This window comes from Desmodus rotundus, chromosome 12 (genome assembly GCF_022682495.2).
Source record: "Desmodus rotundus isolate HL8 chromosome 12, HLdesRot8A.1, whole genome shotgun sequence".
Taxonomy (NCBI): Eukaryota; Metazoa; Chordata; class Mammalia; order Chiroptera; family Phyllostomidae; genus Desmodus; species Desmodus rotundus.
Genome location: NC_071398.1, coordinates 72,429,587 through 72,552,587, shown reverse-complemented (window position 1 = coordinate 72,552,587; position 123,001 = coordinate 72,429,587). Strand labels below are relative to the sequence as shown.

The 123,001-nt window shown below is 52.1% G+C and overlaps 3 protein-coding genes and 1 long non-coding RNA gene across 8 annotated transcripts; 2 read left to right on the top strand and 2 right to left on the bottom strand.

Annotated features, from left to right (window-relative positions):
- Positions 1–17,191: 17,191 nt before the first annotated feature.
- Positions 17,192–44,956, top strand: MFSD4A (major facilitator superfamily domain containing 4A). 4 transcript variants are annotated; one of them, XM_024575120.4, is made up of 10 exons: positions 17,192–17,502; positions 27,451–27,649; positions 28,305–28,550; positions 32,057–32,225; positions 32,642–32,757; positions 33,815–33,988; positions 37,460–37,607; positions 39,894–39,964; positions 41,166–41,286; positions 42,622–44,956. In XM_024575120.4, exons 1-10 carry the CDS (start codon positions 17,273–17,275, stop codon positions 42,675–42,677), a joined length of 1,530 nt encoding a protein of 509 aa, XP_024430888.1. In that variant the 5' UTR covers positions 17,192–17,272; the 3' UTR covers positions 42,678–44,956. The 4 variants fall into 4 exon arrangements, with proteins under 4 accessions (XP_024430888.1, XP_024430896.1, XP_024430879.2 ...); XM_024575128.4 differs by lacking the exon at positions 42,622–44,956 and adding an exon at positions 42,136–42,332; XM_024575111.4 differs by lacking the exon at positions 42,622–44,956 and adding an exon at positions 42,129–42,332.
- A 2,980-nt stretch (positions 44,957–47,936) lies between these two features.
- On the bottom strand, positions 47,937–66,375 carry ELK4 (ETS transcription factor ELK4). The gene is made up of 5 exons (XM_053914853.1): positions 66,029–66,375; positions 60,269–60,484; positions 57,901–58,767; positions 57,027–57,143; positions 47,937–55,629 (listed from the first exon to the last, which is right to left on the bottom strand). Exons 2-5 carry the CDS (start codon positions 60,473–60,475, stop codon positions 55,531–55,533), a joined length of 1,290 nt encoding a protein of 429 aa, XP_053770828.1. The 5' UTR covers positions 60,476–60,484; positions 66,029–66,375; the 3' UTR covers positions 47,937–55,530.
- On the top strand, positions 66,370–74,928 carry LOC112318090 (uncharacterized). The gene is made up of 3 exons (XR_002976176.3): positions 66,370–66,645; positions 69,929–70,077; positions 70,285–74,928. It is a non-coding gene; the product is annotated as an uncharacterized lncRNA (long non-coding RNA).
- An 8,049-nt stretch (positions 74,929–82,977) lies between these two features.
- SLC45A3 (solute carrier family 45 member 3) lies at positions 82,978–103,168 on the bottom strand. Of its 2 annotated transcripts, XM_045182606.3 has the most exons (7): positions 103,059–103,168; positions 102,593–102,741; positions 101,917–102,020; positions 88,924–89,314; positions 87,311–88,114; positions 86,769–87,034; positions 82,978–84,741 (listed from the first exon to the last, which is right to left on the bottom strand). In XM_045182606.3, exons 4-7 carry the CDS (start codon positions 89,093–89,095, stop codon positions 84,304–84,306), a joined length of 1,680 nt encoding a protein of 559 aa, XP_045038541.2. In that variant the 5' UTR covers positions 89,096–89,314; positions 101,917–102,020; positions 102,593–102,741; positions 103,059–103,168; the 3' UTR covers positions 82,978–84,303. The 2 variants fall into 2 exon arrangements, with proteins under 2 accessions (XP_045038541.2, XP_053771070.1); XM_053915095.1 differs by lacking the exons at positions 101,917–102,020; positions 102,593–102,741; positions 103,059–103,168 and adding an exon at positions 94,360–94,531.
- Positions 103,169–123,001: the final 19,833 nt, after the last annotated feature.

Below are 123,001 nucleotides of genomic sequence, written 5' to 3'. Positions count from 1 at the left end.
TTGCCCAAATAGACACAACCTAAGTAAAAAGTCTGAGTTCTAGGTAAGACCTCTGATATTCCCCAACCCAGCCCTACGCCCAAGCCTGACAAGCTAGAGACTCGCACAGTCTGTGGCCCACACTCAAGCTTCGCATCATCTGTCAGGTCTCCTTCCTGGTCCGGGCTGTGAGCTGCCTGGGCGGGAGAGTGCCGTGGTCTGAGTGTGAGCTCCCTCGGGTGGGCCCCCCATCTCCCAGTTCCTTTGTTAGTAATGACACCAGTTGGTGACCCAGTGATTCCTTTATAAATGTTGAGGCCCTTTCAGGCACAGTAGCCCATTTTGTTCTGAAAACATCCTGTGAGGCTGACCGGGTTGGTACAAATACACAATTCATGGATATGGGGACTGAGGCCCTAGGAGACCGAACACCTTTGCACAGGGCCAGTGAAGTGACCAAGCCAGGCGTCCCACCAGATCCGCCTGCTCGCCTGGCCGCGCTCAGAGCTGCTTTGTTTGCCAGCTCAGAGTTTAATTCGTTCCAGTGTCAGGGCTGTTGAGCAGTGGTCCTGGGCCGGCAGCCGAGCCAGAATAAGCAGATCTGACTTCTAATCTGACTCACCCAGCTGGTTCACTTGTAGCCAAGCTGGGGAAATTTGGTCACGTTCCCACTTCTCCCCTTCCCCTCATCCACAGCTGCTCTCCACGCCATCTCCAGCTCTGGGAGCCTCAGGGTGGGGGCCGGGTGGGGTCCCAGGAGGATGTGAGCCCATGGGTGGGTGGGATGTTTTTCCTACTCAGCATTGTTCTGCCCTTCCCATTGTGTGGGCTGAGAGCAGGACGTCACCAAGTCGCCTGGCAGGCTTTCAGCAGAGCTGGGGAACATTTCCGGAGGGAACTGACCTGTTATGAATGGCTGAAGCTTTTCCAAAGCTGTGGCATTCCCCTGGATCAGCCAGACTGGGGGAGCCAAGGAAAGGAAGGACTCGGAGACTGCCCACTTCTGGCAGCAGCTACAAGGCTAAGGGTCCCAGGGACCTTGGCAGACCTGTGGCTTGCCAAGAGTCCTTTCGCTTCGGCATGAGGGGTTTGGGAAGGCAGAGGGGAGGGTAAATGGGGCGTGGGAGTGGGAAAGGGCTGGTGGATGAAGGGCTTGGCTAGCAGGCATTGAGCCAAAATTGGTATTTTGTTTACAACCCCTGACCCCGGCTTGAAATGGCGTGCACCTAAGGATGGGAAAGGACCTCGTTATCTTTGAAAAGCTTCATGGAGCTCTCCCCAGAGGAAATGCAAGGTCAGAATTGTTTTACAGCAGCTCAGTGTTTGCCGCGGGGTGAATAATGCTCCATGTTCTCAACTCACAACTCTTCCTTCCCTGGGAAGGCATTTCTTCATGCACCCTCTTGACCGCTAGCTGGGCGTGCCTCCAGAGCGGTTCCTAGGTGCCGCATGCATCAGTTTTCTCCTGGTTTCGTTTAATCCCCACAGCAAGACCAACAGGCAGGTATGGTCTCCGTTTCTTACAGATGAGGACGCTGGGTCTTCAGACCATACAACTAATTCTGTGGCAGATCTGGGATTTGAACCCGGGTCTGTGACACTCCAAAGTCCATGCTGTGCAGCAGGATTCCTCAGACGTTCACGTGCATCAGAATAGGTTGGGATGCTGGCTGAGAATGCAGACCTCTGGGCCCTGTCCCCTCTCCCCCATTTTAGTTCAGTAAATCAGGGTGGGGACAAATAACAGGTGACTCTGAAGCAGCGGGCCACGGTTGAGGAACACAGCCTTGGGGGCCAGCTCTGTTCTATGATTTAAGCCCAAAGAGCAGCATCCAGGTCTGAAAACACAGGGTGAGCCCCAGGCCCCTACCAAGACCTCAAGAGGCGGCCCTGTCCCCTCACTCATCCCTCGGAATGGATGAGTGAATGGAACCCAGGAGAAGCAGCCTGGAACCTCTGAAGGCAAAGAACCAGTCCACAGCCTGGAAAAGTCTCCCATTGTTCTCTTAACATTTTTAACCCACAAGAGGGGAACCTGAGCAAACAAATTGGGGATAACGGGGCCCTCATTCACCCCACAGGTGTTTACGGGCCCCCGCCATGGGAAGGGGCTTGGGAGACACCTCCGAGACCCGGAGGCTCTGAGTAGAGCAGGCTTCTCAGAGCTGGGTGCGTCAGGAACCTCTTGCTGCGGAATCACTTGGGGTTTGCAAAGAAGGCAGAGTCCTGGGCCCCACCTCCACGGCCAGAAACTGCGGGAATCTGCATTAAATGCACTCACCAGGCAATTCTGAGGCAAGTGAAGGTTTTCGATCCTGGAAGAAAAGGAACTCCGGAGGCCCAAGCACCGGAGCTGCGGTGTTGGCAGGAGCATCGGGGTGCAGCTGTGGATCAGTGGGAGGTGTGCCCCCCTTGGTGTGCGGGATTCTGGGTTTAAAGCCTTGCTTGGCCACTCTGTGGTCCTGGGCACACGACCACCTCCCTGAGCTCAATTCCTCACGGGCCCAGAGGGGATAATCCGATCCACATCACCTCCTGGCTGGGAAGACTCAGTGAGCGCGGCAGGCGCCGCACAGCCAGCACCAGGTGTGTGGTGAGCGGAGCTTATTCAGTGTCTTGAAGAGCCAACAGAGAGCTCCCAGCAACCCCCAGCGGGCGCTGACCCACGTTGCTGTGCTGGGGAGCCAAAAGCTCGTTGGGCGCAGGGGTCAGAACTCAGACTCAGGACTCTGGACTAGATGGAGTGGCCTGGGACCCCCTCTGAGGGCCAGGGGTCAGGCTGAGGACTGAGGGTCAGGTCTGGAGGGCTGCTTCCACCCCTTTACTCCCATGTCCATCCACAGCCAAGGCCCCCGGCTTCACTCCAGAAGGCCACACCAAAAGCAGGGCTCTGCTGGGTCAGCTCTGGGGCCCTCCCCCAACCTCCCCTCGCTGTTTCTCATCCTCTCCTCTGGAGCCGCCTCGGCTGAGCTGCCCCTTTACTTAGGTTGTGTCTATTTTCCTCCCTCCGCCCTGGGATGGCCCCGAGGACCTGTCTCCTTCCTTGACCCTTGTGCCCTCTTTAGAGGCTCCTTTCCCCCTCCACACCTTAAGAAGCCCACAGGCACCGTAAGGCCAACCGACAACTCACTCATGGTGATAAACCAACTTACACCCAGTAGGTGGACTGGGCGTGGGGGGCCCTCCCCAGGAACGTGTGCCCTTCACAGTGAGACGCCAGAAAGAGGTGCAGTGGGACCGGGAGGGGGCCTCTCCCCTGGCAGTATAGCCTGAAGGTTAAGAGCACAGGCTTCGGAGCCAGAAGGTTCAAGTCTTGGCTAGGCCGTTCACTGGGTGAGCGATATTGGGCCATCTCTGTCACCCCTCTGTGCCTCCGTTTCCTGATGTGTAAAACACAGATGTAATGAACACGCCCACTTCCTTAACACGGGGAAAGCACTCGGAAATGCCTGGCACATATTAGACACTCAGTAAATGTTAGCCATATTGCTTACTGATGCAAGGACTTTGAACATGGGGAGATTTTTTATAGTCTGACTTCATAGGTCTCCTGTGTGTGCCCAGGGCCCTGGGCCTACCACATCCAAGGTCAGCTCTGGCTGCCCCACCTTGGATGTGATGCTGTGAATGGAGCTGTGTCCCAGTTCCCGGGCGAGGATTTATTCTCTTGGTAAACCTCCTTGAGAATAAGGACAAGGGTGAGAGCCTCAGAGGCCGGGTTAGGGGACAGCACAAGTATCTCCTAAGCCAGGACCTAGGTGGACGTGGAAAGAATGTGGCATCTTCTCTGCTCTGCCACTTCTTTTAAGTGCCGCTTCCACATGAACTGGGGCAGCTTGTGAACCACTGGGTCGCTGCATGCTGAGAAACTGGGAAGAGTGGGATTCTCTGATAGCTCTGCTCTTCTGCAGGAATCTGAGAGAAGGTGAGGCACAGACTCGAACCCTCCAGGGAAGGGAGACGGATGGTGGAGTCTGCTTTAGTCACTCCTCCTGTCCCGTCTCCTCCCCTCCCAGCTAACTGCCCTCTGGATAGGGCCAGGCAGGAAGACTGGAAGACTCCTGAGGTGGGGGACTCGGGGGGGGGGGTGTGGAAGTCTCTGGGGCAAATGTCACCTCATCTCCCAGCCCCACTTGCTCCAACCAAACTGAAGAAATAACCTCCTCTCCCTCCCTGCTCCCTCGGACTGACCAGGCATCCTGAGAGAGCCCTTTCTTCTCAGGCTGGACCACTGGGGCTGGTCCAGGACCATTACTGGTTTGGAAGGCGCAGTGCTCTGCAGAATGCCGCTAGGTAGAGGGCCTTGCCAGGAGGGGCACAGGACTGCAGCCAGGTCAGGCGGAGCACAGAGGTCACACCCCAGAAACTCACACCAGCAGAAAGGGGACACCCAAGTGAAGTGAGGACTACGGCCAGCAGTAACTGTCAGCACCTCCAAGTCGCAGAGGCAGGAGGAAGCAGCCAGAGGACCGGGTACCCGCGCATCCCAGGATTCACCTTGAGTCAGGGCTGGGCTACACCTGGAAACTCAGTGATTCATTCATAAGACAAGGGCCACACACATGAGGACTCCAGTCCAGGGGAGAAAGTCATTACCTGGGCACAAAGGGGGGAGCCACTGATTCTATCTGGGAGGGGACATTTGAGATGGGCAGGGCAGGCCAGGTCCCATTTCTGCCGGCCAGGGGAGAACAGCCAAGAGGCCTTGTTCAGGAGTCACAAATCCTCCTGTGGGGGGCAGCAGGGATGATAGAAGAGGAGGGAAGTGCAGATAGAGGCCTCGCATCAAAGGGACTGGGCCGTATCCCATGGACAGAGGGAGGAGGCAGCAGACAGGACTCTCTCCTGATTACTAGAAGCCCTATATCCCTATCATAAGAAATTGGGGGAGAAACAGAAAAGGGATAAAAAAACCCTCAAAATCACTCATATGCCAACTACCCAGAAATGACCACGGTGAACATTTTGCTGTTTTCCTTTCAGATCCTTTTTGATAAAGAGACCTTTACAAAGAGTGCATATGACAAATACAGTAAGTAATGGACAGGCATATTAATATAGCAAACTCATCCTTCATGTTTAAGGGTTCGGTTATATTAGAACTTTCCATGCATTCAGAGAATATGTAGATTAACATACTGTGCAAGCTATTTTACAGGGATGGGCAGAAATAGGCTCACAGTTGTAAGTATGTCAAACAGAGTTTACTCGTGTGTTGTTTGTTCATTACGATATTATTTATTTGTATTACAACTGTAAGCCTCCTTTGGCCTGCCCCTGTATAATAACTTAGCATAATATGGGTGCTTTTAAAAAAAAAAACTAAATTGAGATGATACCAAGGGAGAGTTTTACATTTTATTTATTTATGTGTCTTAAATAGACAATCCATTCGTGTGCTCCATAATTCAAAAGGCACGAGAGTGTACAGAGTGAAAATATCTCCCACCGTCTAGTTCCCTCCTTGGACTCCATGAATATCGCTGTGACCTTCTGGGAGTTTCACGTACAGACAAGAAGATAAACGCATTATTTTCTCCCCCTTTACTCAAATGCTACACAAGCGTTAGCCACTCATTCTACATCCTTCAGTTTTTACCTAATATATCTTACACACTATTTCCTATCAATATATGGTTTTCTCGTTTTTATGGCTACATAATATTTCATTATAGGGATGTATTGTGACTTATTCAGCAAGTCTCTTCTAACAGTTGGGGTGTTTACATGTGTTGCTTTGTTAAAAGCGCTGGAATCAATGACTTTGTACATGTCATTCTGCACAAGTTCAACTCTGTCTGCAGGGTAACTTCCTGGAACTGCCATTGCAGGTCAAAGGGCAGATGCAACTATAGTTTGATGGACATTGCCAAACAGCCCTCTGTAGAGGTGATACTAATTGGATTTTTTTAAAGATTTTATTTATTTATTCTTAGGGAGAGGTGAACGGAGGGAGAAAGAGAGGGAGAGAAACATCGATCGGCTGCCTCTCACACGCACCCCAAATGGGAACGTGGCCCGCAATCCAAGCACAGGCCCTGATCGGGAATCAAACCAGCAACCTTTTGCTTTGCAGGACAATGCCCAACCCAACTGAGCCGCACTGGTCAGGGCAATACTAATTGCTTTAAACTGTTAATTGCTTTTAACATAAATGAGGCTCAAATTCAGGTCTGAACTTAGAGTGTAAGGAGACTGGATTAGAGGTGGGCAGGCAGGGAGTGAGGAGGCCGCTGCAAGCGTACAGAAGAAACCGCTGGGAATCAAACGCTGGGTCGGAACCACGGCACAGGCAGTGCATGGGGCTGCAGCCATAAATTCAGGAAAGTGCTGGACTTAGAATTCACAGGACAGAGACACCAATGGGCATCTGGATGGGACAGGCCCAAGGTCTCCAACAGGGAAACTGGGTGGACGAGGAAGCTGTGTCTTAAGTGGAGAGATGGGTGAAGCAAAAAACAGCCGGAGAGGAAAGAGTTCCCTGGATTTCAGGGGCTTCCACTCCCCAACCTGTAGGGACTTATTATAAGGCTGAAACTCTTAATTAGGTTTATCCCCCTACATCAAGGAGAATGACCTTCATTCTGAAAAAAGTAAGAGTCACATGAAGAGGAAATTGAGGATTTCTTTTGAAAGATGAGACTATTGGCCACATGTGTTTGCTATTTCTCCGTCTGTGATCCCACTAAGATGATCGTTCAGCAATAAAGAAAAGTACATTTGCCTAAGGATGAGGGGAACAGGAGGGAGGCCGCAACAGAGAACCATTTTCAGCCAGCATATGGGAGCTGGGGACCAGAGAAGAGGGTGGTTGCTGCTGAAGGAGGTGGGCCATAGACCTGCGACATCAGTGAAAGGTGTTAGAAGGTAAGAGAATCGGAGAACAGTTCCAATACATGGGCAGCAGTATGTCTAGGGTGGGGGTGGGGGAAATACAAAGAAAATGGACGGGAAGACATTCTCAAATGAAGTAACAAAATAATTTTCCAAAGCTAAATGGCAGAATTTTCAAGTGAAAAAGGAACACCAAGAATCCAACACCAGGAATGAATAGAAGCACCACCATGGTGAAACTCCAGAATAGCAATGATAAAGACAAGACCCCGAAAATATCCTCAGAGGGAGGAAATGTTTACCTCTAAACATATAACAATCACAGGGTCTGGGGAAGGGCGGCAGGTGTCATGTCTGGCAGCGAAGGTGGCAAGGAGGCATCCCTGAAGCAGTCCAAGAAGCGGGCCAAGGAGATGGATGAGATAAGGCATGCAAGCAGAGGAAACTGGAAGGCCAGGCAAGGGGCCCTCTGGTCACAGGTGGAATTAAGAACCTGGCAAAAAGTCAGCTGTCACATGTGCCCAGGGCAATGGCAACCCTTAGTTCCATCCCTGTTTGAACATCCGGGGTCCTGTTGTAACATCTTGTGTCATCTGTAGCTGCAAAGCAATGTCGGCTTGCAGCCCGTTGTACATTCAAGAACAAACAATTGTAAATCACCATCACCATCATAGTCATCGTCAGGCAGTGGCTCGTCTCTTTAGTTCTGCTCACTCGGCATTTCAACCTTCGCTCTGAGGTGAGAGTAAACCAAGCCGGAATCCTGTTCAAGTGTGTTCTTCAGTTTGTTTCATCCTGAACTCTGTCCCTCCTGCAGTTAAACGAACTCATTGGAAAAAATAAAACAATGCATCAATCAATAAATAATCAGACTGGCCTTGGGATTCTCACAATGCCTTCAACATGTTGTGAAAAAGAGCAATTTTCAACCAAGGAGTCTATACGCATCCGAATTACTATTCAAGTATGAGGACAGAGCTATGACGCTTCCTGAAAGGAGGGACCCAGAAAATCTGCATGACGCACACTCCTTCTTAAGAAATTACTTGACCATGTGATCAGCAAAATAATAATGTAAACAAGAAAAAGACAGGGAGGGAGGAGAAAACACTACCCTATAGTGGGCCCAGCCCAGGGCAGCAGCGAAAGGAAGAAATTCTAGGCTGATGACATGGTAGGAAAGCAACATCCAAATGAAAGCCCGAGGGAGAACGCTCTGTGTGAGAGGTCCCTGGGGAAACCGAGGGGCCTCGTAGGCAGAGTACCCAATATGCTGAAAACGCACTTGGGGGAGTGGTCACTGCAAGTAAGGAGAAGAGAAAGAAGGAGCAGACGAAGAATGCACTTTGAGACTCTATAAAAACTAAAACAGATAAAAGAAGGAAATGCCATCAGACGTTGCTGGCTCTGCCATAAACAGTGTTTACCCTGTCACAGATGTAAACATTGTTGACCGGATTTAAACTTTTAGAAGCAACCCACAGGTAAAACACAGGAGACTTAACTCGGTTAGCAAATGAGAATGTAAATACTATTGACACTGAGCATTTAAAGTAGGTGTTCAGGAGGCGGAAATTGGGGAGCAGTGGCGACATCCTTACCCTTCAAAACAATGAGTCGAACTGTGCAGTCAGTAGCTGGTGGGATGAGGAATAAAGACACACATATGTCAGTTAAAGCATATTAGCGGACATATGTCAGTTATATGCTTTATAAAGCATATAAAGAACTGAGGCAGGCCAGTTCACTAGAGGCGCTTCTCTTCTATTTGGCTTCATTTTTCACCCTGTGCATAAGTTACTTGTGTGTAAAAATCTAAGTGTGTCACCCGATAGAGAAGAAGGGAGATGGTGAGAGCTTGTATGACAGCGGGTGAGTTCTGGGGGTCAGATTCAGATGAATAAGACACCAGAGTCCTGAACTACCTGCAGGCAGGACTGAAAACAACCCGGACAAACGATGAGGACACCGGAGAAGAAAAAACATTCTGATTTTCACAGGGACAGAAGGAATTTTTGGAAACTCTACACCAAGAGCTCAATATAGAATCCTGGCAAAATTCTAGCGCAGATTATTAAACAGATGGCTTGGGAGTGCTTTGTGATTTATTTATATATTTATACTTGCCTCCTTTCAAAAAGAAGGATTTGCAGTGGCTTACAGAAATACATGCAATACATTAAGATTTTTTAAAAATTTAATGAGAAAAGATTATCAGAAAGTGAAATAGGGTTCCCACATGACCCAGCAAATCCGCCCTTCAGGTACAACACGCAAGAGAACTGAGACGTGTTCCCACAGACGCTCGCACAGGATGATGGTTCCTAGTGGCATTACTCATGACAGCCAAAAACTGGAGACCCGGAAGTCCGCTGCCAGGTGAACGGATAAACCAAAGGTGGTTCATCGGTACAATGGAATGCTATTCAGCCACAAAAAGGAAGTACAGATACATGCTACAACATGAATGAACCTTGAAAACATTATGCTAAGTGAATGAACCCAGACACAAAAGGCCACTTACTATATAATCCAATTTATATGGAAAGCCCAGAACAGGCACCCCGACGGACTCAGGGAGCAGACCACTGGTGCCGAAGGCTGGAGGGAGGCGGGAATGACAGTGGCTGTTAATAGGTATAGAGTTTCCTCTTGGCGGGATGAACGTGTTCTGGAGTCAGGCAGTTGATGATGATCACACCTTGTGACTACTAAAAACCACTGAATCATACCCTTTAAAGGAGTGAATTTTGGCCCAGGTGGTGTAGCTCAGTGGATTGAGCCCGGGCCTGCAAACCAAAGGGTCACCTGTTCAATTCCCAACCAGGGCACATGCCTGGGTTTCGGGCTGGGTCCCCGCTGGGGCGCACAGGAGGCAACCACACATTGATGTTTCTCTCCTTCCCTTTCTCCCTCCCTTCCCCTCTCTCTAAAAGTAAATAATAAAATTATTTAAAAATAAAAATAAATAAGAGTGAATTTTATAGTACATAAATTATGTCTCAATTAAAAAGCATTATCAAGAAAAAAAAAAACAAGGAAAGGAGGGTGAGAAGAAAAGGACAGAAAATGAAGGGGAATCAAGTCAGCACACAACGCGAATACCATGAATTTCTATGTAGGCCCTAAAGGTGGGCCGCGACTGTAGCTGTGAGCTTTCCAGCAGCTACCATGAGCTTGGAAAACAGTGTTGTTACCTGATTCCCAGAGTCCTTAAGAAAAACACAAAAACTGGTTCCTCAGGAGGCTCACAGCTTTTCCTGATGCTGATGCCCAATGGAAATCTCTCCTGTATGTCCTCTTGAAGGGGTCCCAGTGGCCACGACATCCCCACGGTAACTCCAGTAACTTACCCTAGGGGCACACAAGCTAGACATAAAGCCCATAATTCCATAAAGGCGTGTCAATGGCGGGCCTAAGCACCGCAGGCTGCATGAATGAGGCTCTCAGCGGCAGTGGTTTCCAAACTTGGCTGCACAGAGAGGGCCTCTGGGGAGCTTTTGCAAAATACCCAGGCAGGACTCCATCAGCCAGACCATCTGACTTTTCTGAACTCAGAGATGATTCTAACATATCGCCAAGTCTGAGAACCACTGATTAAATAGATAAATTATACATTCTTCATGAAATCCTCTATGAATATTATTTCTTGCCTCAGAAGTTTTCATTAGTTCAAGCTTATAGTAATTAAGCATACATTGGGTAGCTAATATTTTCTGGATGCCTGCTAGGTGCTAGGCAGGGGCTGCGCCATGCCCCTGGGATATAAGGATTAACGTGGGACCCAATCTCCATCCTCAACGAGCTGACTGTTGATCTGTGTTGCAGACACCCCGACCGGTGGCCACTAGAAGGGCAAGTAATGAGGAGATGGAGGGAACACAAGGCAGGCATCTGGTGCAGCCCTGGGCGGGCGGGGAGCTTCCAGCAGAATGACTAGCTCATCTGAGCCTTGAAGGGCCAGGGAACAGAAGGTAGAGCATGGTGCGCTGTGTTCAATATTTTTCTCAATGGTTTGAATGACTATTAGTAACCACCCATCATAAATGCAAGGTGCCATCTTTACTCCGGAACAGCCGGAAGAATAGCCTTTCTGCTGCATGGCTGAACTGGGACCCCCAAGAGGGCAGGGATGAGAAGGGTGAACCAAAATCAAATGAGACTCAGGAGCAGGGGAGGGCAACTAAGATGATTCCCTCATGAGCTGTGAGGGAAGGATCAGGCTTTGGAGTCAGGAGACCTAGGCTCAAAATTCAGCTTCAGTACTTACTAGCTGCGTGACTTTGGGCAAGTTACTCGGCCCTCCTGAGCCTCAGGTCCCTTGTCCATTAAATGGAGCTAACGGTGCTTATCTCAGAGGATCATCTCGAAGATTAAAGATAATGTAGGTGCAGACAACAAGAAGGTACTCACAATAAATGGAACCAGAATATATCAAGAACTCCTAAATAAAATTTAAAAAGAGAGACAAACCAATTTTAAAAGTATGTAGAAGACCTGAAGGGATTTCACAGAAGAGGATATGCAAGTGGCCAATAAGCATATGACAAGATACTGAACAGCTACTTGTTATAAGGAAAATGCAAATTAAAACCACTGAGATACTAGTGTACGGCAATAGTGATTAAAATTAACACGACTGGCAATGCCAACTATTGACAAGGAGGCGGAGCAACTGGAACGCTAGTAGGAGTGTACGGTGGTACAGTCACTTCGGATAACTATTTGGAAGCATCTACTAAAGCTAAACCGATCTTATGACCCAACAATTTCACTTCTGGGAGTGTACTCAGTAGAGTGAGAATGACAAGTCCACCAAATGACAAGTAGATGAATGCTGTTCACAGCAGCTTTACTTTAAGAGCTCCAAACCAGAAACAGCCTGAATGTTCATCAGCAGTAGGTGGGGTAAATAAATTGTGAATTGTGGTGCATGCATGCTGTGGAATACTATACAGCAAAGAAAAATAACAAGCTATTGCTCTCATAGACGTAATATTGAGAAAGCACACTACTGTGTTCGGAGTGGGTGCTGGTGATTTCTATCCCGATCTGGATGCATACACATGTAAAAATTCAACTTGTTCACTTAAGACTTGTGCTTTCATATATGTAAGTTCGACCTCAATAAAAAGTGAACAAAATGTTATTGTATGTCACGTGCTTGACTCAGAGTGGGCACTCAGTAAATAGCTGTTAATGCTTCTAGAAAGGAGGAGGTGGCAAAGCCATTGCGCTGTGTGATGCCCAGACTGCTGGGGAGCCCTGGTGTAGTGCGAGGAGCCCCCTTCTAAAGAGGCTCACTGACAGAGCACGCCACCATGGTGACTTCAGGAGGGCAAAGGGTCTGGAACACACGTAAACGCGGAATGGCTGAAAGAAGTGGGGAGGCCGCTGGTGGGAGCAACAAAATTTAGGAAGAATAAGAAGAACATCTTCAGATAATCAATGGCTGGCTTTCTGTAGAATGGGAGCCAGACGTTTTCCCTGGCGGCTCTAGAGCAGTGATTCTCAATCTATAGCTGCACCTGGGGCCGCTGGAAGGTCTATTAACACAGGTTACTGAGCCGCTCCCCCAGCATTCCCGATTCAGTAGGTCTGGGGCAGCACCGAGAGTCTGCATTTCTAACAAGTCCCCAGGACACGCTGATGCTGCTGGTCTAGGACTACACTTCGCTAGCCAATGTTCTAGTGTACAAACGCAGAAAAGCAGTTTGTGTTGTTGTGAAGGAGGAGGAGAATTATTTATTGAGAACCTGGTGTATCAGCCCCTGCGTTACACTCTGTCCACATTTTCTCAATTATTCTCCCCATTCTGGAGAGGAGGAAGAGCCTCAGTTGTTCAGGGGTCTCACAAACCCCTCCGACTCCGAGCCTGGGCATGCTGAAGGTGAGAGCCTACCTGCAGGGCTGCTGTCAACAGAATTCTGTTTCCGAGCGGGAGACTGTGCCAGACCATTTCAGAGAGTCCTCCAACTCTCAAGTTAGACTAGCTTCAACCAGCTCTTTGAAGCACTAACACATACTCAGTACCAACTCAATGCCAGGTATGATGCAACATTGCCTCCAGGATGTGTGTGGCCACCGGTCTAACTCCAAAGATGCCTCTGTGCCGGCTCACTTACGCCTGTCCCTCTTATCTTCTCTGGCACCTTCGATGACCACTCCTTCCCCCACCCAGGCAGGCTGAAAACTTGATTCATCCGGATATTTAGAAAGGAGGCACTTTGTGTACACACCCACCTGTGCTGTTTGCGCTCACGTGGGGGAGGGTAGCTGTTTCATCCGGGTGCAGTCCTTGGCACCAGGCTGTCTGCCACCTGCCCCCAGCCAACCCCAGACAGAACATGCTAGCCCACTCTCCACGCCCTGGCCAGTAAGGCGCTGAGGTGGGGACTGAGAAGACAAAGTCCAGAGGTAGGGGCGGGCGGCCTCATGCCGCAGAATGGCCCCGGGGAACTGCAGAATGTGCTTAATGACCTTGAACTGGAGACTTCACTCTGCTGCTCCCACGTGGCCTCCCGAGAGTCTGGCATGCAGAGCCCAGAGAGCCCTGGGGACTGAGGGCAGGCCATGGTCACGCAGAGGATCCCACCAAGCATGAAGCCAGGCCCAAGTTCCAGTGACAACCCTCCAGGCCACGATAATCAGACCATTTCTCTTTGTACAGCCTTTTTTACACTTAAGGTTTTCAGTTCTAATAGAAACAGTGAGAAAAGTAAAATGTGCAGGAAGGGTTTATGTACTGAAGAATCTGGAGAGCTGCAATGCATGTAGAAAGACGTAGTGAGGGTACCTAGTGCTCACTCCACTCTGTGTAATATCACCACGTTTGCTTTCTCCTTGAGTATTTCTAGGGTGTAGATCACCTGACAACGGCCCAAGAAGTGTCATTGATCTATTGCTTACCAACTTCTAGGTGTGAGTGGGAGTCAGTGTAGTGCAAACACCTCTCCCCAAGGAATCGCCCCCTGTGCCCAATGGAGAGCAAACCCCACGGTCCTGACCTTGAAGAGTGGCAGTACACAGATCGCCAGCGATGCTTTAGGTTGGCAGCCCCAAGGAGGGACCTAGGAAGGTCAAAGAAAGCTTCCCAGAGGAGGTGACCTTTAAGGCGAAGGAACAGATTTCAGTTGGCAAGAGTTGAGAACCCGTGACTCCCACAGCTCCTGGCTGCCAGTCTATTGAGTCTCCCCATATTTGGGGGTCTCGGGCTGCTCTCTAGAGCTTGAGGGACAGGGATCATTCCCTTCCAAGTTACAAGGAGGGGAATCAGAGTGTGGCTGAGGGACCATCCAAGGTTTTGTCGTTCAAATTTGATAATGACCCAAGGGTGCCCAGTTAGGGCTGGAGATCGGACTGCAAAACACAAAGGGAACACAGGACAGCCTTTGCCCTTGGGGAACTTGCCATCATTGGCAGATAAGACATGTAAAAAAATAATAATTGTAAAGGTACTGTGCGAATTGTTTCCCCAGCTACTTATCTAGGACATTCTGTAAGGCACCTGAGCAGGGGCAGGGGAGAGTTAGAAATACAGGTAAATAGAGCCCCAACCTGTAGAACTCACAGTTTCACTGGCTGCAGGGGAGGCAGGGTGGCAGGAAGAGGCAGCTAACAGTCCGCAGAATACTGGGTGGGGCAAAAGTAGGTTTACAGTTGCGAGTCCATGAAACACAGTGTTTATGCTTGTATTATTATTTATTAACTATTGTATTATTTTCCATACAAACAACTGTGAACCTACTTTTGCCCACCCCGTACAATAGCTGACACTCCAAGACAGTAGGGGGCAAGGAATAAACCTGGGGCTTGCTGGCATTTGGGGTTTGGAGAGAATCTTTCTGGGAAAGGTTCCTGGAGGAGGTGGACAATGTGGTGAAGCCAGAAAATAGCGACATTGGGAAAGAGAAGGAAAGAGAATAGGCAAAACCTTTTCACAGACTGATCCTTCCAGACCCAGTTCGGTAATCACCTCTTCCAGGAAGCCTTCCCAGGCAAAATGAGATTGTTCTTCTCCAGGGCTCTCAAAGCACGCCTGGTATAGAATGTATCTCACTGTGCCCTGACCCGTGTGGCTCAGTTGGTTGGGTTATCATCCTGCAAAACGAAAGGTCGCTGGTTTGATTCCCGATCAGGGCAAATGCTTGAGTTGCGGGCCATGTCCCCAGTCGGGGTGCATGTGGGAGGTAACTGACAGGTGTTTTGCTCCCTCCCTTCCCCTCTCTAAAAATAAATAAATAATATCTTTAAAAAAAAAGAACGTATCTCGTTGCTATACTTGTTTCCTTACGTCTTGGGTCAACTCAAGGGCCCCATACAAAAGAAAAAAAGAAAAGAAGGAAGGCCTTTGACTGTAGTGGGGTTGGGGATCACATTCACTATGGTCTTTTTTTACTATTACTTTGAAATACAACTCACACATAGTAAAAGGCACAAATCACAAACATACAGCCCATGAACACTGAAATACGTTTACACATGTGGAGCCACCACCCAGATCATGTTATAGGACGCTCCTAGCACCCCGGACACTGCAGACTGCTCGCTGTAACGGCCACTGCCACCGTGGCTGGAGGACCCAAGGCTGGTGTAGCTGGGGAGCAGCATCTAAGGAAAGGATTTCAGGTGTTTGGGCTGGAGAAGCCAAGTACTGGGGCAAGGTCATTATTTGTGAGAAGGACTAACTGTGCAAGAGCAATTAGACTTGTCCTGTGGTGGCAGTGGGTGGCCACAGGGAGGGGCATTTTAGTAAAGCATGAAACCTGTCCTATCACCAGAGCTGACTCACGTTGGAAGCAGACCCCCAGGAAAAGACAAGTAAGATTCCCGTTAATAAAAGGCATCAGTTAGGAATAGGACTGACACGCATTTCTCAGTAATGATGGTGTGGGGGCCGGGATTCAGTTGGAGAAGGCTCCTTCCAATTCTGAGCATCTATGATCCTGGAATTTGGTGGCAGGGGCACAGAGGACTCACTCAAACACTTTTGGTTATGAATTGTTCGTTTTTCCAGAGGAAAAATTTTTAATCACAAGTGCTGTGCAGGCCCACGACTACCACCGCTGAATAAGTAATTGTCATCACCTACAAACCAGCTAGGCCAGAGAGACCTTGGGGTTCCCTCCCCCATGCTCACAGTCCAGGGGGAGGGAGCAGATGCTGGGGTGGCGGTGCAAGATGGGATCATCATCTCCAAGACAAGTTGGTTGTCCCTATCTCGTACCAAGCTGTCACGGGGGCGCCCACCCATCTCCTCTGTCTTTTCAGGCCTGGCCCCTCTGGGGGGAGGGGACAAATGGGCACGAATAATGTCTCTCACCCCACTACCAGAACACCAGGGCAGTGGTGACACTGTAGGGCCTTACTACTGCTCTGCCTCCTGGGAACAATGCAGGACCATTGTCCTGGCTCAAGAGCAGGACCACACAAGGACGCCAGCCCCGTGACCACCTGGGGCGAGGGACAGCCTGTATCAGCTGCAGGCTACTTCAAGGACTCCCAGCCTGGAAGCCAACATCCTCCCACTCCACCTCCTTCCGGCTTTTTCCAGCAAAATAGCAATTTTCCACAGATCTCTTTTCTGTCCTAGAGGGTTATTTCCAAATTTCTACTGGGATTCCCTCAGGTCACCACTCTCTCCTTTCTGTCCCGCTCCGCTCCCCTAAAACAGAAGGAAAGAGACCCAGTTTGGACCAAGCACCCTTCCTCCTTCCAGCACCTGTCCAAGGTGCAGATGAGATACAGCAGGTGAAAACGGGCTCCAGGCCCTTTCGCAGAGCTAGGTGAAGATGGATAGTTTCTGGGGTCTTCTGTCTAAAGGGCAATAAACCTTTTGAGGTTCTAATGAAACCATGGATACCCTCCCAATAAAAAATATATGTAGGAAATTTCGCCTTCAATTCTGGGGAAAGATTGGGGGGGGTGGCTCTCAGACCCTGGAAGTCCGTTTGTGAGAGGCCTCCTCTACCGCCAAAGTCCAGGCCAGACTTGGAGCTCTCCCGAGCCCAGGCGAAGCGCTGGAAGACCTAGCTCTCCAGCCTCTCTGCACACACAGGACCGCTGGCGCTCTTGGTGTGCCCGGCTCTAAAATGGGCACTCGGGCCCCTCCGCCCCTGGGAGGCTGCGTAAGGACGCTGGTGGGCCGGGGAGTTGGGTGGGAGGAGGGTGGGGGTGGAGAGCAGCTCCAAGTTGGTCTCCCGGCGCGGGCGGAGGGAGAGCTGGTGCGTTCGGGAGGGAGCTAGCGGCACGCGCCAGGACTCTCGGCCCACCGGCCGCAGACCCACCCCCACCTCCCGGAGCCCGGGGCGGGGCTCCCTGCCGGGCGGCCCCTCCCGGCCCCGCCCCTCCCCCCTCCGCCGCCGGCCTCCCCCGCCCGGCTGGCCCTCGGCAGGCGGGCGGTACTCGGGCACCGCACGCTCTCGGCCAGCAGCCGCCAGTCCGTCCGCCAGCCGGAGCCATGGGCTGCGACGGTCGCTTGTCCGCGCTGCTCCGCCGCAACCTGCAGCCCACGCTTACCTACTGGAGCGTCTTCTTGAGCTTCGGCCTGTGCATCGCCTTCCTGGGGCCCACTCTGCTGGACCTGCGCTGCCAGACGCACAGCTCGCTGTCCCAGATCTCCTGGGTCTTCTTCTCGCAGCAGCTCTGCCTCCTGCTGGGAAGCATCATCGGGGGCGTCTTCAAGCGGACGTGAGTACCCGGCCTTCGTCGCGCGGACCCTTCCCTTCCGCTGCCCTCTTCACTATCCCCGCGGTGCTGGGCTGCGACCACCCCTCCCCACTCTGCCAACTGTGCCCCCGTTGCCAAAAGGCTGCCTCTGTCCCCCACCCCAGCTCTCCGTGCAAAACTCTCCCCCGGGACCGAAGGTGATCTCTGGATTTTTTATTGGCCTTCACTCACCCCTGTGAGGGGGTAAACCCAGCGCTCACCCTGCTTCCCCCACCCCCACTCCATGGGAGATGGGCGATGCAGTTTGCAAAGGTGGGAGCGTCCCCCTCCTGTACAGCGGGTCTGACGTTTGTCCTTAGCCCCTACTGCCGGGCGGGTGGAATTGGAAGTGAGGTGGAAGGAGAATGGGAGTGTCACCTCAGGAGCCCTGTGAGGTGCCAAAGGGCTGAGGCTTGACAGAGTGCCCTGGGTCAGGCTCCACTCACACCAGCAGTGCCAGATCAGCAGACACAGGCTGCCCCTTTCCCCAGGTGGCCACAGACTGGTGGGTCCTGTGTGGTCCTGTTCCTGAGGGGCTGGGGTTCCTGCCCTGGACCCTGGAGGCAGAGCCCTTTTGCCTGTGAGACACATAGGATCTCCCCACTGGGGCCTTGTAGGGAAGGTCCAGGGTGTCTTATAGCTTGGTAAGGTGACCCTCTCTCCCTGTGCCAGGGTCCCCCCCACTCCCTCACCCCGTTACTCCTCCCTGGCCTCTGCCCAGGGTCGGTGTCTGGAGTGCCTGGCATGGCCCCCAGAGACTCCTTTTAGGATTTCATTGCAGAGCCTCCTTCTCCCGCTCAAATTGGACAGGGCCGCCTTCAAGGAGCCCTTTGGAAAGGTGGCAGGATCACTAGCTTAGTGCAGCTGGGAAAACAACCCAAAACAGAAGATAGATGACTTGCAAGCCAGAAGCTGCTGGGAGATTTTCCTAGTCCCAGGCCTGGGCTGCATGGTTTCCTGGATTGCTTGGGCTCAAGTAGGCAGACGGCCTGGGAATAAAACCACAGCTGGGCTATCTCCGAGAAACCTCTGGAGGGCTGGCCTGGGCCCAGGGCAACCCCCTTCGGCTCACTCCTAGAGGCGTCCATGAGAGTGAGTTTTCCTGTCCACCTCACTCCACGGCTGATGCCAGAGGGGCACAGGTGTCATACGACGGATGGGCCCCACGTTAAGCCACCAAATGATAAAACTCCCTCATTGTCAATTGTGGAGTGATTATCCCCACTACCAAGTCCTCTTGTAAACCAAAAACATCTCCTCGTAAGAAGCACCTCTCCTTTCCTAATGTTACTGTGGGTCTGTACGGGACTGGATGTCCGCCAGGTTCAGAAAGTCTTAAAAACCCAGGATCCATTCGGATTCGACCTAGAGGTGCATTTTTTAAATTTATTTTCTCAATTACATTTGACATACAGTATTATATTAGTTTGAGGTGTACAACACAGCAATTAGGCATTTATACACCTTGCAAAATGATCACCCTTATATGTCCGGTACCCATATGGCACCATACACAGTTATCGCCATATTCTTGACTATTTTCTCTATTCTGTATTTTATATCCTGTGGCTATTTTTGTAACTGTCAGTTTAGACTTTTTAAAATCTTTATTTATGGATTTTAGAGGGGGAGAGAGAGGAAGGAAGAAAGAGAAAGAGAGAGAAACATCGATCGTTGCTCCACTTATGTGTGCGTTCCTTGGTTGACTCTTGTGTGTGCCCCGACCAGACACTGAACCCACAGCCTTGCGGGCAGAATGATGCTCCAACCAACTGAGCTGCCTGCCCAGGGCTCACTTACCTTTTTCACCCACCTTCCCCAGCCTCCTTCCCCTCGGGCATCAGTCAGTTTGTTCCCTGTACCTGTGAATTTACTTCTGTTTTGTTTGTTTGGTTTTTAGATTCCATAGATAAGTGAAGTCACGTGGTATCTATCTTTCTGTGTCTGACTTATTTCACTTTGCCTCATAGCCTCTAGGTCCATGGTCCTTCAGGCATTTTCATCCTTTTTTATAGCTGAGTAATACTCCATCGTATGTATGTGCCATTTTTATCCATTCGTCAATTGGTGGGCACTGGGGCTACTTCTATACCTTGTCTGTTAGACCCTGCTGCAGTCAACGTGGGGGTGTGTGAAGCTCCAAATTAGTGCTTCAGGTTTCTTCGGATAAATACCTGGGAGTGGAATGGCTGGGTCATAGGGTAGTTCTATTTTTAATTTGGTGAGGAACTTCCACATTGTTTTCCAGGGTGGCTGCCCCAGTCTGCGTTCGCACCAACAGAGCCTCGGGGTTCCCTTTTCTCCTCATCCTCTCCCACACTTGTTGCTTGTTGATTTATTGATAATAGCCATTCTGACAGGTGTGAGGGGATCTGCCTAGAGGTTTAATTAGAAATCAATCAATGGATTTCTCTGTTTTCATTCTTGTGTTTTAAGGGTTTTGATTTATAAAAGCCCCCTCGCCTGGAACTTTTTAGGAACATGTGTAGTGCGGAGCACAAGAAGGGGACTGAGTGTAACCCTAGATGGCAGGTCGCTGTGCCCGGCCTTGGGAAAAAGGCAGAGATGCACATCCAGCTGGACCATCTCCCCTTCCTTTGCTTTGAGCCTCCCTCTAGGTTCCTTACTCAACAGGGGGCTCTGGACAGGCAGCGGAAAGGGTCTCACAGCAGGAAGGCTACTCACAGAAAGGAAAATGGTAGTGGTGACAGTAGTGACTAACATTAGTGAGCACTTCGCCAGTTCCAGGCACTATTCTTAGTACCTCACTTGTATGAGCCCATTTCATCCTCACAACAACCCTGAAGAGTAATACTATTTCCAGGAAGCTGAGGCACAGAGAGGTTAAGAGGCTTTCCTTGGATCCCACAGCTATTCAGAGGCCTAGTCGGGATTTGAACCCAGGCGTTGGTCTCTAGAACCAGAACTCTGCAGGGTATGAGTTATACCCTACACTCCTGGGCACGGGCATGGGCTGACTCTCAGCCAACACACCTGGAAAGGAAGCTGTGGGCCTTTGGGGCTTCCTGCTGGGATCGGAGGGTGGGGGTAGGGCAGGGTGGGGACAGTAGGTCCTGTCAGTGTTTCAGGTTTAAATTCTGAACCTCAGTCCTTCCATCCCAAAGACAAAATGTCGCAAAGAACCCTTTCCTCTGGTTAAGAGCAAAGCAGACTCCAGTGGAAATGGGATATCACAGGGCTGACCTGTGGGTAAATGGGAGACACCACCTAGCTAGGCCTGGATATGATTCCCCATCCCCCACCTCACCCCAATAAACCGACCTCCACTGGCCCTGAAACCAGCCTCTAAAGCTTGATTCCTTGGGGCCTCCCCACATCTCAGTTAAAATGCTAATACCCCTGCAAGTGCTTTTCAGCTTAAGTGATTACTGGCTTGTGCACCTGGCTAGTGCTTGTCAGTGGGGGATTGGCTGAACATCAGAGAGAGCCAGCTGCTGGGCTTTGGGGGGGGGGGGGCAGAGCCCAGGAGAGAGGGAATCCCGAAGGTAGCTCTTCTTTCTCCAGGATTCCGTCTCAGTTCTGCCTGCTGCTTGCCCCAGACCGACAGCCCGGTCTGGATAGTTCCTGGATGCCTCCACAGGGACATGCACTGAAGGGACTGGGTGTGGAAAGCCTTGGATGTCAGAGTGGGTGCAGGGGAGACAGGAGCACTGTGCTCGGGGCGGGGCCAGCGTGCACACACGTTCTCTCCTTTCCTCCCTTCCACCCCTCGAGGCCTCCCTACCCCTCCCTCACTCTCTTCCTTTCTAGCGTGGAGAGATGTTGAAGGAGGCCACCACGTGCAGGCCAAGAGGGAGAAGGGTGCAACTGGGGTCAGAAAAATCAGGAGTAGACCTTCTTTAGGAGAGCAGAAAATAGTTCAAATAAAACATAAAGCCACCTGGCTGGCAGGGTGTATAGGTATGTGCTTTGTCAGAACGAGGAGGGAGGGTGTATTTAGACAAAAGTTTAGAGTTTCTTTCCTGGTTTCTTGAGGACCTGTCTAACCACCTTGGGCAGTTTGGGAGACCCCTTTATCTCAAAGTCATCAGGGTGGAAAAGCGGCTTTCAGGGCTTTCCCAGTCTTCTCCCAGCCCCGCCTTGGCCTCTCCCCTGAATATACCCTGCTAACTGAAGCCTCTTTAAGTTCTTCTCTTTGCCCTAGTCCCTATCTCCTTCTCTACCTTCCTTTTTTCTCACATTCCTGCGAATCCTGCCCTGCCTCAGACCCAGCTCCAACTCCCTCCTGCCCCAGGCACGAAAGCCAGTGTTCTGTGCAAGGCTCCCCAGGCCCCTCTCAGACCTGCTTCCCCAAGATGCTGGCCCCGTGGGAACACAATACAAAAGCCAGTTGCTTCCTCTGACCTGGGCCCTTGGTTGGTCCTCCATCTAGAAGCCTCGCCTCTTTCACCAGCTGCTTGTCCACCTGGCAGCTTGTCCACCTGGCAGCTTGTCCACCTTGCCGCATGCAACAAACCTGGGCCAAAAGCCACCAGGCATGCTTCTTGCTTTAAAAATCCATCTCAACGTGGCATTACCATGTGACGCAGCAAGTCCACTGCCAGGTATATGCCTCAAATGACAACACATGCCCGACAAAACTTGTGCGTGCATATTCGTAGCCGTGTTATTCATAATGGCCAAGAAGTAGAAACAAACCAAATGTCCATCAACAAAATGTGGTACATCTATACAGTGGGCTGTTAGTCAGCTGTAAACAGGAAGGAAGTGCCCCCATATACTACAATGTGGAGGAACCTTGAAACACTATGTTGACTGAAAGAAGCAGACACAAAATATGCTGTGTGGTTTCATTTATCTGAGAGTCTGCAATCGGAAAAGCTGTAGGTATAGAAAGTAGATTAGTCTTGCCTGGGGCTGGAGGTGGGGCATGGAGAGGAATGGGGAGTGACCGCAGACAGGTATGGGTTTCCTTTGGGGTGATGGGGATGCTCTAAATTTAGATTGTGGTCATGGGTTTATAAGTCTGAGTATACTAAAACCATTGTACTGCACACTTTGAATAGATGAATGTCGTGGTATGTAAATTATATATCAATTCTTTTATTAAAAAATATCACAAAACTCATCCCAACTCCCCCTTAGTTCTCTCACTCAGCAAACTTCCCTTAAGCCAGACCCTGTTTGGGGGTGAGCACGGCAGACAGGCCCCGCTGTGTTGGAGCTCACCTTCTGGAGGGCCGTTTCAGTGAAATGAGGGGAATAAAGCTGGGTGAGGAGGCAGAGCAGTGGAACTGGCAGAGGGTAATTGAGGTGGTCAGGGAAGGCCTCTCTGAGGAGGTGACATTTGAGCTCACACTTCAATGGCAGGAGAGAGCCATGCACGCAGAGAACTAGGGGAGAGGCGTTATAGGCCGACAGAATGCAAGTCCAGACAACCTGTAAGGAACTCTCCCTGGGAGCCCGGCACCCACTGGGCCAGGGCCCGCCCTCAGGCACCTGGCACAGCCCGGACCTGAGTCCGCAGGCAGTCGTGCCATAGGATGGGATCTGCCCAAGGCAGGCTGGGCTGTTCCAGCCTCTGGGGACCCCCAGCTGTAACACGGAGGCCTGAACAAGCTGGGGTGTCAGTGCTGGGGTGACCCAGCTAGAGGGGGCTGCTTCTGCCCTGGCCCCTTCCTCAGTCTAAGACGCCCTTCACTATTGCCCTGGCTTCAACTGTAGTCCCCTGCCTGCCCTGGCTCCAGGAGGGAGCCCTGTCTCTGGTTTCTAGTCCTCTTGCGGGGCTGCCTGCCCCCGTGCGGAGGGGAGGTGTGCAGATGCCTCTGACGCGTCCTCCATTCTGTGCTCTGCCCTCTCCCCTAGGCTTTCCAGGCCAGAGGTCATCCAGGGGAAACAGGGGGATCCCCTGCATCAAAAAATGTGAGCAGAATGTCAGTGCCCCTCCTGGGGTCACTCTGTCTTTGGTGACAAGGGTCTGGGCTTCAGCAGTAAGTTTCCACGCCCCTGGCACCCGGGTGGAAGGCAGGACAGGCAGCTGTCGCCTTACTACTATAACCCTTCCCGTATTTTCAAGCCAAGCAGCCCCTTGTCTTCTGGGCCAGAGAAGTTGCCCACAAGCAAAGCCAGGTCAAGGTGATCATGTGTGTCCTCTGGGTAAGACAGAGCACCTGGCTGACAAGGTCAGCATTGTGCTCAAGGCCACACAGCAAACTGGTGGGGCTGGCACCTCCAGCAGAGCCACCACCAGGCAGGGGAAGGACCTGGCTCCCTGCCCCCCTCCCTGTTGGCACCTTCCGTGTGGAGTGGGCAATGAGTGTCTGGGACATTTCTCAGGCTTCCTAAGGAAGGGTTCCCTGGACGGTTGGGGCTGTTCCTGGGAGAGGGGCTCTTTCTATAACTGACCTGAATTAACCTCTGAACCTAGGACCAGGGGAGGGCAGATCAATGATACTACACTGGCTTTTGCCTGGATTGGGAGTCAAGAAACTGGATCCCGGCTCAGCATTACTTTGCTCTCCTTCCCTGTCTGGGCCCGGTTCCTGATCTGTAACATGAGGGGTAGGACTCTTCCGTCATGTTGTCACTCTAGCTGTTCCTGGACCAGCCTCTGAAGTCACCCTGGAGGGAGCTGCAGCAGGAACAGTGGCAGAGCTTCAGGGGAGAGTCCCAGAGCTGGCACCAGCCCCTGCACCCCTTGTATATGGCCTGCTTCTCTGGGCCTGGCCACGCTGTCTCAGGGAGCCAGCAGGGAGGGGTGAGCATCGGGGTGGGGGACTGCAGATGGCAGGGAAGATCCCAGTGAGTGAGAAAGGAGGACAGTCTGGAACATCACACCGACCCTGCACAGCAGCTTCACGAGGCGGAGCCCACTAGCCCCATCTTACAGTGGAAGAAACTGAGGCTGAGAGGGCCACCCGCTGGGAGGTGGCAGAGGGGCCAGACCAGTCTTCTAATTACAGATCCCCCGCATCTAATTACAGATCCCCCACATCTGCGCTGCCAGAGCTGTTTTGATGTTATTATTTCAAAATTATCAATTATCGACTTTCCTAGAAGGGGCCATTGACCAAACCATTAAGTGGCCAAGCCAATTAGTATATTTCAGTCCCGCTCTAGGATGTGAGACTTCTCTTTTCTCGGCAACAATGTACCGTTCTAAAGAAACTTGTTCAGGCTGATTTCTGGAATGCCCAGGAGGAGCCCTGCTGAAGCAACCGGGAGGGCGGGCAGCCCAGATCCAAACACGGTTTCCCGAGGTGTGGCGTCCCCATTGGCTGGGAACAGGTCTCCATCCCCTAGTACCAACTGGGCCCTCCTTGGCCTTCCTGGTGGGTGGTAGGCTCACACCACTGCCCAGGGGGTGGCACGTCTCCCCAGCCTCTCCCTCCTGCCTGTCCCTGGGCTTTGGAACAAGAAAGCCCCCTGTGGGCATCAAGTGTCCTTCTCAAGAGTGACAAGCTGAGAAGGCACAGATAGGAGAGAGGAGAGGCCAGGACAGGGCAACCGACTGGGCTCAGCCTTTCTCCAACCCGGCCCCTTTCCTGAGCCTCCTGCTGCTCCACTCAGCACCTTCCTGGCACCTCTCGGTCTCTTGTGTCTCTGTCGCCCCCGTACAATCCCACATCAGCCCCCTAACAGTCTCCCGTCCCTTTCCCCAGGCCATCCTGTGTGCAGTGACAAGACACGCCTTCCTCAAGCACTGGCACCCTTTCAGTAGCAACATCCAGCCCCTTCCCAGGGCCAAGCACAGTGCCAGGCCTGGGGCCCCACAATGAACGGGCTGCAGCAGATGCCTCGGGAGGCCTGCGATGAAGCCAGCAGTTATAATAAATACAAAGCATCTGGAGATCCCATAAACACCAGCAGAGGAACCACTGGGGGCCCATGTTCTAGAGACTGTAGCTATTCGCCACTGCTTCCTGAGACAAGGCTCTGCACAGCCCAGCCTCGTGCTCCCTGCTGGCCGCCCCCCACCCCCGCCCGGCAGCCTGGCTGGGACCGGGACCGGCACCAGCCTTCTCACACAGCCCACACACGACCCCGTGGAAGAACAGCATGGCGTGAAGACCCAGGTTTAAGTCCAGGCTCTGTCAGCCACTTCCTTGGCCTTTCTCAGCCTCAGTTTACTTGTGGGTCAGAAATCGCAAACTCTCCCTCAGCGTTCTCACGTGCACAGGTGTCTTGGCCGCTGAAAACGGATGTTAGTGATGCCCTGTAAACTAGCTTCTTTTCCCTGCACCGCCCCACGGCTCTGTCCCCCCTTCTGTTCCCTCAGGTCTTCGCTGAGGGACTGATTCCTGGTCCCTTTGCTCAGGTGTTTCAGGCCAGTGTGGTAATGTGTTCCTTTTCCACGAGTGTTTGTACTCAGAGCATCTGTGCTTTACCACAAAGCATGGAAAATGTCACCCCCTGTGTACTGGGTCAAAGCAGGGGACATTCGAGAGGGAGAGAGGAGACCCTCTTGGTATCCCTGAAGTCGGACCACGCAGGAGGCTCCTAGTCTACCTGTGTGGGGAGAGGAAGGGGAAAGAGAGTGCTGTTACGCAAGGGCCGCCGTTGTTAGCACCTGCAGAGGTGCGGGCATTGCCTCTGTGTTGGCACCATGGGGGGGTGTGCAGCATGGCTGCCAGGCTGCAGGAAGCAGAAGCTCGGTGAGGGTGAGCAGCCCAGGCCGTCAGTGCTGGGCCACACGCAGGGCTGCGGGTGGGGCGGTGAGGGCTGGCCTCCCCACATCGTGGCCTCCCTGCTGTCCCTAGGGTGGAGTGGGCGGCAGGGGTCGTGCTCGGTGATCTCTCCACCAGGTCAGCTGGAAACAAGAATATAACCAGCTGTCACTGTCAGCATAGCCCCTGGTTAAGGGGTTAATCAAAGGCGGGAAGATGAGAAGCTGGAGCCGAGGCTCAGCGGCGAGAACCTCCCGGAAAGACAGCTTGCCAGGGTTTGGGGGGCATTTCTCTTTTCTCCAGGGTGTTGGAGGTGCAGACACGTCTTCTTGCCACACGCCCCACCCCCCTCCAGGTCCAGCAGCCGCAGAGGCTGACTGGGGCTCCCCAACTTTTCTTAATTTTGGAAAGCTTCTGCACAACTTCCTCCTGCCAGAACCTTCTTGCTGCCCAGTCTCCCCTCCGCATTAGCCTTTCAGACTGGTCCGAGAAAATGCAAGCCTTCGTTCCTTTCTCTGAGAGTGTTTGTTGGGCAGAGTGTACCCACCAAAAAGACCTTCACGCAGCCTTCGATGCTCCTTTCATTCATTCACACATCCATTCATCCCTCATGGAAAACGGCCGGCAGCCTGCCTGTGGTGGGCTCCGGGGGTGGGGGGGCGGGGGGGGGGGCGTACTGCCCAGTGGGGATGGCCGCGGAGCCTCCCATCCAGACTCTTGCCAGGCACAGGGCCCATCACCTCTGCCCATACAGGGGTCACCAAGTTCCTCCAGCACCTTGCCGTGGGCTGGGGTTCAGGCAGCTCAGGCCTGCGGCCCGCGAGGGGCCTGGCTGTCCTCGATTCCTGCGTGGACAGCGCACACTGCAGCCCAGCTCAGGGATTCGGGGTTCCGGGTCCATCTCCCACTGCGCCTCCAGTTTCATGCAAGTGGCACAGTTCCTTTGAAATATTTGAAGCAGATTCCCCTCTAATCATTGATAGGAAAACAATATAAAATTGCTTATAAGTAAACTAATAGCAGCTACACTTTGTTAGGGCCCCTTGTGTCCCCGTCACATGCTCTCTGGAGTCCTCTCCACCAGCCCGTGGGGAGACTGTTCTCTGAGACTGAGGCGCATTAAACATCTCGCCTGCAACCCATAGCCAATAAGAGATAGGGCTTCTTCCTCAGCTTCCTTCCCCTGCCACCAGAGGGTGGGGGATGGTCCCCCAGGGCCACCCAGCACATGGAGGACAAGGAGGGCTCTGCGTTTGCAGGGCTCTGCGCCCCCTCCACTGACCTGAGCCCTCTGTGACCACAGCCTGGCCCAGTCCCTGTGGGCTCTCTTCACCTCTTCTCTGACCATCTCCCTGGTGTTCGCCGTCATCCCCTTCTGCCACGATGTGAAGGTACTGGCCACCGTCATGGCGCTGGCGGGCCTGGCCATGGGCTGCATCGACACCGTGGCCAACATGCAGCTGGTGAGGATCTACCAGAAGGACTCGGCCATATTCCTCCAGGTGAGCCCGCGGTGGCCCTGGGGCAGGGCGGTGGGGGGCCCTGCCTGCCTGTCCATCTCGCCTGGCCCCCTCTCCCCTGACCCCCTCTCCCGTAGACCTCAGTGACTTCTTCCCTAGGCCAGGGTGGTGAAGCACAAAGAGCACCAGGATCTGAGTTCAGTGCGACCAGCTAGGCTGGTATCTCTGCACTTGGTAATGACCCTTGCCTGTGGGGGGGTCACAAGAAGCCAAGTGCTAACCAGAAAGCTTTTTGTCAACTGGGAAGTGGCATGACAGGAGGGCTTGCTGTTTTCCTCTGGTCTCCTTCCCTCTCTGTGTATTTCTTCCTCCCTCCTTGTCCTCCCCCTTACCCAGGACTCTGGTCCACCCCTTCCCTGTATTAAGCCCCCTTCCCTTTGATGGATGCTAACATAGGAACAACCTCCCACAGCGGGGTGAAGATCTGGGAAAGGAAGGAGAGTAAGAGAGGGGATTGGTCCTTGTCAGCAAGTCATCCCAGGCCATGCAGGTGGCTGAGGAGCATGTCCCTCTCCTCTCCTGCCTCCCACTCCCTTGTTCCCCTTGGGCTTGGCAGGGGCTCCCCAGATGGGACACAAGGTGGGGGTGGATATGAAGCTGGCACCATTACCCCCTCCCTCCTCTCCTCCCTCCCCAGGTTCTTCATTTTTTTGTGGGTTTTGGGGCTCTGCTAAGCCCCCTTATCGCCGACCCCTTCCTTTCGGATGATGACTGCTTGCCTGCCAATGGCACCGCCAACGACACTTCTGGCAGTCACCTCTTCCATGCCTCCAGGGTCCTGGGCCACCGGCCTTGGAAGAACGGGACTCTCCCGGGGCTGTCCCCGCCAGACCGAGCAGAAACCCGCGTGTCCTACGCCTTCTGGATCATGGCCCTGATCAACGTGAGTACCACTGGGGCCCAGCTGGGCGGGGACAAGTAGACAGTCACACGGACCAGTCCATTCCTGCTCCACGTGAAGATTCTTCTGTGTCTAAGACGTGGGCTGGGGCCGAGTGTGCCCTCCAGGAGACAGGAGGATGGCAGAGCTGGCCCCGCGGGATTTATCTGAACGCAAAGATGGCTGCAAGGGTCCCCTCTGAGGTCCTTCAGCTGTGACCTCCTGTGCTTGCAGTTCTCACGGGAGAGAAAGCAGTGAACAGGTTTAGCACAATGAAGTCAGGGCCACCTTTCAAGTCGTCTGAGGCTCTGTGGGAAACCCAGCCTTTTCCTCCGAGGTCAGATGAAGCTGACCCTGGGCCAGAACACTGCAGGATGGGACAGGCTCTTCTCCAAGGTCCTCACGGCTGGTGGGATTCGCCTGTGCCCTGCTGTGAGGACGGCTCCTGTGAGACAGGGCCACCTCCCGGGGGACCCCCCCCCCCCCCCCGCCAAGGCTGCCTCAGAGGGAGCACAGCTGAGACACCACTGACTCACTGTGACTGAGTCAGACACCGAGGCCCCTTGGAACCCCCAGCTCCATCCTCCCAGTCAGCTCTGACGCTGCTTTCTGGCAGGAAACCTCCTCTGGTGCTCTGTAGCCCCAGGCAGGCTCTCCCGTGTGAGCCTAGGGGTGAGCCTAGGGGTGAGCCTGGGGTGAGCGACTCCCCCACCCCAACACCTGCCCCAGCTTGGGAAGGACTGCCAGAAACACCAGGAGCAGTCCTGGCCTCCTGACTTAGGCCCAGCATGGGCTGGGGGTGGGATGGTTTCAGGTGGCCACTGACCTGCTGGCTAGGGAGGGAGTCGCTGTGGGCTCATCACTCTGACTTAGAACTTCTGCACTAGGCAGACCTGTCAGCCCTCCAGAGGAAGGCCACTGGGTGCAGGCAAGACAGCAGCTCCCAGCTTCTGCTGGGCTCAGAGTGATGCTGTGCAGGTTGAGACCTCGCTGCCCCACAGAGCAGCAGGGTGTCACACCACCTCTGGCGCAAAGCCCTGATAGCGCCTGGCATGGGGCTGGGCCAGGCTGGAGCCCGACTCCAGCACAACCTCCCGCCCGCTGCCCTGAAGTTGCTGCCCATTTCCCCTTCTTCTCCTCTGTGACCCTCCGTTCCTCCAGCACAGTCTTCCCCGGGGGCTCAGAAATGCCCCCTCTCCCTCTGCTCCTTTCCTTTTCTGCCCGGCCTGTCATTGTTTGGGCACAATGTGGCTTCGGGCCTGTGCTCTCCAAGGGGGACCTGCGGAGGGAAGGAGACTGTCGGTACAAAGTCGAGGCTGGGACTGTGGGACTGGAAGCTGGCAGGTCCAGCGTAAGCCCGAGGTCTGTTTCTCTTGCTGCACGAGGTGCAGACTGGAGGCACTTTGTTTGATGCGGGATTTCCATACTTTTCCCATCGGTTTGTGTCGGAGATAAACAGTCACTACAGCAAAGTGAGGCCATGCAAGCACGTGGGCATGTGTGCACAAACACACACTCATGTGCACGCACAGGCACAGCCCACCTGGCACTGTCTGACTCTGAGGTGGAGCCTGCCTTCTCGGGACGGCCACCTGTGCAGACGGAGTGCGCTCCTGCGGCAGAGCCGGGTGTGAAGTCCTTCCCTCCGCCCACCTCCCTGAAAGCCCCGCCTGGGTGGCCTGGCCCCTTTACAGCTGTTTCCCCTTGGCCTTCACTCAGGCATTCTGCCACCACGGGCCTCTGTGTGTGGGTTTCCTGCTTCCCCCAGCAGACTGGAGGGAGAGCTTCATCTCCTCCTTCAGACCTGGCACTCCTGAGGGCCAGAACTGTCTCCTTCCACTCAGGCCCAAATTGTGGCTCTAGCTCTGCAGGCAGAGTCCGACTTTGCCTTGGTTTCGAGTGCAGAGGGAGGCTCCCGAGGTGCCCAGAGGGAGGTGTCAGCGCAAGGCTGGTGTTCAGGTGACTTGGAAAATGCTCAGGAGCCAGCCTGGCACTGGGCTAGAGAAGGCTCCCTCAAAACAGCCCCAGGCAGACTTCCACCTCTATCCTCCTTCAGCCCAGAGCAGCCCAAGGGCCTCTGGGAAACTTCCACAGACCACGGGCTTCCTCTCTTCCCTAAGCAGGAAGAACTGCATGGAGCCGCAGCAGCAAGGCAGAGAGGCTAGACTGGATGAGGGTGTCCTGGCAGTGAGCATGGTTAGACAGAGGCAGGGCACCCGAGGGAGGTGGCAGAGGCTTCTGCAGCCAACCTCAGAAGCAGGGGACGTTTCTCATCACTCTGGGGCCGCGATTTCCAACCGGTGCGACACAAAAAATTTTAAACATGCAGCACCTGACTGTTTACTCAGGGGCACTGATCCCTTTTCCGGTAGATTTTCAAATTAAAAATATGACATCAGCCCTGACCAGTATGGCTCAATTGGTTGGGTGTCAACCGACGAAGCGAAAGGTCGCTGGCTCGATCCCCGGTCAGGGCACACGCCTGGGGCTGCAGTCTCAGTCCCTGGTGGGGCACATTCGAGAGGCACCTGGTCAGTGTTTCTCTCCTTTTCTCCCTCCCCACCTCCCTCCCTCCCTCCCTTCCCCTCTCTCTAAAAATAAATAAATAAAACCCTCTAAATTACACCTATTTTTTTGTCAGATCAGCAAACAACATAACTTTTTCTGGTGTGCTACAGAATTTTATGTGTGCCGTAAGATGAAAAAGGTTAAAGATCGCTGCCCCAGAACGCTGGGGAGTTCGTAAAACCGAAGTGGCTGTGATGTAAAAAATAGCAGTGAACTTAATATTGATTTGGGCTTGTGTGTGTGTGTTGCTTGTCGCGCGCATTTTTTTTTTTTTAAACAAAAGGAGTCCACACCTCTGTTTTCCCATTTAGATGCCCAGCCCCAAGCCTGAGGACAGCCTCAACCCTCCTGGGGTACACCATCGCCCAGACGGCCCCTGGGGTGGAGATGGCACTGGACAGGCTCAGGATGCCCCGGTGACAGTCCTGCTCTGCCCCAAGCCAGCTGCGTCACCAGCACTGATGCTCGCTGGGCCTGTAGCTGACCGCTCAGGTCTCTCCCAGTTTAACAGGTTCTGACTAAGTGGTAACTCTGAGCCTCGCTTGCCCCATCTGGAAAATGGAGATGATAATTCCCCCAACAGGCTTGTAGAACTGTGAGGAACGAAAGCAAAGCTTCTTTGGAAACAAGTTTGTCTCTGGCACCTTTCCTGTGCCCGCAGAGGCCCGGTGTGAGTCTAAGCTTTGCATGTGACAAGTACCTGACTCTCCAGGAAACAGATGTCATTACGGTTGGGCAGCAATTCCACCAAGCCTGCCCTGGGTCAAGGCCGCAGTAGCTGGGGACACCTCTTAGGTGGGCACCCTTGGAAAAGAGCTGTTTCCTCCCAGGACCGTGCAGACGTGTGCCCCACGACCGTGGGGGCATATGCAGTGGGCCAGGCATGGGAAGGGGGGAGCCTGCTGGGAACAGGGCTCTCCTGACCCTCTGCCCACCCCCAGCTCCCGGTGCCCATGGCTGTGCTGTATCTGCTGTCCAAAGAGCGGCTGCTGACCTGCTGCCCTCAGAGGAGGCCGCTGCTCCTGTCTGCAGATGAGCTCGCCCTGGAGACACAGCCTCCTGAGAAGGAAGATGCTTCCTCGCTGCCCCCAAAGATTCAGTCACACCCAGGTGGGGGCCCTAATGAACTTTCATACTCACAGCCCCACGCTATGGTAACCCCTCCCCAGGGGGTGACAGGGGATCACAGGCGGTAATAGTTGGACAATAACCTTGGCGCCAGTGGTCTCGTGAGGCAGGAGATGGAGCAGCCTGGCCGAGGGAATGAGGAAGGCAGGCTTGTGCTCTAACCCCCATTCTGCCTACCCCTGCTTGTGTGGTCTTGGGCAAGTTACTTGACCTCTCTGAGCCTTGCGCCCACCAGGGCTGTGAGATGGACAGGGGCTGTCCCTAACAGACGGTTGGCTGAAGCTAGAGAAGGTAGGAGGCACTAAGTGGTCCTCCTTTCTCCCGGCGGCTTCCCTGGGGCAAGCAGAGGCTGGGGAACAGCAGCTAAGACTCACCCGGGGCTTCTGTGTCTCACCCAGCACACGAGGACCTGTTCAGCTGCTGCCAGACGAGAAACTTAAAAGGAGCCCCTTGTTCCTTCTTCGCCATCCACATCACAGCAGCCCTGGTCCTGTTCATGACAGATGGGATCACGGTGAGCCTGCCCTCAGGGTGCACCTTCTTGGGGGACCCTCCACCCCAAGACTCAAATCTGGGGATGGCAAGAGAAAGAGAGGAACATCAATGTTTCCTAGAGACCTCCCCTATAGTTCAGTTGATCCCCAAATTAAACAAAATAAAAGTCCTGGGGGAGACTGTTTCCAGAATCATTCACAGACCCTTAGTACTATGGTCTTCTGTCTCAGCCAATTGTTTACATTTTCCTTAACTCTGTGGATAGGGGCCTAGAGGCTTGTTACCGAGTGCAGGCTACCCATACTTTTTTAAAGGGTCAGAGCCCCGTTCTGCCACGTAGAGGTCATGCCAAATGAACTCCAGGACACTGCCTCCTGGAACATTCCACACCTGGGCTTCTCACGCCATGCGGTAAACACAAGCTACAGGCCCAGCTATTTGGTCCGCTAGTGACCTCTGTCACACTATTTAATGCCTTTGCCCAGAAATCTCTAAGGATTCGATCAGAACAGCTTTGATGACTGACTCACTGATGGCCCTGTGAGGGGCCCTCGGAAGAGAAGGCCCGCCCAGCCGGTGACTTGGCGCAGGTGCTCGTGGTAGTACTGGTCGACTTCCAGCGCCCAGCGTGACCTTGGGCAAGTCACTGCTCTCTGCCCTCTCAGCTGTAAAATGAGATGCTTGCACACGCCTTTTTTTTTTTTTTCTGCAGCAAAACAAACTTTCTTCAACAAAAAACTTTCTGTGGAATCCTGATAAATAAGACAATTAGTGGAGCCCTGCTCTGGTGAAGGGGCTGCAGAGCTTTTGTGCCCAGGCCCCTCGGGCTCCCTGTGGGGAGAGGCCCCCCTGGAACCCAGAGGCCTCTGCAGGGGCAGTCCGGGATCTGTCGCCCTCAGGCCCTGTTCTCAGCTCCGGCCTATGCGTGCTGTGTGACCTTGGCCCCAAGCCCCCCTTTGATGAACCCCCAGGAGCAGGAGCGGGCCTCCCCACACCTGCCCAGCCAGGGCCCCCTTCCCCGGGATTGTGGACTAGCTGTGCTGCGGGTGTGCTCAGCAGGCCCTGTCTCTCCACAGGGGATGTATTCCACCTTTGTGTACAGCTATGCCGTGGAGAAGCCACTGTCTGTCAGACACAAGGTGGCCGGTTACCTCCCCAGCCTCTTCTGGGGCTTCATCACCCTGGGTCACCTTGTCTCCATTCCCATCTCCTCCAGGGTGAAGCCAGCCACCATGGTTTGCGTCAACGTGGTAAGTGGCCTCCTGTCGCTTCTTGGAGATGTGGAGAACCGTTTCCTCCTAGCCCTACCACTGCACCCAGACTTGTGCCCAGGATGGAGCTCTGCCACCAGGGTGGGACTGTAGGAGCAGAGGGATGGGAGGGATGCTGGTGAAGAAGGGATGCTATGGTTTTGGAGGATTCCCTTCCCCTCTCTGGGCCCCTGACTTTGCACTCATAAACGGAAGGGGCTGTGGGTGGTGACTCCCACTGTGTGGGGCACAGACCCTGCTGGCAACCTGGTAAGAATACAAGGGAAGCAGGACTGGGTCCTCCAGTGTCACCTCAGTACCCATCTGGTCAGGGCCTTGTGGCCGGTGGAAGCCTGGGAGCCCCTGGCCTTCAGCATCACCCTCTCTGGGCCAAAGCCTGGGGATTTGCATTTTGAAACTCTTCCAGGTAATTCTCAAGCAGCTGGACGGGCACGTGGGCCGCCTTCAAGGACCTGGCCTGCCCAGGACGCAGGAGGTCTGGGTCTGCGTGATGGGTCTTAACTCCACCCTGCTCTGTGTCTCTGTCACCATCTGTGACAAAGGGGTCCAGATGCACAGATTCCTGAAAGGTCGTCCAGCCCAATCACCTAGATAGCATCCCTTTATAGAGGGGAGGTACACAGTCTATTTAAACACCTCCAGGGACTGGGAACTCACTACCTTGCCAGGTAGCCCAATCGATTGCAGAAAGTCCTTCCTTGGGTTGAGTTTCTAGCAGATAGGGGGTCGAGAAGTAATGTTGGGGCTACCCAGACCAAAGATGATGAGCCTCAAGAAAGACTTTCGGATTTGTGCTTGTACTGGTTTATGACCTTCAAGAAAGGAATTTGCGTTCAAGGTAGATGGGAGGTTGGGTGGGCAGAAGCCAGACCCAAGAGGCCGAGAGGGAGAGGGAGGTGGGAAGCGGAGGCGTGAGTATTGCAAACATTCTGAGCTGAAGGCCGTTCGGCTCGGCAGGAGTCAGCATGGCGTGAGTCTGTTCACAGGCGAGGAGGTGGGGGGGCGCCTGTGAAGGTGCCATTGTGGGGAACTGAGCGAAGAGGGCCCTGGGGTAGGGACGAGGGGGTGCAGAGCAGTGGGGAAGGAAGTAGGAAGTTCAGGGAGGGGGGAGCCCCTGTTCCGAGGAGCTGGGGTGACGTGACTCCGGGAGGGAGAAGGAGAGAACAGTGAGGGTACAGGCAGTGCTGGTGGTCAGCCTCTGTAGGATGTGAGGCCAGGTGCCTAGAAAGAGGAGAGTAAGCGGGACTCTGGGTTTGCGAGAAGGAAGAAAGCCTGAAGCATCCTAGGCACCAACAATAAAACCTCACCTGGAGTGAAGGTTTCAAATAGGCAAATCAAATTCTGGGGCCCAACCGAGACTTCCTGAGTCTAAGAGGCCAGTCCTGTGGGGGAGACGGGGAGACACCACCACTACGGTCCAGGCCTGAGAGGTGGTGGGGACGAGGGCGGGCAGGACGGACTTGAAGAGGTACACAGGTCCTGGCCGTCTTCGGAGGTACCGTTGGTGAGAATGTAGGTGAGGAAAGGAGGGCTCAAGGACCACCTCAGATACGAGGGTTGAGCCCGGGGGGTGGGGATGCTGTCAACTGATGTGACGACAAAGAGTGGATGTGTGGGAGGAAAGGCAAGGTTCCATTCAGGCCACGTTGCTAGCCATCCAGTGACTTGGCAAAGGGACAGTTTTACATGCAAGTTTGGAGTTCTGGACATAGGTCACGGCTGGAGGGATAGATTCAGGAGTCCAGGCATAGGGGTACGTGAAACTGTGGAGCTGAACCGATGGGAAACGTAGACAAAGAAGCAACACAACAGCCCTGGTGGTGTGGCTCAGTTGGCTGGAGCACCGAAAGGTCGCTGGTTTGATTCCCAGTCAGGGCACCCGCCTGGGTTGCGGGCACGCAAGAGGCAACCACACATTGATGTCTCTCTCCCTCTTTCTCCCTCCCTTCCCCTCTCTCTAATAATAAATAAATAAAAATCTTTGTTTTTTAAATTGAGCTGAGAAGGAAGAAAGAGCAGATGGATCTGTGGGACCAATTTCTATGCCAAAGAAATTCTATTACGAACCATAGATAGGCCGTTGCCTTTATGTTTTTGCAGAATGAAGGGAGTCTTTCACCTTGTGGAGGGGATGTGTTTCCTTCCGCCATTCCTGCTGGCGAATCCTTCCCTCCCTGGGCAGCAAGTCTCTCCCAGCCAGGACTCTGAGCTCCCACCAGGGGTCTGGCGTCTCAGAGGGGCCGCTGAAGGACAGAGGGACAGCGGCTCACAGCGGCTGCAGTCCTGGCTTTGTTTCTCCAATGGGAGCAAACCCCGAAGGCACTGCCGGGGGAGGGACAGGCCTTTCCCTCCTCACCCTCATTGGCGGGGCCCCCTGGGCCGGTTAGCTGCGGCTTCTCCCATGCCTTCTAGCCCTCTAGATCCTATTTTTTCATACTCCCCCAGGAGAGCTGTACCTCAACACTGGGTTTTTGTAGGTCCCCCTGCGGCATTAAGAAAAGCTCACACATGCATGCTAGAACTGACATTTGTGCGAAGCCTCACGCGGGAGCCCTTCATTGCTGCTGTGCCCCGCTACGCTTCTGTGTGGCTTTTGCAGCACAAAATGTCAGGAGAGGAAGCTGGGAGTCCGAGCGGTCGGCTCCTCCAAGGCCCCAGAACTGGTGGCACCTGCACCTGGGTCTTCTGCCTCCAAACCCGTGCTGCCTGGGTTTCTTCCCAGACACATTTTGCATAGAAATCAGTCAATATTGACATACATACACTTTCAGAGAATTTTTTAGAGTCATTTTACCAAAAATATTCCTATGTGACAGAAACCCTGACTGAGCTAGAAAGCCTTCTGACCCCCTGGCCCACCGCAGGGGTCTCCAGCCACTGTGGAATCTGAGCTGAATCTGGGGGAAGCCACGCTGGCCTGCCACAGCCACTGGCCCTCTCTGGGAGCTCTGTCCGGATTCCTAGATGCTGGGGACCCTGCAGCCACGCCCCCCCCGCCCCCCACCTCTCCTGCTACCCCAGGCTTCCCCTCCCCCAAGCTCACTGCTTGTGAGGAAGGAGAAGCTGCTCCTGTTCACGGAAGGGGGAGGACTCCTGCCTACAAGGTGGGGAGCTAGTGACTTGGGCGGAGTTTCCCATGCTCGCCCTCAGATAAGGCCTTGGGGACCACCAGTGCTCCCTCGCCAAGCGCTTCTGAAGCCTGTGCGGTAGGCCCTTTGCTGGAGATGGCTGGCTGGGCTCACCGCCTCCCTCTGGTCCCTGTGTTCAGGGCTTGGTTGGCAGACACCAGACTAGGCAGGTGCAGTCCCCACATGTTCCACAGGGTGGCACACTGGTCACAGCGCAGTTCCTAAGGCCTAACAACGCTGGAAAGACTCCTCCAGGCTTTTCCTTTCTCAGGGACGCCCGACTTTTCCCAATTTCCAATCACCTCCATCACTGCCTTGACAGGTCGGCGTGGTGATGACGTACCTGGTGCTTCTTGTTTTCTCCTACAATGTCATCTTCCTGTTCGTGGGGACGGCCAGTCTGGGGCTGTTCCTTAGTAGCACTTTCCCCAGCATGCTAGCCTACACGGAGGACATCCTGCAGTACAGAGGTGAGTGTGCAGGGGTGGGCGGGTGCCCCTGGCTGGTGCCACGCCCCCTGACCTCCGCCCTTCCGTGCTGCTGCAGCGGGGAGATCACTGCCCTGCCTCCTCACAGAAACCGTGCTCCCCTGACTGGTGGGAACAGGTCCGTAAATGGGGTTCTAATCCATGTGGCCCCCCGTCAACATCATACCTGTATATGTGATCTCAGGCCACAGAGAAGCAGTTAGCCTCCCTCTTCCATTTTCTTTCTTCCCCGTAGTCCCATCTACTGGTCCACGGCTGGCATTTTGTGTGACATGCATGGGAATTTCAAGTTGCAGCGTAGCCCGGGGGAGGCTACAGCCCAGGAAAGGGCCTTTGTATGATACCTTCACAGTGACAGGGCCTCCCAGCTTGGCTGTTCTGTGGCTGTTGTTTGAACCGTAGAGGGTTAGCTCGAGGCCGCCACAGCTGATGAGGGGCTGTGACACAGCTTCTTGGTGTCGGAAACCTCTGGTTCTCGTTCTGTAGCCTCCCAAGTGCATACAGCACACGTCTTTTGTAAAACGAGTTAATTAAAAATATTCCTGCTTTGAACAGTTAACATTACCCTTAGAAGTAACTAGAAATGTCCCAGAGTGCTGGACAGCCGGCATTGAGGAGGCGTGCTTTCTTTGGAGGAGGGGGAACCGGTGCAGGGGGGGCAGGGGCGGCGGCGGCCGGGGCGGTTGGACCTGCATCTACCTCGGTTCTCCACAGCAGCGAGACAGGAGACCTGGGGCCCTGAACTGGGGCCCATCTGCCAAATGGGGATGCAAATACTTACCTTTGAGGATTGTTTTGCGCATTAGAGAAATCGTAAAGCATTGACTCTATTCCCCGGGACAGCCTCAGTGCTGGCGGAGTACCTGATGCGCGGAAGGTGCTGGCAGGTTTTTGAGTGAATGAGTGAAACAGACAGTGGGTACAACTGGAATTCAGACCAGGGAGGGACCAATGTTAAATCCTGAGGTAGCTTCATGGAAGAGATGGGACATGAGCTGGTCCAAAATTTGGAAAGGCGGGAGAAAGGAAAGGCGGGAGAAAGGAAAGGCATTCAGGGAAGGGTGGGGTGGGGGCAGGGGACAGTGGCCAGTGTGGGAGCAAAGGAACAGAGACAGGTAATAACATAAATGAGAGACTAAAAGAGGAACTCGAAGCCCAGAATAAAAACGCTCAGTGTCTACCATACATTGGCCACTGTGCTGGTAATAAGCAGTGAAATATGTCACAGAACTAAAATTCAAGGCACTGTCCTCTCTCAAGGACCTAAAGCCTGCACAGACAGTGGGGGGGGCGGGGGTGAGCATAGGGTGAGGGGGCTGAGGGAGCGCGGGGAGCAGCTAACCCAGGTTCAGGGATGGGGCGAGGGGAGAGGACTACAGAAAGAAATCTCAGCTAGGACTGAAAGCCGAGCAGGAGCTCGCGGGACGACGGGGAGGAGCAGCATGTGTCTGGACCTGGCGGTGGGCGTGCGCCCGTGCAGGTGGGAAACTGAAGCTTCCTCCTGGCTGGAGGGCAGCCTGGGAGCAGGTGGTGGGAGAGATGAGTCTGTGCTCTCAGCAGGGACAGATTAGAAAGCGTCCTGGAGACCACGTTAAGGCACCTGGACTTTGTCCTGAAGGCAGCGTTGAAGGGTGTGGGCCGAGAACTGGACTGGTTTCGAGGGTTTGCTGTGTGTTGGGACTTTGCCGAGCACTTCCACGCACTGCACCAGAGTGAGCCGCACGGCAGCCCTGCGCAAGCTGCGCTGCGATGCCCACTTCACAGAAGGAAACCAAGGCCTAGAGAAGGGAGAGGACTTGCCCGAGGTCGCACAGCTAGCCGGTGGCACAGCTGGGCCCTGGCAGTCTGCGCCATGTTACCAGGTGGATGAGGGGCGCGGCTGGCCAGGGTGGTGCCAGGACACCGAGGACACCGTTCTGACCAGTGGAGGGCTGGCCTGCAGAGATCAGGAGATCTTTCTGGAAAAGTTGGTGGTGGCCACATTGGGAAAGGCCCTGAATGCCAGGCTAAACAGCTTGAAATTCACTGGGAAGACAATTGTGAGTGATTGAAGGTCTCAGAACAAGGAAGGGACATAATGACAGGGGGACCTACGCATTCCCAAGCAAAGATGAGAGCTGAAGATTGAGAAGTCTTAGGAATCCCAAGGAGTCCTCTTAGGCAGCCATGCTACTGTCCAGAGACTTCCCAGAAATAACCTGCGTTACGCCAGCTGACTTCTGTCTCCTGACTTGTTCTTACTAAACCAAATCCTTCTTCTCTGCGTAGGCTGTGCGACCACAGTGCTGGTGACAGGGGCGGGAATTGGAGAGATGGTCCTCCAGACGCTGGTTGGTTGGGTATGTGGGAAACTCTGGGGGGAGGGAGAGCATTTGGGGAGCACCCCTCCAAGCAGGTGGGAAGGTGCGGCCAGCGCCTTCTGAACCCAAGCGAGCACGGCCTAGTCTGTGTTACCTGTTTCCGCTTCTGAGCCAGCCCTGAAAGCTGAGCCTCCAAACAGGGGGCCCGGAGCTGGGGAGGGTTGTGGCAGTCCAAAGCAAACACAAGTCATGTCTGGGAGCGGGGCCAGGGGGGCCCCGTGGGAATGTTGTTTAGCTCCCGGGCCTGGGATGGGATCGAGCTGCAGAGTCCTTTGTCCATCCCTTCCCAGCCTGCCACTCCCTCAGCCCACCTCCCGTAGCCTTGGCTGGGCCACCCTGCAAAGGGCACAGCTTCACTGCCCAGCTCCTGCCCTGATCCCGGGCTGACTCCCTGTGCTTGTTACACACCCACAGTTCGTGTGTTCACCAGGAAAAAAATAAGTCTACTTTCTACTGAAGACTATAATGTAGACATTGGCGTTCCCCTTTTTACAGAGGACACTGAAACTCCGATAAATTAGGCAGTTTGCCCTCAGCCATCACACTTCTAACAACTGTCAGGGATGACATCCAAACCCAGCTCTTTCAGACTCCCAAATCCCCCTCCTCACTGTTCTCCTCTCCACCGCTTCTGCCCCGCTGGGTGGGGAGAGCTACGTCTCATGGTGCCCCCTGCCTGGAAGCATCATGAGGGCCGGGCTGGGCTTCAGTGTGATCTCGTGGAGGGAACGGAGGGAGCTGGTGCTCACTGCTGAAGTTGGTGACTGGTCCATGGGATTCCATATGCTACTTTGGCATATATTTAAAATTCTCCATAATAAAAGGATATATATAGAATCTCCCCTGCAAAATTCTGGTCAGGCCTTGTGGATAGAGAAGCACCTAGTATGACTGGAGTTTGAAGGAAGATGAGATTTTTCAGAAGGTTCCAGACACAGAGCTGAAAGGGACTGCAGGGCTCACCGGGTCTCACCCTCGCCGTAGAACGGGGTTTCTGTCCCTCCAGAAACGTGACCTTGAAACAAGGCCAAGGTGTCCCTGCCACCCGTGGCTCTATCTATTGGTGTGGCAGTGCTCAACTTGACTAGAAAAGCTGCCAAGGGCCCGAGAAGGCCGCTTCCTCCAGTACATCTTCGTGGGCGGCTCTGACGGCCTGTGTGTCTGTTTTCCCCTTTGGCAGATATTCCAGGCTCAGGGCAGCTACAGTTTCCTGGTCTGTGGCGTGATCTTTGGTTGCCTGGCTTTTACCTTCTACATCTTGCTCCTGTTTTTCCACAGGATGCACCCTGGACTCTCATCAGGTAAGGAAAGAATCTGTTTCTATACAAGAGGAGGAAAACAGAGCGGGGGGGTGGGGGGGGGAACCTGTGGGAGATACTGTGGACCTTAGCACCCCAGCACTGCTGTTCTGTTTCAAGTAAAATGCAAGGAAATGTTTATTTTTCTACAGCTTCCGTTCCCCTCTTCCTGCTCTGCCATGCAATTGTCTGGGCCGTGCTCTTAGGGCAGCAGCGGCTGGGGCAGGCTGACTCACGGTTTCTCTGTGAGGAGAGGGGCAAGGATATGAACTTGGCTTCCTGCACCCCACCGGGCCGCAGGACCACGGGCCAAGGCTCTTTCCAGCCTGCGCCAGGCACTGAAAGGCAGAGCCTGCCTCCTTGGCTGGAACTCACTCAGCCCAGCAGCCCAATTGGCTATATCTTTGCAGTTTAGGATTTTGACTCTAGTTCACACCTTTTTTTTCAAAAAAGCAGTCCCTCGGGCCAAGTAGCAAAGAAAAGCACTTTCAAGGCAGAGACAGCACCTCAGAACAGTCTCACTCCTGGCGACCCCAGGCAGGGGCGGTCCCAAGGCTGTTTGCAGGACCCTGGTCCCCCGCTGCCTTTCTGCCCAGAGCTCTCAAAGTTCCCGCAACTGTTTCAGTGGGGAAGGCAGCCAGTTCGTAAGAGGAGGTGCCCAGGCAGAGCCCTGGTCGCCGCCCCACCCCCCCCACCCCCCCCACCCCCAGAAAGCAAAGACTGAAGGAACAGGCAGCCAGAGGCCTCTCTCAGCAGGTGACACATGCACCCTTTAAACAGTCAGTTTAAAAGCCCTGAGAACAACGAGGGCTCCCCAGTCAGCTCTAACTAGTCTTGCTTCTGAGGTGGCAGGTGCCAGTTGCCATCTATCCCCGCACTCAGAGCAGCGCCTTCATTGAGGCCACACATTCAAGAAGTATTGGCTGCGCCCTGCCTGGTGTGGCTCAGTGGGCTGGGGGCGTGCGAGAAGCAACCGAACAAGGTTTCTCTCCCTCCCTTCTCCCCGCCTTCCCCCCTTCCTAAAAATAAATAAAATCTTTTAAAAAGTAGTACTGAATATTTGCTACATGTCAACTAACACTTAATAAATTCCCCAATTAAGGAAGACAGAAAGAAATACAGATTCCCCGAGCCCGAGACACTAGTCTCCACAAACTGCCCCACCAACAGTTGGCCGGAACTCGTAGGTCGGACTTTTCACTCGGCTCCCCCAGGAGCCCTCAAACAGCAGAGAAGCAGAAGGCCTGGGTAAGCTCTCAGAATGAGCGATGGCTGCAGCGTCATCAGAGCCGCCGAAATGTGCTACCCGGTTGGTTGCTTTGTCTGTTTCTGTTACAGTCCTTACCCAGGACAAACCACTCGGGGTGGAAAGCTCGGAGTGCTACCAGAGGTAAAAGTGGGTGAAGGAGGCAGGCGAAGACATGCGGCCCCTCGAGCACCAGCAGAGACCAAAGCGTGGAAGGACGCTGGGGCGGCAGTGGAGCAAGCTCCGACGCCTTGGTTCGGACTTCTCCATTGAATACTTGCACAGAAGAAATTAAACCTCGTTCTGGTCCCTGGGTCCCTGGGCAAATCATTAGAGGTTCACCTGGCTACTCAAGTTCCTTTCCTCTTCCCTGGTTCTGACTTTTGCTCAGAGCGGTCTGCCTGGGAAGGAGGCAGTCATCCGCTTCACTCCGCTGGCTGCCTCCGGGATGGACCGCACTCTGGGTCTGAGGGTCACTCTTAGTGGAATTTGAAAATACGGGTTGAAATTATAAAGCTCGGTGATCATTGCTGTATGTAGATGCATTTTAAGTTAATCCAAGCAAACCCATGGCATGCTCGCAGGGTTTCTGCGCTTTTTATTTATTCCTAGTCCAAAGCCCCTCAAATTCCTGCTGCTGACATCAGTAGTTTGCCCACCATCTAAAACAGCAAAAGGAGAAGTCGAATCTTGCGATCTTTGGGACACTAATTCAGGGATATGCTGGGCTAGCTCCTAGCAGCTTATAAAAGCTGGTTGTTAAAATGTCTTTTTAAGAGCTGTTTGTTAAATACAGCCATTATTAAAAATTAAATTATAGAAACAAAATACATGAAAAACAAAGGTAATAGCTACTGCAAATTCATCACTTCCTAATCTTTCTATGCCTGTGTTCTTGACGCGATTTATGACCATTGTACTCGTGTGGCGGAAACACCATGCAAAGGAGCGCTGCTGGACTTCTCTTCCAGGCTCCCCTTTCAGTGACAAGGTGTTGGTGCCTTGAGATCAGCCATGGCGGGAGTAGTTACACCACAGCAATTGGCAAAAGCTGCAAATCGTGGCTAGTCTCGCCTGGAGAGCCAAGTGTTAAACATTTGCCAGCACGCCCCTGCTAATAATCAGTGCTAATTGGTCCAGAAGTTGCCTGGGAGACTGAGATGGATGTTCTGTTTTCCTTTACTGCCATTGACTAGCTTACAGAAGGTGTAGAAACAGCACTAAGGATTTCTCAAAATTATCTAATTTAAACTTTACATCTTCTACAGAGGAAAACAACTCTTCACAGGCATACCTCAGGGATACTGCAGGTTCAGTTCCAGACCATCACAGCACAGCGAGTATCGCAGTAAAATGAGTTGTAATCTTTTTGCTGGTGGAGGCTCTTGCTTTCAATTTGTAAAACAACGCCACATCTGTGAAACGCAATGAAGCGAGTCACAATGAAACGAGGGATGCCTGTGTACCACCATCAACTTCTTTAACAAAAACAGGATTTCGGAACAATTCAAGCTGTGTAGTGTACGGAAAGCAATGCCTGCCTGTCGAGCAAATCCGGTAGTAACGCAAAGGTGGCAACCTCAGCGACTTGGAAGGGGACAGAAGTTGTGTTAAGTTGTGAAGCCGCTGTTACAGGGATTGTGTACTAGTTCACCTGCCCTTGTGTACACACAAAGGTACACGTATAAAAACAAGTGGATCACGACTCTCAGTAACCTGTCCGAGCACTGTGGTTTTCATGCCCGACATTAGAAGTTTATCCTGGAACTGTGGGCACCGTCCTGTAAGCCAGCTCCGTCTGCCAGCGGCATGGTGCGGTGGTAAGAGGCCCGCTGTCCAGAGACCTGGTTCAAGCACTGGTCTCAGCGTCTGTCTCTGTGGCAGAGAGATCGCTGAGGCTCTTCCAGCTTTGCTTATTTTAAAAATCTGTAAAGTGACATTTCTAAAAGAATCTTACCCTACCTCAAAGGAATTCTGAAAGAATTAAGTGAATTTGTATAAATCAATTATTATATGCCTGACATAGAAATTGCTTCATAAATGTTGGCAATTTTTATTTTTAAAACCTATAAGCAGCTTAGACATTGTTCCTATGTTTGTTACATATTTATGGTAAGTCAAACAGATCCCAATTCTTTTGAAAGCTGGTGGCCCAGGGCTCTAACTGTGCCGGTACACACGGAGAGGTATTAGACGCCCGCCGGACTCAAACGCGCAGCCCGACTGTACTGAGTGGCTGACCTGGGCAAAGAGGAAACAGGAGGATTTTTCTCATGGGTTTTCAAGAAAATATCCCTTTTATACAGATCTAGAAAGAAGAATCAATGGCTATATCTAAGGTGATCAGTATTAATTTGTGAATATAGAAAATAACACTGAAACAAATTTAAGACTGCCTTTTCTAAAATAAAATGAGCTTTCAACGGAGTAAGTGTGTTATCTGTTATCAAGGACAATCCATCCTTAATGGCATAAGCCCAGAAACAAATGACCAAATGTTCCCTGCAGACAGGTCTCTCATACTGTCGGTTCTCACGGTTGATATTTTAGAAGAAACCAAACTGTCACGTAAGGAACTGAGAACCACCACCCCCTCTTACGTATCATCAGAATTGGGAAAGGTAGGCAGGTTTTCACGCCACACTGCAAACACAATCACAGAGCAAGCAGGCCTTTCTTCTCATCTTGTTAAGAGTTCTGACGTTCCAGAGTGCCGTGTGGTTGCCCTCTTTCCAGACTCCCCTCTGCTACTTAGGTGTGGGATCCAACCCATCAGTATATCAGACATCCTAAAGGAAGGCACGGTGACACAGACATTTGAGAGAATTCATTCATTCACTTAAAACGATGTATTGCGTACCTGCTACCCTGGAGGCACTCACCTACATGGGGAGAGCAGAAAATGCCGTGGGAGTCCCTGCCTCACAGAGATTGCACTGCAGGTGAAGACAGAGAGACAGCAGAGAGACAGCATGCCCCAGGATGAGGGATGATTCAGTGCCATAACAATAAAGCAGGGAAGGGAGGTGGAAGAGGGAATGTCATTTGTGCAGAAACCTGAGTGATATGCAGGAGTGAGCCACCCAAGTACCCAGGAAAGATAGCATCCCGCAGGCCACCCCAAGTTCAAGGGCCTTAGACTCAGTATGCTAGCCCTTGAGGACCACCCAGCGAGCAGGCCAGTGTGCGGCAGTGCAGTGGGGGAGGGGAAGAATGGCAGGCAATAGGTTGGAGGGGAAGCTAGGGGCCAGATCACATCAGCCACATTAGGAATATGGACTTTTTCCTTTTAGTTACGTGAGATTATTAGGGGAGTTGTGAGCAGGCGAGGGGCAGGGATGAAATAGTGGGCACAGGCCACGTTACAATGGCAATAAACTACGCAGGAGACGGTGGCTTGGACAGTGTGGGTTACAGCTCGATTTTGAAAGTCAAACGTCGATCTGCTGCGTTGGGGGTGTGGGGGTGTGAGAAAAAGATGGGAATCGAAGCCGACCCTAAGGCACTGGGCTCCAGTGAGTAACCCCTTACGTGAGGAAGCCATTCAACACTGGAAGACAATGGGCCACAGAGTTCTGGTTCGAAAGTGTCAAAGGCTGGGAGGTAAAGTCTAGAGTTTAAAAGAAACTCAAGCCTGGAGATGTAAATTTCATAGTCACAGACAGTGTTCAGGGCGTGGGGCTGAGTCAGACCACCTAGGGAGTGAATGTAGAGACTGGAAGATTGAGCCCTGAGGTTCTTCAACACCTAGAGGTTTGAAACCAGAAGAGAATCCAGCAGAGAAAATGAGAGAAGCCAGAGAAGTACGAGAAGTTCAGGGGAGAATGTGGTTTCCTGAGGGCACGGGAAGAGCTGCTCGGGAGAAAGTAGTCAGTGCTGCCACCAGGTCCATTGAGGACCCAATATCCCCACTGGTGGTGGCAACGTGTAAGGGGACCTTGACTGGGGAGGGGGTTCTGTCAGCAACCATGTGTTCGCAACACGTGGGAACCGTGAAATCAACCCTGAGGTTCCAGCAACCTCCTGACACCGGTGCTTCCCGCCTATTAGAAACTCTCTTTGCTGTTTTACTTTTCATTATACGCTGTCCTCTTATTTGAAGGTTATTTCAAATGAAGTCGCCTTTAGGGACTACCTTCCATTAAAGGGCATGTTCCAGTAAGTGCAGTGCTTTGCAGTGAGAATCCACGTGAAATCTTGTAACTGTTAATGATTGTCTCCTACCTGATTATGCCAACCCTGGAAAACTACCCAATAAAACACAAAAAGTGATTGCAAAACAGGTATTTCGCCTCTCAGAAGGGGATGTGTCAACAGTCAGAAAGCTTAGAAAATGCTGCATAAATAGGGCTTTTTTGACTGAAGGATTTCTTCAAGCTTTTAATATCCTAACATGCCTTTTGGATCTTGAAGAGGTGACCCCCCACTTCCCAAACGTATTCGACCTCGTGCAAGCACCAACTCGGGCCGTGCATTTTGAGAACAGCTGTTCAGGAGAATCCAGCAGCCCCGTAGGCTACCGCCCAGCTGTGCGGAACACCGCTCAGCACCCTCCATCCGCAGTGGTGTGTCCCCAGGGCCGGTCGGCTGCTGGCCCCGTTCACTCACGTGCTACTCCATCCGGCTCTTTTTGCCTGCAGATAGGAAACAGACCTCTCCGATGTGATTTTGCCACCTATTCACCCTACTTCCGCCCCTGAACCCAGTTCTGAAAAAGCCTAATTTCATTTGCTAAATGAACTAAAATCTCCAGTGTTTTTTTTTTTTTCTCTTTCTTTGTGTGGTGTTTTGTTTTGTTTTAAAGAGAGAGGGGATGGGAGGGAGAGAAATGTTGATGGGTTCTCTCTCCTACGCACCCTGACCAGGGAACTGACCAAGAAACCCAGGCATGTACCCAAACCAGGAACTGAACAAGCAACCTCTCGCTCGGCAGGACAATGCCCAACCAACTGGGCCACGCTGGCCAGGGGCTCAAGACTCCAGTTTTTAATCTCAAAAACTACATGAAGAAACAGGGCCTAGAGCAGAAATAAGCAAAAGTTGCTTCTTACAACAGTTAGAATAAAAGCAACTAATTAAAATTTTTTTTAACTTTTTAAAAATTTAAATTGTATTTAAAATTTAAAAGTAAAATAGAGACATCACATGGTGAATAATTTTTCTAGCCTGTCAATTCTCTTTTAATCCCTTTTTCTATCAATAATCATTTTAGAGTCTCCCCTTTTCACCACCTATCCCAACTCGGGTTTTAAATATTTTAACAGATCACATAGTTAAAGGCCAGGTTTTATCGATAACCATTGGGAATCTGAACTCTTTCCTTACCCGCATTCCTGTGGATGGTAACACACACAGGGACCACCCCAACAGGTGTGAGAGGAGGAAAATGAATAATCCATTCAGAAAGTCATTTTGTTAAAAATATTTATTTAAAAAAATACAATTGTCCGTATCTAGTTGCACATATATCTATTAACATATCTATATAATTTTGGACTTTAATAAATTTTCTACAATGCTTTCTTAAAGCTAGCTAGCCATTATACAAAGCAAATTCCTGTCAGTTCTTACATAAAATATTTTTTCATGTATCATCTTTCTAATAAGATGCATATCACCATTTCAGAATTTTTAAAAAAATTGTTGCATAAAATTCGAAGCAATAGAAGAAAACACATCACCTGATTAGTTATTCAGAGCAACCGTTACCGTGTCAGAAGGAACACTTTTTGTCTTTGAAAAGCAGCGCATTGCAGAGCCCTCAAGGTGCCGGCGCACCCACACCTTCACCCGCCTAAACCTGGTGTGAAGTTTCTTGTCGAAAATGAACAGAGCTCAGGACCCTAGCCACAGTCATCCTCGTCGACTCTAAACCGACATCCCTTTGTGTCCCAGCAGGCTAGTTAGGTCAGAATGCCTGGCGGGAAGAGAGGGCAGTCTCTCAGTTACAACAAAATTAATGCGATTTTAATACATGTTAGCAGTTACCATCTTTGTAACTGCTTTTTTGGAAAAAAAAGAAGTGATTTTAAACCTTTGAAAGTGTCCCTAATGTAAATTACAATGAAATTAGGACAAGCTACTTTAACAGTAACTTTAACAGTTGCCCTTTCCTTTGGGTAGGTAGGCACTTGCATTTTACATACAAGCATTCCATTTCCACAAAAGTGGATACTAGGTTTTATGAGACAGATTTCAATGAAACAAGTAAGAGGGGAAGTCACAAATGAAGTAACTGTATTCTCAGCAGAGCCGATCTAGGTTTGAGGAAAGCGCCCTGGTGAGTTCCTGTCACACTCGTCCCAACACCGAGACATCAACCTAAAACCGTGTCCCCTCTGTGTCGGCACCGCAGCAGACTTTCCTTCTGAATTACAGCTTGCGTGGATAAAAGAACAAGTCTAGTATTTAAAAACAGCTTTTAATTTTCAAGTAATGTCCACACTTGAAGGTCCAGTAGGACTCATAATAAAATTGTTTGTTATACACTTTTTTATCTTTAGCCAACTTGTTGACTTGGTGAATACAAGGCATAATTTGAAAAAATTAATTTTAGTCAAAAATTGTATTGCCTCAAACCAAAGCTAACCAGTAGCAAAATGACTGGGCTGAGTTTCACATATAACCTTCCCCACCCACAAAGACAAATTAAACTGCTAGAAGGCAAAAGTGAAGAAACAGATAGGACGATACTTAGAGAAGGCTGAATGGCTAAACGGAATAAACAGGCCTTAAGTAATCAAAAATTAACTGTATTGATTTCTATCTTTACTTATATGCATCTTAATTTCACTGACGCTGAGCAGGGAAGTTTATCAAACATGCTACTTTGTCACATAAGCAATGACTGTTATGTACATACAAAGGCCATTGGTACTACTGCCCCCAAAACAAAAAATATGAAATGTCTTAAAAGGAACTGTGTCCCCTACATGACAGACATAAACAACAAGGATTAAACAGGAAAGAAACTTGAAATGGGATAGTTTACAAAGTTGGGTACATCAATTGTAGATCATTAAAAGTCATACATTTCTGCCAAGTGGAATATTAAAGCTTGTTAATTATTCTAAAACATCCCAGCCCAAACGGCATACCTTACAGAGCCGGAGGAAAGGCTCATCGGGCGATCAGTCCACTTACCCCTTCTTCAAACAGTCTTAAGTTCCAGGAAACGTAAGTGAGAAATGAACCTTACTTCCCTGGCCCTCAATATCCATAAGCAGAAAGTAAACTAACAAACTAATCATTAAGTGCTTCCAGTTATTAAAAATAAAACAGTGCTAATAATGGTGCCCCCCAAAGTGCCAAGTGATTTAATATGGATAGATGGCATTCCCACCCCTGAACTCTAGGCATACGTGAGTGTTTCCACGGCTGGAACTGGCCCGGCCACGGGCACCGCCACCCCCACCCACGTCCAGAAGCCCCCAGGCCTGCCCTAGTGTGGCTCAGAATCCTTGGAAGGGGCAAGGCCCGGAATGGGCCCTAGTGAGAGGGAAAGCGAGGCAGAGGGGAGAGCATTCTGCCCAGACGCTGCTCCCTAATACGCGAACTGAAGAGCTGAAGATGCCGTTGTTAGCATATGCCACACAGCGCCGAGTTCTAAAACGCTGGCAATGTAACTGGTCTCTAAGGCCTAGGATTTTATGCATTTTAAAAAAACTGAAATGTGCAAGGCATTAATTTTTAAAAAGTGGCAATTGCAAAGTGCGCCAAATTTTTAAGATTTAGTATAAAATAGCTAGGAGCCATCCTAGAGGATGAATAATATGTTCCCTCTGAAAAACAGATTCATTTTATACACACACACACACACACACTCAGCCAATACATCAGTGTACATATAAACACACACACATACTCAGCCAATAAATCAAAGTACTTGGAAAGAAATGCTCTAGTCTCCTAAGTAGGTATTTAACAATAAAATTTTAAACCTCACAAAACTTCCTGATGTATATTATACTCAACAGACTAGAGAGTTCAAGAGATTTACTATCCCTCATGAATGTTCTTCTGGTTCAAGGTTTTGTTTTCAAGGATGCGAACGACAGCCTGAATTTCCTGGTTCCTGTGGAAAGTTAAAGCCGACCTTTCCCTGACTTGAATCACTCCGGATTCCCATCCCCCACAGTGGCCCGGTGTGAATGACGGCCCCCTAGAAACTGCTGTTTTCTGGCAGGCTGTCAATCTACGGCTTTTTTTTCCTCTTCAGAAAAGCAGCTTGAAGAAACTGGCAGCTTCAAATGGAACGTTTATACTACATCAACCACTCACCCTTCAGGTCTGCTCTGTTCACAGGTCAAAACATGACTCTTACACTAACAGGTTCCATCAAGTGTGAGAAATGAAATCAAACCGCCTTCTCTTCTTGCTTAATGCACTACCACCCACAAGATTTCTAGATGCGAAGATTAAAACACTGACTTCGGTAAGCAGAATTCTGATGACCTAAGAGGAATAACAGAGCACCTGGTTTCAGGCTAGGCCAGCAGCAGGAAAGGCAGTAAGAAAACATTTACTTGCCGACCCAAAACCAAGATATAATTAACCAGACACTTTCCCCGGAACCCACTCCCTGGTCAGAGTACCTGCTGAAGAAATACGGCTGTGGTTTACCTCCACCTCACTACTGCGGATTAAACAATTAACTTCTCAGTCCCTTTTCCGAAATAATCTGTTCTGTCACGCCTCAGATAACAGACGGGAACATCAGGAGTCTTTTTCACTGTCCCGTTGGGCTGGTGACTCTTCAGCGCTCCAGGGTCTGCACAGAGATCTGCGTTTGTCCCCTACTTGTTCACACACCTAAGAAGGGCACGTCAGCACAGTTCCAGAGTTCTGGCACAGATAAACACACACACACACATACACGGTCAATGAGGGGATGCATGGAGCAGACCTAGCAAGGAAAGCATTTCATCTTCAGATGCTGAAATGTTACCAAAAAAACCCTTACTAATGCAGCAATACAGTGGAGGTTATTATGTATTTCGACATAAAGCAATTTGAAATAATTCTGAATTTATTGGTAAAATGCAACACCAGTAAGACCCAAAGAAGTGTGTAAGCAGACCAGTAAAAGGAAAGTGCATCACAGAGTCACACCTAACACGAAGAGGAAGGAACAGCAGGCTGCCCAAAACAGTCCGCGGGAAGCTCCGCAAAGCCCCCGCTAACGGGTTACTTGGTGACTTCAGAAAAAGAATTAACATGAAATCTCTCCTGAAAAACCCCAAATCTCTACTAGAGATTTTACGTGACAATCAGATCGAACACGGAAAGCATTTCTCCACACCTCACAACGGAAGCATCCGCGCCTTTTCTCGCAGGTCAGGCTGAGAAGCAACCTTCTGAGTCGGTGTCTTTACGGAGCGCCTGGCGCCAGCCGATCTGCTGGGTGCGGGAGGAATATCAGAACTTCCACTGGAGACTGACTTTCCAAGCCATCCTATCTCTGCTTTTGTGTATGCCCTACAATGTACATACTACTTGAGAAGAGCAGTATACAACTCAACATAGATACATGGGAATGTGCAACAGGGAATCTGTTCAAAAGCTCTAACTGATCAAGGTGTGTGTGCAAAAAGGGTGGGGACAGCTTCTCTGAAGTGCCAGCGAGGGTCTCTGATGTGCTTAAGTTCACCGGAGATGCAAAACTGCCTTTAGAACTAGAACCACAACACAAACTCCCAGAGCGGGTGAAACAATGCCATCGGACTGGACATCGTGCAGGGCCAGGGGTGGGCGGTGCTGCCAAGAGCCTGCGGGCACAGCTCCAGAACCCAGCCTCTGACTTACTCTCCCTTCTTGATCTCAGTGACGCGCAGCATGGGGAAAACGAGAGATGCAACAACAGTCGGCCCTGCCTTTTTGATCTTTAAAACAGTATGTAAATCTTCAAAGAATTCTTTCAGTTAAAACAAAAAATCCAGTACCCTTTCATTATTTAGGCTCACGGGCGATCAAAACTTGACAAAAAAGTCACACCTATTTTTTAACCATAAAATGTAGAAAAATTAAGCCCATATTTTAACTCTAAGAAGTGCAAGGTTGACCTTTTGAGGGCTTCTGGATTCTTCCATTATATGTAAATTTTTAAAAATCAGTGGCAGTCTCCATCTTTGCTTGAACACAGAAAATACGCCACGAGGAGCCTGACATCACAAAAGCACTGTGACAAACCACAGAAAAAAGATAGGTGATTTTAGTTCTGTATTTTTAAAAGTCAGCATATGAACAAAAAATGCTTTAGAAATTATGTGGAAATCCACCCAGGGTGGAATAAACGCAGTGGGCTGCTGGCTGAGGGTGCGGCTGTACTCATCCCTTCCCCAGGCCAAGGTGGCAGCTTCCGCCACATGGGGCGCAATTCGAACCTTGGAAATCAGCAAATGCTACAATGTAAGCGCTCTCTTTCCCTCTGAGGGCCTGGCAGTCAAACATTTCCCTGTGCACAACCGAGTAGATCTGGACCAGAGCAGCTCCGGACCAAAGCAGACAGAAAGCTCAGATCATCACAGCAGAGTCTTGAAAACTCACCCCGCCTCCCTACATTACCACAGGCTACTTTTTCCCCCAGCATTCACCCCGGCAAGGTGACTCGCGATGGCCGCCAGCTCCAGCTACCAAGTATGTCTCTCCAGTGAACACCGATGTTAAGTGGTATGTCACCTCTGGGTTCTAAGAACCCTGTGGCTGTTCAAAATATATAAAGCTGATACTGTTCCAGGAAGGAGGTAGCTTATGAATAGAACGGCCTGCCTCATACACTTGAGCTAAGGCGTAAACTTCCATTTAACAAAGACACATACGTGCGTACAGACACACAAACGCTCCCCAGATTAACTGATTTCAAAGAGGACGCAGGTCATCGCCAGCCTCCTGCGGCCCACGCCGCTCAGAGGCTTCCCGGACAGACTTACAGACAGAGGAGTCACTGAAACTTGTTCCTGGGAAGCTGCCCTGACTCGGTGTCAACGGCGTCCTCACTTCCCAGGCATCCCTGGGCTGAGCAGTTAGTTATTAAAGACAGCATCTGGGAAAACGGACGAATGGCTTTTCTCCTTTAATCCCCGAAGATAAAAATATTTTTTGTGCTTTCAAAATGTTAAATATCTAGTTAAGTCCATCCATCAATACTTACTTATTTAATGTACAAAATGTTAATCAGCCTAATATTGATAAAAACTATTCCAAAGTGCTGCCGAGAGGTCTAATTTCAAACAGGCATGCAAGCTGAACGACCCAACACGGGGAGAAGTCCAGTACGTCTGTTCCGCATCACCACTGAACACGACTGCCTTTCAGCACGACTACTGCACGTCTCGGGAACAGACCTCTCAGCTGAGAACCCCGGACGGAGCAGTAACAGGTCTCCCACACCACAGAGTCGAAGGCAGCTCCCCGAACACTGTCCCGCCGCTGTGGCTGAACCAGCAGGGGAGTCGTACGCTACAGCGTCTCCACCCTGCACAGAAACTCATTACAGTATCACCCACCTGGGAGATGCTGGTGCGCACCTGAGCCCTCGTCATCACCCCTCATGCATTTAGTTCATGAGGCTGAATTACAGGAACTACCTCCAGGGGTGTAAGACCAGTTTAACGGACAGGGGCGCTGGGGGTAGGGGCCGTGTACAATATCTAATCCTGGACTTCGAAGTCAGGACCTTCCAAAGACCCCACTGAGGTGCTGGCATCAATTCAGTTTGGTGGGATCGACAAAGCCGTCTGCCCCTGGCACTGGTTATCATAAGGCAGTATTTTGTAAATCGGGTAATGGAGACACAAAGGCCTGAATTTTTCTCTACCAATCTGAACCATCTGATCCCTACGCATGAGGGTCTCCACACGAACTCTGCTCCCCCCTAATTTAAAAGGAAAGTTTCCAAGAAGCAAGCATATCTTTACCTCCCTATGGATTTGGAAGCCTCAGTTCACTTTTCATCTTCCTGATAACATCTTTAAAACTATCATGACCTCTCACAGCCTTAAATGGAAAAGAAGGTAACTACACAGCAGAAAATGAGGTGAAATGAACAGAAAAGAGAAAGGGTCCTTCGTGCCAGGTATCCTCTAACTGGGAAAGGCCCTCTGTGTTGGTTCCAGTTATTCAACTGAATCTTTTACTCTTGAGATGCCCCAGAACTTCGAAACCTGGGCATACGCTCCTGAAAGCCATCGTGTGCCGTGCCGTAGTCCATGGGGGTGTAACCACAACTCGGGGAGAGCAGCCAGCATTCTTGTGCTATCCATGGGCCCCCTATTCTCACCGGCCGTTCCAAACACTCCTAAACCCCAGGTTTAAAAATCCCCCGGTGCTGAAACAGACCACCTCCATGCTCCGTTGGCAGGCTCAGGCAAGGCTGCAAGTTGGGCTGAGACCCACCCTGCACAAATGTGAGTAAGACGCCTTTCTGCGGAGTTGCTTTACGTATGTCAGAGCCCACAGCAGAACAGCATCACCCCAAGAGTACTGCTCCAACCTTCCTCTGTGTGAACAGAAATGATCCTTCTCCCCTATTTCTTACGCACAGCTCACTTTTAGTCATTCAACGGTGCACACTTAATCTTAGAGATACAACCAATTTCATTTAACCAGTATTTCTTTAAGTAATGTACTCAAAGTATATATGTGTTTCTGGCCAAAGGGTCCCAGTAAGGCAGAAGGAGTAACTTTGTTCTTAATTGCTCTTGCAAAGCATAGCTAGCTGCTAAACCCCACCAAAAATGTCTTTAATACAAAGCTCAAAATATTTTTCAGGAGAAGAGAGAAAAAGAGGGAGGTGGAGTTTGGACTCCAATTAAGGCATGTTTAAACACAGTCCTATGTGAGTCTTATTGGAAGGGAACCCTAAAAAGGCATTTCGACGGAATGGCAAAGGTTACACTCGTCTGTCGTCAGCACTGTAGAACTACCGACTGCTCACTCCAAATGTAACCATGCCGGTGTCTGTTTCTTTAGTCCTTGGTTCTCTCATTCTGCAAGTGCATAGGTTATGTTTTCTGAGGATCTGGGGAAAACGGGCCGGGGGTGGAAGGTCCATCCAGGCCAGACAGAGTGAAAGGCCCATGACTGTTCAGAACAGAAGGAAACTGAGAAAGAAAAACACAGCACATTATCATCCTTTTACTCAACACCAATATTCACGTTCTGTCCCTCCTTGCTTCCTGAGGCAGAACGCGACAGCCACGAGCAGTGGCTCAGAGGACAACCCAGTAACTGTTTATCATGAAAGAATACAATATCACAGCAAAAGCTGTGAAGAAAAGAATGTTACATATTAACGCTCTCCAGCCTACCTGATGGGGAGTGGAAAGCACAAACCTACGCCTTCCCTCACACCCTAAGGTGCACAGGGTTACGTTTAACTTCAAAGGAAGGTTTTGGAAAGTTCAGCAAATGACAACACGCACCACCGAGTATATTCAATTACAAAGCAAATCGCAGACTGTCAAAAAGAGGTCCAGAAAGAGATTCCCACCTATCAACTCTCTTTATAACTGGTGCGAACAGTTGCAGGGTGCTCATCCCCGAGAAGGGCCCCAGCACATCCTGAGACCCTTCCACAGGGAGGCTCTCGGCTGAGGCTGCCTGTGCATCACGACGTGGCCGAGGCCTCAGGCTCACACGGTAACTCAGTTATCCACGTGTGAGCGGCAGAGAAGAAGGAAACAAGGAAAATTCCCAACACTTTCTATTCGATAATTCAGAACTTTTCATCAAAAAATGCAGAGGTAGAAGGATTTTGTTTTCTTCTTTTTCTTTAACATTTCATTTCCAAAAGAAAAAATGAGAAGTTAAATCACAAAAATGTAAGAAAATCTTCCAGGATGTCACCCCTGGATAAGGGAACAAATCAACCATAAGGAAGCCTACAAGCTATAAAGCCTAGATGTTTGGGGGCAAAACATAGTTAAAACCCCTAAGACTTCTTCGAAGATCTTGGTTAAAAATATAGTATTATCTTTAAAATATGTATTGAAAATGTCGATGAATATAAATTCTGAGGGGGAAGCAAGAGTATTTGATGTACTATTCTCAAGAGCTTTCTCTATTTGTTTTTAAATCCTCAGCCAAAAGGGAAAACTTAGGGTCAGGAATTCCACCCCCAAACACTATGTATATATGTGTTTGTATGAATATATATACACATATGTACAACTTTTTTCCCAGTAAGAGAGGATTTCTGCAGTTTAAAATGACAAAAAAAAATGGGGTGGGCTCAAAACCTGCTGCAGTATGGAACCATCCTTGGTCTCTCTCAAATGTATGTAACGGCCAACGATGTGAAGGGAACTTCACTGTGAATATTTATTTATCTGGGCTGTTTACTGGCTAGGAAATTAACACTTAAGAATGCAACAATGAAACTGAAGAACCTCTGAAATAGAAGTTTTATAATCCTTAAACTGAAGAGGGGGTACTGCCTTTTAGCGTCTTGCTCCATCTACCACGCTCCCTCCAAGAGACGGCCCCTTCTTTTGTTTACCTGGAAAAGCGTGTTAGCACCTTGCAGCCGGGCTGGGCTGAGGGGAGCCACGGGGCTGAGGGTGCTCCAGAAGTGGATGCTGGAGAGCAAGGGGCTCGGCGTTAGTAAGATGGGCGTCTGCAACACACAAAGCAAAAACAGCCCCTAAGGACATACCGGGGTTAGGTTTCACCCCCCCAAATAATACAAAAACAGCCCAGAGCCCAAATCCTGTCCACTCTCCACTCGAAACCTCTCCAAGTCTGAAGCTGTAGCATCAGGAAAAAACTCAGAAATTATTTTTACATCTTAAGAAAGATAAAGGTCAAAATATTTTCTAACCTCTCTTTTGTAAGGTCTTTCCCAAATAGAAAAACCAGTCTGAATTCATGTATGGAAAAATAATGGGTAACAGTCTCAAATATGTGGTTTTCTTAATAATGAGAAGATCTGTAGGTACTCTATCCATTTAAATGCTATATTTAAGCAAGTTAAGAAATAGCTAAGGTAACTGTAGAAACTTGCTACTCGACATCAACCATTTCTTTTTCTTAAGGTTCTCAGGATCAACTATTTTCTAACTTGAGATTATCACTATTTGGATTTTTTTTAATAAGATAGTAACTAGTTTTATAAGAGGAACCCCCCGCCTCCCCAAAAATGACAGGGAGAGACCTTATTTTCTTTAGAAGGAAGTGGAAAACCATAATATGAATTTTTAACACAATGCTCCAAGCCTTCCGTTTTAGAGACCCTAACTGGGGTGAGGAATTGGGTCACTTCCCCGGGGTCACATACAAACCTTGCTGAGACAAACCTAAGTAGCAGAACGAACACTCGAGGCTATAAATCTGGATTTGGCTTAAAGAGGCACTAAAGAGAAGGGGCGAGCTACCTGTGAGAAGAGCGCTGGCGTGAGCGAAGCTGTGGGGAGAGACGGGCTCAGCATTCCCAGTGGGCTCGGGTCACTGCCTGTGATCACGAGGATGGGGGCCAGCTCCAGCCCTTTGGGCTTCTTGGATCTTGATGAATTGTTTGTTTTGTCCTTCTCTGGCAACGCTGAGTCCTGGTCTTTAGGCTCCAGGGACAAGTGCTCTGGCAGTTCCATGGGCTGAGAAGCCACAGAGTCGATGTCGGTGTCGACGTCTGGGTTGGAACTCGGCGGGGGCGAAGGTGTTCTGGGAGGCTGAAAGGAAGGGGACATGGACGACACAGGTGTGGCGGGAAAAGTGGGAGCTACGCTGGAGGCAGAGGTTGGCGCTTCCAAGGCAGGCAGTTTGGGGGAAGCCAAAGTCTCCAACGCTTGGATAGTTTCTTCCGAAGATGGAGAACCAGTTGCGCTGGTTGAGATGGTGGCAGCCACGGGTTCAACCAGTGGCTTTTTGGAAGGTGTTGTTACAAATTTAATGACAGACGGCGTGGACTCCTGAGATTTTCTCTCTGCCAGTTTCTCAGCTGGATTCTCGATCTTTATGGACTTGAGAAGCTTCCTCTTGGAGGAGTTGAGAGAGTTGAGTGTAAACGAAGAGTATAAGCCAGAGTGGATGTAGTCATTGCGGCTGGAGGCCTTGGCCCCCGGCTGCGGTGGCTTCTCTCGCCCTCCCGCCTCCGCGTCTCTGGAGCCGCTGCTGACTTCACTGAAGCTGAAGGCTTCACAGTCCCCTTCAACCCTGCCCACCTTCATGGGGTCCATGCTCAGAATCTCTGGGTAAGAGACGAACTTGTACACAAACTTCTGACCGTTCACTTTTTTAATGATATTCTGTAGATAAATAAAATAAGTATTCTTACAACCTTACCTCCCATAGGTCACGAAAAAGCTGACCTAATGATGTTCTCTATTTGACAAGCAGTTTCCTTAAAAGCTTCAAAATTATCTAAAATCATCTAAATTATCTAGCTATACCTAACACAGTTTCTACTATTGTGGAACATAAGAACATTTAAATGTCTTATTAACAACTGAATTAACATGTTAATAGAAGCTGAAAGATTTTAATTGCTTAACGCTTTCAAGCAGTATCTGTATGAAGTCAAAAATCATTGACCTGAAATCTAAAATAATTCCAAAGGTACAAGCCACATGCATGCTGAGTAAGCAAAAAAAGAATTTAAAACTTTACTTCTACTAAGGTTCCTTCAAAAATCCCATTTGTTGCCCTGGCCGAGTGGCTCAGGTCGTTGGAGAATCACCCTGTACACCAAAAGGCCGCGGGTTCGATCCCTGGCTGGGGCACGCGTGGGAGGCAACCGACTTGGTGTTTGTTTCTCTCTCTTTCTCTCCCAAGTCAGTGAACGTATCATATCCTTAGGTGAGGATTTTTTTTTAAATTTTTTTAATTAAGAAAAAATTCCAGTTGTTGCTTACCTCATGTCTCCATGCAGCACAGCTGATAAAAATCAACCACTTAAAGGTGAAAGAAATTAAGATCGCAGCTTCTCGTTCCAATTCCATCCATTTGAGCCATTTATTTTACCTCAGTGCCCAAAGTGTATTCAAAATAATACAACATTTAAAATTGTTGTTAACTAAGAAATCAATTCTCTGTATTAACAGGTATGCTGTAAGGTATTAATTTGTGTATTCTGGATTAAACTAAAAAGTAAAAATTAAGAAAAGCTAAAACATAATATATGACAATTTTTACATATTTATTTTAGAGAGGGGGAGGGAGGGAGAGTGAGAGGGAGAGAAACACCAATGTGCTGTTGCCTCTCATGTGCCCCTTGTTGGGGACCTGGCCTGCAACCCAGGCATGTGCCCTGACTTGGAATCGAACCGGTGACCCTTTGGTTCGCAGGCCAGTGCTCAATCCACTGAGCCACACCAGCCAGGGCTTAATATATGACAATTTTTAAAGTATATCGGGATATACACAAGAATATTTATCCTCGAGAGTCTCTAACTGCCTTGCCCTTATTCCAACCCTACACTTCCTTTCTCTTCTAAGACAACTGTAATCTGGAATAAAATACGTGTGACGGGAGGGGGGCACCGAGTAAGATCTGCAGAAATTCAACTGGAACATTTCCATCTGTCACCCTAATTCCAAACTGCTTAAGTTACAAAATACACCGGATTAAAATAAAGCAGGACAGTGATGATTTCTCAATGTAAATAAATATCGAATCATTACGTTTTATACCCGAAACTAATGCAATATTATATTTCAATTATGCCTCAATTAAAAATTAAATCAGTAAACCAGGGTATTGCACAGAGGAGAAGGAACACGCCTTGTTCCGAGGTGCAGGTGTATTACCTTCACATAATAGTATCTGAGGGCTCGGCTGAGTTTGTCGTAGTTCATATTCGGCTTGTTCTTCCGTACTCCCCAGAGCCGGGCCACCTCTTCTGCTTGCAGAAGCTTGAACTCCCCGTTGTCAGAGGTCCAGCAGATCATGTGCTTGTGCTGCGGCTCCTGTAGGAGCTGCAGGAGGAACTGCCACAGGGTGATAGCGCTGTCCATAGCAAGGAGCTGAAGAGGCACACAGAGAGGAGAGACAATAATGTTAACAGCCGGCCCTTCCAGAACACTCTGCCAGGCGCTGTCTGAAGTGCTCTGCACATACTACCTCTTTTCATCTCCACAGCAGATACTACCGCGGCCTCATTTTCCGTATGAAAAGAACTGATTCATAAAAGAGTTAAGTAATTTGTCTAAGGTCACACAAGGAAATGGGGGAGCTGAGATTTAAACCCAGGCAGTGGAACCGAGTCCAAACGCTCAAGATGCCACACTGCTTAAGAAAAGTCTTGCTGGGAGATAAGGCTAGTTCCATAACTCTCGGGGGCAGCCCGATGACCGCCAGTCACCAGAGCATCACTGTTACTGAACTGACCTTACAAACTCCTTGCCGCGTTCTCTGAGACCACCCTTTCAGCGTCCCCCCTAACCGACCCAGCCGACCTATCCGGAGGATGTGTACGTGTGTGTCTCCGTGTGGCCCCGGAGTTACAGCGAATAACCTACTTTTGCTCCGCTGGTATTTCTCCTTCAGACAGTTTCCATGATCATGAATACGACTTACATATAAATTGGCGGCCCTGGAAATTCAGCAAAATGTCCCTGATCTAACTTACAAGTTCTGTCCCCATTCTGTCCACAGGGACTCCCTCTGCAGCGACCCACCTTTCATTCGATTAGCGACCTTTATTTAATTACCAAGACGCGAACTGAAACATCCTTCAATATCCTAAGTTTTGGGATCTCCCTATTTCCGCTAGAGTTTCTCAACTACTGATATTTCGGGCCAGATAATTCAGCCTGGAGGCTAAATTGTTAACAGCATCACTGTCCTCTACTCACTAAGCACCTCCTCCCCAACTGTGACAATCAAAAATGTCTAGATGCCCTGGCCAGTGTGGCTCAGCTAGTTGGGTGTCATCCCGCAGAGTGAAAGGTCACCAGTTCAATTCCCAGTCAGGGCACGTGCCTGGGTTGTGGGTTTGGTCCCGGGTTGGGGCTCATACAAGAAGCAACTGGTTGATGTTTCTCAGATCGATGTTTCTCTCCCTCTCTTTCTCCCTCCCTTCCCCTCTCTCTAAAAATAAATAAATAAAATCTCTTTTAAAAATGTCTCCTGGGGAACAAAACTCATCCCAGATGATAACCACTGGCTTGGGCAATGGAGCAACAAGGAAATGCTCACACGGTTATTTTCCTCACGAAACTTCCAAACATCTTGTTCAACAGGAAGAACTTCAGAGCAGAAATTCTGGCCAAATACATATAAACACATCCTAAGAGGCCTATTTCTAAACTATACCCACACAGAAGCAAAACCTTCCTTTTTTAAAATCTAGAAATGAGATCTCAGTGGATCAGGATAGGACTTGAGAACAATTAAATCAGTCCATTAAATTACAGAGACAGGTGAACCAAACTGTATCAAAATTCAGAACGTCTCTGCTGCAGACACCACCAAGTGAGAAGACAGTCTGCAGGATGGGAAAAAATAGTTTCAAAGTATAGGAACTTGTATCAAAAAATTGTTAAAAAAAAAACCCTCTTACAATTAAAAAAAAAAAAAAACCAGAAAATAGGCGAAGAATTTGAAAAGACATTTCTCCGAAGATAAACTGCCAGTAAGCCCATGAAAAGGCGCTCACCATCGTTAGTTATTACAGAAATGGAAATAAACCTCCTCCACACCTACTAGATGGCTGTAATTAAACAGGCAAACGGCAGCCAGTGTCAGCTAGGATGTGGAGAAAGTGAAACCCTCACACCACAGGTGGCAACGGAAGGCGGTCCAACCACTTGGAAAAACACTTGGACGGTCTCTGGAAGACTAAATATAGTTGCCATGGGGCCCATCAATTCCACTCGTGGCTCCGTACCGCCCCAAAATGAAAATATGCGTCTACACAGGCATCTGTGCGGGGCCCTTCACAGCAGCATTACACGTAACGTCCAAAAAGCAGAAACCAAACGTCCACCCAGTGATAACTGGACAAGCAAAAAGCACAACAGTGCGACCCAAGAGCAGATCAATCACCCAGCCCGAAAAAGGAACGACGTACTGAGAGAGTCCACCACACGGGTGAACCTTGGAACCACTCGCCAGGGGACAGAAGCCAGACACAAGAGGGCACATTTTGTATGATCCCACTTACATAAATGTCCCGCAGAGGCACATCCATCCCACAGAAAGGAGATGGGCGGCTGCTGAGGGATGGAGGGCGGGTGGGAAGGAGCCTGGGGAGTGACTACTCATGGGGTGACTTAAATATTCTAAACTTAGACTGTGGTGGTGGCGGCACAACTCTGTGAATATACTAACTTCATTTAATTTTACATTTAAAGTAGGCGAATTTTATGGTGTGTGAATTATATCTCAATAAAGATGTGAAAAACCAGTTAACACTACAAGTATCACAGAAGTTAGGCCTGAGAAGCTCAATCTAACAAAGTACAACTCAGACAGGATGGGATCCTTAGCAGTCACCTACACATGCTTCCACAAAGGGCAGGGATGAGGAACCGTGGTGGAGAAATGTGTAATTTCTGGGTTTCTGTAACCTCTCGGAGACACTCAGGATGTCCTCCAATAAGCGACCCTCAGAGTTACCACTTTGAAGCTCGCTACACAGTTACTGCCGTCCGAAAGTAGCAATGGGAAAACACAACAAAGAACAGAGCGGGGAGAGGCCTCCCAGTTAGAGTTCACGGAGAGGCTAAGGCCGTGACTCCAACTCTCTTTCATAATAGGTCACACGCTCTGTCCACCAGGGAAACCACTTCCCCGGATGGACGGAAGCGCTCACACTGTGGCCAGTGGCCCATCGGCTGTAAAGAAGTATTACGTATCAGACACTAAGTGATAACAACCTACAACTAACATGTGCTACTTCAATGCTAAATAACCAAGCCCGCTAGAAATCAGCCTCCCGAAGCCTCACTGAATCTAGGTCAAAACACGGGTTTACGTCATTATATCCACCAAGCAGTGGGGCACGGGTCGGGTGCCCTGTCACCTCTCCCAGTTTACCAGAGGCCTTTCTTCTCCTGACGCCTATTCACGGCAAGTTACTTTTTAACTACATGTGTTTCCCATGCAAACAACTACTTGTTAGTCTAAACCTGTCAAAACTACACCCTACTAAATTTTGCTTAACCAAAGAATGCAGTCTCCACAATCCCAGATACCATCTTCCTATCAAGATTGCTTACAGGAGTAGGGGTGTGAACGTGGGAATGGATGCTGAAGGTGCCAGTGATGATGGGGGGTTGGGGAGGAAGATGGGAGGGGAGGAAGAAGAGGAGGGCGAGGGGAAGATGAGAAGAGGGAGGAAGAAGAAAGTAAAGACTACTGCAAATTTGGTGTCTATAAATCCATGTTTTTGGAAAAATTCCAAAACCACTGTAGCTAATGCTTGAGCCCAACAGGTTTACAACAGCTAAGCTGCACAGGCACGAAAGCAAAATAACATCAACAGCTCCACAAAGGGGAGGTTCCCACCCGCATGGGTGTTCCCAAGCTGCGGCGGGTTATTACACAGCTAAGGTGCCCACTGGTTGTCCGAAGAGCGTGCATACTGAGCTGTGTGGTCAAAACGCCGATGCTTCCCCAGTACTTTCCAGGGAGTCGGGAGAGACCACTGTTGAGAGTAAAAGAAAAAGGGCATTGTGGTTTTCGACTCAAGTACTGGAAGAGAATTTTCTTTTGCAAAAAACCAACAAAGACATACCATGGACATCTTTAGAGGGTACTTTAAAGAAATATTTTATTCAGTCAATTTTGGTATCAGGTTATTCTTTGATTGAAAAGTTGGGGGCGGCTGGGTATAAGGGTAAGTTGAACCTCTTCGTTTTAGTCCCTAACAGTGTGCCATGACTCTGAAATTCAATGATTTCCTCAGTCATAAAAGAGAACTAAAGGAAAAATATTCAAGGCAGTTATTATTTTACAAGGGTGAAATAGTCAAAAGTATGCTTTTATTTTTGCTACCTATTAGTCAAAAAAAGAACCCCCTCATTTTCCTTCTCAGGAAAATCTCAGGCTTCCTACAATTACAGTTCTAAACGTTTGTTTGATGTCTGTTCGTTTTAGTAGAAGCATAACGAGGGAGGGAAATAGCTGACCCAAAAGAAGGACTGACTTTTCAGGGGTTAAATGGTGAAAAACATCATCGATTCTACGTTACCGTTTCAAAGATGGTAGACTAATCGCTGTGCTAAACCGAGGAGTGAGCATCGTGAAGTAAGTTGTTAGGTAAAGAAAGTCCCTATTCAATGAAAACTTTTCCACCCTAAATACGCTTAAATACACACAGTCTGGATGCTGCGGTGGCCCATAGGCCAACTGTTCTTCAGAAACAGTAGCTAAGACCCTCCCCCCCAAAAGTCTCCAAATTCAGCGTGCTGCTTAAGTGAAACCAAACCAAATTATAAAATGTACCAAGACTAGTCTTGAATTAAAATGACTGTTGTTGTCAAACAGTAACCAGGTGTCTAACTGTACAGTAGCCTATACTGAGAATATTAAAAGTATACTGCTACTTTACAATACACTGGAAGACAGAATTTCCCTAAAAATGTAATGAGTTCCACTTACGCAATTGTAATGTTTAAATAAAATCAAAGAGAGCGTGGAGGGGAGGGACTGAATCACCCTACATTTTAACAAAAACACCACTGACCGTCCTAAATACTGAAGGACCAAGTTTTGCACTCCGTTGGGTGGTGGGTGGAAGACCACGAAGGGGGGGCGGAGGATCTGACCCACGAACCTAAGAGATGGGCGAACCGTTCTGATGAATAAAACTCGAGTCTTTATTTAAATACCCTAAACCTCAAATAGCAAGAGGCTGAGAAGCCGCCACATGTGTCTGTATCTCTTGACTACTTCCTCCAACAAGGCCCCTTATTTCCTACCAAGGCCAGTAAATATTCCACCCCCACAGAAGATTCCAACTGATCTTCCTAAGAATGAAGACGCTACCGGCCCAGCTACACGTGAAGCGGAAAGTCCACGAGGAGGTGATCTGCCAGCGAGAAGTAGAAAAAGAGATGAAACTTGACACCGGACGAGTAGCGAGCTTCAGGAGAGGAAGCGGCGCGGCGACCGAGCGCCGCCGAGATCAAAGTTCGGAGAAAGCGCCGCAGCCTCCCGGGCCTCGGTTGGCACTGAACTACTATACTTTCATTTTCCAACTTCCTGTCACCACAAAGAGTCAGATCGCTGTCTTCCTCGCCCACCCCCCCCCGCAAACAAACAAAAATACCGCCACCTTTCGCCCGAGGGATCTGCTAGACGTAGAAAGGGGCGAAAGGAGCGGGGCGGGCGGGCGCTCCCCGGCCACCTGCGCGCGCGGGCTGGAGCCGCGGGACAGGGCGGGACCCGGCGGGACGCGCCCGCGGTGGGTCCCTGGGGAGCGCGCCCGCAGCCCCCCGCCCAGCCCCCGCCACGCGCCTGCTTCCCGTCGGGCCGCGAGCCCCCCGCTCCCGCTCCCCGCTTTGCTGGGGGGGGGGACGGGGAGCGGCGGCTGCAAGCCCCCGACGGGGCGCGCCGCTCACCGAGGCTGCGCGCGGGGCTCCCTCTGGGTCTCCGCCGCCAACACGATGCTGCGGTCCACCCACCGCCTCCTCACGCCGGGACCTCGGGCGCGGCGCAGCAGCCACGGCGACAACCGCGGCGGAGCCGGAGAAGGCGGCGGCGGCCGAGCCCAGCCCGCTGGGTGCCCGCAGCCGCCCGCATGTCCCGCCGCCACCGCCACCGCCTCCGGCCGCGGCTCCTCGCGCCCCGCCCTGCCGCCCCCGCACGCGGTCGTCTGGCCGCTACCCGCGGGCGCGCGCTCCCGAGTTCCAGGCCGCCGCCGGTCTGCCAATCGCCCCGCGGTCGCCGCCCCTCTCGAACCCCCCTGGCGTCTGGGGCGCGTCCCGGACGCCGTAGCCGCGCGTCACTTCTGGGGGCGGGCTGGGAGCGGCCGCTGCGAGCGGGCGGGCTGAGCGTCGCGGCTCCCCCCAGCCCCGGCTGCGCGGGGCGAGGGCGCAGCCTGGACCCCCGATGGCACTTTGCGCGGTACTTCTAGGCAGTTACTGTTTGCGGGGCGGCGGCGCCCACCTGCGATGCCACCGATGCGGGGATCTCGGGCGGCCTGCCCTCGTTGTCTCCCGGTCCCTGGGAGGAGTTGGTGCGTGCCCAGGGGCCTCCCAGGGGATCAGGTCTCTGGCTGCTGAGCCAAGTGTGAGGGCTTCTCCCTCTTCTGTGCTGCCCGCTCAACCTTCTCCCTGCAGCGTGGACGGATAAGTGGGGGACCCCCGCAGTTTTCTCATAGAAGTGCCGGATCCCGGGACACTGCACTTCCCGGGACGCTTGATAAATATTAAATCAGCACTGTGGCTTTCTGTCCTGGGGACAGATGGAAACATTCGTGTTGTGGGGGAAGCTCGTTCTGGCGTTGGAGTCGGACCTGGAACCCAGTGGTGGCTCTGTCCCTCCCTAACTCTTAGCAACTTTCCTGACCTCCCCAAACAGCTCATCAGCTATGAAACGGAGAGGACTCAATCTCTTAGAGTCGTTGTTGTGATGACAGGAGAGGAGGTGCATCCGTTACCAGCAGAGTTTCTAGCCCTTAGGTTGTCATAGAGTTCTTTTTCTTCTGGTTTTTTAAGGTTTTATTTCTTTTTTGGGGGGGGGGAGAAAAAGAGGGAGAGAAACATCGATGTGTGGCTGCCTCTCGAATGCCCCCAACTAGGAACCTGACCCATAATAACCCAGGCATGTGCCCTGACTCAAAATCAAACCGGTGCCTCTGGTTGCAGGCCGGCACTCCATCCACTGAGCCACACCAGCCAGGGCTGGAAACAGTTCTTAAGGCACCAGGTCACTCTTGGTTCAAGAGTCTACTTGAATAATTCAGCAACAGCAGGGATGCGCGATCATTATTAAAACGCTGAACTCCTGAACAAAACCTCCAAGAAACACATTGCATGTTCTATTTAACAGGAAACCAAAGGCAGGCCGCTGTGTGAGTTACTTCTTGTGCCTACCCATTTACTAGCTGTGTGACCTGCAGTGAGTTGCTTAACCTCTGAACCTCAGTCCCTCAGGTGGAATGAAGGTAAATGAGGAGTGTTGTTGAGAAGATTAATGAGATAACAGCCATAATCAGCTTAGTGCATTACCTGGCACAGAGTAGACACCTAGTAAATGGTACTGTTATTCCTCTCCCACCCCTACAATTGAATTCAAGGTAAAATTAATTGAATTCACTGAGTAAAACATGATCCCATCACTTCCTCCCCCCCCCCCACCCCAGACAGAGGGGCAGGGAGGGAGAATGAGAGGAAGAGAACCATCAATGTGTGGTTGCCTCTCCCGCATCCCTACTAGGGACCTGGCCAGCAACCCAGGCATGTGCCCTAGATGGGAATTGAACCAGCAACCCTTTGGTTTGCAGGCTGGTGCTCAGTCCACTGAGCCACACCAGCCTGGGCTACTTCCTTTGATTTCCAACTTTTTCCACCATAATAAAGAGTAATTATAATACACAGAGGTTTCCTGTAAAAGCAATGCTACCAAAAAACATTGGCTTTTCTTTTAAAGATTTTATTTTTTTTATTTTTAAGACGGGAAGGGAGGGAGAAAGACAGGGAGAGAAACATCGATCAGTTGCCTCTCTCATGCGCCCCAGGAAATCGACCCAGCGACCTTTTGCCCTGCAGGATGACCTCCAACGAACGGAGCCACACCGGTCAGGGTGACATTACCTTTTCTAAAATAATTTCACCAAAGGATGTAAGAAATATGTGTTTTTAGCCCTGGCCAGGTGGCTCAGTTGGTTGGAGTCTCACCCTATGCACCAAAAGGTCACCGGTTGGACAGTTCGATTCCTGTCAGGGCACATGCCTGGGTTGCTCGATCTTTCTCTCTCCCTGTCTCTCTAGAATCAATTTAAAAAGAAAGAAATACGTGTTTTTAAAGGAACATGAAATACATGAAACTCCTAGCACCCTTGGCACCTAATATAAATTTTTCCTTGCAACAGCTTCCATTTTAGAAACCAAGAGGAAAAATGGGAATTATTCAGGTAGGCTGATTAAGGCACACCCATCGGAAACATCTGTTTAGAGGAAGGCTTCACTTTCCAGCCGAGGACAGACTGCTTGTGGCCGTGGAGCTCTTCTAGCCGCTCTGCCCTGATGAGGAATTAACGACTGATTCGGCCTCGGGGTCCAGAGTTGTTCACAACCCCTTTCGACCGAGCTGGCCGTACTGCCAGTTACTGTATTTTTGGAAAAGATCCTACTTTGGGAGTTCTTAAATTAGTCATAGCAAGTCCGTCTGCTTTTAAATTGACTTTTTTTTTTTTAACACAGCACATGTTGACAGCAAAGCAACAAGAAGAAAAGTAGATTTCAGATCAGTGAACTAAGGGAGAAAAGTTTATTCATGTGCCTGGTTTTCCCACTCGGGATTCTATAAATACTGAATCTCTCTCCATGGTTCCTCACACAGCAGATGGTTCTGTTTTTGCAAACTCCATAGTGGTTACGTTGGCCAACCGAAAAGATTGTGCTTTTTTATTATCTTGTTTGGTCATTTTCCCTCTAAATGGAGGGGTTCCTAACCTTAGCCTTAGCTACTGAGGACTACCGCAAATCAAATTTGCTTTGTGCTCTTGTTAACTGACACTACAAGTATCGTGTATTGGGGACTGAACCTTAGACAGAGGGAAAGTTATCTTTGAAAATACAACGCAGGCCCTGGCCTGCTAGCTCATTTGGTTAGAGCACCCTCCTGGCGTGCCAAGGCTGCGGGCTGGATCTCAGGTCAGGGCACATACAAGAATCAACCAGCGACTGCGTAAACAAGTGGAACAGCAAATCAGTGTCTCCCCTGCCCCTTCCTCTCTCTCTCTCTCTGAAATCAATCAATAAAAACTAAAAGTCTTTAAAATGCAGGCCAGCTATATATTGAATTTGGCAGCATTTGCTAAGCCGCCTTCCTACCGGGACCCTAAAGTTCACCAAAGACAACCAACAAAGAGATGCTGAGAAATACCTTCACCAATGCTATCATTCTGGGTAAAGAAGTCTCATGCCCAATAATAAGACTGGTAATCAGAAAGTGTCCGAGGCCCAGAGAAAAACCCATGAGGAAGTCCTTGAACAAGGTCCTCACGGCCCCTAGATTGTGAGGAAAGCTCAGGGCAGCATCTCTCAGCCCTGGCTGTCATCTCCACACAGCACTGCTTCCCAGGGAGGGCAGGGCGAGACAGGGGTCACTGCAGCCGCCTGCCCGAGGCGCAGCAACTGTCTGATGCATTGGATGGCCTGTCACAAACACACCTCCGGAAAACTTCGTATAATTTTAACCTCTGGAATCTATATCCGGTCTAGTTCTTTCCTCCCCCACTAATATATGTAACCTAAAATAACTTTATTGATCTTTCATGAATGTACTTTTTCCAGGCTTTTGAAATTGCTCATGGAGTATGTAGGAGAGATAGGAGGGAACCGGCCACTTTATTCCTAACGACCCTTTGGGAAAGACGCGAACTGACGAAGCCCACCTCGCGTGCGTGAGACTCCGGGCGGTCTGCTTGACTCCTTGCTATAGGGTGCATATTGCTCTGAATTTTAAGCCAGAGGTTTTGTTCCCTCCCTTGTATATTTTATGATAACCAGCTGGAAAGTTTTTCCTTTTTCAGTTACAGTTAAGTCAGGAACCACCAATGTATAACATTATTCTGGTTACTGTAGACTATGCTATATGTACTATGTTTTTACTGTAGGGGAAACTCCAACAGTTGGGTTCTTTTTTCTAGGAATTTTCCATCTCGGGCCAGCGAACTTCGGAAACCATCCTTCCTAGAGTTCTCTCACGTTGTCTCTTTTGGTCCTATTGACACAGACGAACAATTCGCTCGGGACCCAGAGGTGATGGACAGGAGGGCAAAGCCAGGGTGACGAGTGAAGAAATGCAGCTCTAACCAGGGAGCGAAATTACCACCTCCCCCTGCCTGAGGAACATTTCCTGAAAGAGGTGGAGCTGGAGAGACTTGGTGCTAACTCAAAAATGTGTAATGCCAGCTTTTTCCTCCCTTACTTTATTTATCCAGCTGCAAAACAAAATTAGCTTTGCGCTGCTCGAGAACTTAGCTGGGAGTTGTATAGACAATTCAGAAGTCTGCCACAGCCGCCAGCCCCACCCCCACCCCCAGAGTCTCAGGGAAGGCCGTTTGAATTCTGTCTGGGCTCACCCTGCCAAGTGGGAAAATTGGTAGGTCTGCAGGGCTTTCTTCCTCCCTCTTTCTCTCAGCTTCTCCCTGCTTCTCGGAAAATGCAGCTGAGTGTGTCTAGCAATCAGGTCCCAATGAGGGAGCCTGAAAGTGGAGGGGGACTAGAGGTTCTCCCTTGATGAAGAAGAAACCAAGGCCAAGGCTGCTTGGAGCACAGAGTTCCAGCGAGGTTTCGGTTGGAATTGTACCCTCTCCACACCATGTGCCTTTCATCTTCCTTTGCTTCCTCCTCGTCCCTCATCCCAGTCCCCTCTCTCAGCCTTGCTTTCTCCCTACGTGGACTCTTCCTTTCCCTTTTCACCTCTCTGCCTTAACCCTGCCAGTGGCCCCTTGAAAATTTATTAGCCGTGGTGGTGTCCCTGGGCCTGAGAGGATTTCATATCACAAAATATTTTTATGCACCAACCACGTGCTGAGTGCTGCACTAGATACTTGGGCTACAAAGACGACTAAACCTGCCTCTTCTCTTTAGAAGTTTCTAGTAGATGAGTGGGTAACAGCCACTGTGGCACAGGACGGGGTGTCAGTTAAGTGGGGGTGAAGACTGGGTACTGCAGCAGGGTCGGGAGGAATACGTTCTCACCAGAGAAGATCCGCCGCCCTCGCACTCCGGGTACCTAGGGTTCAGAGAAGGCTGGGGAGGGGGTTGTAGGGACACGTTTGCCTTCTCCCCTGCTCTGCCCCACCCCGCTACTTCCTACGTTAGGTCTCAGCTCAGCTGTCACTTACTCTAGGGAGTCCCATCCACCCCTGCCCTGGAGTATGACCTCCAGTACTGGCCCTGGGGGGTACTGTGGTTCTCACCACACTGACCTGAAGTTTCTTTTTTTTTTAAAAGATTTTATTTATTTACTTTTAGAGAGAGGGGAAGGAAGGGAGAAAGAGAGGGAGAGAAACACCAATGTGCGGTTGCCTTTTGCATGCCCCCTACTGGGGACCTGGCGTGCTACCCAGGCATGTGCCCTGACTGGGAATTGAACCAGCGACCCTTTGGTCCACAGGCCAGTGCTCAGTCCACTGAGCCACACCAGCCAAGGCCTAAAGTTTCTTATTTGCCTGCCCAACCCTTTGGACTGGGTCCTCTAGAGGCCTTGTTGATCCTTGCAGCCCAGCTCAGGCCCTCCCGCAGGCTCTGCTCAGTCAACGCTGATGGAAGGACTAGACAGGCGAAGGGCACAGCTCGGAGGTGAAAACATGCCCGATGCGGAGAAGGATGGGGCTTGCCCAAGCCGCACCCCTTCTGAGAAGACGTCCCCCTTCAACTACTAGCCTATCTTTTCCTCTCTTTCCTTCCCTTAGGTATCAAACCTCAAAAAAACATGGCTTTTATTTGCCATGTATACTTTCTCACCATCTGCTCACTCTTCCGTGTGCTGATGGTGTCTGCTGTCCCCACCTCTGCCTCCCCTAGCGAAGGCCACAGCCACCGAATGGCCAGATCTGACCTCCCTTTTCAGGCCTTACCCACCTTGTAGTCATCTCCAAGGCCAGTTCAGACATCACCTCCCTAAGCAAACACGCCCTGACCTCCAAAGCAGGCTTACATAGGCCTTCCTGGCACCTTCTCTGAAACACTGTCCTCTCTCGGGTTCCACGATTCTCCCTCTAGCTCTCTGGCCAGTTTTTGTCTTGTTGGGGCTTCTTTTCCACCAGCTCTGAGGGATGGGCTCTATCTCTGGACCCTTCACCACCACACCATGAGGAACCTCATTCTCCCCAAGGCTTCATTCGCCCCAAGTGCTAATGGCCTCTAGCCTTTATCTCTGACCCTCACTTCTCCCCTGAGCTCCGGATTCATGTTTCCAATTTCCTACAGGATTTTTGCACCCGGATGTCCTCATGGCCCCTCCAGCTCAGCATACACCCCTTGGACTCATTCCCTACGCTGCCGTACCTCACCAAATCCGCCTTCTAAATGTCACGTGAAAGCGTTACCCAGACATCTCAGTCATCCCTAGTGACTTCTTCTTCCTCGCCTGCCCTCCGCAGGCAATGGGTCACCTTGGTGAGTTGTATCTAATCTCGCTGATATCTTACATCTGTCCCCTCCTCACACCTGTCCCCAAGGCACTCACCATCTCTTGCTAGGACTGGTGCGTAGCCTTCTGACCTCTCTCCCAGGACGCAGGCATTCCACCCCACCCTCCACACGACCGCAAGGAAACTTTCTGAAATGCACACTCGATTGCATCACTCCTCTGCTTTAGCATGTCCAAAGGATTGATTTCCCTGCCGCTTCCAGAATGAAGTCCCAGCTCCAGCCTGACAGGCCTGTGATGGGCCAGGTTAAAGGTTGTGTCACGGTCAGTGTTCCCCATTTTGATTAGTGACCTTTCGCAGTCCAGCCCCTTTGCAGCCTCATCTCGGACCTCACAGGTGGCAGCCCTCGAAGACATCGGGCACTCCCAGGGCTCCAGCCCTTGTTCACGCAGCTCCCTTAGCCCCTAGCCCGACTGCCTCCTCCATCCTGCAGAATTTGTTGAACACCCCAGGCCCTGTGCTAAGGAGAGGTCTACAGGGAAGGTTAGGGTAATAGACTGACAAGTAAACAATCAGTGTGACGCTGAGGGAAGTGCTGGGGCAGGGCCTCTGTCGTACACCCTCCCTGGGGAGAAATGGATGCAAAAAGCCAAACTGTGCCCATCACGGTAATCGGTGAGCACGGTGTCGAGGCAGGGGGAGTGTGCTGGACAAGGCCATTCAGGCCGCTATGATAAGACACCACGGAAGTAACTTATAAACGGAAATGTACTTCGCACAGTTCTGAAGGTGGGAAGCCCGAGACCAGGCACCGGCACGGTCACGTTCTGGTGAAAGCCTGCCTCCCGGGTCCTAGCGGAGCCCCTTCCTGTGTCCTCGTGAGGCTGTGGGGACCAGGCGCTCTGTGGGATCTCCTGCAGGGGCACTGATCTCGTTCATGAAGGCCTCACCCTCGTGCCCCAAGTGCCTCCCCGCTGTGAGTGCCAGCTCTAAGGGAGCTTTAGGGTTTCGGCACACACATCCAGGGGGACACCAACATTCAGTCCACAGCATGTGATAACTGGATGTGCCAGCTACACAGCAGGGCTGCAGGCAAGGGGCCCCCGCCCCCGGGACAACATGGGGCCAGTCGCTCCCAACCCCTCCCTCGCCTGGGCCCCTCTTTCTGTTCCGTGCTGACCCTCGCCCCGCGGCTGACACAGTCTCCTCAGCTGTCCTCGGACGTAGCCCACAGCGTTCTCCTCTGCGTTGTAGCCGTGTGTGTCCTTGGCGTGGGACCCCAGCTTCTCTCGCCAAGTAGAGCACTTGTACCCCACAGACCAACACGTTTGTTTGGACGAGTGGTCATACTTCACCCTCTTCACGCGTCTGGACTTGTGGCTACTGACCATTGCCCACAGCCATAGAGAATCGCAGGGGTAGAAGGTGCTTAAGAACAATGTAGACCGACTACCTCCTAGTGCTTGAATCTCCCGTGTGACCCTGCACCAAGCACTGGACCAGCCCGTGTTCCAGGAGAACTCCCTCCCTCCATTTACTGTATTTCCTGGCCTTTCTCCAGCCCCCTGCTCCCTGGAGAACAGAGAACAATGCATTCCTACCTCCACAGAACTGCCCTTTAAGTAGCTGAAGACTGTTCTCCAGCCTCCTGAGGATGCCAAGCTAAAGTGTCTTCACCATTTTTTCCATTGCCCTTGCTCTAAACAGGATGGACAACTGTGATGCTGACTAGACCAGGCAGAACCTGGCTTTCTTTTTCAAGCTGTTGACCCAAAGAGAAAATTCAATCACAGGCTTCATACAAGCAAAAAACAAAAATGTTACATGTAAGGTTTGAAAATAGGCTACTGGTTGCCTTGCTGCTCCAAACACTCTGCCCCCCACTAGAGCCACAGCGCTTCCCCAAATAACGAGGAAGACAGATGGCAGGCACTAAAAATGTCGTGTTTAAAAACACGCAAGCAGCCCTGGCTGGTGTGGCTCAGTGGACTGAGTGCTGGCCTGTGAACCAAAGGTCACCGGTTCGATTCCTGATCAGGACACATACCTGGATTGCAGGCCGGGTCACCAGTTGGGGACTTGCAAGAGGCAACACATCAACGTATCTCTCTCACATGATGTTTCTCCCCCTCTCTTTCTCCCTCCCTTCTCCCCTCTCTAAAAATAAATAAAATATTTTTTAAAAAACATGCAAGCAGTAGCTGGCAGGCTGTGTTTTCAGAGACTTTCTGGGAGCTCACTGAAATTAAGGGTTGGGCCAGCTCCAGCCATTCACCCCCTGCCGCCGATGTGTGTAGTCTCAGCTCCGTAGCGTGACACAGACAACGGTAGCCTGGCCAGCTCTCAGCAGAGTCCTACGAAGGTGAGGGCGGTGGGCCCATCCTGTCCGCCCCGTACCGTCTGTTCTCCACTGTTCCAAATGCCTCCTTTCACTTTCAAGACGCGAACTATGCCAATCGTGTGTAGTCTGCTTCTGCACGTCTCTGAAATTCTCACTGAGCAAGGACCTCCCACAGGGTAGGAGCTATGTCTATCTTTCCACCCTGTGTACCCCGTCTCCCGCATCAGAGACTGCTCTTTAAAAAGGCATTTCATCCTGTCGTTCCTATGCTCTCGTGAATTCACGCCAGTAAATTATTTTCCCAGGGATGTTTGCATTTTAATCTTATTTCTAATTAGGGTCTCCAGCTAAGTGAACATGGTTGGTGGAGTGTGCCATGGAAAGAGCCTTCCTTCTTGGGCTTCAGTTTCATCATCTGTAAACTGAGGGGGTGTTTGAGCCCCAGCTCTCCCATCTATGAGTCAATGATGTATCTGGTGTTAATAAAACCTCATGTGTTACTCATGACTAATTAGTCATCAGTCAGTAGTAGGATGGTTTTCTATTGGCTTTTCTACAAAGAGACAGCAGGATGTGAGGGCGATCTGGCTGCGACACCTGTCACCCCACTGACTGCCAGGGTTGACTCGGTGGATCTGGCTGGCGAGGAGGGTGTCCCCTTCCTCCCTCACCGATCCATGTGCGTCCCTCCCGAAGCTGCACACTCGGTCCAAGAGGATGACCTTCCTGACCAGAGGAGAGGACTGGTCTTCGGTCAAGGGTACACGAGTAGCTGCGCCCCCCTGCTAGAACCTCCAAACAAGGTCCATATGGAGAGACCAGTTTCTTGTAAGAAATTGGCTCACACTATCGTTGAGACGAGTCCCAGGATCTGCAGGGTGGGTCATCGGCCTGGAGACTCAGGGGAGCCGGTGGTCAGTCCCAGCCCCAGTCGGGAGGCCTGAAAACCATGGCGCAGCTCCAGGGAAACAGCCAGCAGGCTCCAGGCCCAGGAAGAGCTGACGCTCCCGTCTGAGTCTGAAGGCAGGAAGAAGTCCATGGCCCAGTTCAAAGGCAGTAAGGAAGGAGGGATCCTGTCTTACTCAGTGGAAGGTCAGCTTTTTTGTTCTCTTCGGGCCTTCCACTGACTGAACGGGGTCCGCCCACCTTTTACTCAGTCTACCCATAAGTGTTAATCTCATCCACACACACCCTCACAGACACACCCAGAATGAATGTTCGACCAAGTATCTGTTCACCTGTGGCCCAGTCAAGTCCACACGTAAAACTAACCATCATGCTACTGGAAGTAGGTGGCCGTCACTGAAAAGGTCTGGCCCAGGCTGTGGACAGGAGAGAGGTCAGACGGGAAAGTTCTCTGAACACCTGGACAAAAGGCAGGACCACCTGCCTTTCCTCCCTACTTCCTGCCCATCACCCCCACGATGTCTTTCCCCTCACACTTCACACCTTTAATGTTTTGCCTTTTTTTGCATTGAGAAAAACTGAGAACTATTCTAAGGAAAATATTACCCATAAAATTCACAGATATTAATAAATTAAATGAAATACTTCTTTCCACAGCATACTGAAACAAAACCCACAAATTCTTTAAAAAAGGGTGAAACCACTCACCATTCACACAGTATCGCTAAGCTGATGCAGAAGCCAGAACAAGCACGTGGACAAACCACGTGACCCACAAAGGCGGAGTCCAGCCTTCACTTCCACACAGCCACCTGCCCTTAGAAGCAGGTGTGTTAAGTCGAGGTTGTCCATTTGTGCAAAAGTAAGATGGTTTTCATTTGCCCATTTCTTATGTTTGTTCAAAAATTCACATAATCAAGCAAATTTGTTGAGCACCTACTATGTGTAGGTGCAGCGCTAGATCTGGAGCAGCAGCACAATAAGATGCCCCTTGTGCTGTTGAAGAACGTGGTGGGGGAACAGGCCGTGAATTCCTGTTGGAGCTTCAGGTTTCATGTTTGTTTCCCTTCCCCTAGGAAGCCCTCCCTGATTCCCCACTAGCTGTCCTCACCCCAGACTGGGCTAGGGCCCCCCGGTGCCCGTTCCCACCCTGGGGCCCTCACCACAGCACTGTCACGCGTTCAGTGATTGCTTCTGCGTATCTCTGAGCCCCTCAGTGGCCAGGCACTGCCAACAGGGTAGAGACTACTCCTATCCTTGCGCCCTGCCACAGCCCTGCCACGTGGTGGTTGCTTCCTAAGTGTCTGTGGAAACAATTGGTAGATGAATAAGTCCGATGGATTTGTGCCCAATGTACTCGAGAGCCATAGTCGCTGTATGTTATGGGAAGACTGACAGGGATGTGATTAATGGGGAACTAAAGAGGGAGATGCTGCAGCTGAGAGTTGGAGAATAATACAATCACAGTAGGCAGAGAAGACGCAGAGGGCTTTGCATGAAGAGAATGTGTCAGGTGCAAAGGCACTGAGGCCCCACAGAGACAGGTGGGGTTGCACAGTGGGAGGAAGCTCACTGTGGCAGAAGCAGGGTTTGGGGGACTAAGCGACCTGGAGAGTGGTGGGCAAAGAGGGTAAAGAGACACACAGAGCTTGACTGCCACGTGCAGGTGAGTCTCACAAGGTTCCTGGGCCACCTGGGTGTGAGGCGGTCAGCTCAGTGCCCTGGGAAGATGGCTCAGGCTGCAGTGTAGGCAGGGACTTAACGGCCAGCAGGCAGGGCAAGCTGAGGCTAAAGGGGGATCAATGAGGTTAATGTATTAGTCCAAGATACAGATGGCACGACAGGGGTGCTGATGGTCAGCAGCGAGGTGATCAATGGGAGGGATAGTTAGGGTGTGGGGTCAATACGTCTTGGTGGCTTTCTTTATGCCTAATGCATGGAGACGGAGCAAATGCATGTCCGATCGATGGAGTGCTCATGTGTTTTGAAAGTGTTCATTAAGTCAAAAATGCTTTGAACTTGTTCTGCAGAAGGAAAGAGGCTTTGTCGCTATTTAAAAAGCATGCTCCCAGCAGCGGTTACTCCCGCCACTCCCCTTTGTTCTTTCAGGCACTGGTGGCACTCGTCACACTGCCTTGTACTGTTAGAAATAACTTTTCGTTGAACATGCCATCCTTCCCCACGGGAAATGGGAGAGCTCAGGGTGCAGTTCTGCGTTTTGTACATCCCTGTCCACACCCCGGTGCCTTTCCCTGTCAGGGGTCCAGTCAGCAGTGACGGGTGGCGAGCCCCTGGAGGGGGCTCATTGGAAGGGGAAGACACAGGCCCAAAGTCCCCTGCATTATAAAAACAACCCTTTCACTTTGGTGTAACAATACCTTTACAGAAAAGCTGTGAGGATAATGCAGAGGCTTCCTACAGGCCCCTCACCTCCACCTTTTAGAAGGAGTGATGGTAGAACAAAGACAGCCCCAAGTCAGGCTGCCCTGGGACAAGTCACATCATCTCAGCAGGCCGCGGCACTGAGGGAAGAAGGGCAGTGCCTCCCTGCCTACAGGCTACTCTCATGTCACTGTAATGAAGTCATGAGGAAAGGCCAGCCTGCGGGCTGCTCTCTGTGTCAGACCCACACCTTGCTCCCCGCCGGAGCCCGCTTTCCCCCCAGGACCTGGGTCCCTACGTGGTCACGGGGCTGCTCCCAGCCGGCCTCCTCATAGCCCCATCTGAGCTGTAGTGATGGCGTCTTTCATTGCCACAGCCCCAGGGCTAACGTAGGCCCCAGCATAGAGGAAGGCAGGCAAACATTTTGTGGCGAAAAGGAAGGAAGGAGAGAGCATCAACGGGGACTGCGAATTGCTAGCTGCTGGGTGGGCGGAGCAGCACAGAATCGAGGCGCCACGAAATTCTAGCAGCGTCTGTGTCCTCGATCTAGGCGCCCCTCACCGTACACACAGCAGCACGACTTGTCGCAAGTCAAATGCCAGTGAGGGGCAGACGGGGGTCAATGGCAAGCTGCCTCCTAAAGGGTGTAGAGATCTAGTGACAGTGCTGGGTGTCAGAAAGTGCCAGTTCTGAACAAGCCTCAGGCCAGCAGTGACTGAACTGCCAGGCTGCTGTAATCGAATCTGACCCTGGAAAGCACGGGCTTTTTCCCCAACAGCAAGAGAGGTAACCTGAGACCCAAGCTGCCCAGGGGATGCTCCCCACCCCACTCAGGGCTCTGCAGGGAGGGGCACTCCAGGCCAGAGAGGAAGATCCATGAATGTACAAGGATGCGGCACTCATTGCCCACCTGACCCCAGCCCAGCACCCCTTTCTCCAGTGTCTGGGCTCAAACCACAGGCCAGGCCACCCGGCTCCACCCGCCTCTGGGAGATGGGCAGGATCCGGCCTGGTGGGGGGTGGAGAGGGCTGTGAGTAGCCTGACCCTTCCTCTCTCCATCACAGAAAAATCATCTTTCCGTCCTCTAAAGCGTATTAGTATCTTTGGTTCGCGTTCTGCGTTTCCTACTTACAAATGCCCAATACATCGTCGAGGTGCATTTGATTCACACACGCTTGTTCCTTAAAGGCACAGGCCAGGTTGCCCCTGCCGGGGACCCCATGTGCAGAGGACTCAGTCAACTTGGTTGTGGTGTTTTTGAGGTTACTTGCAGCTTCCTCCTCTTTCCTTCCCAGAGGCCCCTTTCTTCCTGCTTCAGTCCTCTCTTTCTGTACTCGTTAGCAAATTATGTTTCTGTGAGAAATGTATTTTACAATTGAGGAACTACCAACACAAGACCCAAGTTGCCCGTGAACTGGTTTATCCGGCCCCAGATACTGCAAACTTGTGCTGCAAAAGGCCTCTGCACCCCAGCCCCTTGTTCCCTGAGGGTCTGCAGTCCCCTTTCGTGTCCTCCGTAACAGCGCAGCGAGGAGGAGGCTACTCGTCCAAGGGACAAAGAATGAGCACACTGCTGGGCCAGCTTCTATGTTCTGGTGGCACAGACAGGCCGACACTGATGGGTCTTTTTTGCTTCTCACGCATCACACACACTCACACACACTCACACTCACACGGAGCCTCTGGGCCAGCCTGTTTCAGGGTGGGAGAAATTAGAGAAGCAAAATACCGTGTGCGTGCGTGTGTGCACATGTACAGTCCTGAACTTGACCTGGAAGAATCAACACAAACTTACAACGTATTTGCATTAAACTTTTTCCCCTAGCTCGGTCCACTTAAAAAGCCCAAAACCGGTAACCAATCCAGTAACGAGCACTCCTGATGCAGCTATGACGGCCTCTAAACACCTTTTCCAAAACAAACCCCTCAGACCCTTAAAGGAAGTAGCTCATTCCAGGTCCGTGGCCAGAAGTATGCAAGATGAGCCTGGACATCCAGGCAGACCAGAAAGCAAAGAAACTTTCAAAAGGATTGTGTCAAAAGGATTCAGAAAATCAACTTGAAGAGGCTCCCAACTGGCCAAAAATGGGAGCAGTTTGAACATGAGGAACAACGGCAAAGGACTGGGACGCATCAAATATGTGTAAATTCCTGAATATGTGATGCCGCTGAGGGAAAGCCTCTCTGTCATCATTTGGGGCTGGGAGGAAGTTGGTCAATTACTTTGAGAAAGAAATAAAAGAAGATCATCATTTCCCAGTGCCTATGGAATAATGGACCCAAGTAAAGACATCAATGATACAAACATCAAAAAAGACAACCAGCTACTACACGCTCCTTTTCACGGAAGTACACAAACCTATCAAGTATTGTGAAAACAAACAAAAAAATCCCGAATCTAATCTGGTCTCTGACTTTAATTACCAACGTAAGAGAAAATACAGAGCAATAAAAACATGTGAAATATAATCATAATCTATAGGACTAACAACCCAGCTTTTTAACAAATTGCGAGGAAAAAAGTAAAAGTTGAGGAGACGCCTATGGATTTTAAGAATTTAAGAGACACATCAATCAACTGCAACGTATAGGACTTATGAGTGGGGACCCGAAACACCTGGAATTACCTTCCGGGGGCAGGCCCCGTGTTGCTGGGTGAGTGTTCTAGGAACCCGTCTGTACCAGTGAACCAGCTGGTGGTATTGTGAGAGGCTGCATTCAGCTTCCGTCAATTGTTTTTAGAGACTCATTTCACGATGGGTGATTTACCAGAGCACCTGCCTGCACCAGGGTGAGTGTTCAGCAGTTTTTGAGCAGAAATGGCAAGACCCCTGTGCCTCACCCTCCCTATTCACCCGATCTCGCCAGAGTAACTTTTTTTTCCGTTTCCCCTGATGAAAAAGCCCTCAAAGGGAAACATTTTGCCATGGAAGAGGTGAAACAAAAAAAGAACGGCAGAAGCCCTGAAGGCATCAAAATCGAGTTCAAAAACTGTTTTGAGCAGTGGAAAAAACACCTCTTTAGGTATATTGTATCAAATGGAGAGTACTTTGAAGGTGAATGAAGTTTAAACATGTAAAAACAAATACACAATTTTTTATAGATTCTGGGTTTTGGGGTCCCGTCTCATACTTAGATGCTAATTTGAACAAAAACGATACAAAATAACTTATGAGACAGAAAATGTGAACACTGACTGGATATTTGATTACGCTAAGAAACTTTTATCGGATAATAGTAATATGGCGATGTGGTTTTAAAAATAAGTCCTTTTAGGAATACATTCTGAAGTATTTAGAAATTAAATGATGTCTGAAATTTGCCCCCAAATTATGTAGGAGGATGAAGGCCTGGGTCCTTATGACAGAACAAACCAATAGGAACCCGGTGTAGCCTCGAGGTCTGATTACCACCATATGGGGGAGGGGGAGGGGCAAGAGAACATCTTAACCCTGAGAATACAGTCAGCCAAATAGAGACAGTGGGCAATTCTGTAGAAAAAACGAGTGTTTTTCACAAATGAATGGCATTAAAAAAAGGAGTACGTTAAAGACATACTACTAAGGGCAATTTATCTTAGTTGTTTATTTTAGTTTGAATAAGCCAAGTATAAAAGATATGTTTAAGACAATTGGGGAAATTTGTACATGAATGGGATAATTAACAACAAGGACTTACTGTTGGTTGGACCTGTTTATAGTATTGTGACAGACTTGTTTAAAAGTCTTATTTTTAAAGATATGCACTGAAGTACTGGAAACAAATTACGTCTGCCACATGCTTTAAAAATAGCCCAGGAAAAAAGGCAAGGGGTGGGGGGAGGCGTGAAATAAAAATGGCAGAATGTTAAATGATTGCTGAAGTTAGGCTCATTATACCAGGTTCATTACTCATGTATGTTTGAAAATTTCCACAATTAAAAGCTAAATAAAATATAGAGCCAGGACCGGTGTGGCTCAGCTGGTCGAGCAGGGCTCTGCAAGCGAAAGGTCACCGATTCGTCCCTGTCAGGGCAGGAGCTGGATTGCGGGCCTGGTCCCGGCTGGGGCGTGTGGGAGAGGCAACCAACCATCATTCTCTCACATATCAACGTTCCTTTCCCTCTCTTTCCTCCTCCCTTCCTCTCTCTCTAAAGAAAAATAAATGGATGAGGAAGACCCATCAGGTTTGAAGAGGTGAGGGAGGTGACAAGGCAGAGAAGCCTCTGAACTTGACCTGAGCCTGGCAGGGTCAAGGAGATGAGAAAAGGCAGGAACCAAGGCACAGCAGGGTCAAAATCCTCACCTGTACGTCAGGGAGTTCGTACTGCTGTAGTTCTTGCTCTATCTCCTTGGACACAGTATGAGCCCATTGAGAAGGAAAATGCCCTTACTTCTCTGCACTCCCTACACTCTTCCACTCCCTTTCTCTGCCTGACATTCCCAAAGGAAGCCCCCAATCCAGGGGGCAGCAAGCCACACCCAATCACCAAAGGACAGTAGAGTATTGGTCTATGGCTCCACCTGCTGGTGGGGCTGGGAACTGAAGCTGACAAAACATGAGAAGGGAGCTGGGGATCATTTTTGAGAAATCTGATCCTTACATGGCAGAAAAGATAACTACAGGCTGATTAAACATATAAGAAGCCTTTAATTTCATCACCATAAACATTATACTCTGATTGCTCACATACAGTATAAAATATTTACTCCGCTAAATAAATAAAACATGACATTATTGCAAACGGCACTTAAAACCCCCCAGAGATATGACCTCCTTAGCCTAGGCAGGGGGTGCTCCTGAGTTTCTGTGCAAGAGTCCCCAAGCACAGATATGCCCTGGGCGCTGAGACAAATGAAGGTTTGAGGAGCTACCCTGGCTGCCTCTGGTTCTGGAACAGCCCCAAACAGTGGCTGTGAAGCCAGAGAAAGGTGGGGGTGGGCGGCTCCTTCATCAGCCCAGTTCTAGAGGGAGCAGAGGGGAGTGGGGAGAGGGCAGGCTGGGCCAAGAGAGGAGCAGAGGCTTGGGAGGCTGCTGAGACCTGAAGGCCAACTCTCCACCTTTACCCGGCCTTGGGTGACAGGAGTTGGTATATCAGCTGGGGTGAAGAGAGCTTCCAAGCTCCTGGGTTAGGCAGTTTTGGGGCCAGACAAATCGCCCCTAGGAAAGGACATTCTGACAATGCTCAGCCCAATAACCAGCCATGTCATGGGACCCAGTCACTGGGGATGTCACCACCTAGGCCAGACGTGGCAGAGCTGGGAACTGATGCCCCTTTATTGAGTTAAATAAATAAGTTAAATATTTAAAGGCCTGTGTCCCTATGATGGAGACACAGGGGCCAACAAGCCATGTCCTGATGAAACAGGGGGTGGGGGGCTCAGTGGGACGGCGGTGCCACGGGGCCAGGCAGCGTCCCCTCCCCCTCAGGAACCTACCCCCCCCCCAAAGTAACTTTCTTACTTTTAAATCCTGTGGCAAGTTTCACACTAGAGCAACATTAGAGGGACCTACAGGATAGGGGGCTTGGAGGAGGGAGAATCGGTGGCTGAGATACTCAGCTCCCTAAATACCTTCCCTTGGTATGTGTTGGTCAAGACACTAGCTGTTAGCCCTGAGCCTGGGTAACTCTGCCAGAGTCCTGAGTTCCAGTGCATGGTGCTAATCAAATGCCCTGCCCTTCTCCCCCTGTATTTAGTCCAGACTTACGCCCATTTGGAGTCAACCACAGCCCTAAAGACTGTGGGGGGCAATCCCTAAAGAGTTGGGAGGGAAGCCCCAATGCTGTAACTGTGCAGCTATACACCTTAACACCACGGGGTGGCAGCAGAGAGCCACACCATTTAGGCAGCAATAAGAATCTGGGAGGCCAGCCCAATAGCCGGATGGAGCCTGGAATATAGGGAGCTGGGACCCAGAGAGGCAGCCCACCACCCCTCAGTGGGTAGGAAGTACTCTACACTGAGTATCTGGTCAAGTCACTCTTGTCAAATACTACCCGTGTAGCAAAGTAAATGGCAACCAGCCCCAGGCCTGCAGCTGACACCATGTAGGCAGTGACAGACTGGCTGAGCTGGACGATGGAGCCCATGAAGAGGGATGGGGCCACCTGGGACAGCAGGAAGGCACTATCCAGGATGGCGAGGTCCAGGCAGATGCCCCTCCCTGGAACAACCCTGGCCTCAGGCAGCTCGCCCACCACCACGCGCATGGAGACATCGCAGGCAGAGGCCCCACAGAGCGCAGGTGCAGACGGAAGCAGGCCACTGCCCCCGGCACCCATGTGTCCGTTGGGGAAGGGGGACCTGGCCTTGGGGCCCGGTGGGAAGCTGGTCATCAGGCTGTCCTCACTGGCACCACTTCCAGCATCTCCTCGGTACTTGGGCAGGAACACCTGTGGGAACAGAGGAAAGAAAAGGGGACAAGGACAGGTGTGCACCCAGGCATGGGAGTCCCCCAGCTATGAGAATAAACCCAGGCCGCAGCCCTTAAAGAAAAGCAGGCAGCGGGTCAAAAAACTGAGCAGACCCTGCTTGGTCTGGGTCTAGCCAGAAGCCTCCTCAGGACTGGGAGTGGGGAGGGGAGGCAGGGACGGGACAAACCGGAAACTAGAAGTCCAGGGCTCCTCTAGCCTGTCCTGCAACAGGCGGATGGCGGACAAATGCAGTACTTCGGGTTGGGAAGCGAACGGGGACCCCAAGGCAAAGGGAAAGACAGGCAGAATGAAGACAGGGAGGAAAGACGTGTGAAAACAGAGGGGTGAAATCCAAGGCTAGGGCCCCTGCTGGCCCAAACCCTCTTCTTTCCTTCTTCCCACCACCTGGACACTGCGGAACCCTCATCACCATCTTCAGAGAGAAGCCCTGCTCCCACTGCACCCCGGGCCCTGGCTGGAGTGGCTGCCCTACTGTGAGGTCTGTGGCCCTACTCTTGAGGCAAGGAGAGTCCAGCGGACACAGCCTCAGAGAGAAGCAGGAGGAATCGCCCCCCCCCCCCTACTCCATGCCCTAGCTGTGCTAATACTGAAGCCCTTCCCCCCACCTTCTCACTGGGGCCTCAGACCTGAGTGACCTGGCCCTGTTCTGCCCCTAGCAATCTGGGCCTCCTATTTAAGGGTGAGGATACAACTTATCAGACTGTCCCCACCCCACTCGTGCCTAATAGGAAAGACCCTTCTGAAGTTGGCTGCATTAGGGGACCATGGCAGAGCTCAAACCTGACCCCAGGGGAGCCCACAACTTCTGCAAGTGGGCAAAGGCAGGTGCAGGCAATGCCCAGGGCCAGGTGTGCCATCGTGGCTGCTGGAACAGGACCTCCCAGGACTCTTGTCCCTGCCTGCCAGCCCAGGGAAGACCAGTGAGGCTGGAGCCTGGAGAGGTATGTGCTCCTCAGTCCACGGGGAGGACCAGCCCCAGTGTGTTCTCTGGCTCAAGCGCACATGACCAAGCCTGGCCTCTGGACATCAGCCGCTAAGCCCCCAGCCAGGGCAGCAGAAGAGTGGAGCCTGATCAAAGTCATCAGCGGGCCGACAAGGCTCTCACAAAGCAGGTTCCCCCAACCCAAACCCTGCCCCCCCAACTCCTCCTACCCTGCAGCTACCGATTCGGGGAACCAGCCCCCAGCTCAGTGTTTCTCTGCTACCCTACCCATGTCCTAAAAGGGCAGAGACACATCTTCTCTGCAGTCTAAAGCTCTGGGGACAGACCGGCTTCTCCTCCCTGGGGACACCCTAACTTCTTGCCCATCTGCTCTGCACCCAGGGAAATAGCTCAGTGAGGCCAGTGGAGAGGACAAAGGTGACCACACAGCCCAGGTCAGGAGGCTTCCCACAGAAGGCACTCTGGAAGGACTGGTTAGTGTGAGGCTGCCTGACTCACGAAGTGCCCAGGTGAGAACTGTCAGGAGCAGCAGGCGCAGAGACCTGCCCTGGGGATGGGGGAAGGCAAAGGAGTGAGGCAGGAAAAGAGAGACTTGGAAAGAGGAAGGTAAATCATGAGAGGGGGCAATAAGGAGCCTTCTCCATCTAGGACACCAAAGCAGGCACAGGGCAGGCACAGTGCCTCTCCCAGCCTCTCGCCGAGTGAGGGATGGTGTTGGCCACACTGGGCCATGGCCATGGGCCAGCTGCTGAAGCTAGGCCCCAGAGGCCATCTGAGCCGGCCCCCGCCTCTGCGCAGAACAACCCAGCCCAGGCTGAGGGTCTCCGTAGAAGGGTTTCACATTCCCTGCAATCACCCACTCAAGTGCTTTGTGATCCCGACACCAGGAAGTCATTCCCAGAATCCAGCCTATACCCTCCTTCCCCAGCCCCCCGGGGCTCCACAGGCTTCCTCTCAGATCACAGACTGCCTTCTGTGGCCTCTCTTGCCTGACTCCACCGCCCCGGTCCCCAGCATCCAGTGTGGCATCCGGGGCGAGTACCTGCTTCTCCCGGTGGTAGAGGGAGGCTAGCGTGTACGGCAGGATCTGCAGGGCGGAGAAGGTGAACCCGGTGAGGGCGGCCGAGGCGGTCACAACAGCCACACTGCGGGACAGGCACGTGGCGCCAGCAGCCACAGGGAAAGCCACCACGCTGGCCAGGTAGACTGCCCGGGTGCCGAATCGCTGCACCAGCCGGTCCATGACCAGGGAGAAGAGCAGGGAGATGGCACACTGCAGGAACAGCCCCAGGCTGCCCATCCTGACTCCTGGGCGGGAGGCAGGAAAGAGGCGGTCAGATGGGGGGGCCAGTACAGCCTGGGGGGCCTGCTGTAGATCAGCCCTGCCCCCCAGCACCCTCCCTCCCCTACCTGTAACACCCGAGCCTAGGCTGTTCACCGACCTCAGGGAACACAGCCAGAGCTGCCAGCCAAGTGCAGAGAAAGATGTTCTGAGGGTGAGCACGGAGAGTGGGCCTCCCCCTACGCCTGAGTGCCGCCCCCAGAAGGAAGCTCCCACAACAGCCCCCTGCCACGAAGCCTTACCTTCATCATAGTGTCTCCGGGCCTCGGAGCCCGGCTCAGCCCTGGGCACGCCCTGGTACAGGCCCTCACCCACGAAGTCCGTGTAAAACAGCGTGAAGGTCATGAATGCCATCCAGCTACACAGCTCGGCCACAAAGAGTCGGCGCAGGGTGTGCGGCACGCGGCAGCAGAGCTGGTGCAGCCGGGGAAACAGGGTGCCCAAGTTCCGGAAAGCCGGGCGGGTGCGACACGAGCAGCAGTGGGGAGACCTGGAGGGGGCCGCCTTCCAGGGGGCCGACGACAGCCCTTCCTCTGGCTCGGCTGGGCCCGGGGCTGCCTCCTCGGCCACGAACAGCGTGGCTACCATGCAAGCGAGGAAGATGAGAGTGAGCAGGCCAAAGAGGCATTCTTCCTGGGTGCCCAGGTAGGGGGCCAGGGCGCTGGCGTCCCAGTCAATGGCAGGCAGGAGGTAGCCCAGGCAGCCCCCGAGGCTGATCATGAAGGCGTAGACGGAGAAGGCCTGGCGACAGTGGTCTGGGTCCCGGAAGAGGTCCGAGAGCAGGGCCTCCAGTGGGGTGAAGCACACCTGGCCGCAGAAGTCCAGCAGCCCCACTCCCAGGATCAGCAGGGCCAGCTCCAGGGGCCTGGTGTCTGGGCACAGCAGCCCCGCCAGCCAGCCAGCCCTCGGGATGAGGAAGAGGCTCAGCAGGACACCCAGCGACAGGGCCCAGATGAAGGGCCTCCGGCGACCATAGCGCCCACGCCAGTGGTCACTGGCTGAGCCTAGGAGTGGGACCGAGACCAGGCCCAGCACTGGACCAATGCCTGTAAGAAGGGCAAGTAGTATGAGCCAGAGGCTGGGGCCCTTGAGGGCAGGGGAAGGGAGACCAGCCTCCCTGAGAAGGATGGAAATGACCATGATACCATCACAGAGAGGACCGCTCCTGCACTGGGTACTGTGCTGAGTACCTCACAGGGACTCTAATTCACTCCTCACAGCTTGGATCACTAATGCCCCTTTTGCGGATGGGGAAACTGAGGCATGGAGCAACAGAAAGGTGACACGTTTGTCCAGGCACAGAGCTAGGGAGGCGGGAGACAGGGCTTCAATGGCAGTCTGACTCCAGAGCCTATAATCCTGACAGAGCCCCTGCTTCCTGGGAGTCACGTGATGGTGACCACGTTGGTGGCCTTTGCAGAATTCATTCGCAGTCGAGAGCTCAGCCCCTGAGCCCTGGCTAAGAAAGGGCCCTGGCTCGGAGACCAGCCTGGCTTGGTCACCTAACTTCTTGCAGACCTACATCATCTTCTCTGTGGACTGGATAACCTGAGGCTTGCTGCCAGCATGAGATAATAGATTATAGATTATAGATTATAGATTATACGGGCTAGCCAAGGGGAAGAGCCATGTCTACAATGTCTCCTGTGAACCAGGCATTAGACAGGGGCATAGTGGTGACCAGAGCATGTCCCTGTACTCTTTTCTTCCTCTTGGGACCCCCTCAGCCCAGGCCGCACCAACCCAGCAGACAGTCACCTCTCCCTCCAGGCGGCGCTGTGGGCAGAGGCGCTGCTGCCCTGCTTCCAGGCGGGATGCATCTGGAACAGGAGGGCAGGAGGAGGTGGAGACTCACCCAGCACCATGGTCATGAACTTCTCTTCTACCCCCACTTCCAGCAGCAGGGGTGGCACGTAGGTGATGCCCGCAGCCAGACACACCTCCAGGCCGAAGGTCAGCAAGTTGACCAGCAGGAGCTGGGCTTTCTGATGCCGCAGCAGGCGGCTCACCCACAGCCTCAGCACCATGGTGGGCCAGGCGGGTAGGGCTCCGGCCCGTCACTGTCTCCAGAGCTGCTTCCTCCCAGCCCTGCTCCAGACGCCAGGGCCTCTCCTCCTCGCTGCCACCAGCTGCCTAGGACTCGGCCAGGAGCCCATTTCTCTGGCTCTCCGTGCAGGTCCAGCCACTCAGCCCATGCTAACTGCCTGTTGCCGTGGGGCGCCTGGTGGGGACATGTCACTCAGGTCCTAAAAGGGCAGGGACAACAAACACACTGAGTGTTAAGTCCTGGAAACAGGTCTCCAGGGTTTGCCCTGAATGCTCTGAGTCCTGTTCACTCCCGGGCTGATGATGTGGCCCAGCCAGCCAGGTGCCACCTCTACCGCCCAGGCAGGAAACGCATGTTAATATTAGCCTAAGGCTGACATAAGTAATAAGGTAAATATGATTTTTAAGCCTCAGCACACTCCAGAGCCAAAGAGATGTTGGTTATTCTCTGTCTTGGAATACCTTTGCAATTGCCCTCCTCTGCTAGTACGGGAGGGAAAAAAAAATCAGACCGCCTGAATTCCCAGATCCCCAGGCCCTGCTACCAAGGTGCCCGGGAGACCCTCCACCAGGCCAGGTTTACCTGCTTCTCTCTCCATTTCCCAAAGCTGGCTGCTCAATTCCCCTCTGTTAGAGCAGCACTTCCTACTCTGCACCGCCTGACTGGGAACCTTGTAGCACCGTCACTCCTGCCCCCAAGGACAAGGACCAGGGGAAAGGGAGGAGAGGCTGCGGTTTGTTGGGCTGGGTTTGAACCTGTCAATGACCCACTGAAAGAGCGCTCCCCTGGGAGGACCTGGGCCTGAAAGCCTCTCCCTTAGTTTCCTCCCGTGCTGCCCGTTCACGGGGAAGAAACATCCCCACCTGTGCTGCCTGACCCCTGTGGGAAAGGGAGGCCACCATCCGGCCGGATGTCCCCAGGTCCCAGCCTCACAGGGCCGCAAAACCACACCAACTGTCGACAACTGCCATGGCCCTGCGCCCCCCTGGGCTGGCAGGGTGCCCCACCACTTCCCTGGCTGCCTTAGTCTGCTCCCCAAGCAACTCCACTCCCAGCAGAGAAGCCCCCGCAGCCCTTCCTTCGAGGCCCGCCTCCTGTGCCCAGAGACCCCGCTGGGAAGCACTCACCCTGCGCCCCCCACCCCTGCGCCTCCAGGTGGTGTGTCGCAACAGCACGTACTGCAGCCTGCATGGTTTAGAAGTGACCACAAAAGATCAAGTCAGCTGTGGAGAGGCGGTACAGAGGCGGCAGGCATCTTGGGCGAAAAGGCAGGAGTCCCCTAACCTGTCATCCATTTCGAAGGAGGTAGGTGCACAGAGCTTCCGGCCACTGGTGGCTGGAGTCGGGGGTGCCTTCCCTGGCCTTCCCGTGCCTTGCCACTCAGTCCTACCGATGCAGTTGAGGAGCACCGCTCCTCCGTGAGGTGAGGTCCACAGAGGCGGAGGGCCAGGCTGCAGCCCCCTCCCCGACCTGGAGCGCCCTCAGCCTGCACTCACTCCCGCCTCCAATCTCAGCATCTCCTAGTGTGGCGCTGCGCCCTCATTCATCTTTCGAATGACACTGGGCCCCAGAAGGCTTGTGTGTAACAAAACACAGTGTAGGTGCTCTCTGCGCTGTGCCACAGAGAGATCAGAGGGCCGTGGGTCCTAGGGAAGAGGTCTCCATCCCCTAACTTCCTTCTGGGCTCTGCAGCTGGTACATCAGGAAGGAAGGGGCTTCAGATAAGGCTGAGCTACCAGCAGCGCCCGCCCCAAAGTTCCGCTCAGACCCAGTCCCCCAACTGTGGGACGGCATGGAGTGGCTGGCACAGGAGGAGTGTAAAACACTGGCCCATAAGTCCCCAAAAGGGGATGGGGTACCTGACATTAGTCTTATGCCTGGGCAGTTGTGGGTTCAGCTTGAGTCAAGCCCCTCCCCAGTGGCTGCACTGCCATAGCACCCCCAGAAGGGAAGCAGTGGGTGGTACAGAGACCAGGGTGCTTTCCAGCTTGGAGGGAAGGGTTCTGGGTCAAAAGGCTTCCAGCCCATTCCACTCGCTGCCCTCAGCCTGGGCAGACCCTGGACACTCACCTGCTACTGGTTTTTAAGGACCAGGTCCTCCCTGAGCAAACAGAAGCGTTTAGACCCAACCTCACCCACGACCTGCTCCCATTCCCAGGCCCTGATTGCTCACATCGTGGAAAATAAACTGCAGCTTTCCAGCCACTGTTAATCACTCCGCCCGCCTACCGGCCTCCCCCCTCCCCTCAATCCAGCTCCTTAGCCCACAAGAGAGAAAGATAAAAGGGGTGGAGAAAGGAATTTCTCCTCATCCATCTATAACCCAGATAGCCCCTGAGCTGCCTCTGGGACCTCAGCACCTCTCCCCAAGCCCTGAGGCGCTCTACCTAGAAACCCGGGGCTGGGCCAGGTGAGGAATTCACTGGGAGGAGTTGGTTAGGAAGTGGGCTGGCTCCAAGCCCCGCTCCCTCCGCACACTCCGTTCTTGGGTTGCTGAGCCCGTCCTCCCCCTTTTGGCTCCTACCGCATCCCGGGATCCAGGGCCTGCTCCGCCCACGGGCTCCTCTCTTTCCAGCCTGGAAGCGCTGGAGGAATTCCAGACCCATAAGAGTACTCTCCCTTCCAAAGGCCCCTTTCTTCTCCTTACATCTTCCCCAGTACCCCAGTCCGCCCCTCCTCATCCCCACTGCAGGGCCCTCAGGGTGGAGGAGGTGACCGAGGACACCCACAGCACTAACCCCAATCACCAGCAGTCCCTCCAGGCCTCCTTCCCAGGGAACAAACAGAGTAGCCCAGGCCCTCTGGCTCCCAGGCCCAGAGAGGTGGGGGGACAAGAAAGGGTTCCCACCACTTTCCCAGCTACACTCCTACGAGCAGCCCCAGGGCACATCTCTCGTTAAAACTTAAAAGTGACAGGTCGCTGCTGAGTCCCCTCTTTGGAGAGTTCCCCTGTCTGGCTCAGAAAGACAGGCGGGGAGACAGGATGCAATTCTCTCTTATACCCTCCCGTCTCAAAGAGGCCCGACTCGGCCCTCCTGCCTGCTGCCCCTGGAGCACGCTGCCGATCCGGCAAACAGAATATCGACCCTGAGAGCCAGACTCCAACACACCTGGTAGGGAGGGGCGGGGAAAGGAGGGAGGGTCTGGTACCGAAGGGGGAGTCAGACCTGACCTCCCAGAAAGGAACAGTGGCCTTCTGGGACAAGACCCTCTCAGATTCCAAATATCTCCCCTCTTCTCTGCCCCCCCCCCCATGACAGGACAGCAAGAAAGCTGGAGGAAACCCAACACCTCTGAGAGCCGTCCTGGGGCTGCACCCCAGGCCATCTTTCCTCCCCACCCCCGGGAGCAGAGCCCCAGCCCGGAGCGCGCGGGGCTTTGGCAGGGCCCGTTAACCTGCATTCTGTCTCTCCAGCTCCAGATACCGGGAGACCTAACCACCGCGTGGGCTCCACACGTGGCACCCCCCAGCAGGCAGTGGGCTCGGTCACCATCTACTTCAGGTTAGGCCTCAGCAGGGAGTATGGGGAAATGAAACCGAGCAATAGCAACGAACTTGACCTGAACTTTCTCCAAAATTCTCATGACAGAGTGGAGGAAGTGGGAGGAGAGGCAACGGAGCCCACAGCCCACTCCCAAGCCCACTCCTGTAGCTCCCCATGGGAAGGGAGGGTCAGAGGGACATATAAAGGGGCCTTTGAGGACTTTCAAAGGGGATCCTGCCACCGCATGGCTGCAGTGGAGCTGGGGGGAGCAGAGTCCCTCGTCTGACAGACAGAGGCCAGAGGGAGCCTGGGCTGGGGCAGCCCCACTGCCATGGGCCAGCGTCAGGCAGCAATTCTATGGCCTCTTTATTCGGGCCAGCGTCCCCACACCCCACCCAGGCACATCACACGGCAGCAGCCCCCACCCTGAGCGGGAGGAGCGGGCAGCCAGCGACTGTGCCCTCCTCCCTCCCTGCTCACAAAGATAGTGAGGCTTTCTCAGCTCCTGGGGAAGCTCAAGCTCCAGCCCGTCACCCTCCCCTCAGAGGAAGAAACTGGGGACAGGATGGGCTAGCCACAGGTATAATGACTCAGTGGCAGAGGGGGTGGAGTCACTCCAGGCCAATCCCCCCCAACACACCACCCTACACTAGGCTGCCCCACCCCAGGCCAGGGCTGAGGGTGGGGTGCAACCTTCAGGTGGAGGCTGCAAGACTTCCAGGTAGGAAGGACCCCAATTCCTCCACATAAGCCAGACCCCAGAATCTGGTTCCAGGTTGAGCTCTCCAGGCCCTGTAGGCTGGGGGTGGGAAGAGGTCTGTGGGTTCACCAGCCCAGCCTCCCTGCCAGCCAACCCTTTGCCTTGGTCCCTGGGAACCAATGTCCTTGGCGTTACCCAGTCAAACCCAGCACACTGCATTCCCCAAACGAGCTCCACCCTCACGACAGCTCCAGGAGGGGCCTCAGGACACCCCAGAAAGAGGCCATGCTGGCCAGCCAGGAACCCTGAAAATGAGCATCCATGGGGGTAAGGAGCCCACCATCGATACTGAGCCCCTGTCAGGGAAGAAGCCTGCCGTGGGGGTCCTCCCTGGGTGGCTGGGGCGAAGGGGCACAGGATTAGACTGTGCTTGGCTTCAGTGCCCTCCAACCCATTTTTTAATCTTCGGGGTTCAAATACTTCCAGAGAAGTGAGGGTCTGCATTTCCTGTTCCCACCCTCCAAAAAGGCAGTGATTTGCACAAACAGCCGAGGCCCATGACTTCGCAGGGCTCCCACAGACACCTGAGAACACCACTCAGGATGCAGCCTGTGCACTGTGTGGGACTCTCAGAAAGAATAAGGCCGGGCAGAGGGAGGAAGACCCACCCTCCCAGACTTGCTCCCTAGCTCAGCCTCCCCCAGGGCCCAGAGGCCAGGGATTTAGAGTCCGCCTGCTGCGCTGCCTTTTCTTCACTCAGACTGGAAGCCTTCTGCTTAGCAGCTTGTCAGAGAGAGTGAGGGGGCTGCAGGCCGGGACACAAAGGGGGATTAGGGAGAAACCTCTAGGCCCGCAGAGTAATCCATCAAACTCTCTCCCGGCTGCCAGCACCGGCCCCTTCCCACTCAATTCCCCTTCCAGCTGCTGTGGGCCCCCCACCCCCTCCCGCTCCTGAGCCCTGTCAAGTTAGGCAGCAAAGAGAATCCCAGGCCCTGGGGGGCCAGAGGGGGCACATCGAAGACACTGGGAAAAGGGCAACGGTTCCCTCCCCGCACTCACCCCCAATGTGTGAAAACCCAACAGGTGGCAGTGGCTTGGAGGAAAGTTGCTTTTGTTGCCCCGTCTGAGAGCCTCAGCCCAGCTTCTGAAAGGAAACAAATGCCAGAGGAGGGTGGGGGAAGGGAGGAGGAAGGACAGTGCCCCTGGGGCTCACTCTGATTCCTCCTCCCCTCTCCAATCCAGTGATAGGCCTGACCCTCACCTTGGCCAGTCATTCCGGGTCAGCCTAAGCAGAGGGGATGCACCCCTCCCAAGGGTCACCTGGCAATTCCATGGTGGCAGTCCACACGGACACTCATCTGACTCTAGGCAAAGGGCCTCCCAATCAGACTTCCTTTCTGAGAACAGCTGTGACCCGGGGTCACACTGAGTCACCTTGACCAAGTACCCTCCTAGGCAAGACAACCAGCAGTACTCTTCAACCTGGAGCTCTCTTCCACCCCAGGGGCCAGAGGCCTCTGAACTTGGCAGATTCAGGAGGGTGACCTAAATTTTGCAACAGCCTGACCTGGGTTTGCATGCCAACTCCACCACTTATTAAGACTGTGTGACCTTGTTAATTGACCTCCCTGAGTCTCAATGTTCTCATCTGCAATTAATAACAGCAGCTAACACCGAGGCTCTGCATGCCAGGCTCTCCTCCAAGCGTTTTACTCTTCCAACTGCCCGCTGAGGTGGGAACGAGTGGAGCCATTTGACAGGCAAGAAAACCTGGATCAACACCACCAACTTCACAGCCACGTAGTGTGCCTGACGGCAAGCACGCACGGGGGCTCCTGGCCACCTCTTCTGTCTGGGCGTCCTCGGTGCAAAAACTCGGAGGAGGGCCTTCTCTTTCCCAAACAGGAGCAGCAGAGGTCAGAGGGCAACCAGCTACTCGTTTACTGGCCTTTCCATTCTTCTCTCAACTGGGAGTCTCCTGACCCTTACTAGTGCCTCTTTCAGCCCCCAGAGGCAAGAAAAATGCCAAGAATGTAAATGCCTCCCCAGGTGCTGGCCCCAACAGATGAGCAGAGGCCACTGCAGTGGACCTGCCTGCAGTGGACCTGGAGGGAAGGACAAACTCCCCAATGTTATAAGACAGGGCGGTTCCCACCCCCGGGGGAAGTCATCACAGCAGCTGATACCCCCTAACTGTCCAGGGGTGTCTGGCATGTGCTGGGCACCTGACAGCTTCCTTCTCTAATCCGCACCCTTTGTACAATCCTCCAAAGTAGGTGCTATTTAATATTCCTGTTTCACAAGAACGAAAATTGAGAAATCCATTAACATGCCCAGAGCTGCACAAATAAAAAGGCTCGAATGAAAAATTCGAACCATTTGAAAATTCCGGAAAGTGCTCTGAGCTGGGAGCCAGGACAGTGCAGTCCAGTTTCAGCAACTTTCACTGCTATGTGGCTTGGACAAGCCATTTCACCTCTCTGGGACTCGGTTTCCACAACTGTAAAATGAGAACTGGCCTTGGGGCCGTCTCAGGTTCTTTACAACGCTACAGCTATGTGATCTCACACCCACCACCACCGCCTTGCCCAGGGAGGCTGTTCTCCATGGACAGGTGCCTGCTGAGTGCCCACTGACAAGGCATGTGGCATAGTGCGGGGAGGGGTTCATAGCCCTCCACCAATGAGTGACAAGGGGAACCTGGTGGAGAGGTGGAGAAGAGCCCCTGCCCCTGCCCCCGCCAAAACCCCTCCTCCACCTGCCTTCACACAGCGCAAGAACAACAGTGCCCAGGGTCAGCGGTCACCTGAAACGGAGCCAGGTAACTAAGACATCTGGGGGCAGAACTGCCCTCTTCCCTATGCCCTCCCAGAGTTGGGCTCTGCTCCTGGCTGAAGTTAGTAACTGAATTCTTTCTCTCCTTGAGCCTAATAAATGCTCCCTTACAAAGTGGGGCAGCGGTCCCCAGAAGCCCTAAGTCCAGGGTGCGGAAAGAGGGTATGGGGAATGGGGAGTAGGGTGCACACTCCAAGCCACAGGAAGTCCCTTCCCCCTGTTCCCTTCTTTTTCTAACAGCCCCTGCAAAGTGAAACCTGAACTGGTCTCCCTCCTAGTGAACTTGAACTTTGCCAGTCAGCCAATCCAGGCAACTCTCCCCATCTGTGCACAAATGACCCTTGTCCCTACCCGCAGCCTGGCCTGAGAGGTGAGGCACACAGGAAGCAGCAGGGGATGGAGGGTCTGGGCAGACCCGCAGGTAGAGGAGCAGAGCAGGGCAGCAAGTCAAACCAGGGTGTGGTCTTGGCTCTGCCACGTCCCACCTCTAGTATCTTCAATTTGATGGTCTGTAAGGACCTTTCTGCCCTGATATCCTAGGGTCTGTGACCAGCCCCATTTATCATCAGAGGCTCTGGGCCAGACTCAGTCCTGTGGAAATGTGTTCTCAAAAACAGCCATGCAATCAAAAACCTGTGGTACATTTACCCAATGGAATACTATGCAGCAGAAAGAGAGAAGGAACCCCTACCCTTCTCGACAGCATGGATGGAACTGGAGAGCATTATGCTAAGTGAAGTAAGCCAGGCGGTGAGGGACAAATACCATATGATCTCACCTGTAAGTGGAACCTAATCAACAAAAACAAACAAACCAGCAAAATAGAAGCAGAGGCATGGAAACAAGGAACAAACTGACAGAGACCGGAGGGGAGCGGGGAGCGGGATAAGGGAAGAAAGAAGGGGAAGGGTCTGGTTAAAGAACAAGTATAAATGACCCGTGGACATGGGCAACAGGGTGAGGATTGACTGTGGGGGCCAAGGGGTGGGCGGGGCCGGGGAGAGCAATGGCGGGGGCAGGGGGATGGTTGGGACAGCTGTAATAGAACAACAGTAAAAGAAAAAATAGCCACTCAGTGGTGAGTAAGGTGCAAGCAGGCTCCGAAAGAGACTATTATTATTATTATTACTATTACTATTACTATTATTAAAGAACCCTCATTTGCCTACCCTTGGAAGAAGTATGCCTCAGCATGTGCAACCTAACCCCCCCGAAGGAACATGAAAGAACCGTAAAACTCACCCACCATCCAACCAATACTCACTGAGCCCGTCAGGTGACAGCCCGCGGTGAAGGTGCTGCAGTCCCTGTCAGCAGAAGAGACGAAGGCAGTCGAACGCAGGGAGGTGGTACAGGCGCAAAGACACGAGGACTTCCTCGGCTCTGTTGCTGAGCCTTGAAAGATGCACAGGTGGGAACTATGCAGAAAAGGGCAGATATCTGCAAAACACAGCCACTGAGGCCCAGGGCTTGCACACCCACCCACCTCTCCTTTGTCTCCTCCCCAGGGAGCCGTGGTAGAAAGGCCACCAGAGCCCAACATCGTGGGATGAGTTTTGATCTCAGATCTGGGTCCGAGATGGGGATATTCATCAGCACTGGGCCTGCTTTTGCTTCCAAAGGAGTCACCGTGCCCCAGTCCCCTCCCCTCCACTGCCTCTCCCCTGAGCCCTGCCTGCTCAAGTCCCACACCTCCTCCCAGTGGCCTGGAGCCCTAGCTGTCAAGGACCCCCTTTCTCCCAGTCTCACCTGCGCTCACCTGGCAGCCCCTGGGGGTTGGATGTGGATAGCTCCCAGCCCTCCTGGTCTGGCTTGTAGTCCTTCCCTGCCACCCACCCCACTGGCCCCTCAGCTCCCAGAAAGCAGGGAGCATGGCCCCTGCCCAGGCCCTGAGAAGAGGGGTGCTCGAACAGAAGGCCCTGAAGGTGAGGCTGAGTCAGGATTCCTGTCTGATGTGATTTGCCCGGCATGCCTGGTATTCCTGGCAGGGCCAAATGCAAGGGTTTTGGGTGCTCAGCTCTTTGTAGTGACCAAAGCCGAGAGTAGGAAGCCATATTGTCATACCCCTAGGAATGGGCCAGGTGCTACCAGCTTGGACACTCTTTGTAAGCTCAAACCACACTTGAGATTACAGAGGCTGGGGCGGGCGGGGGCACAACAGAGAGCACTGGGGAAAGAGGGAGTGCTGTTTCAGCCCGGCTGCTGCCGAGGGCATCTCGTCTGGCTAGGCATTTGGTCTGGCCTAAATTTTGTAACGGAAGGACTGTGGGGCTATGGGACCCATCTGGCTGTCTCGGCCCAGCTTCCCAGGGCTGGAGACAGCTTGGTCTCCAGAATTAACAAGGAAGGGGAAGGAAATAAACATGTATTGAGCACCTGGTCTGTGCAGGCACTTTGCTAAAGATGCCTGTCGCATTCATTCCTCACCGCAGCCTTGCAGGGTGAACGCGATCCTCTCCGTTTTACAGACACAGACACCAAGGCCACCAGCTGAGACAGGCCCATCTCCAACCTCAGAAGCAAGAGGCCCCCCAAGTCATCCGGGGCCAGTGGCACCTCCTCCCGTGGAGGAGGAAACAAAACATGCAGTAGAAAAAGGGATTAAACAGGAAGTTCTGGCCAAATATCAAGACCATCCCGTGATGGCCCTGTCACCAGCCCCTGCCCCCAAACAGGGACAGTTAATACACTGGACAAAGCTCCACACTCCAGCTCTACTGCTGGAAGTCAAGTGGCAGCAGCGTTCGAGACACTGGGCCTGGTACCAACTGGTCCAGCCTCTACCCTCATGGTCAAGCAAACAGGGCCACTAACTGTTCAAAGAAAAGCTAGGCTGGGTTTCTCTTCTGGACACCAGAAAGCAGTGCAAAGGATCCCACTGGGGAGAAAGGATAGAGCTTAACCCACATGCAGAGCATCCCTCTCTATCAGACAGTTACCCTAAAATTCACAGCAACTACCCTTTCTGCACAGAAGGCTCGGAAGCTCTCAGGATATGTAGTCATCCCTATCACTTCATGATTCGCCTCCATCACCACTAACTGGAGGGCGAAAGGGGGCGTGGGCTACTGGGCAAACTGGAAAATAAGTCACACACAATACTGCCAGGGAGAGACCAGGACGTGCAGTCCTGGTGTGTTCTCTGCACGGCACCCCAAGTTCAACTGCATTTGTCGTTCGCAGCTTCCATGCAGTTGCATGTGGTCTGATTCCTTTGCTAAGAGACTCTGGTCTCTAAGTGTAAACCACAATGATTGTCTCCGTTGTCACCAAATAACGGCAGCTGACATTTATCAAGCTCTTTCTTCTTACAGCTGCTATGCTCAGAGCTTTACCTACATTAGGTAGGTACCGTTCTGCTCATTCTAAGAGAAGGAAATGGACGCATAAAGAGGTGAAGTAACTTTCAAAAGAGACAACAGGATTCAGGCCCAGGCAACTGGGTGCTGGAGTGCAGCCTGTTGCCTAGTCATACTGACTCCCCAAAGTCCAGGAGACCTTGCTCCCAAAGAAACAAGGTCTACAGCAGAGCCCAGGAACGGAGTCCCAGGCTGGGTGCCGCTGTCCCTTCACTCATGGGGGGATAGATATGACGGATGTGGTTACTACTGACTAATACTGAGCACTCACTTCCCATCAGGCACACAGTCAGTCCAGTGCTCTGTATGCGAGGTTTAATAACGCTACAATTGTTTATACTTTACATGTTACATTGAGCTATTATTTATACACATTTCTACTTGTTATTATTTAATAAATAATAAGACTATACAGTGGTATTATCCTGATTATTATTACAATCCCCATTCCGCAGCCAGGGAAAGTGCAATTCCACAGGCCCTGTCTCTCTGACTGTCTGGGTTTTTATCGTGATGCTGTGCTATTAGACGATAATGGACCAGATGATAGAGCTTAATTTCACTTTTGGAGTCCTCAGCCATCCCCGCCTTTCTGCCTTTTCTCTGCAGAGGCCTGGACAGGCTGAGAAAGGGGAAACCTCCACCACCCAGTGGCCTAGCCGGACCTCAGCGGGCCACCAAGCACCCTTGTCGGGTTCCTTCTCTCCCTTTCCCCCTTCTTCACGGTAGCAGAGAGAGCCAGGAGAGGCAGGGGAGTTCACCACACACTCCCTGAGTGCATAGGCAATCTCTCCCCCTCCCCCCACTAAATTGGGGCCTGTATGGCCACAGCTGCACATTCATCCAGCTGTATTTTTATCTTCAGACTCATCCTGCTGACTCAAGTTCCATTTTTCTGAGAACTTTTAGAAAAACAGAGTCCTGGATCCATGACAGGGGCTGGGGGCAGGAGATAAGGGAGGTATGAGGGAATGGGACCCACCCGACTAAAGGGCCTGTGGCCTCCCATGTTGTCCCACTCTCTCCCTGGGAGAAGCTGCTCTATGAGTTTCCTCAGGCTTCCCATTCAGCCTGCACCTCCAGGCCCCCACCTTCCCCACTCCCATAAGCCAGCCTGTTCCCCCCTAACCCTCAGGCAGTTGAATCCACACCAAGGCTGTCTCGGATAGGAAGGGAGTCCTACTAAGTGCCTCAGGAGAAGCAGCCTGAAGCCCCCAGGGCCTCACCCCCTACCCCTAAGCAACGCTTCCAGGAGCCCAGCAAGGGTCACTCTGGGCCCTGGTCCGCTGGCTATGCCCAGCTGCAAACTCCAGAGCGACAAGACAGCAGCTGGGCTATTCTTAGTCCCTGCTCCACTGGGATCAGGTGTGTGCAACAGCTGAAGGGCAAGCCCTCACCAGGTAGCCACCATGCCAAACCTCTCCCTACCCCCAGCTCTGGCCTCTTAAGAAAAGAGGAAGCACAGGGGAGTGGTGCTGGGGAGAAGGAAAAGCTGAGCAAGTCAAGAGGAGCTGTCAGGAAGATGGAAGCTGAGTCAGAGGTCAAGGGCAAGAGCAACTCACAGGGCTCCAGGAGACTATGGGAAGGACTGACCCTCATTCTGGAGAAAACCTGCAGGTCCCTGGGGGCTTCTCCAGCAGGCAAGGCCCCTGCTTATGCCTAGAGCCCTGAGGGGCTGTCTCCAGGGCCCAGGTACCATCTCATCACACCTGTTTGCTGCTCTCAGAATCCTCACCATCTCTACTTGAACCCTGGCAGGCAGGAGATGAGAGCCCTCAGCTTCTCTATTCCCTCCTTCCCTGAGGGGTAACCGAGACTCAGAAGCGGGCAGAGGAACCCGCGCGCGCCCGCGCCCGCGCGCACACACACACCACACACACGCTCCAGCCTCAGCTCCCTGCCCAGAGGCTGGCCGCAAGACACACGTCCCAAAGGTTTCGGTCACCTTTCCCGCGGCTTCCGGGCCACCGGCCCCTTTCCAGGCTCCCAACTCCCGGACTGTGGGCGCCGCGGTGACTCATCGTGCCCCTTTCCGGCGAAGCCGAGACAAGGGAAGAAAATACATGCAACTTTCCAAAGAAAACTCTGACGCGGGAGGTGCAACAGGAGCTAGCGCCGGACCGTCCGCCGCTGCCTAATCCGCTGCCTGGCCCGGGACGCCCGGGCCCGGGCGCCTCCAGCCCAGCCCGCCTTCCTCCAAGAAAGAACAGCCCCGCGGGGGCCCCGGAGGGGGCCCCCGCACTCCGCAGCCTGGCCGCCCCGCCACCTCCACTGGGACTCGAGGGGCCACGGCGCCCAGACGGCCACCGCGCGGTCCCAGCCCCCGGGGCGCGAAGCTCGCGACATCGCGGGGCCGGGCCGCGCCTGTGCCCTTCCCGCGCCGGGACCCTGTCGCCGGGGAGAAGAAGGGGTGCGCTCCTACCTGGCTGAGGAGAGCGGCTGTCACCAGGGCCAGAGCGGTGGCGCTGGCCTCCTTCTGCCCCCACGAGCGCCAGCCGGCGGCTTTTAAATCTCCAGGTTACTCGGCTGGGGAAGAGAGCATGCGCGCTGGGGCCGCCAGGAGGGGGCGGGGCGGGGCGGGCTGGAGGGGGTCCCGAGGGGTGGGGATGGTCCCCAAGCGAAGACAGCGCGAGGTCTCCAAGCTGTCTTTGTAGCCGCGACCGCGACGGGCAGCCCCCGCGTGGCTCCCAGACGCCCTATCATTACCTAGGGCAGTGCGCCGCCCCCTCGCCGCTCACCACCCAAACATTTAGGTAAAAGCGGCCGGGCTTCGCAGGGCATCTCCTCTCGGGAGCCGGTCCGTGACCGTGACCTGAACGTGCTCTCTGGCCATGCCCCTGTCCCCAGGTAGGACAGCACCCCACTCATCCAGGACCAGTCCTCCAAAAGTGATGTCACATTCTCCTCGAGTTACTTGTCCTACTGTTTGCGGTTCTCAGGCCAAAAGAGCTTCCTTGTAGTTAACTCAAGCCCTCTTCCTGAAGTTAAAAGCCAAATTCCCTTTTTTTTTCCTTCTTAGGGTGTAGATGTGGATGAGGGGTTGATACTTGCCAGTAAAATGTTCCCTTTGCCAGCTGTTGAACAGGGTCCCAAGATACCTGTTTCCAGAATGCCTTCCACAAGAGCGGAACAATGCAGGTGGGAGGCAGAGAACTGGGTCCCAGGCTGGCCTTGTATCCTTTTATCTCCACTGGGTTTTATCCACAGGATGGATAGATCCGATTGCTTCAGATTGGTGACTTGAATGCTACAAAATCACAGGAAGATGCCTTTGAAGGGAGGACCTAGTGGGCTGTGGCCCCGGCCTGGGCCCTGGGGGCCCTAGGTCTCAGTGCTGGCCTTGCCACCAACCAGGTGTGATGTAGAGCAAGTCCCTTCCACATTCTGGGTCTCTGTACAAAAAAGGATTGGCCAGGTGATCTCTAAGGGCACCTCCAGCTGGGAGGCAAAGAAGGGTGGGAAATAGAGAAGAGAGGGGAACAGTGGAGCCCTGGGGAGCGCAGAGTGGATACAGAAGAGAGCAGAGAAGAGAAGTTTAACTTGAAGCACCTGGGAAGCACTTACCCCTGCAGCAGGTGACCTTCCACATTCCCAGGGACTTTCCAAAGCCTTTGGTATTTGTGGCCGAAAGAAACTAGGGTGGAGTCTTGGGTCCCTGAGCTGGTGTCCCCACTGCCCCAGAAAAGAGGGCAAAAGTGAAGGGTAATTCCAGGTCAGCTGGAAAATTACAGAGCCAAGGGAGAGCGTACGTGGTATTTTCCAGGCTTGGGCAAAGAGCACTGGGAGCAGGAGGGCGTCCTTCCCCGCAGAGCAGTAGGAGCCCCCCTCTCCCCTCCCTGATTTTTTGCCAGAGGCCTACATGGCTTATACCTTGTAAGCAAGGTGTGAAATCCTGGCCCCCACCCAGTGGCCTGTCCACCTGGGTCAGTGCCAGGTACACCTCCCCAGTGCAGGTGACCCTTCTCTACCAAGCCAGGTGGATGCATTCTCCAGGCCCCACCCTGCACAGGGTGCTGTGAAAATGCTCCCCCTTTTTCTGCAGGCTAAGCCTCCTTGCGTGATAATAATAACAGTTGACTATTACTGACTGTGCCCGGCATGGCTCTAAATGCTTTTTATGTATTTACTCATTTAATCCTTATGACATTCAAGAGATGGGTACCATTTTCAGATAAACCAAGGCAACCCCTCTGTCCAATCACTGTTTCCCACCCCCACCCTCCCCCCCACCCACACAGACACACAGTCTCTGGGCCTCAGAAATGAGGCAGAGGCAGCAACTCATCACAGAGCCTGACCAGTGACTTCAGAGCCCTAGAGAGAGTCCTAACCCCATACTACTCCTCACGAGCCTGGGTCATTCTGGGCAACTGCCTCTGTGGGTCTCAGTTCCCCACTAAGTCAGTGGTACCACCATGTCCCTTTCCCTTCCTCTCCCCCCCTCACCACACACACACACACACACACACACACACACACAACACACACTCCCTACTCCCTAGCCACTTCCCCTTTATAGGAAATGGGGGATGATGTGAGGAGCAAGGCCATCCTTGGGGACCTGCTAATAGTCTGGCTGAATATTGGAGAAACCAAAGACGCTGGCAAAAATGCATTAGCAGCTTCTACTCTACCCTCCCCCCGCAGCCCCTTCCCATTATACTCGGGCTCAGAGCAAGCATTGTTCTCTTCCTACAGAGTGAGATACCTCACTGGGGCCGGTTAGCCTTGAAGAAGCCTGCAAAGCCGTGAGGCACATGGAGTTTCCTTTATGTTCCCCTCTCCTCTCGCCATCTCCACCTTCCAAAGGCTGCGTCCCACTTGGAGGTCTATTTGCTTCTTCCCAGCCTACGTTAGGGTCAGGGGTGAACAGTCGTTTGAGCATAAAGGCCACCTCAGGGCCAGATCCTAGCTCTAGACTTGAATGGAGGAGGGATGGGTCCCTGGACACAACGGTTCCATTTCTGGGACTCCACTTGTGGCACAATAATCAGATATGTATGTCAAAGGTATGTACATAATGTTTATCTCATCATTTTTCATCATAGGGGAAGATTAGAAACGATCCAAGTGTGGAATAGTAAGTTATCGGCTAAGCGAATTACGGCAAATCCATATAATGGAGCATGACGCTGCCGTTTAAAAGCGGTGATGACAGGATTTTAACTGATGGAGGAAATGTTTATGCTATATTACCAGCGAGAACAGCGGCTACGAAGTAGTATTCACAGTGGGATACACATTTGTAAGGCAGGTGTACACTAATGCCACGTGATCGCCAGGGCTGGGTCTGGGAACAGGAGAGGGTCCGTAGAAAACAGTGGAAACGAGCAAGGTCTGGAGTTTAGGCAATAGCACTCCCCCAGCATTAATTCCTCAGCTGGGTCATTGTACTATGGTTACGTTAAAACATCCAATGGAGGGGGAGCCTTTCCGTATCTCAAAGTTTTCTATACAGATTAAAAATTGCTTTTGTAAATAGAAAGAAAAGAACCAGTGAATATTGTTTTTAAAGGGAAAGAATAAAACAAAACCAAGGCAGAAAGAGGAATGAGAACACACCACTGGGCTGCCCCCAGTGCAGACCCCTACTCCCATTTCTGTTCACGGGGCTGGGGGGAGGGAGATTGGGGGCCTGAGCAGGAGAACCCCACCACCCTCAGGGCCTCCTTAACGGAGGGGTTTGGAATGGTTTGGGTGAAGAAATAAGTTGGAGCAGGGTTTGAGAAGGTGGGGCGGCACTGGAGGGTTATACACACACACCTGGCCGTATTCCCGGCCTCGCCCACCACTCACGGGCACAGAAGAGAAAACGAAGCCGCTGGAAGAAGGACGGGACAGCCACATCTTCCCTCTCAAACCGCAAGCCTGGGAAGGGCCGTGGCCTCTGGTTCCCGAGGTCTCCAGGGCTGCCCCTGTCATTTCTAGAAGGTTGAACCTTCGAATTGATGGTGAGCCCCGACCCATGTGGCTCAGTGGTCTGGGCATTGTCTAGCAAAGCGAAAGGTCGCTGGGGGGAGGGGGGGTGACTCCCAGTCAGGGCACGTGCCTGGGTTGTGGGTTCGGTCCCCTGTCAGAGCACGTGGGAAAGGCAATTGATAAATGTTTCTGTCCCACATTGAAGTTTGTCTCCCTCCCTTCCCTTCTCTCTACCAATAAGTAAATACAATCGCTAAAAAATTGCTGGTGAACATAGCCCCCACGATGAGACTGGGGACAGTCCAATCTGAGTGGTGACCCAATGCAGGGGGTTTGCGGAAGTTTTTAACACAACACAAACACCTTCAAGGCTGCATCCTTCAGGAACAGAAACCCTCCTACAAAGAGAACTTCCCTCTGGACTTAAACTTCCTTCTGAGTCCTCCTCCCGGTCCCACCCAGGTCTGTAGGGATTCAGGAGAGATCAAAACTGCCCCCAAAGCAGAGCCCACCCCCCTGCCCCCCCAGCCAGGGAGCTCGGCTGCTCAGAGCATCGTCCATATACACCAAGGTTGTGGATTCGATCCCCAGTCAGGACACAGACAAGAAGCAACCAACGAACGCATAAATAGGTAGAACAACAAATCAATGTCTCTCCCTCTCCTCCCCTCTCTCTCTCTTCCTTCCTTTCTCTCTAAAATCAATCAATACATTAAAAAAAAAAAAAAAAAAAACAAACCTGCCCCCAAAGCAGAGATATCTGGCTGAGTAGAGAGCTGGAATCTCTACTCATGAAAAGATGTTGGCTTTTTTTTTTTTTTTTTAAGATTTTAGGGAGAGGGGAAGGGATGGGGAAAGAGAGGGAGAGAATCATTGATGTGAGAGAGAAACATCAATCAGTTTCCTATTGAATGCACGAGGGATCAGGGATCGAGCCTGAAACTGAGGCATGTGCCCTGACCGGGAATTGAACCGGTGACCTTTTGCTTTGCAGGACGACGGCCCAACCCACTGAGACACACGGGTCCTGGCAAGTTGTTGGCTTTTCTACAGGCAACAACAAAGTCAATGGAGAAAGGGAATGGCTTCAGGGGGCCAAACTAGACCAGAGGAGAGAGTCCGGGGAGCCAGAGTATAGGGAGCTCACGAAGGGGCAGGTTCGAGGCTGCTTTAAACAGATGAAGTGTGAGGGATGGGCAGCTCTGCCAGGCTCTCAGGCACCAGGTGAGGGGTGAGCCTGGCCGAGCCCAGTAGTCCTTCCTGGCTCTGAGAGAAACCCGTTCCACTCTCCACTGAAAGGCCAGAGCTGTCTGTTAGCCTCCCGTATTTGGGGGGCATCAGCAGAATGCTCCAAGGCAAGGAAGCCTAGTTCAAAGCCGGGACCAGGAGCCTCTCAGTTTTAGAAACCGAATTAACAGGACAGATTGGGACTGGAGTTAGATGCTTGATGGGACTTGTTCCGGGCAGTGAGGCAGAGGCAAAAATGGTAACGCCGTCTCCTTCCCTTTAAGGTTTGGGGAGTGAACCAGACAATCTCCCTCCAAGTCTCTAAATGGTAAAGACACTTAGTTAACTGGGCTGGGCTGTGAAACGCCCGGAGCAAGGAGGTGATTATGTCCCTGTGAATACCAGGAAATCTACTCTGGAGCTCAGCCTGAGCCTGAGGGGCTCACTCCGGGCTGGCAAACGGGGAGGGACAGCCAGAGGCGACAGGGCTCCCCAGCTCCACACACCCCTTGGAGATCTTTCACCAGCTAGTCAATGAGAGGCTGTGTGCTGGAGTCGGAAAAGTGTGGGCTCTGGGACCAGATAGACCCAATGCCACTTACTGTGCATCCAGTCATTCAGTTCTCATTCCATAAACACTTAGTAAGTAACAATTATGAATCAAACTAGGATATAGTAACTTTATGTGGCAAGTAAGGCATTTAACTTCTGAGTCTCAATTTTTATGCAGAAAGCTTGTTGGGAAAAATGAAGGCTAATGCTTGAGTAATGTACTTAAAGGAGAATCTCAATGCATGTCTGTTCATTCTATCCTATGTACAGAGACCTAAGTGAGATGCAGAAGAACATACAAGGTACATCCTCTGACCTTATGGAGGTTATAATCTTCTCTGGGAAATGGAAAGTGATGTAAAAATATTTTATTCAGCAGCATGTGAGCAAGTACAAAATCTCAAGGCTACAAACCAACTCCCGAGGTCATAAATGAAGGAAGGTCCGTGGACAAACCCGGGGAAGCTGGGCAGAGCTGGGAATTCTGAACTGAGTTGGGAGGCCAGCATGCTGGTGGCAGTGAATGATAGTTCCCTGTTTCTGTGCTGCACTCAGCAGCGACCCCGCACTTCCACACACATCGTCAGGTTTCGTTCTCACAAATACCTCAAAGGCAGGCAGGTGCCACCCCCTTTAACAGATGGGGAAGTGGGGTCAAGTAATTTGCCCAAGATGGTAGAGCTGAAGCAAATGAGAGCCTGAGCCCTCGCGCCTTGCTCCAGCGCACTCAGAGCCCCCGATCCTTCGTGGCAGCAGAAGCCAGGGCTCTGCTCCCACCCAGTCAGCACTGCACCTTGGTGGTGAGTTACCACAGCAGCAGTAGGCCCAGACACAGCCCGGCTCAGGAGGCAGCGGAGCTCAAAGGGGATTTGGTTGGTGGCTGCGACTCCACAGTCTTCGGAGTGGGAAAAAATAGAGGGGTCAGGAGAGAGGAGGGAGGGCACAAAGGAAAAGGATCCAAGCAAGATCTTGTTCCCATTTTTCCTCCAGGGCTGACTCTAGGCTGTGAGGCAAGAATAAAAGGAGGATGAGTGTGCTATACCCACCATCAAGTGCTCTTACACTATTTACTCTACCAGAGGCAAGGAGGGCCAAACAGGAGGGAAAACACTAGAATTGCAGCAAGAAGGAACAGGAGTCAGACTAGAGGAGGGAATTCCCTGGGCATCTGAAATAAGATGTAAAATTTCTAACCTTCCTTCCCAAAGTGTCCCCCCAACACACACACAAAGCTCTCCAAGTCCAGTGTGGTACCGCAAGGGGTCAGGGGTGAGTGGGATAACCTGTGGCAGGCTCCACCTTAGGGATCCTATGTTGGGGGTCCTGCAGGCTGGGCAGCTTTTCCCATTCTGGAATGGATGGTCTGAATGTGTCAGGAGTTGTGGGGGACAGACTGGGGATGGAGTGACTTTTTGACAGGCTTTACTGCAGTACCTGGACATTATGTGTGTCCTGGAGTGGGGTGGGGTGGGGTGGGGTGAGGGCAGCTGATACTAATTGAAGCGGCTACAAAGCCATTCTCACGGTCCTGATGCAATGCTCAGGATAATAAGAAGTGAGTAAGTAGTAATTAGATTGTGAACTAACTTCTTGCTCCAGGGTATTGTACCACTTTTGCACAAGCCATCCCCAGGCCTGCGGGAAAGACAGGGCAGGGCTGAGTCCAGGTATCTGGGCAGGGCCCCCTTCCCCGTCCCCCCAGACTCTGGAGAAGGATTTGGTGAAGACCCCCCACCACCTCCTGCTGGGTTCCAAGGCCAGGAAATAGAGAGGGAACAAGCCACAAAATCTATAGGCTCGATTTTGTTTGTTTGTTTTGTTTTTTCTCTTTTTTACTTTTAAAATGTCTGCTTATTGATTTTTTAGAAAGAGAAGAAGGGGGGAGAGAGAGAGAGAATTACCGATTTGTTGTTCCACCTATCTATGCATTCATTGGCTGGTTCTTGTACGTGCCTGACTGGGGATCAAACCCGGAACCTTGGCGTATGGGGACGACGCTCTAACCAACTGAGTGACGTGGCCGGGGCCTGTTTCGTTTTTTCTCAGTTAATCAGTCTCAGAGTCCTTCTCGGTATTGCCATGTGCCCCTGCACACGTCGGTGCTGAGCACCATCCAGCCATGTTGGCTAAGAGATGCCTCCTTTGTTGAATGAGAAGTGAAGACAGAGAACACTAAAACATCTATCCCCCTCGCCTGTTCAGAGCTGACTGGCCAGCGGGTGAGATAGCAGTGAGCAAGCAGTCACCCCAGGTGTGCTTAGCAGGTGCATGCAGGCCCTGGCCAGGTAGCTCAGTTGGTTAGAGTGTCGTCCCGATACGCCAAGGTTGAGGGTTCGATCCTCAGTCAGGGCAGCACATAAAAGAATCAACCAGGGAGCGCACAAATAAGTGGGAACAAATCGATGTTTCTCTCTCTCTCTCCCCCCCTCTCTGGAAAAACAAAAAGCAGAAATCCCAGGTGCACAGAGAGGACGCACAGAGGCACGGGCTCTGGATTTGGGGCAGGCAGGCAATGCTCTCCCTCCGCCGCCCTCTTGTCAAGGACGAGACGCTCCTTGACACTCTTACCACGTACATACTTTTTCCACGTTTCTTCTTCTTTTCCCCCCTCCCCAGTTACTCTTTATTGTTCAACTCCATTGTTTCCTGGGCTTTGTTTTGCTTTTCCTTAATTCATTCCAGGGTGCCCCCCAGGGCTGCCGTGGTGCGCATGGTATTCGCCTCACAGGCACAGCTCTGCAGGCTCCTGGCGGCACGACCTTTTCCGAATCTGTATAAAAAGTGCTGCCCCGGCTGGCGGTGGCCCTGGCACCTTGGGTGGACCAGGCACTGAGAAATACTTCTTGTCACCACCCCCCGACCGCCGCTCGGTTCACTCTTCTTCTCATGCCCCCAGCTCAATCCTGCGCCCTCGCCCAGAACGGGCTCTCTAGGGACTTGGTAGTGTGCAAAGATCACAGACTCTGAACTTAGACTCGGGCTCGCTGACCTGCTCTGCCCTTACCGGCGGTAAACTTGGGGCAAGTCACTTTGCTGAGCGCAGATGGCCCTCCGTGCAGGGGGGTTATAGTTCCAGTCCCACAGGGTCCCACGGGGCTGTGTGAGAATCAGAGAGGGCTTAATTTAGAGCCTGACCCACAGCAGGAAATAACTACTGTCCGGGTCCTTTTCTTCCATCCCCTGCCCCCTGGCCCCTGCTCAGGGCCATTGCCTGGTTCTGTCCCATCACCCCGCCAGTCTGTCTGACACCTGTTCGACAAACATAGTAGTCCCTTGCAGGTAAAGAGCATCGTTTGCAAAGCACTTGCACAGACACTTCCCGTTTGCTCTTTGCCACACTGAGCAGCGGTCAGGGAAGGTGTTGGACTGACTCACCAAGGGTTTTGTGGCTACAGAGTGGCAGAGCTGAATTAGAACCAAGCCCATTCCCTTTGTGCTGAGCTCCCCAGGTGTGACAAGGGGGTTGCTGGAATTCTACTGACACCTTCTGAGAATAAAAGAGGGGAGAGGCAGGTGACACCTGAAATCCACACATTCAAAACCTGTCCTCCACCCTCCAGCCCCGAACGAACGGATGAACAGCGGAGGAGGGCCGAGAACCAGGAGGAGCTGTCACTCTGGCCTCGGCCGGAGACGGATGCTGTCTCGGTCTAACGGCTGGGCTGGCACAGGAAAGCTGGTCCCTATCAGACAGACACTGACATCGGACCACAAGCCGGGGTGATGGGGGCCCCTGATGAGAGCCTCTGCGATAACATCTCCAAGGCCTTCCTCCCCTCACTCACATGTCCTACATTTTAAAATTTTAAAAAGATTTTATTTATTTTTAGAGAGAGGGGAACAGAGGGAGAAAGAGAGGGAGTGAAACGTGGATCGGTTGCTGTATGCACCCTGACACCCTGACTGGGGACCGAACCCACGACCCACGTATGTGTCCTGACCAGAATTGAACTGGTGGCCTTTCGTTTTGCAGGATGACCCCCAACCCACTGAGCCACCCTGGTCAGGGCTCATCTCCTAGATTTTATATAATGCCCTAGTGATAGAGGCCTCCGGCCACCCACACTCTGCTCGGGCCATGCGGTGCTTAGGCTGCCTCAGCCTCACCCAGTCACTTGAGGCCTGGCCCATAGTTAGTGTAAGGGGCAGGCTCACTGTCTGTCGGGATGGTGTGGGCATGAGGGTCACAGGTCCTTCCCGCGAACGTTCCTGCCTGGGCTGATGCTTCCCTGTCACGTACAGTGTGTCGTTTGCTCTTCCCAGTGACCTTGGGAGACAGGTGTTATTAAAGGAAGGAAATGTAACCTTAGAGAAGTAGGAAGTGACTAGCTAGGGCCATACAGCCACTGTGTTGGAGCCTGGCCTTAACCTCTAGTCCTCTGACCACATCTACTTTTAAAGGATTTTATTTATTTATTTTTAGAGAGAGGGGAAGGGAGGGAGAAAACGAGGGAGAGAAACATCGATGTGCAAGAGATACATCGATTGGTTGCCTCTTGCACGCCCCCAACTGAGGACCTGGCCTGCAATTCAGGTGTGTGCCCCGACTGGGAATCCAACTGGTTGGCAGGTTGGCACTCAGTCCTGAGCCACACCAGCCAAGGCCACATCTACTTCTAAGGGAAGTGACCCAAGGGGAGAGAGGCTGCTGGGTGCCAAGACCTGAGCACCCAGAAGATGGGACAGTGTCCGCTGTCTAAGAAGACCCTGGTAAAAAAAAGGCCGCTTCTTCCTTAGAGGGAGCAGAACCATTGTGGGGCCTTGGCCCTGCCCTCAAACTTCCCAGAGGCGGGGGAGGAAGGGCTGGCAGAAGGAAGGAGGAATCAGAAGGGCACACCTCTGCACTGCGCCCTCACCCTGAGAGCTTGCTCCCTCGGCCCCTCCTGCTCCTGGCTTCCACTTCATCCCCAGCACCCAGCTTTGTATTTGCATTTTGATTCTGGTGCCTTCCCTCCGCAGTCCAGCCCGGAGACTGTGCACACACACCCCTACCCCCAAGGCCACGCAGCAGCCTCCAGGGATCTCTGGGCTCCATGGGGCCACAGCTCTGCTATGCAAAGTGGGAGCCTGATGAGGTGATTATAAGCTCCCCAGAGAGATAGGCCTGTCATTAGGAGCAGACTTTCCACTTCCTCCAAGCAGCTAGCTCCCCTGTTTTGTTCTGTGAACTCTCTACCAGAGCTCTGGCAGGCTGGCTGCTACACGGCCCTGCAGTGTGGACATGGAGCGGCCTGAGAGGAGAGAGGGTGCCTGGGGTTTCCCCACGGGGGAGGTGGACTTTGTCTCCCAGAGCCTGTGTCCCGGGGAGGTTAAGCCACTTCAGCCATCCTACCTTCCACTTTCTAGAAAAAACTAATGGAAAGGGGAGTTTAGATGAGCTGCAACTGGGCATGGGGCTCCTGTGGGACACCACTTTGGGGGCCCCTTCCCCAAAAGGCTTCATGGGGCTGTGGGTCCCCTCAGTCTCTTTCTGGACTCCAGGAGGCTGGCACTGCCTCTATGGCCCAGGGTGAAACAGGGCCTCCCAAAGCGTGCAGCAGAAAGGGACCAGTCCCAGAGGCCATGCTGTCCTTGGCGCCAAACAGCCTCTTACAGAAGCCCATTCGCTTTTTAGAATCAGCCAGGAATCTGCACACTTTTCCCGTAAAGGGCCAAAGAGGAAGGATTTTAGGGGCCACGTGGTCTCTGCCACAACGACTCAACTCTGCCCTAATGCACAAAGGCTGGCGCAGACCCAGCACACGAATGGATAGGCATAGCTGTGTCCCAGTAAAACTTCACTGATGGACCCTGAAATCTGAATTTCATACAATTTTCACGTCATAAGATAGCCTTCTTCTTCTGATTTTTCCCCCCAACTACTTCAAAATGTGAAGATCCTCATTATTCTTGGGCCGTGCAAAAACCAGCAGCGGCCTGGGTGTGGCACGTGGGTGGCGGTTTGCTGTGTATCCTTCCGGCAGAGTTGCCGTGTGTGTTGGCCTGTTTCAATAAAAGGAACGATGGAGCCGATAAAGGAGTGGAGATGAGATTGGTGTGGGACGGAAGCCAGGCCCCACTTACCGCTTTTGGATAACCCTGTGGATTTATTTTTTAAACCAGTGCTTATTCCGTATTTATTGGGTGCTTCTGCATAACTCTCATTCTCCCCACAAGCTCATGAAGCCAACCAGAAGCACTGCTATCTGACCTCTGAGGAAAACAAATGCAAAGAGGTAAAGTCAGTTTTCTGGAGCCGCACAATTAACATCTGGCGAAGTTGAAGGCCAACCGTACAAGGGGGAACCACAAACAATCCAGAACTATCTTCTGGAGGGCGGGCCCCTTGTAGGACAGGCTTCTCCCAGCCGCCAGGTGAGTGTTCTAGAAAAGCATCTGTATCGGTGCACCAGCTGGCATTGTTGTGAGGATTGCATTCGGCTTCAGTGAATTTTTTTTTAAGACTCTCTCGGTGCGTGTGCCCATTCCAGGATGGGTGATTTACAAGCTCCCTGCCCACGCCAGGCAGCGTGTTCAGCGGTTTTTTGACCCAAACCGGCATCATCTCTGTGCCCCACCCTCTCTATTCACCCGATCTCACCCCGAACAACTTCTTGTTTGTTTGTTTCCCCAGATGAAAAAAGTCCTCAAAGGGAAACGTTTTGCCGATGGGGAAGAGGTAAAACAAACAATGGCAGAAGCACTAAAAGGCCCCATCAAAATCGATGAGTTCCAAAACTGTTTTGAGCAGTGGAAACAAAGTCTCCATAGGTGTATTGCATCACATGGAGAGCGCTTTGTAGGTGACTGAAGTTTAAACATGTACGAATAAATACACCATTTTTTTGTAAATAAATTCCAATTTTGTTGCGTCCCCCCTCGGATATATACTTAGTTTTCTAGTCTCTGTGGCCAGCATTCTGCCTTCGTTATGAGCTTTTTCTGCCCAGTATACTGCAAACTCATGGGGATTTATTAGCATCCAACAAATATTGGGTAAGCCCCTTCCAGATGCTGGGAATAATGGGTAGAGGGGACAGGCCAGGTCCCTATATGTTGAAGTAAAGATTTTAGTGGAGACACCGCACTCATAACTAAGCAATTTCAGATGGCTGTGAAGAAAAACAAGATGATGAGTTAGAGGGCCTTTGGCTGGGGGGAGGGAGTCAAGAAAGAAACAGCCCTCTGAGGAGGGGACATTTGAGCTAGGTTGTGAAAAACAGAAGCCCACCCCAGGAAGATCTGAGAGGAAAGCGCTGGGAAAATGGAACAGCAGATGCAAAGGTCCTGAGGCAGGAACAGCTAGTAAGAAGGGGAGTCACGTGAATGGAAAGAAAGCCAGCGCAAGATGGGGGTGGGTAAGTAAGCAGAAACCAGGCTGTGCGGATTTTATTCTTGTGCAACAGGAAGACACCAAAAGGAGTCAAGCAGAACAGTGACATAATCTAATGTTTTTAAAAATTACTTTGGGAGGTATACTACATTCGGCAGAGAGGAGTTTCAATAAATCCAGTGAAACAAGTGGTGATGGGCACAAAAAAGTTTGGAACAGGACATTTTCTGTGACCACTATTTTGGCATGGGGAGCCGTGGATGGGGTACGGAGGGCTCCTTCTGATTGGTCGCACCCAAGGGGAAGTCTGTCTCCATCTTCCTTCTCTTATTTATCATACAGTCACCCCCACACTAGAGTAAGCAAGTCCTCTGGGACCCAAAGGGCCACAGGAGAGAGAACTGACAGAGCGAGAAGTCCGAGTCATTTGGGAGGGTAGTGGCCCGTTGCCCTCTGTCTTCCCAACTATTGGCTCCAAAGGCCAGGGGCTCTGCCCAGTCACAGCTCTGGCCCCAGCCTGGACCTGGGAGGCACCGGAGGCAGGATGAGTAGATGAGAACAGGGAGCGGGGTGTCCAGAGCCTGTGATCTCCTCCTCTTCCAGAGGAGAGACCCGCGAGGGAGGTCATTCTTATTCAAAGGAAGCACAAGTAGGAAGAAGGAAAGGAGGGTTCTACTCCTTTTCTAGTGGCCTATGGCTGGAGAAAGTTCCATGATGGGATCCAAAGGTTAAGCATCTCTGTCAGATGAAAGGCGAGACCGGGAGAAGGGCAGTGCGGGGGCCAGGCAGTTTCTGGAAGGCATTGGAGGCACCAAGGACTTTGGCTACTTGGGGTTTGGAATTCGAAGGGAGGGATGGGTTTGTGGAGAGTTCGCCTGTGCTTGGCGGGAAGGCATTCTACCCAGCACACCCAGTAACCACTCCAAAGAGGGGTGCTCACTGTCCATCTCAGGCTCTCACTGAAGCCAGGAGAAGCTCCCCTTGAACACAGAAAAGCCCAGTGGTAGTGGAAGTGGTGACTCCTAGGGGCTGACCCCGTTGCCCCGTCCTCCTGGGCGCTGATGCGACACCTGTGCTGCAGAGAGGCAGCCTGCACCGCACCCAGCCCGCTGCTGAGTCCAGCCTCCCCACCTTTGCTCGAATCCCCCGTTACTCTTAGGCCAGTTAAGGGCTTCCTCTAAACCAGACTCCCGAGGCCTCTCCCGATGAGCCCCAGTCTAACAGAGAAGGAAGGCAGGGAGGAAATGGACATTTCAGGGGCTGGGGCTACTGCCAGTGAAGAACGTTATATATCGTTTTATCTATTCCTTATGACTCTTATAAGAGAGATATTTATCTTTATTTGACAGATCAGGAAGTGGAGTCTCAGAGAGATTTAAGTGCCTTGCCCAGAACACACAGCCGGCAAGTGGTGGAGGCAGCACTTGAGTCAGGCCAGCTTCCAAAGCCCCGGGCGCCCCTGCGCCTCCCCTGCGTGTCCCTTCACACTGTCACACTAGTCGATTGTTCTCATTCCCTTCCGCCTGTGGATTGAACCCTACCTTTCGTCCCTACACACCACCTTGCTCTCCTGTCAGCCCAAACGCTTAATGCTCATGAGGACCGTGGGTCTGTTAACCAATTGTTTCTTCAGACTCTGTCTCGATTTTTGGTTTGTGGTGGAAGGTAACCACCATCATCCACCATCATCCTCTTCTCCTCCCTCACCTCCACCTGGACAGAAGGGCCAGAGCACATTGTCCTCAGTCACTACCAAGGAACATGGCCTGCGGGCCCACTGTGTGCCCAGACGATGCTGTTGCCAGATAAAAAGACCACCTGATGCGCACATAAAGCCTGGACATGAGCGTCCATGGCCTTCTTGGTAATCGCCCCAGAGTGGGAACAGCCTGAACGCTCTTAGACAGGTGAGGAATTAAACACACCCTGGTCCTAACATACCATGAACGACCGCTCACCAACAAATAGGAAGGAGCTCCGGAGGCACAGATGGCTTAGGTGGAATTATGCAGAGAGAAAAGCCAACCCCAGTGTCGTGTGCTATGTGACTCCTTTCATAAAGCATGTGTGAAGTAAAGCTTCAGGAGTGGAGCACAGAATACTGGTTGCCAAGGAATGGGGATGGGTAAGGAGGGTGTGGCTTTAAAGGGCAGCATGGGGGGGCCCGTCCCCTGCAGTGTTGTAACTGCTCAGAATCGGGACTGAGACAGTGCAGACACACACAGGTGACAACACTGTATAGACCTAAGTACACCCATGCACAGCCACACGTGTGCACGAGCATGCATGCACAGTAACCTGGGAACCCTCGGCGAGGCCGGGGACTGACGCAAGCGGGGTTTTGTAGAACGCGGCTACGGGGGAAGCAGGGCCGTGGGCACCGGGCGTCTCTCCACGTCGTCACCGTTATTTTAACTGCATGCGAATTTACAACGACCTCAGTAAAAAATGCAATTATAAAAAGAAAGACGTAAGAGATCTCCTGTCTTTCCGGGGCTGATAGTCTCCGCTGTGTCCCCCGTTTCTTTTCTCTGCCTCTTTATCTAACTCCAGGCTGAATGTCGTCGGGGCAGAGAGAATGATTTTTCTCAGGGACGAAATTGCTGAATGGGCAGCAAAGGACCGTAAATTCAAATTAATGGTCACTTCTCTTCCTGATTTCCCAATCCCAATCTCCTCAACTTTGGCATTTAAAAAAAAGTATTGTTTTTTTCCCTTGGCTGGTGTGGCTCAGTGGGTTGAGTGCCGGCCTGCAAACGGAAAGGTCATGGGTTCGATTCCCAGTCAGAGCACATGCCTGGGCTGTGAGCCAGGTCCCCATTTGCTAGAGTGCGAGAGGTAACTGATTGATGTATCTCTCACACGCTGATGATTCTCTCCCTTTCTTCTGCCCTCCCTTCCACTCTCTCTAAAAATAAATAAATGGGATCTTTAAAAAATTATTATTTTTCAATCCTCACCTGAAGACATGTTCACTGATTCCAGAGAGAGAGGAGGGGAGAGAAATAAATAAGAGAAACATCTGTGTAACAGAGAAACATCAACCGGCTGCCTCTGGTAGGTACACACGCCCACACTGGGGATCGAACCCTCAGCTTAAGTGTGTGTTCTGACTGGGACTGAACCTGCAGTCCTTTGGTGAATGGGATGATGCTCCAACTACCTGAGCCACCCGCCCAGGGTAACTTTGGCATTTTTTAAAGGAGAATTGGGAGTGGGGGAAGCTCTCAGAACCTTGGAGTAGCCCTGAGATCAGGGGCCAGAGAAAACAACGAAGAGGCCCCGCTCCCTCCCAGCTCACCAGCTTCCAGGTCAGTGTGGGTATTTAAGACACAGCTGAACCACTGCGTGGGGGGGCGGGGGGGGGGCGGGGGGGTAGGCGGGGGGGGCAGTGTCCTCTATCCAATAGTGGAAAGAGGACAGGTGCCCATAACCCTCACATCATCCTGGAATCTGCTTCATGAGTAAATTTTCTAGGGAAGCAGCAGCCCAGCTGTTTCCTGTCCCCATAAACTCTCCCTCCACGTCCCCCTCACCTGTAATCCCTCTTGGGACTATTTTCTAAAACCACCTCCCAGGCACTGTGCTGACTGAGGGAGGCCCTGTGGGGAGAGGAAGGTTTTCAGCCCTGTCCCAGGACCTTAGCCAAGGTCCCCCACCTCCCCACTGTGTTCCATCCTCCCTCCTGCCTGCATTCCCGACCTGCCCCCCCCCCCCCCCCCAGCCAAGCTTGAAGCAGCCGGCTCTGTCCCCAGCAGCTGTACACAGCAGGGGTGGGGACAGCCACACTCCCTCTCACTCCCAAGCAGCAGCTGAGGGGCTGTGAATAAACAACTCAACTTCCCCGGGGCCTTTGTGACATTCTGCCTGTAACCACCACATCATCTCATCCTTTCCTTGGGTCGCTTGAAGCATCCACATCACAGCCATGCCCAGGCGCAGATCTGCAGGCTTCTGCTGGAAGGAGGGACACTCCCCCTCTCCGGAGCAGGCTGGGCACTGCTGGGAAGAGCAGGGAAGAGAGGAGCCTGAGTAGCTGCTTCCTTTCTGGTTCTTCCCATGATACCCACGACCGCGGGGCACCAGGGAGTGGGGTTTCCCAGCTCAGCTGAGAAACTATTTCCTTTCTTAAAGAGGCATGTAATTAGCCTGGGGAAATGGGAGACACCAGAGGGTGAATGCATTCTTTGGCTGAGTTGACTAGGAGAGGGGCTCTGGAGAGATGAGAAGCCCCCTTCTAGCCTCCCACCCTCCAAAGTACACAAACACTGGCTACTCCACCTGTTTCTCTCTCTCATACACAAACACAGGCCCCACTCAACGAGGAAACACGAGGACCCTAGTCTATATGGTCTAGCTTTGAAACCTTGCTGAATTAGGAGCGGGCCCCACCCTAGCCACAGGCCACGTCCTAGGGGACCTAGCTTGTCATCCTTTTTTCGTACTTCAAGTTTCCTGCTCACTTTCCACTCGCCATCAGCTATCCCTCTTCCCACCCTAGGTCTGTCCTAGCTGGCCATTGGGTGATCCACCTAGGTGCGCATGCAAATTCCAGGCCTCCCATCACCACCACGCTGTCCTTTATGGGGATCCACAGCAGCCTTAAGAGGGAGGGCTAAGTGGGAGTTCACACCACTGGCTACCCATCCCCCTCCCCAGTCCAGGGTATTCTAGTTCTACTTCCTAGGCAGAGCTCCCATGTCAAGTGAGGGGTGCTAGTTATCTATTGTTTCCACTAAGCACTGCTCCCTCCCTCCCCACCCACCCAGCCCTCTGCCCAGTGAGATCTGAGCAGCCAAGGTAACGTTGTCTTGTTGTCCCAAGGCAAGCCATGGTCTGTGTCCCTCCTGATGCTCGAGACCCCCATCTGGCTGCGTCTGCAAATACCAAAATGTGCATAAGAAGCCTGTTGTTGGCCAGCTATTTCACAGGACAAGTATAAATAAACAGATAGTGCCTGAAGCAAGGCACTCGGAGCTGCACAGAGGATAGGCAGCCAGGAGAACTGAGACGAGCTGGCTCTTCCCCTCCCCTTAGTCACCTGGGTGCACCGTCATCCCACCCTCTAGACAACACAGCCAGAGAAATGTGATTTCCCTCAGCAACGGGAACGAAAGGCCCCGTGGTTCAGCCGCTCAGCCACTTCTGGCTTGTGCTGTTGAGGCCTTATTAACTCCTCATCCCCGGCGGGGAATAACCACGGTGAGGCTCTTGCTGGCATTTTCACTCCTCATCCCACACCTCTGAGCAGCGTGTGTTAGTGACATAGTGAACCACCTGAGAAACCGAGACTCAGGCAGGGCCAGTATCTCGTCAAGGGCCGGACTGGGTAGTGGAGACCAGAGCCCAAAACCAGGTCCATGACTTTCTGTCTAGAGTTTGGTTTTTTTCATCATACCTCTCTTTTCATCTATTTTTGGTCAATTCACTGTTCCCGCATGCTTGTGCTAGAGGCTGGGTATTCTGGGAAGCGAGGGAAGGGAGCCAATGTGTAATTGATCAGTGTCAATAAAAAGGCGGTAGAGTTGTGTTTGTCAGGGGTGGGATCTGAGGCACCTCGTTTCGCTGTCTCTGGACCTCGATTTCTTCTTCTGTACTTGGGCGTCGTGATATTATCTGTACCTCGTGGAACTGTGTAAGGAAGGGCTCAACGGTAGAGGGCACGGTAAATGTTCAAGATGATTCCTCGGTTCCTTCAGCACAAGCACTCAGAAACAAAAGCTACTGTTATTGTCAAGACCGTGTTGGAAGAAGTACAAGCTAGCCAAAACAAATGATCCAGGGTGAGATGTCAATTGCTAAAGAGGTTACATACAAGTTCTTTTTGCTCCAGTCTTAACACGAACATCTGTGGTTTGTCAAAGACATTTTCAGAGTCTAGTTTTGTTGTTGTTGCTTTTTTCCCAGAAAGAGAGTGAGAAGAGAAACAAAACAAAACTCGGAACCGAGGCCTGGATCTGTAAGAAATCCAACAGCAGGCAGGATTCTTATCCGAAGTCGTAGGATAAACAGCAGATGTGTCTGAAGAGGTAAGGACAGTGGGACTGTCGAGGAGAGAAGGGTCAGTGTTGTCTCTGGTGACTCCCCACAGGGATGAAACATCCGAGAGTGAAGGAGATTACTTCCAGGAAAGGCAGAGTCTCACCATGGGATTCAGTGGGTGCTGTTGTGCTGGACAGCCAGGTGCAATGACGGGTCTGTCTCAGTAGCATCGAACTGCTGTTTCCACTATGAAGAAAAGGGAGTGGGTTTGGTCCCGCTGACCCCCCGGCAGGAAGTCAGCTAGCAGCGGCTCTCCGACTTCGGTGCGCATTGGCGCCAACTGGAAGGCTCGGTAAACCCCAGCCGTGGGCTCTCACCCCTAGAGTTTCTGATCCAGCGGGTGTGGGATGGGCCTGAAGATACTGCATTTTGAACAAGTTCCCAGCTGTTGGGCCGGGGATCACATTTTGAGAACCACTGGTTTAAAGCACTCGTCTGTGGACAGCCAGGGTGTATCAGATGCAAACCTTAACACCTTGCTTTCCAACACATGTAACAGTTGCAATTATTAGCTTTTTAGTCTTTTATCACACTGATTAGAAAATGACATGATTTCTCAATTAAGAATTTTATATTGAAAGCAGAAACCAAACAAACACTGCAAATCAAATCTTTTTTAAAAAAAGAATTTATTTATTTATTTTTATAGAGAGAGGAAGGGAAGGAGAAAGACTGGGAAACATCAATGTGTGGTTGCCTCTCATGCACCCCCTACTGGAGACGCGGCCTACAACCCAGGCGTGTGCCCTGACTGGGAATCGAACCAGCAACCCTTTGGTTCTCAGGCCCACACTCAATCCACTGAGCCACACCAGCCAGGGAAGAAATCTTTTTGGAAAGTCTGATGGACATTCTGCAGAACTCACTTGACTTGCAAATAGTAGGGAAGGGACCTGGAGAAGGAGGATTCCTCACTCTTTGCGCTGGTCCTTCACCATCGATGCTTTTGCACAGGGAACCTGCCCGTGTGAATCTGGGTCTCAGCTGGCGTTCCGGCTCTCCAAAAACGTGGTGAGAGCTAAGCCCTGGGGGACGGAGGCCATCCTAGTTTTCAGCTACATTTCTTTGAATACCACACTCTTAAGAGGGAACAAGAATCCAGTTCTCATGACCTTACATGCTGACACTTGTCTGAAACGCCCGATGAAGGGGAAGCATGTGGTAGGCGCATGAGCAGAGCTCACTGATAGTAACTGGGCTGAGAAAAGTGAAAACCAAACTGGAGCCAAAAGGCAGTTTTATCTCCTCCAGCAAGACTACTTGACAAGAGGGACTTTTCAACTTCTAGGAGTTATCTTATCTGCCCAAGAAGCACACAGGATGTTCTTAAAATTCGGATAGAAGACGGGATTACAAGATAACAGGCTCTTGACCAGAATTTCGGCATTTATATTGTCTGTTACTCAACTAACATTTTTCTTTCTTTCTTTCCTTTTTTTTTTTTTTTTTTTTTAAAAGGCCTCCTCACTATCTGTTGAAATTGGGTCTTTCCTCCCCAAAGACTGAGGAGAATTTGCGGGGGAGGAGGGAAGCATCCATCGTGTAGGTCCTCCCTGGGGAACAGCTGCCAAGATGCTGCCTATAGTAGGGTCTCCTGATGGGGGCCTCTACACAGAATGTTCTAGGGAGGCCCCGGTACCAAGAGGAAACAGGAGATCACCTGACACCAAACGTTTCAGCTGAACCCGAGTTCTGTCCCCGGTAATGGCTCTAATAGACAGTTCTGTGGCTTCCTTTCTGGTATTAAATTTGAAAGACCAAAGACACAAAAATAAGTGATTTCGTATACCAAAAATATGCCCCTGACAAGTATTTCTAATCAGTTTTTCTAATCAGTTTATTAGGAATACGGTTTGTATCCACTGAATGAAAATTTTTGTTCTTATGAGAAGCTGGAGAAATATTCAAACTCCTATCAGTACTGTGTACTTACACACTGTTTAAAAAAAACCAACCTTTTACTAGTGCAGGTGACCTGGGAGTTCCTGTTACTCTACCCTCCCCTCTAAAGCCACCCTAATTTGCGGGCTGGTTAAAGTTTACCCTGTTGCAAGAGTGTTCTTACTAATAAATAACTCATTTGTACTCCAGAGACAAAGCTAAAAGGGTTTCAGTTCGGCAGGAATGACATCTCACAAGCACGGACCTTGCCTGGAGGAACATTGCTGCTTTTGTTTGAGGCTGGTTGGGCTACAATGCCAAGAGCAACTTCGGGGCACAGAGGGCTTCTCTCCAAGGCCTTAGGTGCACACGGCCTCACCCACTCTCACAGTGTCCCTTTGAAAAGGACAATCAGTTGCTTATTATTCTCATTATATAAAAAGGAGAATCGGGCAAGGGGTAGGGGGAGATGGGGAGGTAGGTAAGTGGGTGACTCGCCCAAGATTTGTCTGCTTCGTGCACCACCAGCCACAAAGCTTCTCTAAAGCAGGTCACAGGTGAGGAACGGTGAGTG

Excerpts from the sequence above, each read along its gene's own strand:
- MFSD4A (XM_024575103.4), top strand. The coding sequence starts at position 17,273 with ATGGGCTGCGACGGTCGCTTGTCCGCGCTGCTCCGCCGCAACCTGCAG. Across the intron at positions 27,650-28,304 it reads ACTCGGCCATATTCCTCCAG|GTTCTTCATTTTTTTGTGGG; the intron begins GTGAGCCCGCGG and ends CTCCCTCCCCAG. Across the intron at positions 28,551-32,056 it reads GGATCATGGCCCTGATCAAC|CTCCCGGTGCCCATGGCTGT; the intron begins GTGAGTACCACT and ends GCCCACCCCCAG.
- SLC45A3 (XM_045182606.3), bottom strand. The coding sequence starts at position 89,095 with ATGGTGCTGAGGCTGTGGGTGAGCCGCCTGCTGCGGCATCAGAAAGCC. Across the intron at positions 88,115-88,923 it reads GTTCATGACCATGGTGCTGG|GCATTGGTCCAGTGCTGGGC; the intron begins GTGAGTCTCCAC and ends CCCTTCTTACAG. Across the intron at positions 84,742-86,768 it reads TCTACCACCGGGAGAAGCAG|GTGTTCCTGCCCAAGTACCG; the intron begins GTACTCGCCCCG and ends CTGTTCCCACAG.
- ELK4 (XM_053914853.1), bottom strand. The coding sequence starts at position 60,475 with ATGGACAGCGCTATCACCCTGTGGCAGTTCCTCCTGCAGCTCCTACAG. Across the intron at positions 58,768-60,268 it reads TCAGATACTATTATGTGAAG|AATATCATTAAAAAAGTGAA; the intron begins GTAATACACCTG and ends ATTTATCTACAG. Across the intron at positions 57,144-57,900 it reads CGCCAGCGCTCTTCTCACAG|ACGCCCATCTTACTAACGCC; the intron begins GTAGCTCGCCCC and ends TGTGTGTTGCAG.